The sequence below is a fragment of the Solea solea genome, chromosome 16 (assembly GCF_958295425.1).
Source record: "Solea solea chromosome 16, fSolSol10.1, whole genome shotgun sequence".
Classification (NCBI taxonomy): Eukaryota; Metazoa; Chordata; class Actinopteri; order Pleuronectiformes; family Soleidae; genus Solea; species Solea solea.
The window spans coordinates 7,798,031-7,942,209 of NC_081149.1; the positions used below are offsets into that span (position 1 = coordinate 7,798,031).

The 144,179-nt window shown below is 40.6% G+C and overlaps 2 protein-coding genes across 2 annotated transcripts; one reads left to right on the top strand and one right to left on the bottom strand.

Annotated features, from left to right (window-relative positions):
- Positions 1 to 11,723: 11,723 nt before the first annotated feature.
- Positions 11,724 to 116,900, top strand: hs3st4 (heparan sulfate (glucosamine) 3-O-sulfotransferase 4). Its single transcript, XM_058653563.1, has 2 exons — positions 11,724 to 13,217; positions 116,246 to 116,900. Exons 1-2 carry the CDS (start codon positions 12,610 to 12,612, stop codon positions 116,898 to 116,900), a joined length of 1,263 nt encoding a protein of 420 aa, XP_058509546.1. The 5' UTR covers positions 11,724 to 12,609.
- LOC131475438 (uncharacterized) lies at positions 91,375 to 95,372 on the bottom strand. Its single transcript, XM_058653562.1, has 2 exons — positions 95,261 to 95,372; positions 91,375 to 94,516 (listed from the first exon to the last, which is right to left on the bottom strand). The coding sequence occupies exon 2, from the start codon at positions 94,231 to 94,233 to the stop codon at positions 92,536 to 92,538; it is 1,698 nt and encodes a 565-aa protein (XP_058509545.1). The 5' UTR covers positions 94,234 to 94,516; positions 95,261 to 95,372; the 3' UTR covers positions 91,375 to 92,535.
- Positions 116,901 to 144,179: the final 27,279 nt, after the last annotated feature.

Here is a 144,179-nt window from a genome sequence, read left to right on the forward strand (position 1 = left end):
TCAAGGATCAAGATTACTGCTGAGTCATGGCAACATTATTATCAGACGCATCGATGTTGAAACAACTCAATGACAATGTTGCAAAGGTGCACAACATGAGTTTATTTAAGAGGGAATGTGAATCCCTTTGGGGTTTATGTGGTTTGCAATGATGCAAAGTCCCTCCCCATTCTCCTTTTGAGCTCACTTTTGTCAGCAGTTTCATTAGTTTGCACTTTGCTACTAAGCAGGTGGAGCTAATCCATCTAGTTTGCCCTTCAGTTATGGTTTACTGTCCAGGAGACTGGACACCAGTGTCTCACATAATCCCTTAATTAGGCAATGATGGACTTTTCATTTAGTATGCAAAGCTGCAAATCTCCGCATCCACTGAGTGGAGCCCTCTGCAGTCATACGGAGGCCAACACTAATGATCTCACCAAGTGGCAGCAATCCATTGGAGCGCTGCAGCAAGTGCACATTAATCTTGCAGGTGATCCAGTTGATGAATGACCCTGGCCCAGAAGCCCTGGCAGATCCCACCTTAATTATGCTGAGGGAGCCACACCTGGCAGGCACCGGGGGACGTCTTGCTAACTCAGGAACAACGACTCAGGGGAAGGCCTGCGGTCCACAGGCTGCTCGCTCCACGCAAGCTCCAGTCCGACCTGCATAATGCCGTCGGATAAAAGTGAGCCGTTACAGAGGACATTTCAGCGGGAACTGCCTTCCAAAGCAAAAGTTGTGGGAAAAAAGGGCAAACGAATATCATGAGTTGAGACGCACTCCACTGATGGATCATTAGAGGGAAATGTTTTTAGGCCAGCTCCGAGAGAAACCCACTCAAGACATTTCTTTTCTCTGTGATGCGGCTTCTGACAGAACATTTTCACCACTGCTCTAATTGTTCCCCATTATTTGGCTGCACTGACAAGTTTAAAGAAGGAGGCACAGCAGGCCAAGTGTTACATCAGTCCACCATCCTCATCCTAAAGATAGCACAATGCAAGGATCAGTGAAAAAAAAGAACAAAACGCATACAAATAATAAATAGAACAACGGAGGGAAAGAACTGAATCCTCTGCAAAGTATTTGATCCAACATGACAAGTAAAGAAAGTCCTCCAAATCCTCCAAAGCAGTGACAATGAAATCCACAACATTCTAATCTTAAAAGGAACATTCAAGGCTGTGTTAAGAGTTGATAGTGTCACATTTAAGAAGCACAGCCATTTGGAGAGCTAATGTCCTTTAAGATACACATGATGTAAAATACAGTAATACCAGCAGGATTTTGATTTCCTTCTCTGTCTTGCTGTCAAACAGTGTTTGATCATTTTGTGTGTGTTTTTTTTTTTTTAAAACAAATCTTGCTTTTGACTCTTGTGATAAGGACAAACGACTTTCCCAGGACAATTGATACTGGTCCCTCATTTCTTACATGAAAGAATCAATGAGCAGCTGATCAAATGATCCCGCTCGTCATTCATGCTACATTCATTACAACTTTGCTTTAGAATGGCTGGTAATCAAAGAATGTTATTACTGTTATCACATTACCCAATAATGAACCATCTGCCGGCATTACGTGTGACATTTTTTTGACTGCAGTGATTGGGCTCGCTTTGCAAAATTTTGCAAAAACTGAGGAAATTATATCTTGTAAAAATGTAAAAAAAAAAAAACACTTACAAATACAACAATATATAAGCATCAGACAGGACTTAATTTCCTGTAGCTTCTGACTCTAGACACTGTTGGTATCGCCTTGAAGAACTAAAAATGTACATGCTAAATAAGAAGTGAAGTACCTTGAAAAAAGGCTGTATAATAAAAGTCTGCAGTTAAGTCTCAAGTCTTTTCCCTTGGGGAGAACCTGATCCATGTGAACTCCAATCCACCTTGATTAACGCCGCCTTCATTTTCCCCTCCATTAATGGTCTACTGGTCCTCGTGTCCTTATTGGCTGCTATTGAGCATATGTTCCATTCATAGAGGTTATTGGATTTCTCTGGCACATGAAACTCCAGTAGGAATAATTTGTCCCTTTTCTTGCAGGAAAGCCATTGTGAATTGAGCACATTTGTGAAATCTCATTATGTCATGTTTTGAAATGAGGATCAATGGGGATTCACGCCTTGTTTTATTCATATCGGTGTGACTTGAAAGTCTTACCATCCATGTATCCATCCATCTGCCTACCTATCTTGAAGGGAATCAATACAACAGTCGGATTCCTGTATCGCAAACATCACACAAGCGGATACAACCACATCCACGTACGATAAAGTTGGGATCCAAAAGGTCAGCTGGAAATAGGACAAAGCCCAAAGGAGTTCTCTTAAGGGCCAGCGGAATTTAATACACATCCATCACTTTTTATCATCTAATTAGTCCACCGTGTGGCAGCCCGGTCAACATTGTAGGGGAGCACAATTATTGATCAAGTAAAGCATAGTATCTATCATTTCAGCTCAGCATCGACACTATCTGAAAACAAGGAAGACACTACAGCGGCAGCGCAACGCAGCGCGGAGACATGGGAATCATGGATGCCATTCAAATAAATAAATAACTAAAAGCAGAAGCCATTTGTTTGTTCTCCTCAGTTAGGCCACTGACAAGTTGTTCTACTGGGTCAATGGTAAAACTCTTCGTAGTTAGAAACAACAATGTGCAAATCTTTAGAATGTGAAAGTGGTTCCAGCAGTTGAATTGTAGCGTCACAGAGGAATGATGTTCCTCATGTATTGGCAGAAATGTCTTCTACAAATTAGGTTTGCACACAACTAAAAAGGTGCATCCTCAGCAAATTAAGACTATGTAATTACACGTCTGCACCCGTGTATATCAACACAATGGTTTAACTGATGATGCCCATTATCTGGTTTTGAATGTGGTCTGGTTTAGGCTCAAAAAGCCAGGAAAATACCACGTATTCACACCTCACAGCATCCTCTCCATTAAAACAGTCCTCATACTCAACAAGCTTTCATGAAAACACACCAGTCCCTAAATCGAATTGAACATGATCCAAAATAGTTATAACGATGTCTGACTTTGAAATGAAAACTAACTGCTCTTATATTAACAATAAAACCAAAAGTCTACAAGCTATTTTACACCTGTTTTATATTATATGAAACACTATGGTGTAACATGTAGTGAGTTAACGTGTAATTGTCAGGGACAAATAAAAATATAAAGGTCCAGGTTTTGTTTCACATATTTGTTTAGACGCTCACTGTGGACGGTATTATGAGACGATGAGAAAGAGACGGCGTTAAGGGTTTAAGAATGTTTAAAACATCTGTCAGATTAGACCGAACACCGGAGGATGGTTGATGTATTTCGCTGCAATAAATGAGACTCGAGGAAAAGAAAGTCCGTCCTAAAATTTTAACAATTTCTATACATAACAAGTGGCAAGTGTGCACTCAGCCTTAACCCACAGGGAACACTCAGACAACAAAAGCCAAGATGAAACGGGAAATGGATGAGCGGCATGTTAAGATGAGGCAAAGGATTCAGCAGTAAGGGTAACAGCAAATCCCTTAATGCTATAAAGAAGTATAGCAGCTGTGCTTCAACACGTAGGCCTTAAGAGCTAAAGGTTGGGGCTACATCAGTGTCGACTTTACAAATGAGACAAAAAACTAATGGAGTACTGTGGTGGTTTTCCTATGTTAACAAACTCCTTGACAAAAATGCCTGGTATGACATATCAGTGTGCTATTCCTGGACTTTCCATAAGTGTCAGAGTAAAAAATAAAAATGGCTCGGGTACAATTGATTGGTGGATCCTGAGGGCCACGAATGACACGTCCTCTAAATCCAGCTCAAGAAAGGCTGCCTCTCTTCACCACAGCTGGAGTGGAAGGGACAGGACTTGTAGAGCTGTGGTGCATCATGGTTTTCAAGAAATGTAAATTGAGAAGAAGGTAGCTCCTGAATTAGGACACACCGATACAAGAAAACAAACGACGTCTCGTCAATTCCAGCTTCAATTAGTCACCCTGACAGCTGACCCTGCTGAGTTGTGCAGTAATTCAAAAAAAAAACCCTCCAGCTTTGTAGTGATAATAATAAGCCAGAGTGACAGATAACTTATGGGCCTCAAACAGCCCACTCAGGAAGTTTCTGCAGCCATGCAGGGAAAAAAACAGAGATGTTGAAGATCAGACGGTCGGTCATTACATGAATGTTGGTTCACAGTGTTATCTTATCAGCGCACATGATTTTTGGTTTGAATTACAATCACGTCGATTTGCTTAACTAAATCAGCAGCTGCCAGCTCAGACAATTAACATTAACTTGTTATTATAACATCAAGTGCTCGAGCACAGCAATGCAGAGCGTTCAAACCTCTGTCGACTATAAAGCAGAAGTCGCTGTGATTAGATTCTGGGCCCTCACAAAACAGAGCCCTGGTTTTTGACATATTTATTTGCTAGGATGTTTTTAAAAGTTGTGTTTGCCAATGGCCGATAATAAATTTGACGAATGTCCACAGACCGAAGCGGGCCCGCACAATGTTTAGATCCACTTTCTTGCCAAACTCTGCAATTGTCTGAGTGTGCCAAAGCCGTCGCTGCACTTAATTGCACATAAATATAAAATAGTGACAGTAGTTTCAGTGAAGGAACACAGCGATTACAATTTTGCTATCGTGGCAAAGCAATCATTTTTGTTAATACATGTCCAGTCACTCACCTCTTTCAAAAGTATGACAGTACTTATTTTATTTAATTTTCAGCCCTCTTTGTTTGTCATTTCTGTTTTTAACTGATACCTGAACTGAAAGCTTTTTGTCCATACCCTGCATTCCTTTAATCAATAGTTATTAATGTCTTCTAAAAAGCTTTTGGAAGATTATGAACCAAATGACAACCTCAGGACAGGAAATCTGAAGCCTTGAGATACGTAATTTGGCCGTTGCCATGTTGAAGTTTACAGATTTCACCTGCAATCCGGCACCAGCTGTCAATCACACTGGTGTCCACTCATATGTTGCTGTGCTTTATCATCTATTTTCCCTTTCTATGGGAACATAAGTTATAAACTAATGTTTAGCGATTCTATTTAAATTGAGAATTAAGTTTGTTACCCATAGACTTCCTTTCAAATGGAATTCTTTCTGCAACCAGCATAATATTGCTACTTCAGTATATTACTACGTCTGTGCTAGCGTCGGTGGCGAAAACCAGAAAAACAGCTTTTTTTTTTTCATACGAGTCACGTGATATGAAACAAAGCATATCACAGTAAACCTATGGTGAATGAATTTCAACAATATCAAGAGGTTTTGAGGATAAACGTTAGTTTGCTAGCATTAAGTCTCGTGTAAATGAGCCAAGACATGAACTAAAAGGTATCAGCAGCACACTTGCGGCTGAATGACTTCATGTTAAATGAAAGTAAAGCAAAGAAATAGTTTGGAAAAACCATGAAACAAGGGTCATTTTGAGGGTCATTTATGTTTGAGCAGTGTGATGAGGGAAGTCAAACTCTAAACACAGAGTCAATATGGGCTGAAAGAACCTAAAACTCCCAATACTAACGAACATGTTGGATCACACAATTAAAACCTAACTGCACATCAACTCACTTGATCACCAAAGTAACCAAAAGGTATAAACAGGAAAAAAAATAAACAGTATTCCCTCTCTCTCCATCTCCACTTGTGCCAACATAAAATACTCAAGTCCATTTTCATTCCACATCACTACTGTATATATTATGATTCAATGATTACACATTTTTATTGCACTGTATATATCAACACCAGCAAATGTAATTGAATTGCATTCATTAACCAGACTTTTAATTGTTCTCATCCAGCACAAACAAACACAGAGCAATTAAAAATTGCTTGAAGTTCCACACCCATGATGTACGGCGGCAGAGATGGCGACGTGCTCGCTCATTGTGTTTATGTGTTGTTTGTATTAAGAGCCTCGGGCTTCAGGTCTCTGGTTAACGCATGTGTGGAGGGAACGACATAATGAGCTCGGCAAAACGCATGAATTCTGTGCATCCAGATTTCCGATCATGTTTGGTATGCAAACAAAAAGGCAAACGCATTCCAAAAAGTATCACGTTTGCTGTGATACTGATCCAAACGCATTTGCCAGGTCCCGGAATAAAGCATGGGCGGTATTTGGAGCAGTTGAATTTAAAAGGGTAGTTTAAATATGGAGCTCCTGCTTGGTGTTTTTTACAGAAGTGTATTCTTCTTTCAGCACTTCCTGTGCTCTGCTTTTAGTTACTCGTTTACTCAATCTGAATTAAAAACACTGGAGAGCATTTAGGTTGCCAGGAAGTTTGAGGAACCAAGATCTGTAATATAATGGGCTGCACTATTCCACGACCTAAACATGAACAATATGTGCAGGCTGTCAAGTTAAAACTAAATTGTGAATGGACTAACCTTTTTATCAGTATCAGTGAAGGCCTTATTTTAACCCTTTTACTCATCATTCTCAATTCTTTTTTTTTTGCTTATTTTAACCATAAAAAAGACCAGAAATGTCCTTTTGTCTCAATGTCCAAAATCTGGAAACTATAGACAGGCGTTTTTCCAACTCTATCCTCTCTGGTGACAAAGACTTCCAGCAACAGCATGAGTGAAATTACCGTAATGACCACATGTTGGCTTTAACGGGCAACTCAGCTTTCAGAAAAAACGCTGGAATTTTTCCGATGGTAGAAACCGTTGCGTAATTGCGGTGATGCGAAGTTCGCTTGCGGAAACATGTCGTCTCCGATACGCTCGGCGTTACAGGGTTATTTTAACCTGTTTTCTTCATCTCTTAATGACATATAATGGGCCATTTAAAACTGACTATGTGGTTTCCGTACTGTTACTTTAAATGGAAACAACAAAACAATATAATCGACTAAACTTAAGCCGGCACTATATATATGTATTAAAATAGATGTATTTTTATTAGTATTGATTTTTGGTATGCATTTCTTCATGGCCTAAGGTACTTATGATTGTGATTCACCAATTTAGAGGTTGCCATTTTAAATATTTATTGCAATAAATATATAAATGTTGCTACATTACTCCTTGACGTGCATTGAGGGCCTGTGGAAAAACAAAAACAAACTATCACTTGTCATAGTTTGTTTTTGTTTGTGGTCCATCAAAGGTCAGTTCTTATGGAGAGAGATGATCACTTACATCCGTGCTGTCATCTCCCGTCTAATTGCAGATTGAAAAACTGTCTCTGCTCGGCCCCAGCGGAGCAACAGCACTGGCCGCTGCACTCGGACTTGAATTACACTGTTACAGTCCAGACGGCTGTAGCTGCCAAAACCTCCCCACAAAGTCTGTTTGTCTTAGCTCTGTACAGCAGACAGGGCTCAGGCTGTGGCTGTGGCGGAGGTCAGATTCCGCTCATGCCGTGTAAGGAGGCTCAAATATCGAGGCGAAGAAGCGACTCCCGAGCTGGGAGAATCCTCCAGGGGTGTTATTGTTCTACACTGATTCCACATCAGTTTGACGTGTTGTGAAGAAATGTTTGGCCTTTGTCTTTTAGCGTCAAACCGTCTCCAACGTCGTTGCTGAATCCGACTTTGAGTTGCCACATTAGTTCACTTTTAGCAGCGAAACGCATGCAGGGAGTGACACAGCAATTAGGGAGGAGCTGATACATTATTCAGCATTAGTGTTGGTACAAAACCAGCCAAAATCAATGCATCGGATACACAAAAAAAAAAATGCAACATAAAATCTGATATGATCCCAAAACCCTAAATACCACAAAAGAAAAGAGAGACGGGCGCCACCAAGGTCAGCGAGGTGAGCACGTTTCTTCCATGCTGTGTGGACCCATTTTAAAAGAAAATCTGACCTCAGTACAGAAGATACACAACGCCTGTGATATATCAGACAATTAAAAAATATTCAGCATAAGTTAAAGATATTTATTATAATACTGCGACAGTGGATTGTATTTGACCTTATAAAATGATGAAACCTGGGGAATAAAAACAAAAAAAAACATGGTATCTACTGTATATGCACTGAAAGATTGCAGATAATATGCAGCCATATTAAAGACTTACACATGCACTGCGCCGCAACAGAAACAGCCTGTGAGGCGATATTAAAATAAATAGGATGAATCATTTTACATTGGCTGCTGACTGGGTTTGTCAGGATTGGAAAATCATAATTGTTGCAGTGGAACTGTGGACACGTTGGGTGGCTGAGTCACATTTTTTTTAATTCCAGGTGTAATATGGATAATTCATATCAGAATACAATCTCCAGATGCGAGTTGAATGTTAATGCGAGCTGCAGCGAGGGGCTCAAGAGTCTCCTCCTGATGAATAGTGAATTTGTGTTGGCAGACTGCGGCTCGCGCCATGGTTACAAAGAGATGGGAGGGTAATCTTTAACCTCCTGGAGTGACTATATCACTGTTGGCTAACTTGGACGGAGAAACAGTGTCATTTTGGATTCTTTCGCTCATCTGAAATCCTTGTGAAGCTCTGTGGCCTGCAGGTGGGAAATGGTATTTTGATATCGGCCTTTTTGACACAGACGGCAGATTGTCCATTTAACTGCCGACACTGAATTTGAGTAAGGCCATTTTAAGGCCGAGCGACTGCTTATTTGTGAATATGGATGGACACAAATGTGAGGGGCACTAGGCTTCCGCAGGAACAGACAATATCTAAGCGCTTTATGAATGGCTCAGATAACAGAGGGAAGACAAAACAGGTCAATATATTTTCTCTATTGCTCTGATAATGCTCCATCATCTGCACCGAGTGGCTGCAACCACGTTAATGCCACTTTTCGTCAATGTTCTGCTGAAGGCGCAGCATCAAAGCATGTTCAAAAAACCTCCCGCAGAGTGATTCTGAGTCAGGTGGGAAGTGTGAGGATAACAGCGAGAGATTTACAAACCGGGCAGTTTTTTTGTGTCGGAGAGCTCTCTGCTTCTCCGAGTGGCAATTTATGAACACAACAATTAAAAAAACAAACCTTTGAGCTCTCCTACGCTCTCTTGACTGCCAAACACCCGGTAACCATCGTGCTCCAAACACTTGTCCACTTGTCCACACTTTCCACCCCCTCACCCGGTCACCTCCAGTGCTGACGTGTAGTTCTGGTTTGTCCAATAACTTGATTGTGATATAAAGTCAGAAAACAAAAACTAGGACATGGTGCTTGAAAACCTGTTGTTTATTAGACATTAAGACATTTCTCCTCTGAAACCACATCCATAATTGGCCATATAGTAACCATTACTGGATTGATTTGCTTGTTTGGTGATTAAAAAAAGTGCTCCACTACAAAGTAAAATAATTAAATTGTCTACTCACTCGACAACCAGCATAAAGAAAACAATATAATATAATATAATATAATATACAGGGTTAAAGGGGACGCTATGAGGACACTCATAGACATAATGCATTCTCTAGCCCCTTACCCAAACCTTAACCATCACAACTAAGTGCCTAACCCTAACCTAAACCTGATTATAACCCTTAACCTAAAACCAGGTCTTAACCCCCCACAAGAAACATTGATTTCCTTCGAATAAGGTATGCAAAACTATAAACAATGAATCATTAGGCCATTATTAACTAACTGTTAGATCATGCTATCTCATAGTCACCTAATCATGAGGTAATATTAACTAATAATGAACTACACTTTGCATAAAGGTTAAATAATCATCAATTAAAGTTAAATTACTGATTAGTTACTCTTAAGCCTCTTTAAACGTTTGCTTATGTACCCAGGATTTCTGAAAAAAAGGGAATTGACACCATAACCACTGGTTGTTCTGTCTGTTGTTGTTTTCATCTCCCTCTGATTTGTGTGCAAGAACAAACAATTGAGTTCAGTGACTACGTTAAGGTTGTTAGTCTTTTACTACGGTCCCTCGTTTAAATCCAGTGGTGAATGAGCTGCTTTCAGATGCTAATTAAAACGAATGCCAATTGAACACATTCCAACTAGTAAAAACATCCACTGGAACCTGGAATTAAATGTTTGTTTGTTTGACCAGTGGGGAAAAAAGGGGATTTTATTGTCAACTGTTACCAAACAATTCATTCAAAAAGGTTCAATTCAAAACATTTCTTGTTTTTCCCCCTCTAGACTGTGCCAATACAACATTTGCCATGGTTTGCAGAAAAGCAGAACAACAGCATTTCTTCTTGGAGGCCAGTCTGTGGTAAAGACAGAGAAACAGTGTGCACGCACACATGCGATTTCTATAGACAGACGACAACACACACGGGGTACAAATGTTCCCTCATTCAAGTGAATGGAAACTGTTGATGCGTGGCCAGTTTGTGTTTCGCACTCAAGCGAAAAGTAATAGCAGTCCCAGACTCTTTTTTTTGCAGCCCAGCTGTACACAGGAATATTTGCTATATTTTAAAAACACACACACACAGCCGCGGCCCGGGCTCGCTGTTCTGAGAGCGAGAGGCACAGCAAATCATTTGTGACCCAGTACTTGGTGTGACGCTGGCTCTCCCGGTGTGTTGGAGGTGTGTGATGAATGAGATCCTCTAATACAAGGAGACATTTCGGTGGCATGTCATTTTAAATCCTCATATCGTGGCAACAAAGTGCACAAGTTAAGGTCTAGTGAATATTCTCATCAGTAATTACACCCTGGGCCTATGTATAATAAATTCACTGAATCATATGCCAAAGCAGCAACATCCTCAGCATATATTCCAGAGAATTGTTGTTTTTTATTCATAGTCTCATGTGAACGATTGACATTCACCGTGACCCTTAAATGCACATCTCCCTCTTTTAGATTAAAATTAAGTCTAAGGCTGCATCCGACTGGAATAATTCATGACATTGACTTACTGTACATCACTTTGTTTCATGTTGATAAACATAAACATGCTTGTTTTTCTTATTATTGTTGTTGTTTAACAACATCGTTTGTGGGTGACCAATATCATACCCTCGAGTATATCTACCGATACTAACATGAGTCCGATACAGTCATTTTACAGCCTTTAAACTACAAAGCTGTGCCATTCCAAGCTATTTCAAAGACATAATTCTCCAACTGTGCAACAAATATCCTTCTCCCATAAAGAAAACATGACTTTGCTAAAATGCTGTTGCTTATTTACAGTCTGTGCTTAGAGAAGCATGTGATATGTAGGATGTTTTTTAGACTCCATTTATACACTGATTACGAGCATTATTGGACCAATATTGAGCATCATATTGGCTTGTCCTTGTTGTTTGTTATTGCATTGATAATCCCATGTCATTAGATTGTTTTATTTTCTTGTATATCCATGTGTTTATTGCCTTTATTGTTTGTTTTGTGTTTGTGGAGCACCTTGGAAAAAACGATACTGCATCTCATACATTTCCAAATAAACATACATGCTGGTGGTCTTTACCCTGTTTGATTTATCGTTTTATGCATTTAGATAAACTTTGTCCTTTTTTTTTTGGATGGATGTATCGACTTATCCAAGGCTCCACAATAAAGCCAGCAGGGTGCAGACAAGAGCTTTGTGTAAAATAGAATCTTTATCAAAAATCACATTTGTCCTAGAGTTTTACACTTAACTCCGTGTGAAGCATTTTTCCAGTTTTTTGAGCTCCTCTTGATTCCCAGACTCCATCAGTATATGCACAGGGATGAGGTGGGAGATGCTGTTTGTGTGTGTGTGTTTTTTCTCCTAACACAACCGTGTCAGATTTGGAAATGTGACGTTCATAATCCTCACTCGTGCACAGACAGAGGGGAAAAAAAGTGGGTGTATGCACTCTAGTTGTGTTGTGCTGTGCTGTGTGGCTCCACTACAGCGCTTCAGTTGCGATGAGCTCACGCGGGCGATGCGCACAGCGTTGCTCTCTGCCAATGTGAGAAGGCGCAATAAGGACGGCGAGCAGCAGGCTGGAAGGCAGCGGGAAGAGTGTGGATGCCTCTGTGCAAACGCGGCTGGTTTGTTTTCCCTCACAACTCAAACTAAGCAGAGAGACGCGTAAAAGGATCGTGCGCACATTCGCCTCTCGTTGGAAAGACTCAGTGGATATCTAGTTTGTCTGGATGGAAGAAAATCCACTCCTGTGTCGCCGACTGGACTGGACTGGACTGGACTTGTGGCTGATGAGAAGAAGCCCACTTTAAGAAACACACTGCTGCTCGTTTCCCCCTTCTTTTCTTTCCCTTTGTTTTTTTTTTTTTTTATCCTCCTCCACCTGCTTCATAAAATGTCAGGATTCCGTCGGTCCAGTTCAAGCCAGGCTGCTCATTTGGAAGGACGCCAGACCTCCATCCACTTAAATCTGCAAGTTCAGTCCAATAAATTGTGACATTGTCTGTCAGCTTTGGAATAAGAAATCGATACGCGAGAAAAGGAACGCGGGATTCTTCCGGAATTTTAACGATCTGTTTCACCTCCCGCACACACACACACACACACCATCGTCCTTATAAATATGCGATTCGGTTGGATTAGGTTGTTTTGGTCCAGCTTCACGCTTTTGCAGCTGGACCGGCGCCGCTGATAGTGACTGATTATTGCCGTTGATTTTTTTGTCAATGCAAGACTCGCGGTGGAAACATGTCTGTCCACTTCTTTGAGAGGATCACTGCTATCAGAGATGGCATTTTGGTCCAGCACTTCGGTTTTCACCACTAAAGTGCCCCGGAAAGTCTTATTCATGTTCACCCTCTCCCTCTCTGTCACTTACTTGTTCTACAGCTTGATGAGCTGCTACAACTCGCTGCAGTTCCCCCTGCAAGAGAACTACGTGTATCAAGGCAGGCTGGTGACGGAGGAGACAACTTTTGTGACATTGAGGGAGAAACTTTACTCCGCTTCCCAGGGCTTCACCGAGTTCACCGAGGCGGAGAGGAGCACCGCGGTCTCCACCGTGAAGGATCATAATGCCGAGGCCGAACAGAGGACAGTGGAGTGGATTAGGACGCAGGCGGCTCCCACTAATTCGGCGGCTTTGGCGGCAGCGTATCACACCACCGCGCTGGAGAGGGAGCGCCAGGAATTCAGCACCACGGACAGCGAACTCAGGGTGAACTGCACTTCGGATTACGGAGAGAAGAAACTTCCCCAAGCCATCATCATCGGCGTGAAGAAAGGAGGGACCAGAGCCTTGCTGGAGGCGCTCAGGGTTCACCCGGACGTCAGAGCCGTTGGAAACGAGCCACATTTCTTTGACAGGAACTACGAGAAAGGGCTGGACTGGTACAGGTGAGTTACCGTGTCAAGGGCTGCTGCTGTTTTTATTTTTACGCGCAATGTTGTCTTTTTTTTTTTTTTTTACGCATTAGTTACGTCTCTGGTCACCATTTGCCAGAGCATGTGTGAGGAATTTGGATTTTCATTAACGCTTCCCTAAAAAAAATCCAACTTCTTTAAAAAAAAAGAGCTTTAATCCATCGGAGTGAGGCTCATTCTTCTCTCAGGGTTGTCAACGTTGATGTACAGTATATCGTTGTGCAATCTCGTGAGTTTCCAAGTCAGTATTTCCAAGACTGCAGCTCCATCACTGAGCAAAAAAGGATTTATTCCCCATTTTCTCCACTTTAAATCTCCCTTATTTAAGAGCAAACCATTCTCTAAAATTAGATTTTCATACATACTGACATAACTCATACCAAATGACAGTGTGCAAAATCATGGCAGCATTAATAAAAAAAAAGAAACTGATGATCAAAATTTGCTGAACATCCTATTGTGCATTACAAAATTGGATCATATAAAATCCTCATGTTCTAAATGCACACTGAATCCCATGTGAAGGTGAGGGAAATGGAGAAGAAACCGCACCACAGGTCTGTCTCTTAGTTAGTGGTCATCGAGGTCTGTCGCACAAGCAAAAGTTGGAAAGGAAGACTGGTCATGAAACAAAGCTGCAGTTTGTTCTGGCGCACACAGAAACACCAGGGAGTGTAAATGTGTATTTATTTTTATCTAAGGTTTTAGGTGATGTGCCATTGTGTACACCATGTTTTCTGCAGCAGTAACAAAGAAATGCACACCACTCTGTGAGGCAGAAAAAAGAGTGCAAGATAAGATCATGCACTTTTTATTTACTTTTTATCAGACCGCTTATGTTGCTCATGAAAACTACTACACTCAAACTTACTTATGTGGATTTGTAACAGTCATGTTCCATTCTGTATTTTCTAAAATAACTTTTTTTCCCCCCACGCTCTGCTGCTCATGTGGTTCCCCAGGGAGTGTGAATTGTTTACACCAGTTTCTTCTGTGTGTGTGTGTGTGTGTGTGAGACGGTTGACTTTCGCTTTAAGTCCAGGTTTATTGGCCGGAGAGCAACCTGTATATCATTGCCATGTTTATGGGAGTGATAAAAAAAGAAAAGAAAATCAATTTAAGGGTTCATCCATGGTCAGTTGGTCATGGCTCAGTTAGGCGTTGCTCTCACATAATGATGTTTGACCAGGGGAATTCAAAATTTTCTAATGGAGTCAATGAGCTGTTGAGAATGAGTGACTGGCTGAGTCAAAGTCCCTTCTGTTTCCTCAGCACAAGCGGGTGTGTTACGCCGGTGTTTGGGTTGTGGAGCATCTGCTTTCATCTCGCTGCATAGACATGGGAGCTCTCGGCTGTTAATTTAGCCTGTGTTAATGCAAGCTGTTTCATTATGCTCACGGTGAAAGGCTCATTAGACAGGAGTATGACATGTTTACATAAATAATGATAGAAAGTGTGCGTGTGTGTTTTAGGCGCCCATGAGCCAAACAAATCCCGAAAAGAAGCTTCATTTTATGTCTGTCAGTGTCCTGTGCACAATACTCACCTCACAATGGTGCATTCAGGTATCATTTTCGACTAATAACTGACAATATTCTGGCTTGTTTTCACGATCAGAGGGAAGCAAACACGGACATAAAATTCAAAAATAACCTCTCATTTTTGATTCCAGAAAGTGATATATATATAAAATAAAATAAAAATCACTCACACCACATTTGTGTTTGTTTGTTTATAATTGATGCATTTTACTGCACCACTCTCTCTCTCTCTCTCTCTTCTGTTTGCCTGTGCTGCTCTGGCTAATGTGCACTTAATGGAACGGAAAGTGTTCAACCATTTGCCTGCAGGTGAATGAGACCAATAAACTAATAACAACGTGATTCATAAATTCTTATCAACATCGTGCGAGTACTCAAAGAGCCCTATAAATCATATTCATCACGTCTCATGTGGCGTAGTCTTGTATAGAGATAATTGACTTTTTGCCATCAGGTTTAGCGATTGGGAAAGAGTTGGGATTATGCGTTTGTGGTTTGCAGATTTCTTTCATTTTTTTTTAAGGAAATCTTGACTCAAAATAGGAAGAAATCAGGTGTTCTTGGGTTTTGTGCTATGAGCAAAAGCCTTGCAGCGATGCCACACATACTGCACGTAATACATTAATTCTTTCTGTTGCAGTATTCTGTGGTTAAAGATGGTAGGGTCTGTCAGGGTGAACATGGAAAAAAAACAAAACAAAACAAAAACAAGCTATTTTCCAATTTCATCGTGAACATGTATGAATCACCTTGGACCTTTTAAACGCCATGTTTTCATTCCAGACCCAAACCACATAGGAAAATGCGACCCTTTATAAAGGTGGACTCTGTCCATACGTCACCTTTCAAGCTGCTTTCAAGCACCATTTGAAGCACTTGACCCCAAACATTGTTGCGTCAGTGTGTGTTTGTGTATGGTTGAATGGCATGAGGTGACGTGTCTTGTCGAAGGACACTAACACTCCGAGTCTGGAGGTGCTGGGGGATTGAACAATTGATGTTCGTCCACCAGGCATCTAAATGGACAGACTGTGCCTGCTGAGCCACAGTTGTCCCCGAGGAGTTGTATTGTCGACACCTTTTGCTGACACACACATCATAAAAGATCAGGTCCTTCAAGGTTGTGGTCTTTATCCTGGCAAAATGTGAGAAATGGTCAAACATCAGAAAACAGAGAAAGGAAATTTGTGCTCTGGTTATTTTGCAGCAGCAGATGCTGAAGTTAGCAGAAATAAAGTATTTATTATAATTCAATTCAGATAATTCAAATTAATTGAGTTGATTTTCTCTGCTCTGTCGATTGGTCATGGATGAATATATTCATAGAAATATCAGAATGGATTGTATTTGCCCTAGCTACAGCAAAATATGTTTATTTTTTTCTGATGTGCTGAACCCGGAACTGTTGTTCAGTATGTTACCTAAAAAACAACAAAATACATCTTGATAAGCACTAGGTCTAGGATTGACAAAACACTGTTGTTGTTTTTAACTACAATGATGTATTTATAATCAAGTTGGAAAGTGGATTTTGTTAATATAAAAATATAATATCCTCAAAACTTCAACGTAAAAAGTAGCACAATTCTGTTTTTGTACTCTTGCAGCATCTCCATACGAGAATATTTACCAGTAACCATCATCTCAAGAAAATACCATGTCAGTTATTTTCCAAAACTTTTCCTGCCAGTCCACCAAAAGTTACATTTACAGAAAACATCCGAAGGAGCCTGTGTGAAAACACAGCAAGGAAATGTAAAAGTGAGCAAGTGGGCAAATGTCTTGTTGGCACCGCCTCTCACCTGGACGTTGCGGATGTTCTCCTGTTGTTTTTAAACGCATCTGACTCAGATAGTCTTCCCCCTCATGACCTGGCTTGATGTTTAGCTTCTCACTCACAGCAGTCCATAAACAAATCCAGCACACATCTAAAATTCACATCAGGATTCCGGGATGAATGTGGGTCTGTAGTACGAGCCTCCACAGACAGGCCCAGATGGGTGATTGGTGCTTCCTTCCTTTTTAGCACTCTTGGACAGTTTCTCCAGTGTGTTTTGGGCTCACTTGAACAAGCAATTAGCAATGTAGTGCCATCATTACTGTACACAGAGGACCTTCAGCCAAATGGCGCTTCTAATGTTGCCTCTATTTCTAAATAGAGAGGATGAGCCACCACCACCATGGAGGATTTATCTTTTCTGTTCTCTTGAGCCTGCAAACGCGCCGCGCGACCTGGATGGACGTCCGTTTGACACACGACGTCCAATCCCGCAACTGTTACCGCAGCTCTGTGCCAATGTCCGTGCACTTTGAAGGAAAGCTAATGTGCCTCATAAATTCTGCTAAAGAACATCATTGATTATCAGTCATAGAGGAAGATTTATATCTTTTGGTGGACGAGCGTCCTCAGCAGGAATTCACGCTCGTTATGGAACGGTCTAATGAGGGCTTATTACTGGAGGTCGACCGCTTGGTATTTTCAGCATCTCTGCAAAATGCCAAACAAATGATGTTTACGTTAGTGGCAACAATTGTGGTTTTTAACAGAGCAACCAAACCTGTCCAGAAAAATGTTAGTTGATGGGGGGGGGGGGGGGGGGGGACCTTAAGAACACAGAGCCGTTCATAAAGGGTTAAAGTATTAATTACAAAATGGGAAACCTTATATTTTTTCCCAACACTTTGAAGTTAGTGGAAGATTAATAGTGGCAGTTATCTGCCTTCAACCACGGTAAAAATAACACCCTTTGGAAAAGTGTCAGACTGTCTGTTTCAGATTAATTCAGGTTGAAAGCATGTGTGCGGCGAGATCAAATAATACAGCGGGAGGCTTGAGGTTTCTCATCTGTCGACGCTCAATAGCATTCTGCACCGCATTGACCATGTGAATTCGGTAAAGTGGGAACAGTTGTATCTCTGTTTCATGCAACGAGAATGGCCTTTACGCCTCCACAACCTGGTATAGAACAAACGATGCGCGATAATGTGTGAGCGTGAAAATAAGTAGTAAATATGCCACCAAGTAATTGTTCGATTTCATGTATAAAAGCGAAGATTTTAATTATAAGGGATACAGTGTTTGTGTTGTCATATGGGATTAGAGTTAGGGTTGGGCTATGGAGTGTATTATGAAAATAGAAACTGATTTAAAATCCAACTTGACTCTCAACTACACTACTGTGTTGTGCAGAACAGGAAAACAAATAAATGTATGAATATTATATACATTGTGTATATAAAAAAAAAATAGATGTACATCCTGTACTTCAAATAACTGTGACTGAGATACTCTGAGGTAGCACGAGTGTAGATCAATGGAGGGGAACCATGTTCCTATTAAGGTCCATTTCAATTCTTTTAACATCCTTTGAGGGCCATACTGAATTATTAAACACACATATCACAATAACATCTCTCGCGCGACAGCTGGAAGTGCTTCTCTTTGCTAAGGCGTCCGACGGCAGTGATGGTGACGGCGGCGATATTTGCAGATGGGTTTTGGCCAAATAGAACTTCATGTTTTGGTCGTGACGACAAAACGAAACAGAAAACCGCGTCTCTTTTGTGTCGAACTCAACAGGAATCCATTGAGAGCGGGTTGAGAATGATGATAAAATCACTCAGCTCCACTGAACGGTCATGCTTTCATTACATGTCTTCCCAGCTCCTCCAGTTTAGTTGCACGTTTCCAAATGTTATGATTAATTTTTAGGTCGTCGTCATCTTCGGCATGTCCCTGCAAACTCCTCTCATAGGCTTGTCTTTTTCTTTGATGAAAAAAATAACCTCTTCATGCAGAAACAGGACATTTTGCAACTGGTTCTCTTTTCTCGATGGACATTTTTCTTGATGGACATTTTATTGTACTATTATGCCATTTTCTTTTGTCACAGAAAAAAAAAAATAGATATAATGCCACAGCTGCAACATGTTTTATGGTTTTGAGTATCTTTTTTTTATGAATTGTCTTACAGGCCAAGTCAAAGTGTCTCATGGGCTGTATTTGGCCAGAGGTTCCCAGCCCCCTGGTGTAGAACCTCTATATTAAAAGGCTGGTGACTATTCTAAATAACCCATCGCTCTGTCAGCTTATCGCTAACACACAACAGCTGCCACCTTCTGCGACACCAAATTTCACTACACACTGAACGGATTTATTGCCAAGATCACCTGTTTATGAGGTGACTACATCATTAATCAAAATCATAGCCTCACAGTTGGTACGTGGATAACCTGGAAATTAAAGCACATTTTTAAAAAAAGGGTGGTGGGGGGGGAACACAAAGCAACAGCAGCTCATTATCTAAAGACCTTCATCAAAATCCTGTATGTTTACCAGCAGTAAAAAACTAAATTAGATGCAGTAAAAACAAACCTGGAAAGATTATGGGGGAAACGTGTCAACAAGGCTTGCATTCATATTTTCCCCCGGATCTCCTGGAATACTGTTTAAAAACACGAGATAAATCAGCCAACTGTGAACCAGAAGCAAAGTATTCCTGAGGTTTGCTAGCTCTAATATCTCTGTGTTATTAAAATGGCACTTTAACCCCCCCTCCATGCAATAAAAGCTGAGGGGATGTGCCTATAAATCTCCGGGAGTAGTGTTCTTACCCTTTCAGTGCTATATGTCCCTAAACTGAGAAACGAGATAGCCTCCAGCTCCAGGGTGATTACTCCCTACAGACATTGTTTTTATTCCAGCTCACACTGAAACTTTTGTTTTAGTGTGAGCTCTTATGTATGTGCTCGTATGATCTCGTATGATGAGATTTACAATTTCCAAGGACTTTTATCTTTGCGTGAGTCATAATCCAGTCTAATCTAATCAATAGATCTCTAACAACTCATTCAAAACTTGGGCCATGCATTAATGTGAGTTCACATCTCACTGTATTTCATCAAAGCAGATTCATTTTCCGCATTGTACTGTGAAAAAAAAATATGACAAAAACCTTTTTGTCCTATTAAAATCTATTCAGTGCTATTGCATCATGTCCGATTGAGCCTTTGTTGGACACTGAAGGAACAGTGTGTACTGCAGCACCGGCCGTAGTGTACCTGCAACCTTGAGTTGTAAGACGGTACCCAGTGAGAGTCGGTAGGTAATGGAGACAGGGATCCACTGCTGAAACCGTCAACAGCAGAAAGTCTAAATCCAGAGTTTATCCTTTGTTTAGCTTCACTTTCCCTCTCTCAGCTCCTCCGTGGGCAGCTTAGCCTTCTGACTCCCGCCACCTGACTGTGACTCCACTCAGTGGGGAGACGGGAGAGAGCAAGGTGGGCCAGATCCCCGAGTAGGCATGATGCCATCCCTTCCTGCTGGGGCTTGTGTGCTGCCGCTGCTGCAGTGCCTCCCTGTCCTGCTCCTTCCCAACAAACATGGCAGAATCTGCCTCGGCCTGATAAGACCGCGCCAAGACTCACAAGGACGCACCTCTGAGTGCTGTGATGCCAGTGCCGCAGTTGTGGAATTAAACTTTTTAATTAGCAGCACAGCCCCTGCGCCGTCAAGAGAGTGGACCGCTTCACTTAGGTCTTTCTCATTGCCCAGCCTCTTTCCACTTGATTAAAATCCCAAGCATCCACCGCGGCGCTCTGAGTTTCCAGCCACCACAGGAGCAATCATGTTTATTTCTTGTTTGAAAATCTCTTTAGATGCAGCATCGCACAGGAAAATGACTTATTATATCCCACAGCTCGAGAGGGGAGCCTTTCACTCTGGCTCTATCTCACAAAAACACGCGCGCACACACCTTATCAATCAATGTATGGAACAGGAGGGCTACTACACTTTCATATTATTCCTGTTCACCCTCTTGAATCAACAATACAATGGAGCCATCTGGTAAGAAGACTCCTTGTTAAAAGCCCATTGTCTGTGAATGTCCAGCACACAGCTGATTGTCACAGGTAATGGTCAAGTACCAGTGAGTGCTTGTGCATTCTAGAAGTGCACAGCTCTACATATTCCAGACGCAATGATGTGTCTCAGTGTCGCCATGTGGAGTGGAGGAGCGTCCACGCACAACAGGTTTAACAAGGGTTTGAATAATGCGACGGTTTCTCCCTTTGAAGCATATCCTACACCTCTGCACACTTATAAAAATAATAATAATAGCATGCAGAGACTACAGGTGCTGTATAATGCATAATAATATAATATTGCACTGAGAATAGATGGCGCAGTACCAGTGAATTGCTTGTGTTAAGTAAAAACTCTTCAAGCTGTATTAAAGAATCTTGTTTTTAGATTTGCCCACTTGATACACGACATACAATTCCTTTGTAATCATCGTTTGTCACTTTATGGTATTGTTTTCATTTTTAAACGGCACTCGGAGTCTGTAATAAAATCGGAATAGAGCTGAATTGAATTAGTAAGAGAGACAGTTAATGGTATTTGCAATGCAGTCATTTATACATCATTGCATCATGTTGCATTGATCGCCATGATTGTGTTTGTAGTGTAAGTTTTGTCTTCAGTGGAAACCGGTTCAGTATTCGAGGGGCCTTCCCCTCCACATGTTGGTGCCTCAGGTCAGACATTAATTAGAAACGCAGTGGGGACTGACCTTTTCCATTACAATGTTTTAGAAAACTGTTTTCACACTTGATTCTTTTTTTTTTTTTCTTCCTGTTTTTGATCTTTAATCGGCTTCTGGGCTTTTCAAAAATGGGAGAAATAGCCTATTATCTAGTTTCCTGTCGAGAATTAGACCTCGATGGAACGATTAAAGCACCGCTATGTCTGTCGCTGGTAATACTAAGCATTAAGATGGTAAACTGAATGAAATGGGTCTGTTTATTTGCCAGTCTTTCACTTTGCAAGGCATTGTAGTGGCAATGTCACAAATAAGGTTTTTTAAACATTTTTGTTGATTTTACGGCTGCTGGACGTTGTCCTCCTTAATTAACTAATTAAGGTATGCAAAATGGTCTGTGTGGTTCCTTACGTACCATTGGAGCAGATGGGCGGAGTCTCAGGAGGACCGGACAGCAATTGGTGCGGCCACGGAACCAGAAGTTGCCTCACGCCTACCGGAAGAGGACAAGAAGCTGGCTCCCAGTCCACACCAGGTGCCTCTGAGAGTCAGAGCGCCTCATGCTGCGTTGAGAATTGTGACCTTGTGTTTGAATATAGTCTCAAGTAATGCTGAGTGGCATATTATTGAAGGTTGGACTTACTAGAAATTGGGTTTAGGGCCATAGAACTTAAAAACTGATTCTGTCTGCACGTAGGATTCATTTGTTGTGTTTAGAGACACTAGGCTGAGATGCTGTTGCCCCTTGTAATTTACGTTGTAAAGTGAATCTTAGTTATTTTAAGTGGAGTTTCATTTTGTACTGTGACCGAAACCTAGCTCTTCCTTTTTCAGTTGATTCAGTTGACAGCATCCTCTGCCCTTTTTCTGTTAACTTATTATCAACTCCTGTGTTAAATAAATTCTTTTTTTTTACCACATGCCTCCTCGGTTTCCTCTTAACGAGCTGAGACGTAACAGCTGAGATTAAAAAGTGTGTAAACGGACTTTCGGATGTGCTGGGAGGTTGTTTTGTTTTTTTTATTTTTGCCAGAGTCAGACAAACTGTTTGAGCCTTCATGCTAACAAAGGGCCAACCCATAAGGAATTTGAAATTGTTGGCCATTTTGTTTTGTGTGATCAAAGGAGACCATATTTGGAGAGTTGGGGTGAAAAAGTCAGATCATTTTTTCAAGACTTGCATACAAACTCAGTGGAGTTGCCCCAGATTTTGTCTGATCTCCGATGTTCCACTCTCTTCTAAGTTGCTGCATCAGGTAAATGTGGGTGGAGCTGCTCTTCGTTTGCAGGTCTGTTTGGAGTGTGAACAATTATGACCTCCATTAAGCAAGGTCCTGAAGTATGTGTAAAAGACTCAAAACAACTTTTATTTAAAATCTATTATACAAAATGTTAGTAATTCAATGTAGGATTTGCTGTGTGGATCCCCCCACAGTTGGGAAACTGCATTGCCCGTTATGCACCATCAAAACAACCTTTATCATTTGAAGGTCAAAATCCTACCTTGTGTTGCTTTAACACAAGAGCTGGTTTACATGAGCATTTACTGAAAACAACCTTTGTACAGATCGCCTGCAGAAAATAAAATGTAAATAAACCCCGATCCGATGTTTAATTATTTAAAACTCAGGTGAGCCCTCGACGCCGTTGTAACAAATGCAGCCACAGCACTGCAGCTACTGTATCTCATCACTGCTAATGAGTGTAGCCATTACAACGGTGTTCTCCTGGTTTGATATTTTCTGCAGCAAAGATCCAAATAAAGGCACCATCAACACCAGCTGCAGAGCCAAGTGTTGAATTACCGTTTGGGAGTTAGTGTTTTTTATCCCACTATTTTCCTTTTCACTGCTGCTTTGTTTTGCCGGGAATAGAGAGACTCATCCTTTTTTCATTCCATTTCAGGATTACAGATTGGCTTGATCTGTATTGTAACACGAGAATTATGGGAGGGAGTAATACCGTTCTATCCATTTTGCACGTAGAGGAGAGAAGAAAAAAACTCTGTAGTTAATGGGTATAGCCAATTTCATCCTGCCTTTGGTCCTGCTCAGAATTCATGTGCATTCCTCCTCTTTGTCTTCCTCACTCTCACACACATTCATCTCTTTCTCTTTCTCCTCTGCCCTGCTGCAGTTGTGGTCTGATGCTTTCAAGTAGAAGTCTATTTTACTTATGGTTAGAATTTAATTCACAGCTTTTTTTTTCGTTTTTTTCTCCTGACATTGTTTTCTTTCATTGCTGTGGAGTGGCCATGGGTTATGTTCTGCCATCAAGGCTCATATCCACTTTATTTCTGTGTCCATCAAAAGGCGCGTGCACAATTCAGAACAGCGTTTCCCCGTCACTGTCGCCGAGATGGAAGGGATGACGTTTGTGCTTTTGTTGCACACGGCATGGATGGGGAAAGAAAGACATTGCTTCATCTGTTAAATTATTTATTTTAGGCCCCCTGGAATAAAGTATAAGCTGAAGTCATTTTATGCCCCTAAAAAAAGATAATTTGCATGCAACAGAATTGCCGCGTGTCTGCACGGAACAATGATTCCGTGAGAGAGAACACCGCTTTAAAGACTTTTTTTTTTTTTTTTTTTTTTAAATATCGGCAAATAAGACTATACCCTGGGACAAATACGCATGTCAATCATACTTGTCAAGATTCCAATTTCCTTTCCTCATCTCCTGGAGCGCTTATGCCGTTGGTTTTCCTTATTGGCTGTGAGGGATGTGGTCTCATGACACCAGCTGATGCATTTGTTCAGTCAAAGAGAAAACCCTGGCAGGAACGGTCAAGATACTGGGGGCTGCTGGGAGTACGCTTCAAATTTGTGTCCATGAGCTGATTGCAGAGTCTATAGTGTGCTGTGCTGAGGAATGGGGAGAATAAAGTGGTCGGGTTTTCCCACTAGTACAAGCAACATTATCATATCAGCATTACAGAGTAGATATATGCAGCAATATGCAGCATGTGCCCCCCTCCCTCCCAATGTAGACACACCTCAGCCATTTTTTTCTCCATTTATCACCCTTTTTTCTACTTAAATTACCTTTTTTTTTATATATATCTTTAAACCAATACTGTCAAACAACGTGAAAGACTAAAATCAATTACAGCTGCGTGATGTGTTGACGCTGCGGAGGTGTGAGCTAATTCCACTGTTTACACCCATGAGTCACTGTCACAAAACAAAGACAAACGCACTCATTGGCTTCCAGGAACTTGTTTGCTGTAATTGTCCCGTCGCCTTTGAAGTTGCTCATTGCTTTATGTTGTTTACTTATTCATGCGCCTTCTCTCCCCTCAAAATTACCGCGGGGTATTCCGTTCGAATTATTTTAAGCACAGTGCGAGACGACGTACGAGCGCAGTGTTAGATGTGCAAAGTGCGCTCGACGCACGTCGTGCATACGGTGCCGTTGAGATGCTGCTGGGCTGACTGGCGTTTTGGAAAAAGAAAATTCAATCATTCAAATCTTGATTTTCACAAGCGTGATAAGAACACTGTACTTTCTGCCACGGGCACTTTCAGTGTGTTCGGGTTTGAAACAAGTGATTAACACAAGCTGTGGCATTTGTCAAACTCCCGTGAGACTTGGATTAAGCCAGTGAAATGCAAAAAAAAGAGCTGTTTTAGGGATTATGCTAATTGCTGTATCAGAAAGTGATTGTTTTTCCTGGGATAATTTGGATTACAGGGTAGAGATTAAGCGGAGAGTCGACGTGTTCCGCCTTTATAAGAAGCGTGTACCTGCACTCTCAACCATAAAGCCAACTCCTCCCTTGCGGGGGCTTTTTGATATGTGTGATATGCATACGCACCACCTGTACACACACACACACACACACACACACGCGGATATATCACACTTTCTCCGTTTGAATTGCTCCTCGGAATTCAGTGTTGCCCCAGGGATGATGGAGAGAAATTAGTTTGCACCGTCACAGCCTCTTTTCATTTTGCTAAAGCCAATGTTCACAAATCAGGTTTACCCAAGAAATCTTCCCTAAAACATATAACCCAAACTTCTTTTTTGGGATATTTGCAGAAATGGAATCACACATTTGAACTCACATATAAGACTTGATATGATGTTTTTATGTCGTGTTTTCAGCTCTGTTTGCTTTCTTAAACTCCAGTGGATTTGTTTTCCCTTCCGGAATCACACTTTAACTTCTCACTGAATGTGACACATTTTTCTTTATGTTGTTGTGTTTCTTCAGTGCTCATGTTGGCCCAAAGTGTAGAAACTGACTTTTAGCCCCCCTATATCAAAATGGGAATGGTGCTGGAGAGGACTGTTGTCTGCGAAGCCATTGCACTGGAGCGTAAAAGCAGCATGACTCCTGTTGTCTAAAGTCCACAGTTAGCTCATTAGCTGCATATATTAGGCTGTATTTAATGGCCAATTCAAAAATTCAAATTAGGCCCTGTGATGGACTGGCCAACTGTCCAGGGTGTCCCCCACCTATCGCCCTATGTCAGCAGCTGAGATTGGCACAGTTCCCCCCGCGACCCTCAGGGTGGATAAAGCAGTAGAAGATGGAGCGTCCATTCATTCTTAAAAACACAGTATGTCATTTCTACATTTAGGGGTCTGTCCAACAAAAAATATGACCTAATTTCATGCACGGAACTGAAGCATGCAATTGAAGCAGCATTGAATCATGGGAATTGTTGTCCAGGGAAAGCTTTCGCAGCAGAATGTGCAACAAACGGAAAATGAGTCGTCGTGATCTATTTGTGATGAAACGATCAAACAAAATATGAAAATAGATCTTTATTGTCATACAGCCGACATTGCAAGGTCAGATGGAGGGTTGATCAGAACTGCCGCGACCAGACACAGACCACATTCTTGCTGTCAGGCAACAGTGCTAACCACTGCACCACAGCCACCTAGACTTGGCTAATTTGGGTGCACTACTCAAAAAAATCTGACATTTTACTTAGAAGCTCAATTTTAGACATTTTAAGCAGAAATGTTACTAGTATCATTTCTAGAGTTGCATTCTGGCTCATATTTCACTGCAGGCTCTGGTTTGTGCTATCGGAAAAACAATCCATTGTGGTAATGTGAAAGAAATTCTTGAGTCATCAGTGTTGAGTAAATCATATCTTTACTGCATGCATGGATTTCTGCATGGAGGAGAGACACTGTCACCAAGGACGGTCTAAAATGGTCTCTCCCCTTCCTCCAAAAAACTTCACCACTTATACAGAAACATCAAAGTAAAACAACAACAGACACAAGAAACAACGTTTATGACCCCCTTAGATGTCACCTAATGTTTACGACGAATAACAGATGCCATTTGTTGAAACCCTAAGTTGACCTTTCCTGATCATACACTTTCTCGAGCCTCCATTCACAGCTTGACTGTTAGTTGTTGTCTTTAGAACATTACAGGACGCAAGAAGAAAACCAGTTATTTCCCACATTCCTCCCTTTTGACACAAAGTGTCAACATATATTTGGGAAATCACATGGTCTCATCAACTAACTCTTTCTATGACTACACATGGCAAACATATTAGTATAGGTTAACTATTAATTCTCAGTACGTAACAAGAAAAAATAATAAAACTACACCAAAAAAAATCAAAACAAAACAAAACATCAAAACAAAACAATTCTATTCATACTATCTCTTCATCTGAATTATCTCACTATATAGGTTCCCTGAGGCCTATTCTGAAATGTGACACACATTCAATTCACAATCGTTATTTTGTTCACAAGGTACTTTCACATACAATGGTGTTCTGTCACCTCCAAGTACTCCACCTATACACAGAAGCTTGCATACAAGTGCGTGCACACAAAAAAGTACAACAACAACAAAAAGTTATACAAAACACAATTAGCACAGGGATACACACATAAACAATCATTTCATCCCAGGGACCAAATTGTTTATTTAACGATCTGTTGAAAGTAAAACCTTATTTCGTTCAGCGTGCAGAACGTGTGTCCAGATATTCGCTATTGTCCAGTTTCCCATCCACCACATGTAGCCATGACACGATCCTTGAGGCTATGATGATCGTATGCCTCATTTTCTGCGTCGATGCCAGAGTGAGCTGCAAAAACAGTTTCCATACGAGTGCGGTAGTCAGCTGCTAACTCACCCTCCTTTGTTTTGTGTTGTGGATCTCTGACCAACACACTCTTAAGGGGAAAGCAGCACGCACAGTTTCAGCCAGGTTGACCATCATGTCGTTGAACCGCACTGATTCAATGGCTAGGGATGTCGACTAGTTGGCCGGTCGGATATTGGCCCATCTGAGTTTAAAACACCTCCGACACACAGCTTCTACCTCGTCTTCATCTGTTGGCCGTGGCTGTGGATTTGGGAATGTCAACATAGGCATCTGGTGCACGTTTCCTTTGTCCCCTTGACTCCAGAGCCAGTAGTCAAAAGAAGCTGCTAATGGAGAGGAGACATGTCTGGGAAAGGCAATGTTAGCTGGTTGAGTCGTAATATCAGTCCCTTTGTTTTTTCTCATAGATGTTGGAAGGGTTTACAGATCAGGGTACAGCTTTGGCTTCTTCTCCTTCTCCCCTTCAGAGTCCTTTTGGGATTCAGCTGTAGGTGATTGTCCTGCTGTTTGTCTTTGAGGGAGGTGGGGGTGCAGACACGGGGGGGGGGGGAACATATGGTGGAGGCAGATTCACTTCTCTGGCCCTACGTCTCTGTCTTTCCTTCTTTTTGCCACCTTCTTCTTTACTTTCTTTTCCTTTCTCTCTTCTAACAATACCCTACACCTTTTCAAACAATCAGTACTTAATGTGCCTATTATAGGAAACACTTCCTTGGTCAAATGGTGCCAGAGTGGAACATCTTCAACAACACTTTTACCCCATTTCTCTTTTTTATTTACTTAATATGTTAATAGCCTAACGCTCATGCTATAATAACTTCAACTAAAAAATAAAAAACTCAAACAAACTTCACAGCCTGCAATGACCCCATGTCAAAAATAGCTTTTCCTCTTCAACACAAGCTCTAAAAACTGATCTTATGTCCACACATACATAAAACAACACAAAACAATACAAGACAACACATAAACCACATTTCTAAATTTTACTCAGTCCCAATTTTAAATGTATATGTCGACTTTAAAATAAATCCTAATCTTAACACCTTTTTTCTTAAAAAACGTTTCCTCTTCTTCTCACAGAACAACACAAAACAATACAAGACAACACTTAGTCCAAATTTAAATTTTACTAAGTCCCAATTGTAAAAATATATGTAGACTTTAAAAGAAATCTTAAATTTAACACTTTTCCCTTCTTTTCTTTCTTTTTTAACGTTTGCTCTTCTTCTCTTTAACTTTTTTATAATTTCTATGCTCAATTTTCACTTAGTAGAAGAATACCATGTCTTACAGTTTCTTTCGAAATCTGGCACCGTATATTCAACTTACTGTTGTTACTTATTGGCTGAATTTATTTTTTAATTTATTTTTTTTATTTTAATTCAGAGCTTCAATTCCACACAGGAATTAAATGAAGCTAGTCTCCAAATCACACAGAAATTATATGGAGACGGTCTTGGTTACCACAAAGGAATTACACCAGACCTCGATATTCAACCACACAGGAATTATAGAATATCTTGATAGCCTACCACACAGGAATTACAACTATCTACCTAGGTGTCTAGTCTTCAAAACCACACAGGAATTATATGAAGACAGTCTCCAAACCACACAGGAATTATATGGAGACGGTCTCGGTTAACACAAAGGAATTACACCGGACCTCGATATTCAACCACACAGGAATTATAGAATATCTTGATAGCCTACCACACAGGAATTACAACTATCTACCTAGGTGTCTAGTCTTCAAAACCACACAGGAATTATATGAAGACGGTCTCGGTTACCACAAAGGAATTACACCGGACCTCGATATTCAACCACACAGGAATTATAGAATATCTCGACAGTCTACCACAAAGGAATTATAACTGTCTACCTGAAAATGATTTAAAAAACACCGTACTCACTTTTTAAATAGATGGAGCGTCCGCTGGTCAGCACCCGTTTCTGACATCAAGCAAATTCCTGTCCTCCTTTGTGGAGCGGAATTTTTCCTTACCAGTAATAACCTTCAGTCAGAACCCAGGCCCTGAGCATTGGAGCGTCCATCCCATCCTCGTCGCCAAAATGTGAAAGAAATTCTTGAGTCATCAGTGTTGAGTAAATCATATCTTTACTGCATGCATGGATTTCTGCATGGAGGAGAGACACTGTCACCAAGGACGGTCTAAAATGGTCTCTCCCCTTCCTCCAAAAAACTTCACCACTTATACAGAAACATCAAAGTAAAACAACAACAGACACAAGAAACAACGTTTATGACCCCCTTAGATGTCACCTAATGTTTACGACGAATAACAGATGCCATTTGTTGAAACCCTAAGTTGACCTTTCCTGATCATACACTTTCTCGAGCCTCCATTCACAGCTTGACTGTTAGTTGTTGTCTTTAGAACATTACAGGACGCAAGAAGAAAACCAGTTATTTCCCACAGTAATTACGGTAAAATCACATTTATGGTTAAAATAAGCAGGATATTTTGAGGCTTTAGGTGTTAAAATCATTTGTTTTCTACATTTGTGTATGCCTTAATCATAAATACAGAGATGATGAACACCAGCAGACATGAAATCATGGGATAGCGTTCATTATGCGTTCACAGACTGAGAAAAGTGGAAAAATACATAGCCGTATGTTCTGGGGCAGAAAGATTAAGATTCTTGATTTATTCCGGACTCCGTCTTCATAAAGTATGTGAAATGCATCGGGTTTTTCACTCACATGCATTTTAAGTGCGGCAAATTTCCCAATAGTCACTTTCTTCTCTCATCGACCTCTCGTTCGTTTCATGTCTACAAGACTAGGAGGAAGCAGAATCCCAAGTATGAATTGATTTTTGAATGAGCACACTTTCAACACCTTCTGAACACACTGGGGCTGGGGCTGCACGGCAAAAACAGGTCGTCTTAATTGGTCCGAGTAATGAACAAGGCCATGCTTTCTGTCTTTTCACTCAAGGTCACTCTGCCATCACGGTTTTAAGCTGCGTCCTCCGGCCTTTATAAAAAAGGACCAACTTACCATGAAAGTGTATCTGAGGCGAGAAGGTAGCCGCTGTGACTAATAGGTTTATTTAATTCAATTTATTGCTTCAGCCGCTGCATCATACGAGACATGCTGGCCACTGTAAGATTGAGGTTTCTTCATGAAAGAAAGAGAGATTAACCCCCTCCACAAAAAAGGGGGCAGAATACACTCTCATGTCATGCTGCATTTTCCTGCCCAGATCGCTGGACGTAGAAATCCGCAGAACTAAATGAATATAGGTTTGCGGTGAAATGGGGGCTCTCCAGCTTATTCCGTACAAGCCTTCTAATCAGCGTCACGCTGGGACGACGCTCGCTGGGCTGCGAATCACTAATAAATGAAGGCTTTGTCAACATGTCTGCTGTTGGATGCAGGGGAGCAGTGTCACCGTGTCAGCCAAAAAGCACTCCAGCATATTTATCCAAGCAAAATGTTTAGTATTCAGTGCAATCTTTTTCATCTAGCATGCATTTCTCTGGAATGAGGATAGCGTTCCGTTTTCACCCTCAGCATATTGCATTAATATTATTAACCTGGCTGCCCGTCATCCCATATCTACCTTTTAACACTTTTTTTTTTCTTATTTCTCACATGATCCCTCAGTCCCCGTGTAGCTGTTAGCTTTTATGTTTATTTTAAATTCATAAGATAACCTAATTTTTAATGTAAGAAAGAGAGGATTTCACACCTTGGAGTTCAGTAATATATAGCATTGTTTAATTGGCATCGACATGCATATGTTTCTTCATGTTATTTCATGGTTTTGGTGTCGTATTGTCACATCTGAAAAGATCACATACTGGCAACAATGACTGTCAGTGAAGTTATTTTTAGAGTGTTTTTTTTTTAACACATGCTGTACTTGCATTAATATCAGATTCAATGTATTTGATGCAAACTGTATCTTCAATGTATTGTTCCTTTCTTTGAGATTTCCATCATCTTTCTATGTTCTATAGTTAGATGTTTTTAAAAGTTGGGTTTTTACAGTTAACAATTGGAGGTGGTTTCTCAGTGTGAACACTACGGCTGCTCATTTTAGATTTAGAGGTCACCAACTGCATCACACGGAAAACTTCCACTAGTACATATCAGTCGTCCTCTCGGTCACAAACGCGAAGTAGCTGTTCTGCATTGAGACTTTATTTGAATGATTGTTTGGAGAACATGATGGTGCACCTCCATTTTAAAAGGTGTGTCACAAACACAGGTACATGCCTGTGTTGGCGCAGTGGTTAGTAGTGGTTAGCACTGTTGCCTCACAGCAAGAAGGTGCTGGGTTCAATTCCTGGGACCTTTCTGTGTGGAGTTTGCTTTCCTTTCCTTTAAAAATCATCAAAAAATTAAAGTATAAGATCAGAAAACTACAGTTTGAGTATTTATAGAAGGTGGTGATGAGTGGCAATCAACATGATGAACAGCAGGTGTGTGTTGTAGTCATACAGGAGCTGGAAAAGTGGGACAGCCACGCCTCCGCCTGAACACTGACAACATGTAGACAGATGAGAAGACAAAACAACAGACGACCATAATGAAAGGAAGGGGATTGAGTGTAAACACCAGAGAAAACAAAACAAAGCAGAGTGACATTGGCACTGTGGACTCCAACATGAACAGTATGGAGACTCTGCCCCGAGAAGATCTTCATTAAAAATGATCTTGTCTCTACTCCCTGCCCGTGTCAAGATGCATCTAGGGTTGGTGCCAATTTGTGTGAGCCATCATTTTTCCAACGCTAAACTGAGGTCTGTGTCCCTTTGTCCAATCACAAAAAAACATTGAATTCCCTTCCCGACAACACAGGAGCTGTTGGTCAATTTCTGCCTCCATCAGCACTTTCACTTATTTTGAGACTTCATGAAAGCCTTTAAATCAAAAAAACTAAACAAAAAAACAACTAAGCAATTGAGTGTAGAAGCTTTTCTGTAAGAGAATGATCATATACAAGTACTTCATACAACCCCAATTTAAATATCCTGCACTGCTCCCTCTTTTCCTGCATGCCATCTAGATGATTGCAGGTAATTGCTTTCACCTGGCCTCCCAGGTGAAAACCACTTCCTGATTACATGGTCAGAGTTAAAACCAGCAGGCCTTTAGGTCCAGAGTGTTTGGGTTGAGAACTGAACACTCATCTTAAATAGTGATCTATTTCCAAACCCATCGACTTGAATTGCTCTCCAGCAGTTCAGCAAATGTTTTCCTTTGGAAGAGCGCAGAATTAGAATTTGCTTAGTTTATAAATGCAGCTTGAATGTCAAGATTATAATTAATTCATACTATTTCTTCAGTATTTTGTAATTTTATGCGTTGAAGTTTTTTTTTTTTTTTTTTTTTCAAAGTTAACCTTTTGATTTCATGTACCTGCAGAGGTCCAGGTCTTTATTCTAATTCATAATGAGACAGTTGGATGCTCAGACACTTTGACATCACAGAAGTGAAGTGCTAACCCACAGAGTCAGACATGGCTGTTTTTACCTCCATGACTTCATTGCCGTGTTCAACCAAACAATTCCTTTGGACTTGGGAAAGCTCAGAGTTTGAAAAGTAAACTGTTGCCCACTGCTAGATCAGTCACCAGAGAAACTGTGCAGTAAAAAATGAATGTAATGACTCAACTTCCTGCTGTTTTGATGCAAAGACAGAACACCGTTGACTGAAGGAAACACAAAACAAAACACAAACAAAAATGTGCAATTTCTCAATATCTGGATGTATTAATTTAGATAACATCTAATCATTGTTTCTCATGGACCTGATGAATTGTTTCCAGTCTCTACAGTGGAGCAGAAGCTGTCAGTAAACACTTAGGTCCCATGATTCGTGTTACATCATGTTCTGTTTGCCAAGTCTGTTTCTGTTGCAGTTCATCACATTTGGCTCTTGTTGATGCACGTCAACCATTGTACTGGAGCCAAGTAAACACAATGTTATGCAACATTTGTAGACCACAAAACTGTAAAAAAAAAAAAAGTATTACTTCGAAATCTGAAGTTGATTTCGAAGTAACGCGCAGGACCAAGTTGTTCATTCCAGGGACTTGAAATCTCACAGAACATGTTGCGATAAAATGTGACCAGAATGAAAACAATGGAGGCAGATGGTTGGCACATAGACCATATATACAAATCAGTGGCAGTTGCTGGTCTTGAAACAGGAGAACATAATTTCAGGCCCAGTTATTTATACATAAATTCTTACATAAATCCTTCAAACAAACAACTAAAACAAAGAAACACAATGATTATGTAAAACTGAAATGCTATAATAGTGTTTTTATGTACAGTACATTCACAAATGAAATTGGTCTACAGACTTCCCTCACAAAATTCACACAGCACTAAGGCAGAAAAGGCTCCATTGTCATGTTTCTGCAAAACTGTCAATCAAAAACTGGCTCCGCCTTTTACATTACATTACATGTCATTTAGCAGACGCTTTTATCCAAAGCGACTTACAATAAGTGCATTTAAACAGAGCTAGAAGTAAGTAAGATCTTAAAGTAAGCCAAACTATAAAGTGCTAGTCATAAGTGCGATGTATAAGCAAGTTTTTTTTTTAGTTTTTTTCTTGTCGTCGTCTTAGTCAAGGTAGAGTTGGAAGAAATGTGTTTTTAGTCGGCGGCGGAAGATGTGGAGGCTTTCTGCTGTCCGGATGTCGATGGGGAGTTTGTTCCACCATTTGGGAGCTAGGACAGTGAACAGTCTCGAGTTCAGCGAATGCCTCTGCGATCCTCGCAGTGAGGGGGCAGCAAGGTTTTGATCATGTCCTGGATTTAGGCTGGACCGGATCCGTTTGTAGCATGGAATGCAAGCACTAGAGTCTTGAAGCGGTTGCGAGCAGCTACATGAAGCCAGTGAAGGGAGTGGAGGAGCGGTGTAGTGTGGGAGAATTTTGGTAAGTTAAAGACCAGTCGAGCTCCTGCATTCTGGATGAGTTGCAGAGGTCGTATGGCACACGCAGGGAGACCAGCCAGGAGGGAGTTGCAGTAGTCCAAGCGTGAGATGACAAGAGCCTGGACCAGAACCTGTGCCGCCTTCTGGGTTAGAAGAGGCCGTATCCTTCTGATGTTGTGCAACATGTATCTGCAAGATCGAGCTGTTGCAGCAATGTTGGCAGTAAGGGAGAGATGGTCATCAAGTGTCACACCCAGGTTCCTTGCGGTATGTGAAGGAGCTACCACAGAGTTGTCGAGGGTGATGGTTAGATCTGTGGTGGGAGAGCCCTTTCCTGGGAGAAAAGAAACTCAGTCTTGTCGAGATTGAGCTTCAGGTGATGGTCAGACATCCACTGAGAGTGACCTGCTTTAAAACCAGACTGTAGAGGATCAAGAAGGTTGTTCCGATAAAGGTAGGAGGAGAGTTAATTAAAGATAGCACGATCCAGAGTTTTGGAGAGAAAAGGAAGAAGAGAGACAGGTCTGTAGTTATTTACTTCAGATGGGTCAAGGATGTTTTTTTTAAGGAGGGGGGGGGGGGGGGGTCACTCTGGCCTCTTTAAGAGAGTCCGGAAAGCAACCAGATGATAGAGACAGTTCCTCCACTCATCATGCAGAAGCCATGCAGAAGCCCAGCGTCCATGCCCGCTCACCCCCCATCGACTGTCGTGGAAGCCCAGCTTCTGACGATTTCAACGAATGGGACCAATTTCAACAAATATTGGTCCTATCACCATCCATCATCCATGATAAACTGCTGATTTATCAACTTGACTATTGAAATGTAAATACATATTTGACGACATTTTAGACGAAGTTGAGCTTCCCTCGATGTCTCGGAGCAATCGCCACTGATACAAATGGACATAGTCCCCTGGTTGTGAAATAAACACCAAGCTGTTTTAAATGGAAGAAACCTTCAATCTCAGTGATGTTCACTCATGTGTGAGGTGCTTTATCATCCATTTTTTTCTTAATAATTTCCAAAAGTGACATCATGTGCTATGATAGAAGACCTGAAACTAGCGATTGGGACCATTTACTCAAGAAAATGTTTCCTGATCTTATAAATCAAATAAGAAGTAGGCATTTCTCCCATAGGGCTTCCCTTCAAATGTAGTTGTTTTTGCAACCAGCAGGTAGTTGATTACGCCTGGTAACAAAGTGAAGCACCAGATGAAGGTACTGATACATAGGATTTTACAGTACCTATAGTTTCAAAGGATGATCTACCCTTTGGCTATAATTTCAATTAAAAATGAAGTCTGCAGGCTGGTTAGATGCAATAAATTCAAAATGTAATCATGCTGCTTTCAACGCGGCGTTGATCTGGATCACTCATCCCAAGCATCACTGCATTATTTCTGTCACCGTGGTTGCATGTGTACATCCTGTTTTGCTTTGTTATCCTTTAAATCCCTTCCAGCTGTTGTTGCTGAGGTTGCTTTAGTGGAACATTTTGCAGGGAAGCACCGTCATTATAATGATTAATTCCCCCCAGAGAAAATGGAGGAACGAAACGCAGAGAAAGACATGTCAACTGTGTGATTGCGCGATTCATAACTCGGTTTCTGTGTGCAGGTCATTAGCTCGGAGTTGCGCTTTTTTTATGTTTTTGCTGCACCAATGGGAATTTTGAAAATAATAACAGGATGTCCCTTCTGTGCATCCAGAGGCTACATCTAAGTCGGGCTAATAAGACTGTAAAAGCTTTATGCAAACACTGAGTCAACCGGCAGGTCAAGTAGATGTGTGTAGGAGTCACTGGAGTGTTTGGCTATTTTGGGGCAACACCTACGGAGTTTATTTGGCTGTGGTGACAGCTCCGCGGAAGTACAGTAGGTGAAACACATGGTCACAATGACTGTTGAGCGTGTGAGAAAAGAGGCTGTGGAGCAGATGGTTACTGGGAGTAAATATATGCCTTTGTTCTCAGCAGACATTTTGTCACAGCAGAAAATGTCCAGGTGTTGCTGATAAACATTAACAAATGGCTTTGTTCAACCCAGGAGTCTATGATCATATCCCTTATTTCCACCAGTGCTTTTCTGTAGCAACATGTGTTCAGTGGGAAAAGAAAAAACATCGAGACCAATATCATACACAGCTAAATTTACTGCAAAGCCCAGACAACTTTAAAACAATGCTTGATTGATGCTTTTCTGGACTGAATAATGGTACTTTTCACACACCTGTTATGCCACATGGTTTAAGTATAATGCATAGTACATTTATTGTGCAGAAATGCTTAAGGTAGATTACTTCATGTTATGTTACCTATAAAACACAGAGCATTTCGGCTGATTATAAGTATGTGCAATATATATCCTTTTTTTTCCAGCACAACCAACTTTCATTTTCACCATCTATATAAACACACCTGAGTAAAAAGTTAAAGTCAGACTAAATGTGGACATACATCACAGTTCAAAGTCCACTTGGCTCGTTTTTATGAACAAAAAGAAAAGAAAAGGTATATTTGTGGGACTTCTGCACAATTATTGTTGCTTTATATTACTACTAAAACTGCGATGCACATAAGAAATGCATTTTTTTTAAGTCTGAATATGTGACCTATTGACACCCCCCCAGAATGTCCATATTTTGCATATGTGTGTGTGTGTGTGTGTATGTATGTATGTATGTATGTATATGTTTATATATATACATATATATGTGTGTATATATATATATATGTATATATATGTATACATGTATACACATATGTATACATATATATGTATACATGTATATGTGTGTGTGTATATATGTATATGTATGTATATATGTATGTGTATATATATAAATGTATGTGTGTATATATATATATATATATATATATGTGTATATATATGTATGTGTGTGTATGTCTGTATATATGTTCACACACTCACACTCTGTGGTAGGTTTGTTTTGGTGCAGGTTCAGAATCATAGCTGGCCTCTTTATTACTTCATCCCCCTAATGTCTTGATTTAATGCACTCTCAGAGGTCAGAAATTGTGCTGGCAGCCACAGACCACTTCCTTCAACACCGCCTCATTAATAACAGCAAATAAATCAGGGCACACTGTGAATTTCCTCACTTGCATATCGGAGCATTTGGGAGCGCTATGGGGACATCTTTATTACATCGAGAAAGTGTATCACCAAACACTCTGTGTGTGTGTGTGTGTGTGTGTGTGTGTGTGTGTGTGTGTGTACACCTCCATCATAACATCTCCCTCCCCAAAACATGTGGTCCATGTCCAAATTAATTAAAGGTGCTATTCCCTGTGGGATGCCTACATTTGCATTCCATTAGAGATCCTCAGGGGGGGTTTAAATTGATTTGTGGAAGATTCATAAGACCATGTAATGCTGACAAAGTCTTCAATCAATGGGTTTGTGTTTTAAAAGAACACAAACAAACATATCCCATAACCTTTGATTTATAGTTTGCAACAAATAATGTAAAACACAGTAAATGTCTGCAGTTTGTGGCTGAGAATGTGTGTTCAGGGAGTGAAATGAATCACTTTAACACTCAAACTTCTACTGAAATTCTAGAGTGCAGTGATGTTCTTACGTTATTTTCATATTGATTTAATCAATATGTATCCTGCAGTTTCTTTTAAATGAGTGAAATGGCCGAAAACAACCACACAACTCAAGGAAAGACTTGAGAATGACACAAGTCACTCACGATATCCCCAAACATCCGTCCGTGTGACCCATAATTGACCAGGCAGCCTGTGTTTGGACTCGTTCTAGCTATGGTTATAAAACCGTAGATGTAAAATGTCCAATTTATAGCAAATCACTGAAGTGAAGGTCTTGCATGTGCAAGTGCAAGATAGGTCGCATAGTATTTCAGGTCGAGCTGCATCAGGGATGTAAACCTCTTAGCAAGGATTTTTTTTTTTTTTCATGCTTTACAAAAACCCCTGAGAGTAAATAATAAATAAATAAATACATGAAGAAAAAAAAAAAGCAAACATGTATGGGATACTGGTTCTATACTTACAGGCTCATCTGTATTGTTTATGTGCCATTAATCTCCCATATTCTGCCTTTTCTTTTCACATGAGAGCTTAAATTGCTGCAGGCTACTCTCATGCAACAGTGATTCATACTGTGTGTGCTGTAACAGAGGAGAGCAGGCGCCATATTCACCCAAGACTCCCGGAGAGTTTAGGAATCCGTGTAGAAGATACAGAAAAGTGCATGGGGAAACCATTGCATACATTTTATTATACATCATTATGATGCTGTGGAAACACACTTTGCCTGGAGATGAATATTAACTCCGGCTTCTTTTAGAAATGAGGTTCAAGTGATCAAAGACTCTGCATTAATTACATATGTGAACAAAGGAATCTTGTTAATGGTGATAAACACTATTAAAGTTATGGAACTTTACGCAAATGGGTTCCTTGGAGATTAAGTGTGTGTTTGTGTGTGAGTGTGTGCATGTGTTACGTCTTTAGAACATTTTTCTGGCATAAACGCTCACCTCGTCAGGACCAGTAGCCATTATGGAGACCAAAACCTGGTCGTACTCAGGCAGAACCTCATTTCTGGGCAACTAAGTTTAGACCCAGAGTCTGAGTAAGAATAGCTCCACAAACCTGTGTTTGTGTGTCCTTCTATGGTTGTAAGGACTAAAATGTTGGCTGAAAAAACATCATTATATTTTGGCGTGGTGAGGACAATCAACTGAGGGAGACCCTCATTTCCTGTGATGCCAAATATTACAGTTCACACTCATTACTACATGCAAGATTGGCCTCTCAAACCGCATGTATGCACACATTCTCAACTTCTACATCAACAGAAAACGTCATACACAATACTGAAGTGCGATATAAATCAGAAATGGACGATATCACAGCAAATTTGTTGCTGAGATTTGGCTCTGAAGGACGACACTGTTGGCTTCGCCATGCTGCTGGTGCAGGTCATTAACAGCATTTAGCTCAGTCACTTGAGACCGGTTATGTGAATGATTAAGACTTGGTTTTAGAGTTTGGATTAGATTATGAGAAGTTTTTGAATGATTAGTCATTTAGTTAAGATGTTAAAAGTTGATGCAATAGCGTAGGAGATTGATCAGATGGGGGGGTTGTGTGCCGGCACGAGGACGGTATCATCAATATGGTAAGTGCAGGGTAGATTGTGCGATGAGTCATGTTTTTTTGTGAAGGAAAAGCAAACGCATTGTTCTGCCCAACTAAATAATCAACATGATGAGCTCTATTAATATTTTTTCCTCCCTTCTCTATTAAAAACCCACTGTAGTTGCAGAACTTGGCAGCGGGGACTTTGCAACGCAGCCAATGAAATGTCTCATTGGAGGCAGGCACTCTCTCTCATGTTAAATAGTTTGAATTGGGGGAAAAAAAAAAGCAGCTCATCAAGTATCACTAAATGCAATATTGTTCATGGCTTCAGGGGAAGCAGGTGTGATGTCGTGTAGCTGGTGGCTAATGTTGTTGAGACAAAAACAGTGTCCACTTGCCAGTTGTTCGGCTGTTCACTCACAATAATCGCATTACAACTCTGCAGCCAACCGAAGTGGATGCTAAGAATACAGCTGGGAGAGCGAGGAGTGAATGGATCTTATGTTTTCACATTCTGCGCTCAGCTAAATAAGGCACCAGAGCATTGTTTTATCCATCAAAGAAGGCCTAGTTCCAGCTATGTAGTCACAGAGAAATTCTGATTTTAATTGGAGTCACCAAAGTGAATCCACGGCAAGTAGACATCTTTCTTCCTCTTGTCCATGTTGCGGGTAATGTTAGGGTGAATACAATCAGGGCTCATCCCCTCTTATGTCTTCAGTTCTTACTCCAAAACTGAGATACACTGTGGAAGTTTTAACCTCTCCACCCCTAGCTCCCCAAGGCTCTGCATGGCAGGGATATCCAGACTAAAATTAATGCAATAGTGAGCAACAACTCAAGAGGCAAATGAAGGATTGTGACTGACCGTCAGATAATTGGGGTTTGCTGCAGCTCTCCACCATCGCTCTGATCCACGGACAGAAAGGATGAGAGTTTGAGAAGGGGAGGGAGGCAGGACTTGGCCTTGAAGTACACTCTCTCTCTCCCCCCTTTCTACCATCTGCTCTTATAAGAGCCTTTTAGCACACTCCTAAGTGACTTGCTTGGATAAATTGCATGTGGCATACCTGTTCTGAAAGTTACTGCGTTATCAGCAGCTCCTCGCTGAGCGTTGGATACGTTTTCATGCACAAATAAATTGTGTGTGCTGTGTTTGTTGCCGGACTGTTTAATTGGACTACTGTCTTTGTCCCAGAAGCACAAGCAGGGAATGGAAGTGTGTCTGTCCCTGCTCTGCTATGCTAGGTGACGATATGCCCCGTTTCGGGGTTGTTCGTATTACGCATTTTCCAGTTGACCTTTTATGCCACTGACCAAAAACAACTCGAGCAGGCGTCCAGTTGGTACCATGTCTTTCTGCCATCCAAGAAGTTACATTTCTCAAGTTCACAGAGCGTAAATTTAGTCTCCTCATCAGTCCAAAAGTGCAACGGACTGGAATTTAACATGGTTTTCTTGCTGTTGTCCTTTTCTGTGTATACGGCTTCTTCTATTTTTCCCGGGGTCAAAGTCAGCGGGGTGGGTGGTGTGGAACTTGTGCAGAGCAGTGTAGCCAGTTTGGGTCCAGTTGAAGGAATACATTCAACAGTAAATTGACTCTCAGCCCAAATTTAAACAAAGCGAAACTGGTTCTGGATCAGAAATCACTCCACATTCCGTACTTTACTATTTTTTTACCATATTTCAATTGGGGTTGAGCTAAAACGTCATGGCAGTCATTAACCATTCTCCAAAAAAATTATCAGGATCACACTAACTCATTATTCCACAGTGAAAATGTAATATTTATATAATTGTATTTACAGATCTGGTAAACTGTGAAATGACACAAATCCTGTTTTAATCTGAGGACTTAACACTTCTACAGAGAAGCATTCAAAAGCTCTTTAAAGACGGAGAGGAAGACTGTCATTTAAGGGAGACATTCAACTATAAAGCTAAGTGTCTGCACAATCAGGAAAATATTGTGTATGTCATTGGAGTGAGACTTTGAATAGTCTTTATGTGACAAGTTTTAATTTTAAAGAAGTTATAATGAAATTAACAAGAGTTACAGGGGAGAGAGTGAGTGGTGAGAGGGGCTACTGACATTCTTTTAGTTCCTTTATTCTTGCTTAAAGTATCTCCTGTGTATTTAGTTTTTCTGTAAATTTAATTCATAACACTCCTTTTCAAATTTACAAAAAAAAAATGCTTATATTTGAACTGTTTTTATTTTCTCGTTTCCCGTTCTTTAACACATTCACATTAGACTTTCATTCATTCACTGGTTATACAGTGTCGAGGAGAGGACGGGGGGCAGGGGCAGAGGGGCGGGGGGTGGTGGTGAGCTGCTAAGTGGTGCACCTTGGCGAGAGAGCCGTGTTTACCCATGAGCACTCAGTGCAGTGACACATGCCTCCACTCTGACTAATAAATCATTGAAGGTCTGATGTGCATCGATGGGAATGCGGTGTCAGTTTTGATACTTGATTAGCATTTCTGTCACTTCGCCTTACGCTTAACATAACTCCAGCTGTGCAACTCAATCCGCGCCGCCCATGGGCACGTCTGCGACGGGCCATTCGTCAGGCTGTCAGCCCGGCGTCGTCGTAGTAGCGTCGGCAAATGTGCAATTTTACTACATACTTTAGAGAAATTAAAAGCGTCGTAAGAGATACTTGCGTAACGACAATTAGAGCGGAGGTCTCAATTGCAATCCTTTATTTGTCACACGTGCATCACTGCATTACGCCCGTGTGAAGGTCACGTAAAAAGCTTTATGTTAATGCTAATGTTATAGCAACGGGGTTGGTGCGAAAACTATCATGCAGTTTCAACCAGAAATTCTAGCCATTTTTCCTGTGGTTTGCGCTGGCAGCCGTGATCGTGTGTGTGTGTGTGTGTGTGTGTACACATTTTGAATAATTTTGTTATGAGTTTTCGTCCGTCTTTACAATAAAAATAATATATTATTTTGGTGTTGGCTACGTCCACTCGCAAACCTAATGATGCAATTTAATTTGATTTCTGGCATTTTATAATGACATTTGCAATGGTTTAGTTAATTATGTGTTATTTGAATGTAAGAAAGTTATGAGCAAATTAAATCAGCTAAATCTTTTTTCCGGGCTGATGGAAAGCGAACTGTACGCCACAGATATTCTACTGACTCAGACTGCTCTGCTAATGCTATTGAATGTGTTCATGAACCAGAGCCCTGCTGGTAGGAATCTGTACAGCACCTACCCTCGTCAGTGATTGTTATTTAATCCCAGAAGACTTGGATGTCGCAGATGACTGCAGATTGTGTGTCTTTTAAGGTGCAGGATGGGTCTCGGGTCTAAAATTCATGGGTGGCGCCGGGTGTGAATATGATGTAATATGACGACTAAAGGCTCGGCTTATGTGTACATAGTGGCCACAGTTGCTTGTACGGGTATTGTGCGTATACTGACATATGATCCTGCCTGGATGAGTCTGTGCCATCTGAATAAACCAATCAAATACTCAGAAGATTGATGCGTGTTGATGCAGTTTATGTTGCTCCTTCACAGCTCGATGACAAGCAGATGAATCATGCTAATGTGTTGTTTTGGAAGAAATTGTGCCTTTTGATGGTAGCGGTAGTTTTCGAGGGAAGGGAACCTCTCGGTGCAATGCTATTGTGTTTCTGTCTGAAAGGTTGTGAATGTAATGATGGCTTATAAATGAAGCTCTTGTGGGATGCATGGGTGCATATTTATTTTATGTAAGTGGCCACGGCGTGGCTCAGCTCAGTGCTGTAGATATAGAGTCACAGGACGACTGCAGTGACCTCAACTCCATGTTTACTTCACTACCATGTTATCAAGTATATATGATCAATCATCAATGCCACCATCTTGTTTTAAAATGAGTAAAGGAGTGATGATAGTAGTTTGTTCTGTGTCAGAATAAACTCTGCTTAACTTTCAGGCAGTTTTGATGTTCTGTTCATTTACTTGTAATCTAGCTCCGATTAAGGTCTCAAGGTATTTTGAAAAGCACATTTTCCAGGTTTGTTTTTTTGGTAATTTACCACAGAGCAATGTGCACATTCTGCAGATTTGTTGGCAGAGGTGGTTTACAAAAACCTCCGAGGTGTTATGCTCAAGTGTTGTGTGGAATTTAGCACAGGCATTTGGGTTGAAATAATCCCATTTGTCAACCAAGTTCATGTTGAGAAAAATAAAGATTCCTAAAGATGACATTTTTTTCTATAACAAGAACGAAGAAAGTCATAAAACAGTCTAAACATCCGGCTGGCTTGGACAGAAGTCTTGAATACATTTATTTCTTGCAATGGTCTGACAAAGACTTGTTCAGTATGTTTAGAGCTTCCACACAGACGCTGGTTTGAACCACGTGTTGAGCCCTGAACCCCAATTAACAAGCCGACAGACGGCAATGGAAGCTGTTTTTTATTCACAAACAAAATATCGGATAGGGATGTACTTTTCCTCTGCAAACTTTTCATTTTGACTCATCTTCCTGTTTTGTTGTCTTGCATTTATTGTTGTCTTTTTAAGTCACCCTTTTTTCCTCCCGGTGTTGTGTTTACTTTTCATCCCGTGTTATTTTGTATACTTGCTTGCATCTGGTTTCAGTTAGTTTTACTTCTTGTGTCTATTCTGTTTTCCTCTCCCTGGTGTTTTCCACTTGTATTTATGTTTTAATCTGTGTGCAGCTTCCCCAGCCTCCCTCGTGTATTAAATCTCTGTGCTTCCCAGTCTTTGTTGGTTCATCTGTTCAGTTTTCATACTGTATGTCCGGCTCTGCTCGGTTCCATCGTTCCCACTCCTTGTGCTCCTCGTGTCCTTGTGTTCTGTTCTAAACATATATGTCGTCTCTGTTCTTACCCTCATCTTCTGCTTGTTTTTTTGTTTTTTTTGTTCGATTTTTCTTTAAAAACCATCTTGAATGTGCGTCACATGTCTGTAAAGTTGTATATTCCCCATACCATTCTATTCATCACACAGCCTTGGTTGCATCGTTGTTATCAAATATAGTTTTGGGGCATTCTTAGCCCTTATTTTGTGATCAAATAAGAATGGTGAGGGAGCAGTGTAGACACACCTGAACCTGAACCTACAGGCCTCATTTAAAAATGTGTTTTCAGATAAAAAAACAAAACAATCCAGAGTGATTCTCTCCTTGTTTGCTTTGTAGTGTTGCTAACAAGAAACAAATTAAGAGCAAGGATTTATTTTGTGAGATTGACGACAACAACATCCTAAATGTCTGAAGGAGTGGTATCACAGGTTATTCTTCCCTGCTGTGGATGGTGTGATTTACAAAAGTGAAGTCCCTGGCAATGTTTACACAAACTAAAAGGTTTATCCCATCTTATAAGAGCCAATCCAAAATATGGGTAACTGCACTTTTTGGTTTTTGCCCATCTCTACTTACAGCAGAGCACTGTTCAACTTGAACATTTTTTTGTTTTTGTTTGGGGGGGCAAGGGGGGCTCTCTAAAACACCGGGGTAATAAGTATGACAGGAGAAATCAGTGCAGAATTGATGCATTTTTAAGGCAATGTTGATGTTGTCTGAGAAGGGCCACCTTCCAGGTTAGCTATCCAGAGCCCCCAGCGTGTTTATGTTTTGCATCTCGAGTCCTTTTTGGTTAGCACAACACAGAAATCCCTGTTTCTACCAACCTGCACAACACAGGGAAAGTTGCCTTCACACCTCGTGGCCCTTATAGCCTTTCAGTCGCTGAACCTTTCAACCTTGTGTCCTTGTTTTTTGTTTTTTTTTACACTCATGCTATATTTATACACTGTATGACTCACTGATTAAAAAGGAACTGTGTGTAATTTAGAAATGAAGGGGTGTACGATGTTCAGTGGGCATGCAGTGTTTGTGGCTCGTAGCTCCCCTCAGAATATGATGTAATCTGAACAGATACGGGAATTAGCATCCTGTGTCAGCACATGTTAACCCAAAAGTTCAGCTCAGTCAAACTCTTCAGAAGAGTGAGGGTAATGAGTCCCTCTGTGATGCTGAAAATCCAACTGTTAACATCCATAATATTAACACATCTTCTTTAAAGCAACATTTATTTGCTTGTTTAATTTCTGAGTATTCCACTTTTAGTCAGCCCTTCAGCAAATAAAGACTCAAAGCAGACTAAAAAACAAATAAAACACTGTTAGTTTGCTGATAACGTCACACCCTCACACCGTTGACCTTTAGAGCGCATATAAATCACGTGTAATGTACCTTTTTCTTTTTTTTTTTCTTTTGTTTAAAAAAGAATTTACTTGAGACTTTTTAAGAAATCACAGTAAATGCAGCAATGACCTTGGAATTCAACTGTAGTTTAATTGAGGCAAGCGTTGGGGCTGCATTTTCATGCAGACTGTTAATATGGTAATGAGAGGATATGTTAATATCCACCTTCATTCTTGTCCTCATTCATCCTGGCTGTAGTGATACCTGTCTGCGGTAATGCCCGCTGCATCGCTGATAAAGGCCTCGCTGCTCAGTCACCATTAACAGTGACACTTTCCAGGGTGAGACGGAGGTGGGATGAAATTAACCCCGTCTTGGACTTGAAATGGCTTCTTCTTCTTCTTCTTCTTCATCCTGTTAAACTCCAGCACCATGGAATGTAGTTTAATTTCTTTACTAATACACACTTGGAATCATTGTGTTTTTTTTTTCCTTACTACTTCTCATTATTAGTGGTATATTGCTGCATAATGTGAACTATTGTATAGTTAAGTCCTTGCTTTAGATCAGACATCTTAAACTTGCCACAGTGATGTCCGGCCCACCACTTAATGGTAAAGTGGTACAGGTAAAATGTGTTATTTCTGTGTTTTTCAATTCAATTTGCGTCCTTCCTTTTATTTTGAACTATATATTGTTCCATAACAATCAAACATGTTTCCAAACATTTTTAAATTCTATGAAATATCATCATGAACTTCATCATTATTGCCAATTTAGGACTGAGTATTGTGATAATGTTAAGCTTACATGTATATCACCCAATTGCAAATAGAATTTTTCTACATTATATACAAATAAAAAAGTCATACATTCCTATCTTTTGCATTACTTAATACATTTTAATGAATGCATGTTTGAACTTAATTCTACAGGGATATTGACCGGAGGCTTGATATGACAAAATATTGCCAATCATATAGCAGCACAATATCATGAAAACTAAATATTTTACCCAATTTATTCAGCCCTATAACAAACTGTCTCTCTCATCCCAAAGTGGAAAAAAAAGTCCTTGAAGCAAGAGTTGGGTAATTGTTTCTGAAACACGTTTTTTATCTGTTGTAAACCCTCTTCACACCCCGATAGCTATCAATAAATAAAGTGAAATATTACATGACTGATGTACTGTGAGAGCGCAGGCTCTGGTTGGCGTTTTGAGGATGGAGCTTTAACAACAAAACCAATGAGTGTTGAAAATGTAGCCTTTCCAGACTTGCAGACACTGGCTTTACCTGTAAGAGTAACATCACCTATGTATTTGTAACGTAAAGCCCCATCATCCCCCCAAAAAACCTGCATTATACATTAGGGTTCTGCCTTACATCCAATTTTCTGCTGCTCATTAAAAACCTAATTATGCTGTAAATCAAACAACACAAATGCCATATATTATACATGTAACGGCTGTCAAGAGAAATGAGAAAGCGTGAATCATTAATAGGGTTCTCAAAGAAGTGGGTTTGCGGAGAGCGTGCGGAGCGCAATTGTTCCATGTGACGACACTGAAACAACTGTTAATGAACTAGCATGTGGGTTTTACGCTGTGAATGTGTTGATGACTGTGAATGGTATACAGCAATACCTTTTGAAAGCAGTCACATGATCAATGTGTGAAGAATTATTTACCATGGCAACAGTAAACCGTGTTTATGTCACTCTGCTAGCCAGCTGATCAAAATCAGGTCTTGACACCGTGCACCCGATTAGCCAAAGAGCTGCAGAACTCTTGAATCAAGGGAAGTGATGATTTACGCAGGTTGCAAATATATTCAGCTGAAATTAAATGTTCCTGCAGTTTGCCACTCTTTGATAGCAGGTGTGTACAAATGCAAATGCATCCAACGTCCCAGAATAATCTAGCCTACGTGTAAATTGAAAGGAAAACCCAGAATAACATTCACTAATGTTTTTTTTTTTTAAATCACAAGAGTCATTTAAAAAGAAAATGTATAATGAGATCAAATCATTTTGAAAACGTAAAAAGAAATCAGTGGCATTAAAATGTGTTTTTTTTCTATAAATATAAGCTGGTAAATATTTTTTTAAAAACAATGTTGATTTATGTAAGAATAGCATGAAGTTCTTTTAAACATGCTCAAGTTACAACAGCCTAACACTCTGATTCTCAGTGTAATTTCAAGGTCAGTATTTGATGAGGCTTTCACTCTAATTAGAAGTCAGTTTGAAAAAAAAGTATTTTTAGTGCTACATGTCAAAGTTAACAGTGACTGATAAATTATTCATTAAACAGTAATCCTGCTGGGAAAATCGTGCTATCATAGACTACAGGAAACACAGTATTGATTAAGACAGTATAATATCTTAAGATGTTTGAATGTTTTTTTTGCAGAAACAGCAACTGGCTTCATACATGATTTTCAAGGACCTGAAGTGCATTTTTAATTAGTCAGTTTATTAATTAATCCCCCACAAATTCATGATCAGCAACGCTGTATATTCAGCACTCGTGGAAAAAAACTTTCTCTGAAAATATCTGAGCATTGTTATCCTACAATAACATAAAAACCCTGCTTGAAAGTGACGTACAGTAAACTGTTGTCATTTTAACGTCCAGTGTGAGTGAAGGTCAGGTGCATCGTCTGTGCATCTCTCTCATGAGGCAGCAGAAAGCCACTGAACCATTGACCAACAAAAACCAGGTCTAAAGTCAATTCCACAGTATTTCCATGCTTATATAAACGCTTGTATGTTACACGCACAGGGACATGCTTCATCTCCTCCTCCTCCTCCTCATCATCGGTTGCAGGTTGCAGTCTAATGGAGTTGTTGATGCACATACTTGTTCTTGTTGTAACTGTTGAAGACCTCCTTGTGCCTTCCTGCATAGGACATTTAAATAGCAATGTGTCAGATACACGCACATCGGCCTTTTAAAGGGACTGAAAAGCAAACAATCTGAGTGGCTTAAGTGATGTTACCCTCAAATAATTTAGACACCAAATACACAACCCCTTTGTGCCACACACCTCTCATAACACCTATGTGTAACCAGCAAAAGTAGAGCTGGACACGACCTAATACCCTTGTGCCACATCTGAGGGAAAATCATCAGTTTAGTGTAAAAATATTGAAATTATACATAAAAACCTGCATATCTACTGCCTCTCTGGTCAAACACCAGCTATTGCATTCATCCTAGGACCAATTTTGTTTGCAATTTATATTAACGATCTGTGCAAACTTGTCCAATGCCTCACACCATTTTTATGCTGATGATACAGTCATTTATTGCTCTTTACGTTCAATTGCACAAGCATTCATATTTTTGCAATCCGTCCTTTGATACAGTGCAGACTAATCTGGAGAAATTAAAACTGGTTTTAAATGCTGAAAAATCCAAAATAATGCTATTTTCAAACTCATCTGTTCCCATGGAACAAATCCCCTCAATTAGAACTTCCCATGGCAGAGCTCTTGAGCTGGTTACCAGTTATAAGTACCTGGGATTTATTATTGATGGGGAGCTATCTTTCAAAGTGCATGTTAGAAATTTGGTTTCTAAATTAAGGGTGAAGCTTGGTTTCTTTTATAGAAACAAGTCTTGTTTCTCCCTCAGAGCTAGGAAGGTCCTGATATCAGCGACATTCTTACCAATACTTGACTATGGCGATGTTGTGTACATGTGTGCCTCTAACAGTTGCCTACAGTCTTTGACTCCAGTCTATCATTGTGCTCTGAGGTTCATCACTGGCTGTAGCCGCCTCACCCACTCACTGTGAACTGTAGGCCAAAGCTTCCATGTCCTCTCTGTCTGAAAGACGCTACACACACTGGATGACTCTGGTCTATAAGGCTCTTCTCGGCTTGGTTCCTACCTATTCAAGCACTTTTCTTCAGCGGACCAGAAGCCATTAAGCCTTATGTTCCAATGACATTTTGCACTTGTCTGCTCCACGCGTTCGGATCGAAATGGGAAAAAAAGCTTTCAGTTTCTCTGCCCCCTCTGCTTGGAATACCCTCCAAACTGAACTTAATTTGCAAGCTTTTATTTCACTGGGAGCTTTCCACTCCATCTTAAAAGACAGGCAACAGAAATCCATTGAACAGTGCCTGTGTTCTTAAATTGTTACTGTGACCACAACTCTTGCACTTTATGTTTGTCTAGTTGTACTTTTGTATTGCCATGTGTGTATTGTGTATCTTGTGTATTGTGTATCTTTTATCTGGTTAAATAAAGGAGAAATAAAAAAAAATTCTGCCACTGGCTTTCCCCACATTGAATGCAAAGGTCCACTCTTTCATCACACTCTTGTCCAATCACCACAGGGCTTGTTGTCCCAAACTCCTCCCCCTCCTCGCCTTTCCCTGGCTGCAACTCGGTGTCAGATTTGCTACAGGACCACGCCCCCTGTCCCTGTGCCCCCGCTCCCAGCCCGCTTCTTGGCATTTTTCAAAACTGGGCCCCAGAAGAGGGGATTTAGTTTCCCTTTAATCAAGCAACGTCTACATCCATGCTGGCAAACAAAACGAACAGAGAAGCACTAAGAGGGATAATAATTGTCTACACGACATCATAATGTAATTATTTGTGTTGGCTTGTGGTTTTGAATCTTTTAATGTGGTTTGGCGGCTTTTTCTCTTCTTTCTTCCAGTGATGGCCAGAGTATTCACCAACTCTTGGGCTTGATCCTTGCTCTCAGGCTCGTGGCCTACATTACTGAACAAAGTAAATCTTCTGTGCCTTCTTCTCTGAGGGCGTCTGGAATGGGACCATAATGGATACAAAAATAAATGCTGTTGAAGGAGGGGGGTAAAATGCTCTTGGGCATGGTGTCCTCTCGCAGTAGCTCTGTCTGCATCATAATGATATCTTAGTGTGTCCTTGTTTAGGACAGCGGGAAGCATCTTTACACCAAAACACTTCATTTAAATTGTAGCGGTGTTTGTGGAGAATAGCTTATGTGGTGAGTGAGTCAGTCTGAGATGAAATTATTCAAAAAGCCTGAGCCCCATTCTGAGGCCTTGCTGCAGCGTTCAGATCTTCTTATTTTTTACAAAGATAAATCATATGGCAACACGTCGTTTTTTTTGTTTAGCTTTTACAAAAAGCAGCAGCTTGCTGTGAAAACATTATGCACACAATTATCTCATCATAACTCAAAACTGTAGAAAAGGCTTATATTATCGGATGGAAGTATATAGATTTACACATTCATTAGTCTGTGTTAACCACCAAATTGAAATTGATAGGGATGAGCTGATGCGATACTGGGCATCAGTTGTGGTCCAACACTGGCCAAAATCCCTGAATCAGACATCAGAAAAGAAAAGTCAAATCTCATGCAATCCATAAACCCTAATTATGTCGTAAATACTTCACTGAGCGATGCCACAATGCTGTAAAAAGTGACAAGGGACATGAATGAGAGCCACAAATGTTTTCTACACAGTTGGAATGTTGTGTTTTTGAAATGACAGGTGGTGAATGCATTAGCACACCTGTCCCAGAAGTTGTTTAAAAGAGGCACAAGACTGTATGCGACCGATGGAGGGTGCATGAAGAATGCATTAGCGCAATATTTCTGATTGTTTCCTGTCATATTTTTATTATTTATATTAATAGGTGTTCGGTTGAGAAAAGCAGTCAAGATATGTGTTTGATAAATTAATCCCAACTTAATTTCATGCTTGTGTTATTTTATAAATTTGAGCTAAAGGCCTGGACAAAAAATTCAGCAAACTTATTTGGTGAAATGCGAAAACTATTCTGTCTCTGGGAATGTACATACAGTAAATGGGTGTATAATGAGTCAAGATGACCAGCAGCAGCCTGTAAACATTCTAACAGTCTGTATCTGTAGATATTGTTGTTTGGCTATTGACTGTTTGTGAGCAGCTGTACATATTTGTCGCGCTGTTTCAGTATCTGACAGTTTTAGAGAGAAACAGCTGCGTCTGCCGGTCCCAGCCAGACTCTTCTCACATCGGTCGAAACCCTCTCTCTCTGATCTGTTGACTGATGCTGGAACATCTTTACCAGCGACTGACTGACTTCCCTTCTCTGTCTGCTCTGTAGCTCAGACGCGTGCTTGTTTTGACGGGGAACAAAGGAAGAGCTTGTTGACTGTCACTGTGGGCAAATCAGTCATTCCCTCATAACTGATTTAAAAACACTCATTTCATGCTCAGATTAACATCTAGTGAAAAACAAACGTGATTAGCTCAGTGAGATGCAAAATGCAAGGGGCGATATTAAGTCTTTCTTTCATTGTGTGCACTTAATCCTTACCAAACGTCACTTTAGAAATGTTCTTAAAAGTGCAAGACACTTGAGCTTTATAGTTTGTCTGTGTCTAATGTCGCACATTATAATTTCAAAGCTTTTATAGCAAACCCAAAATCTTTGCTCTTGAGGATAATTGGCCAGATTTCTGTTCCAATCTGGCCTTTCCGACAATCGTCTGTCTACCGATTTTAATCTGATTTGAGCAGATTAACTGGCCGAATTATCCTGTGTGAGGGGTTAACGGACGCGTTGAGTTTGAGTGAGATCCCAAATCCCTGAAATGGTTTAATTAAACACCAAGTGTGTGGACCTGCGTCTTGGCATGACAAAGTTTGTTGTGTCTGTGGTCTACCATGTTTTTAAAAATCAAAATCCTTCTGTGCAAGGCAGGTGTGAACCCAGCCCAATCTGCCAGCGATATGATTATGACACGTCTGACAAGAACACTGTTTCGGTCGACTTTAGAATCTCCTAAAAATGGCGTATTAGAGGTGGGCTTAATGAAAAGACGGCAGCAGTAACAGCACTTTTGTGTATATCTAACTTTTAGGGCACCAGAGAGTAGCTGTCTTTTGATTCAGCCATTTTACGCGACCTGCTCCACAAAACTTGCCCGAGTCTAAAGGTGAATAGATGCCATTGCTCCTAGTAAACTACAACAAGCATGTTGGCACATTTTCTGTTTGCTCCAGATCATTGGTCTGATTGGATGTAGGTCTATCTACATCTGTTGGCCACGCCTCTTTGAAGTGGCAGGTGACTACACCCTTTTCAGACTCATAGATAATTTCAACTGAGATCAAGATGCAGTCTGGTGTTAGCATTGTGTATCTTACTGACAGAATACACACAACAAAGCTGTGGATCTGGTTAAAGGACCAATACAATGATAGATGTCACCCTCCAAATTATTTAAAAAAAGACAGGGGCAATAAAAAAAACAACAAAAAAAACAAACATGTGCCCTTTGAGTAACAATGTTTGCTGTTTAGCTCGTGTGACACAGCACTGCCATGGTAAAAATAAAAAAAGAAGGACTGTAAAGGTAGATTTTTGACAAGCTGAACTCATTTTTGAGGTAGTTCATAAATAATAAATTTCAAGAAAATCTCAAAAAATCATATTTAATAACACTCGGTTCTTTCACAACGGCTTATCAGACTTTAGTCATCGGCGTTTGAGCATCAAATCAAAGCAAAGTCAGCGAAGAAAGAAAATGTCCATTTTCCTCTCGTCTTCTCACTCTGTTCTTTATTATTTGTAATGGGGTGTAATTTCATTATTCAATCATACCTTTCTAGGGACATCACACAGCTATAGAGTTGCAATGCTAATTTGGTTACTGAAGGTCATATATATTTGGAGTAATTGTTACTCAAAGTCTGTGTCATTATATCTCTGAAAAGCCAATTAAAATCCTTGTTAGAGGCCGAGATATTCTTTTATTTACCGTCTCTCTGTGGACTTCCTGGCTCCTGTCAATCCTTACAGCTTTGCGAGATCCCTGTGCACACGCACACGCACACACACACACACCACCAGTACCTCCACTGCTCCCACGTCTGCTCTTGTCATGCTGGTTTAATAAGAGGTAGCATAGATATTAGAGCAAAGACAATACTGGGTGTTTGCTCTCCCCCACACTGGGGTAATGGCCTGGGGGAGCTTATTAAATACCATGGGAGCCTCTGTCCAACCCATTCAATCTGTACAACGCAGTATGTGGGTGAACACCACTCCATAGCATTCACACCCGCCTCTACTCTAAAGACTGAAATTAGCCACACATCCCACATAGTTGAGTCGCCTCCTTCTCTGGGATTCCTTTACATATTTTCTGTCACACGCTGTAATTACAGCGTATCAATTTTGCAGCGCTGAGCGTTAACAACACACGTTGTGTTATTTATGGAAGCGCGGCCAACAAACCGCCGGAGCTACTGGAGGAATCGTCTGAATGTGTCACTGCCACACACAACAGAGTCAGTGGTGAAAATGCCGTCCCCAGGTGGAACAATGAGGTGGTGGGAGTGGATGTGTTGATCTAATAATAAATAAAATATGGTTATAAAAAAAGAGGAAAATCTCTTTTCCACACGTGCTCCTTTGTCAATGTATTTTTTTTTATTAATGCTAAACTAAAATGGCACATCTGAAGAATTACCACTATAAAAACAATATAATCACACAGAGAATCTTATTGTACATAATGCAACTCAGGAGATTCACGCGCCCAGCGAAGCGGTGGTATTCACCTCTTTATGGTTGAAACTGGAGGATACGATCAAGAAAATTAATTTTGATTTACTTCTGCTGCCCTTTACTGGGAACTTGTTACTACTTTGTTTAGTCACATGTGACGGATATTAATTTATTACACTTAATTGATCCACAAAGGATTAAACATGGTACATTTAGAAAGCCTGGGAATCTTTGAAGATGTTGGCAAATGCTATTAACATTATTCATTTATTTATACATTTGTTCTTTCACTTTTAAACTAGTTTAACATATTGTAGGTAGAAAGTGACAAATATCACAGTTGTATATTAAAACACCACAATTTCTAAAATGTCAGGTGACTCGTTGACATGTAAATGTGATACAGTTGCTTTCCTCGCTGTATCGGATTGTGTGATGTTCAAAGCTTTGTTACTGTACAACCAACAAATAACAACCACATCTTAAAATGCTCTGGTCTGACCAGCAGGTTCTTTTGAGATGCCACACTGTTTGATACTTAATGTTCGAGAAAAAGCTTGAAAACTGCAGCTGATCCTCCTCATTTTAGTGCATTCAGCACGTTGTCTGAGCTACATGACACCTCTCAGCATCACCGCTCACCAATCTCTAGCTTCTCCTCTGCTTTCTGGGTAAAAAAAAAAAAAGAGAACAAAATAACTGAAAGGAAAAAAAGGTGAAAGAAAAGGTTTTGGTTGCAAGAGGGAGGCAAAAAGCGGCGAAAGCTCGCCTGGGGCAGAAAACGTCAGAGAGTTCTGTGCTACACGCTAATCTGGCCACCCACTAGTTGTGACCCATGTATTCCCTGCATGTGCTCTGTGCTCACAGACAAACCCATCCTTCTATCACTGTCGAATGCTGCACTAATGAGTGCCACAGGGCACAAGGTCAATGACTCAGCCGATTTGCCTGCTGATAAGTGATCGCCAGGAGGTTCTGCAGTGGAGAAACTGAAGAGAAGCCGCTCCTGCTGTGGCCAGAGTAGCTCTCTGTTATATAAAATAATAATACAATTGAAAAAAAGCAATGATTGCCCATCCTGTACCTGTTCCTTATCCTTCACAGTCCACAGAGCTAAACTCAGCAGAAATGCAAAATGACAGTTGACATTATATGTTCATTATTTAAAGATAAGGATGTTACAGTTGGTGTAATTACACCCCAGAAGTGTTTGCTGGGAGAACCTGGGAACTAGTTGATTATTGAGTCTCATTCCTGGTCATTAACTTTCTGGATTAAGGCTCTCTGTGCTACCACACAAGCTTCTCAGGACAAAGATGAACCCTCTGTCTTTGAAACATCTGCCTTACTCTCTTTTAGATTATTTCCTCTTTTATTTTGCTTTGCAGCCTCAGCACTTGTTACCAGTGCTGGAATAGTGACCATTCAAATTAGGCCTATGATCTATGGTTATGTTCTCAAATGCTGGGGTTGACTGCACATTTGTGTTGCTACTGAATAATCATTTCATAAAAAGACTTCAGTATATTGTGATTTGAAAGAGAGAATGAGACTTCTGCACTTCCTCTACACTCGATTTCCAGTGTTGCGGAAATATGGCCCGTGATGGGAGGCTTTGACCAATCACGGAAGACTTCAGACAGAGAGGGGGCCTCCTATTGGCTCTTATACTGAGTAGCTGCACTCACATGGCCCTTCAGTGGAGATGAAGCCTATGATTCAGATTCAGAAAACTTTATTTATCACCGTGGGGGAAATTCAAGAGCAAAGAGCGAGAGAATTTGCCTACTTTCCTACTTTATTTATACCATCAGTAAAACAATTTCCCAAAAAGTTCATAGTCAAAATCATTAGGTTTGTTTTTCCTTTAAATAGATGATGAGCCTGATTTTGTAGTTTGTGTTCCTGTTTAGAAGTAAACAAATGACGAAGTATGACACTCTGAGTCTGTGAACTTCCGTTTGTGAATCTTGATCCTTCTAAAGGGAGTTCGGACTAATATTGCAAATTCAAAAAATGGGGACTGACGTGTGTGGGTGTCACATTAACACTGAACGGTGTGTGTGGTTAACTGTCGTGGCTGACTTAACCATCTGAAGTGATGGCAATTGTGATGTCCTCCTGTGTTCATGGTTGCACTTTGGGTGCACTTTGTCTGACATTCCCATAGATAAGTCGTATCAGGCTCCTGCACTAATTTGCATGTGATTATGCAGCCGTTATTGTAGAAAAGGGAACATAGCTGTAATGGTACAACATTTAGCATGTAATTATATAGCAATTTACCTTCTGTAATCTGAGATGCTGCAGCGAGAGCTGTGTGGAAGGATTCATTAAAGGAAGAGGTGTGACGGCTTCATCCACACCAGTTTTCTTTGTTCACATCTCTCATATTTGTCTTTTTAATGACATGCGTTTCTAGTAAGTTCTTAATGTGCCCAGGTATGACTTCTACCTTTCCTTTAATGATGTATTGATGATACGCCATACTCTTTCAGAGGCAACATCTAACACTGCAGTTGATGAAAGGAAAAGGGGGTAATTATCCCGTATACCTGCTAAACCAGAAAAGAGTTATTTCCTTGTTGCGTTCTATGAGTAGCTTCTTATCATCATGTCCCCACCTTATCGTCATCACTTTAAACTTCAACAAAAGCAGCATTGGGCTGTTGATGACTTTAATCCTCCTGAGATGAAATCCATATTCAAAGGAGAAAGATGGAGTCGGGAGTGTATGAAATTTCAGACTTCAGGTGTGAATCACTCCGCAGTCCATGCATTTATGCAGAGCAGCTTCGCTTTGTACTTGTAGACACACAACCGATGGCTTTATTTTGGCAAGACACTGGATATTGGCAGTTCTCTGGAAGACTGGCAGTAGCCGTAATCAATCAGGTCGTTGGGTGTCAGGTGGAGAAGGCCGAGCCCAGAGGCGGCTTGTCCATCAGGGATCATGGCAGCTATCCCAAGCCACAGGACCCGGGCCTACACCGCCTCCATAAATGTGCATTTTTGAAAAGGTTGTTTTAATTAGTTGGTTCCTCCCTCCTTGAAGTTTATTCAATTTTCAGACTGCTTAGCTTCATTAGAGGTGGGGCTAAATAATGCATCAAGAACACACAGAGGAGTGGGTTTTTGTGCTCCCACTCAGAGGATTTGCAACTTAAGAATTTAGCAGTTTGCTGTGAAGCTTTTATGTGAGAATGGCTTCATCGTGCTTACATCAGTTTTATCAGTTTACATGGAGAAGGTTTCTATTTGATGGGGCATTGCTGAGTCTTCCTCTTTTGGCTTCTCCCTTTAGGGGGCGCCCCAGGTGATCATCTGCCTCCATCTTGTCCTATCTCTTGTGTCCTCTTCTGTTACACCAACTGTCCTCATGTCCTCCTTCAAAACATCCATGAACCTTCTCCGCGGTCTTCCTCCTTACCTCCTGCTTGGCAGCTCCATCTTCAACAAACACCATCTCTCTTCTGCACGTGACCAAACCATCTCAACCTTTTACTTTATCTCCGACCCGTTCAACGTGAGCTGTCCCTCGAATGTGCTCATCTCTAATCCTGTCCATCCTGGTCGCTCCCAATGGAAAGATCCACCTCCTGTGTCCAAGCCATACATCATAGCTGGTCTCACTACCTTCCCTTTTACTTTCCTCTCTGTCCTTCTGTCACACATCACCCTGACACTCGTCTCCACCCTCACCGCCCTGCCTGCCTGCACTCTCCACTTCACCTTTCTTGTCCACTGTCCATTGCTTTGGAAAGTTGACTCAAGGTATTTAAACTCATCCACTTGCACTATGTTTGCTCCTTGCATCATCACCACACTGTCATTCACACACAGCTATTCTGTCATGCTTCTGCTAACCTATTCCCCTCCTCTCACTATATATGGTGTAACTAGTGAACACTAGCTTTTATATATTATTGATTGGTTTTAAACATAAACATAATTAATGCAATAGACCGAATATAAGTTGTTATGGTTGAGACATTCAATAATATATGTGAATACTTTAATACTGGTTTGACTTGTTTGTGTATATTTTCCTCTTAAATTGGAATTCAAGTCACCCGGCAAAACTAGATATTTTTATGAATATATACATTCCTATTCAAAGCTTGTCCTCCATTAGTGTCTGTAACTTCTCTAAGTAACCTGTTTTTGTGATATTTGTTTTGTGTGGGTTTGCTGCTGCTCGCCGATGACTGATGCATACACATGTAGAGCTGAAGGGGCTTTAGATGAGTGACCCTGGAAAGGGAAAAGAAAAACTGCAGCAGCCTGTGACCACTCTGACATTTCGGAGTAAGTGATCCACAACAAATGTGCAGTAATGGCGTGTTAGGCTACATGGAAGTCTGTTGTGTTCTTCCAGTCCAGCAGCACACTCCATCCTGACTACACCAGCGAGGAGGATGCTTCTCCAACATGCACAAATGAGCTTTTCCATTTCTGTCAGCAGGAATGTGTTCAATGTCTGTGCAGAACAGACACATGGGCAGTCTCACAATGCCATGATGGTGAATAAATGCTCTACTGGTGCTCAGTCTACACAGAGCATCCCACCTGCCGAGTGCTTGGTAATCAGTGCTTATGACTGGAGGATGAGAGCAGCTAAATGGACTAATAATAGATTTGAAATAAGACATTGCTGTGCTCCCTCTGCTGCTGAAGACAATTTATATTGGAATGACTTGGGGGATTTATCCCAGCTGCACAGTACAGTACAGTATGTCCTCCAGAACATACTGTTTCTTTATTTAAGTGGATAGAAAGCTCATTAATACTCAAGGAAAGTGAAACCTTTAGTCAAGCCTTGACCAGAGTTCTTCACTTGAGCTCAACAATGTACTGAATCAAGTGTTGTGGTCAATTGTTGAGGTCACAGTGATTTTGCAAAATAGTTTTCTTGTTGAACACAACTTTTCAGAGATATTTTGAAGGATTATTTTTTTTTCAAATTGTAGACAAACATTCACTTGGACTCAAAGATGAATTGAACAGATTTTGAGACCTTGTGATCTCATGTTTCTCTTAATGTGATATATTGAGAACACCAGAGGGGAAGTTAATTACATGTAAATCATGTTTTAAACTATGTTTAATTCAAGTAAAAATATGTTAGTACACATGTTCACTTGGACTAAGTCAATGTGACATTGCTGTATTAAGAACACTTTCATTTTGTCTTGTAAAAACATTTTAATTCTGAATGACCGACTAAAAGCACTTGAAAATTTTAAAGAAGCCAAAAAAACATGGTGCTTGTAAGATTGTGCTTCTTTTTGGAATTTTGAACACATCATCTTAAGAATGCTTCAAGAGAATCTGTTCAAATTTGACACAAATGTTCACTTGGAATCACATAGGAACACTATGAACTCAGTTTAATCCTTTGCCAAAAGCAAAAAGGTCAGACTTGTCTCACGAGAACATGGTTTTGACCTGTGGAACGTTGAAATCCCTTATCAATGATAAGTCTGACTTTAAACTATAGGAATTAGTCGCACACACAACTCTGGTTGTGAGACTGCTTGGTGGGACAAGACATTTTTGAGACTTTGAGGACTAGAGAATATTTTATTATATATAGAATTTCTATGACATTTTATAAACCAGATGTTTGGAATATATACAAAAGCATAATTCAGCTAATCTTTAGCTGCAATCCTGGAGATGTAAATTTATGAGAAGCTTCTTTTCCCGGTGCAAACACATTTATCCTGTTTATCTGCAATGATCATCTGATATACGATAGTGAAATATAGGTCGCACCAATTCCTGGCCTTTAGGATGTAAATTATGCGCGTGCTTTCAGATTTGACCGAGTTAGGAGAGGAAAGAGTTTCGGGGGGGAGTGCCAAGCAATTTTTATTTGCTTCTTTCACGCACCTCCCCTGGCAATGCTGCCCTAGGCAGTTGCCTATGTTGATTATATCACAAACAGCCACTGGGTCCTCAAGCTGAGGCACTTCATGAATATGAAAGCCCTGCCTTCTTAAATTATACTTAGTATGTGCCATTTATCCACTGGGATTAGACGGAGCCCTACATTGTATTTCCTTCAGGTAAAGCTTCAGGTAAATCATGATAACGAGACTAATGTTGGCATTTTAAAATAAAGTGTGTTCACTCTTAAGCATCTGATCACAATAACAGGGAAGACGTCTTAGCCATTATCATGGAAAACTCTGACTCCAAGCAGATTATCAATCTCGCCGGCTTTAATTGAAAACTTGAGTGTCTTCCAATTGTGATTTCAAACAGGGGGAAGATAAAATGAGGCTTCAGGAAGCAGCTTGTGAGTCTGGTCCCAGTTATCTTGGTGTGTGAGAAGAATTGTTGCATTGTCTGCTTTCATGCATACAAATACAGGCAACACGGGACATTATCCTGCCAAAGGTCCAGAAATACTAATTACCTGCTGTTTACTGGGCTTTGTACACCCCACCTTTCTTGGGACAATCAATAATTACACACAAAGGCTGGGGGAATCAAATCACCCTGATAAGTATTAGCATGAATCCGTATGAAGTTCATTAGCGATTCTGTGGGCATAGAGTGTAATATCCAATATCAGAGACGACTAGCTTTGTCATCCTTTTTTTTTCCCCCGCTTTTGTTCTCGTTCTGTGTGGAAGGCATGCACGTGAGTATTCCGACAATTCATTACCGCCTTTCACAACATGTGTAATGTTGCCTCGTGAAAGCAGAGCAAGTTGTTTTTGATGTATTTGTTTTTTTTTTTTTTTTGCTCATGCTGTTTGCACATGCTCGCTTCACACACGCTTCCTGCTTTAAATGCTCGTGCGTCGCAGTTCCCAGCACTTGGCTTTGACCTGCGAATAATAGCTGGTACAGAGAAGATAAGACAACAGTTAGTGAAATCCACACTGGTGCATTTTTGGACTGATGAGGAGACTGCGTTTATGCTCCATCACTCAAACTTGTTTGGGTGTGTCGTAATAGGTCAACCGGGAAGACACAGAATACTAGTGAGTTTAAACGGGGGCATATTGCCACCTAGCTCGGACTCTCTTCATTCAATAAATTGATTCCCTGCTTGTGTGTGTGTGTGTGTGTGTGTACGGGGACAAGGACAGTGGTCCAATTAAATAATATATTTCCATGTGCAGTTCCACGGCACTGAGTGACGTGATTCATGTGTCACATTCTAACAATCAGCTAAATGTACAAGTAAATAAAGGTGTTAGGATTGAAGTGGTTATTTTGATTGCTCACTATTGCATGTGCCTATATTTCTGCCTTCAAATGCCTTCGCAGTTATGTAAATGGATTACTAAGTAGGCATATTTTACGCGTGTAAATTGTGGCAAAGAACCAGGGCTTTTAGAATAAATTCAACTGTTAGTTCAACTCGAGCCAAATTCTACTGATAATCATGAGAATACATAAATTATATCTAAACCGAGAATCATTTGTTTTAGCTCACACACTGGGCACATTACTATCTCTTGTGTGGTTTGCATGACTGACTCGCTGTGTGCCGGTGCAACGGAGAGTTCCTTTCAAACCACGGTGGATGACACAAAGGGTGACCTCACATGCAGAAAATAAATAAATGAAGAGATATGTTAAAAATTAACTATTCCCCCGTTCCCCCCCCCCCCAACTGACCGAGTGCCTCAAACTGCCAATAATAGCTTTTGGTAAGTGAAGTGGCCCAGCACTGGGAACATCATTTACTTGAGCCTCACTTGCTCGTATCCAACTGTAATGACAGCAAATGCATTTACAAGGAAACCCCTTTATTGTTTTATCGGAATACTGTATACCAGCGGGCATGTTTATAATCTTTGATACAGCCTTTGAACCTTTGTTTACTGGTTGTTTGTGCGTCATAATTTGTACTCTGTATCACCCACTGCAGCATTTTAATTTGTTTTTGGAGGCACATCTACAGGACATTTATTTTTAAATTGCATCCTTTTAAATATTTCAGTTTTTTATATGCACATACTTCCTTTTGATATGGTACATAACACTCAAACAGAAGTCAAGGTAGTAATGTGCTAAAGGTCCCTGAGTCCATCACGTTGGTCCGGAGTGAGTTGTGTCTCTTGCTACAGCTAAATTATGTACTGATAACCATGTTCTTCTGTGCACCATCAGGATAATTCATGTTTGCAGTGAAAACACAGTGTATGTAAAGATTGAGAAGTTTGAAAAGTGAAGCAAAAAGGACTTGAATGGACGTTTATGCAGCAATAAGCATAGTTCTCTCTTTATTCATACTGTCAGTAAATATTTTCCTGAGTTAGTTGTCTCACTCGCTAGTCTTCGGTTTTCTTCAATAGTATCTGATGTCAATTTTGCAAATGATTGTCTATCTCAGGAGTAGAGTAGACTCATCACGTGAAAGGTCTTTTATCAGCCACTAAAAAAAAAGGCTCAGTTAAAGAGAATATAAATCTGTTCATTTATGGTAAATGTCACTTTTATGTTCAGACATCTTGTGGAGAAGTGTAATATTTCTTTGCTTTAAGCTCTAACACCTTATACTTAAAGGTTTCTCACCGTAATCACAAACCTGTGCATTGAAGAAAAAAAAAAAAAAACACACAATCATAGCCAAGTGTCATGAAAACAACAACTAAAGCTCTTGAAATATGTTGTTATTAATATTGAAGACATATTTGTGAGGGTTATATTGATTTTTAAAAAGTAACTAGAATTGCAAAAGTCAACCACATGAAGAGTGAGTAATCAATGATGTTTAATTTATTAGTTCATTTAACAGGGGTCACGCACAACATGACCTCCAATGCAGTTAGCTATGTAATAGTATTATTTTATTTTTATGTGTGTCTCCACAACAGTGGGCTGGTAAATGTGATGTGGTGCATGTCACCACATCAGTGATGCTAATTGCTATTTTGCAATGCGTGTTATACGTATAGTTATACGTATAATTCCATTGATGTACTTTTTTTTCTTTTTTTACCTGTCAGACATACAGGACTTTTGTTTTCAGTTGTACGTTTCCCCATTTTCCATTTTTGTGAGTGCCCCTGTGCATAAAGTGCGTCTCCCACCGTTACCTCTTCCCTTTCTGCTGTGATACTAAGAGAGAGGAGCGTGACTTTTCCATCCCTCATGTTCTGTGCTATAGCCTCTGTATATATTGTGTTATATAACTTATTTGGAGGCAGTTTAATTTCTGAGTGAAGGTACATACAAATGAGTTTGTAGTCCGGCCTTAGCTCCTTTTACTCTGCACAATACAGAGTGTGTCATCCATCCATCCATCTTCTACCGCTTTATCCTCCACAGCTGACATAGGGTAGCCAGTCCATAGAGACAAACAACTATTCACTCTCACACTTACGGTCAATTTAGAGTGTCCAATTGACCTAATCCCCAAATCTGCATGTCACGCAAACTCCATGCCGAAAGGTCGCAAACCCCAGGCAAGAGTGTGTGTGTGTGTGGACGCCTATCGTTTATATATAATTACATTTTGAAATCCTGCAAAATATGCTGCATATTGGATGCAAAGGTATTCTGTGGAAGAAACAAAACTGTAACTTAATGAGCATTAGTGATTATTTAGAAAAAAAAAAGAAAAAAAAAGAACAGGATGTAAGTGAAACTATATATATATTATATTCTGCTTCTAAATTTCAAAGTAAAAACTGATCATTTGCTGTGTGCCAGGGGAGGCTTTGCCTCACTCGCAGCAAACCTGTGTCTTTCAACTTCCCCTTTTTTCACAGTCTCTGCAGTGAATCAAATGAGCCCACTTCTCCTCTTCTGCCTCTCCTGAGACATATTTTGTTTCAGTTTGCTGAAAAAGCACACAGTTTAGTGCAGGTTTGAGGTTGTTGTTTACCGAGGTAGATACACTGCTTTGGGAGAAAACACTTTCATGAAATACACTTTTGTTTTCGTCTTCTTCATTACCATTTTTTTATTTATTTGCATTTTTGTAAACGCCACCATGTCGCCCCCCCCGCTGCCGTTGTTTGAACTGTAGCCGCTATCTATAATGGCGGGGGGTGATGTGATGACCGCAGATGACCGCTGTAAGCGTGCTTGTCCACGTCTGGTCGGACACTTGATGAGAGTGTCTCCAGAGCAGGGGAGAGGGGGCTGTTAAAGTGATCGTCGTACCCTTCCAATGACACTATCTCAAGTGGGACTTAACTGCGAGTGGACGAGAACAGAGAGCCGAAAACATCACAGAATAAAAAATAAGGGAAGATAACATTGATCAAGGTGAAGAATAGGATCTTCCTTCAGAGTCGTTCATCAACACCTCTTTATGCCACTTATACTCCTCGTGGCACCAGAATATGGAAAGTTGATGATGAGTGTTTGAAATACGAGTGTTTTTAAAAGTATTAAAATTGAATGATAATGTATGATATCTGAGATCTGTCCTCCTCGAATGATCTTAATTCTCCTTATTGCAGACCAGTAAAGTAGCCAGAATAATATAAATTATATAAATAGAATTTGGTGGCAGGTCATGATGTTATCACATTAAAACCCAATAATTATCGTCCATTTTTTGTGTAACAACAGCAAACCTAAAGAAACGCCAGCGCTGGACCTCAGTATTTCCGTGCCACTGAGCGTGCTGTACATCAGACCTGTGCTCCGGGCACACTTCAGCTTTTAGCGCCTTTTCACCCGAGGCTCATTGCTTACAGTGGCAAAACAGGATTTCTCTTCAAAAGTCTTTCTCATTCAGGGGATATTTTGAACACTTTTATGAAACCTAGAAAAGGCTGCACTGGTTTGCAGGTTTTTCTCTCCTCCACCTTTTAGCAGAACCACTATCTGTTTTAAGGGGTGATGATTGAGGAAGATCCTGTTTTGGCAACGCTGTTTACTTTAAGGCACGCTTACAGCGGCAGCTAAAATTGTTTGCTTGCTCAGTTCTCGTCAGTGTTTATCCGCCGAGTCTCCCTCTCCCACCCGGATTAGCGGGAAATCTATGTGCTAGTTTAGAAAGGGGTTAGCCCTACCTCACAGTTTTTACTGTCTCTCTAAAATGACAAATGCTGTCAGCGGATCTGGGGGCTATAGTGATAGTGTTTGGCTTGCAGTTTCACAGGTAATTAAAATGGAAGTGCTGCTACTTTCCTAATGTCAGAGGGATTTTCATTATCAGCTTTGTGAGGTGCTAAGAAATGAGTCTCCGAGCGCCATAGTCTTAACCGCTCATATCGCTGTCCTCACACTATGTCTTGAGTTGCAGTTTTAGACAAGGCTGCCATCCCGGGCCCACGACTGGATCATTAGAAGGTCAGATACACACACACACACAAATAGACAGATTTCGCAGCCACCTCTCTACAGGGCTCATCTCTTCTCGTTTACAGCACAGTGGGTTGCTTTCACAGTGCTATGCTCAGGAAAGTGACATGGATACCGCTGACAACTTGAAATGTACATAAAACGCAGTGCGAAACCGGTGTTCCATCCGGTCCATGCAGCAGAGAAGAGAAAAAGGAAAAAGAAAAAAAAAAAAAAGGTTTGGTTTTGAGATGCAAATTTTTCATTAAGCGCAATCGGACCTCATATTTCTGACAGTCTTGTCACATGGTTGAGAAGTGGTCCCAAAGCTGCCTAGTGCCTAATGATGCTGCTGTTAATGAGGCACAGTTTGATGACATGCTACTTAACATCCGCTGAATATGTGCACTGTGTATCCAATATGCAGGAAGAAAAGAGGATGAAAAGCATTTACCATGTACACGTTTCCACAGCGACACTCGGATCATACGGTTCAGTTTGAGAGGGTTTTTAAAACATTTTCAGATGTTGCTCATTAAGGATGAAGTCGGAGGTAAGGACTACGACGTGTATTGTCTGATTCACGTCTGATTGACGGGTCTAGAAAGAAACTTTGACAGTTTCCTGTCATTCCCACACCTATAGATAGACGATTCAATACAGAAGTAGTAAAAGTAATTTTGAAATTCATCAGCTCTCTTTTCCTTTTTATACCATCCACAGACCTTGTTCTGAACAGACCATCATTATAACGACTTTCCTCCAAAGAAAGACAATACAAGAATGATTCTTACTGGTATACCTGCACTACACATCCTCAAGGCTGTGTGGAGTCCATCTGCACACATTACTAAGTCCCGCAAAAGCAAAGAAAAGAAACCAAGACAAGAAAAGTTAAGTCATTGTTAGTCTGTGGAATTAAATGTGGCCACTACTCTTACACAACAGATGAAAATAATATATAGTATATGGCCTCCATTAATCCAGGGTGTGTGGTTGTGTGGTAAAGTGGAATGACTTCATAACTCTTTATTTCAGAGTTATATACAAAAAAAAAAAAAAAAGTCTTCCCTCAACAAAGTTAAGTGTGTAGGACTTCAGTGACATGGTGTAAGTGTTAGTGTAGAGTGTAAGTGATCATTTGCACACTGTCACCTCTGCCTTTGAATGGTTGGGTTGCCAGATATCGTGACTCACGCCTGACAGAGAAACAGCCGTTAGATTTGAACATTAAAGGGCGCATTGTCTGACAAAAGCAGGGCGGGAGAATGTGAGATTAAAAACCGGTGGAAGACGGAGCATATAAATATACTTATACTTATCCCGGAGTGTGCACTGTAAGTGTGTGCATATTCAAAGTTCAAATTTATTGTGTGTTCTTTTATGTGTTTGGGTTTTTTTTTTTAGACTGCATCACCCAGTACAAATAAAGTTTAATTGTGCGACCTCCAGCAAAATAAAGCTATCATAATATCAATGATGAAAACATTTAAAAAGGAGCATATTAAAGTATAAAACAAATTAAAGTTATAGTGTATATAATAAAACAAAAATATGGATGAATTTAATGAAATGCGTATCGACAAAAAAGAAAATAAACTTAAAATACGGCTGCTTCGTACAATGAGAAATAAAATATAAAGGTGACTTGTAAGATATCGCAGTGCAGTGTAAGTATCTGTGTGATACAGTTTGATTGAGTATTGCAAACCCCGTGTATGGACGACTGACCTTGACACTGAAAGGTTCCCGTCCGTGAATCCGTCGCCATTTGTCGCGACAAAGCCGCGTTTTTCCGAAAACATACAGCGAGCGTTATTATGCCTTTGCATGCCTTTGCCTCCCTAAAACCCGACACACTCATGCTGCTCACTACCAAGAATATCCTCACACTTAGTAATGACTTGTAACACACTCGAGTGAGAGGATTTTTTTCCCACCCCGCCAATTCTGAGCTGGGATGACTGTGGTTGTTGTAGTTTTCACTGCAGGCTTCTGGAGCTCAGTTATGCTAAAAAAAATAGTGACTCAGTGTACGAGGTGTGCCCATCACGCGGCACTGCGTTACAAGGTGCCAAAAACCCAATCCAATGCTGAGAGTCGTCCTCTAAAGTGTTATAAAATAAAAGTGGTGTCCCCTTTATCTCCATTCACGCAGTATTTAATTATATCAGTCGTACAATTTGCTTCCTTATGGCTAAATCCAGGTTTAAATAAATAAATAAATAAATAAATATAGAGTGTTGTAGTCCGGTGTGTGGTGCTGACATTTAGTGCGATTTAAGTTTTGTTTCCTGTCACTTTGTCTGCTTTTTATTAGCCTTTTTGTAAGATCTGCGTCACATCTACTGTCCAGAATGAGTGACCCACTTTGGGTGTTGAGAATGAAATGGAGTTTTCAAAGGATTGATGGGGAGTGTGAACAAAAACAATCACATCTGTCTCCTTTGTCTTTTATGCTTCTTTTGTTTCCCTGATCGCTCTCTTTAATAGTGTGTTTTTTTTTTATCCCTTTTGCTTTTAGTTTTATAGAACAACAACTCCCTTTTTTCGGTCTCTCCACACTCACAAGGCTTTTAAACATTGGTAGCACCTGCAGAGAGTGTCGGTGACCACATGGGAGGAGAGTTGGTGACCTCGGGTGATTCTGAGCTTGCCTGTCTCTCACAGGCTCCACAGCTTCTACTCTGCTTTTAGACAGACGTGAGCGGCAGAGACCCACTTTTGCCACGACTGCTGATGAATTCTTTTTGTTCTCACCCGTCCCAGACGTGCCTTTGATCACCACGTCTATTTTTACAGTCACTAAAGCTAATAGAACACATGAGAGACCAGTATTTTGCAGTATGGAAATCCTTCCTTACCCACCGTACTGTACGTCAGGCGTACTGTATCTCAGATGTTTGACATCAGCCCTTAAATTAGTGATGGTATTTTCATCTGTGTCTGGTTGCCTTCAGTGCCCGTTTGAAGCATAACAGACAGCACATCACGGTGTAATGAAAAAGACAGGCAAACGGCACAGAGCTTATTTCGGATTTCCATCATAGTCACGGCACATTTAGAAATCACAGCGATGTCCCTTGGCACACAGTTTTCTTCTGAGAGCTGATTTTATGTATCGGGCGTGGAATCGTACGATGCCGCTGCATCCAATGAGTCTTTGTTTTCCAAAGCCTAATGCAGCTTCATATTTCCAAGGATGCATTTAGTCATACCTCATTTGGTTTGAGGACACTTAACATGCTCAATTAGTTTGTCTGTTTTTTTTTTCGCTGTCATTCATTTTAATAATGATCATTGTCTGCTTCATTCTCAAATAATGTAATTATGGGTTACACGGCGCAAACCTTTATGTGAACAGATGATTTTCATCGTTCCCCCCAGGCTGATATTTTCCCGTAGTCTGTTCGAGTTGTGGGTAGCACGGTGGTGCTGTGGTTAGCACAAGGTCCCTTATGTTCTTGTTGGAATCTCACTTCACCCGGGGGCCGTTCTGTGTGGAGGAAAGTCCAGGTGGACATGCAGGTATTAGGATTATGCTTAAGTTCATTGGAGACTCTGAAGGCTTTTGCTTTCACTCACAACGTGAATAAATTAGAGAAAAAAAACAACAACTCCTGATCAAGCAAAATAAATAAATGCCATGGTGTTGCTGTTACTAGCTTACTGCTCTAGGAAGTTGTGAGGAAGTTTAATTTTGTAAACATTTGCATTATTCATTCTGATATTTGTGAATTTCACGGCATCAAGAACACGCACGCTAATAAAATGTTCAATGTTAGAGGTTATGGCTGTACATAAGACATGAATGTAACCCTGCATTTTTAAGAGTGAAGCCTCGGAATGAGGATGGAATTAGTACTTATCCACCAGGGTGGCGACTCTGCTAGTTAATAATAGCATAATAACCTACAAACAAGAAGAACTCACAATTTTTTTTTACGTGACATTTAATAAAGTGTCTCTTTTACATAACATATTATGATCAACCTGAAATTTCTTGATGAAAAATGTACCTTACAACCTACAGATCAGTGAGTTATTATAATTAGATTCCAATCATCCTGCTGGCCCGATTTGACCCTCTGATGGGCCAGTACCATACGTTTAAAACATCCTTCTCTCAGAGTGTAAAACACTGTGGACCAATTAACTGGAATCAGACTAATTTCTATGATCCAACCCATCCGTTGTGCTTTCACACTATACTTGATATAATAATCCATGTGCAATAATTAATAATCCACTTGTGTATAATTAGGCTCTTGTAAACAAAACATGTGGTTTTTACACCATATTTATATAGTCTTTTTGATACACACACAATCTGTTTTTATAAGTGTATTATTTTGTCATTTAATTAAAGGGGTGATTTTTTTGTTGAAATTAAAATGTTGCATTTTTTTTAGTCTGTATTTGGTTTTGATAATCCTACATCTTACTTTTCTCTTCCTTAATATGAGTTTTTCCAGCCTTTAACAGCGAGCATATCACTGATGTCAGGTTTGGGCAAGCGCTCGTTGCGTTGGCGTAATTACGCGACAGTTTGTGTGAAATTTCACTGACACACACTCGGTGGAGAAATGGAGCAGAGAGCATAGAATTTGATCAAATACTTGAAAAGTTATATTGGACATATGTTTTATGCTGTTTTTTTTTTATTTAACTTTAAACTGTTAATACGCTCTTTTAACATGTAGGTAATTGTAAATAAAGGCCAGGTGTTGAAAGTTCTAAGTGTTCTGGAAAAATGGTTCAAACGCACTTACTCAAGGACATTTTATGGACATTTTTATGGGTAAAATAGGCAAAAAAAGGCCAGACGGACATTAGGTATTAAAGGTAATTGGTCAAATACCAATTCTCGAAGATTCAAAAAGGAAGACTGCGTCGACCTCTGATGATCGATGACGTGCCATAACATAAATATGGATGAGAAAGCTTGCAATGGAGGAAGGTTTGACAAATAATGTTGGCATCAAACGTGCAAAAGGCCTTAAATTGACCATCATGTGTGTGAATGTGTGGGTTGCTGACCCTGTGATGGTGACCTGTTTACACTATCCTCTGCACAAAGTCAGCTTGGATTGGTTCCAGTTTCTTCAGGATGAATGGTTGGATGCTATACTGCACTACTGCACCTTACAACTGTTTATCTTCTCCTCTGCTCATAAACAGCATTTTGGAAGTAGAAAATAAATAAATAAATAAATAAATAAATAACTGGCTGCACACTGTTGTGCTAAAGCAGCATAGGCATATCAGACCCGTCAAGCATGGCATTAGCTTCCAAAATTCCCTGAATTTGTTGGGTGTTAAGGGATTACCATGGCGTACATGGCTTAGTAGGGCTCTAAAATTCCCAGATTTTGCATTTGTAATGATTATATTCACTCCCCCACCCCATTTTTTTTTATCTGTGGCTGCTTTTTTTGTTAATCTACTGAGGTTATGTATTGCTGCCAAACACCCATCGCCCTGGAAATAGCACCTGCAACTGTCAAACCAACCTTGTTGTGAATAGTAAAGAGAAGCCTTTCCTTGTAATACGTCTTTGGCAATCTGTCTAGACAGAAATGATATCTCAGATTAATGAAACACTGATGGGAACATCTGTGATTTTGGCTGAAAGGGTAAGCTACCATATTATGACTCAACCACACACCCATTCGTTTTATGTTTTATATATATAAAAAAAAACGAGATTATTTCCATAATAATTCATCTTAGGGGTGGAAGGAGGTGATAGGGTTTTTGCCTTTTGGCCACAGTTATAAAAATGTAAATACATTCCATACACTACATAATGTACACTATCCCTCACAGCCACAATCATCAATAAACTCATGAACGTTTAAAAGTCAACATCGATCCATTAAATGCCCTTTTTTTTTTCTTTTTTTCTGAGCAACTGCTCAATAATGTTTTGCTGAAAAATTCATTGTGTTAGCATTTAAGCAGCCGTTAGCAATGAAGGGCAATGCAGGAGATAGACACCGCTAATTAGCTCGAGGCTATGAATGCTATGATATGTGGCTTCGGCCTAATCAGCGTAGACTCCGTGTTTGTGAAAACAAACAGTTCCGTATATTGGTTGAGATTTTCTCATTAACAGAAATGATATAGTGTTGTTTTTTTTTTTTGTTTGGAGAACGTGTAGTTATATGCAGCGAGCTGATTATGGTCTGTTGACTATAGATAACTTTGTAAGCTTAAACGCAATAATTTATTGCCAGTTTCGCAGTGAATTGAATTATAGCGCACAGAGTTTTATATGTCATGTGGTTCATTACTGCCTTTGTTACCTTTATTACTGTGTGTTAACAGGATTGTCATCGTCGTCATCGTCCCCCCACACACACACATCAGCTGTAAATTGTCTGAGCTAATTTGCCTCAAAGTCATATACATAATTAAATCATTGTTATAATATGGATTTGTGTCCGTTGCGATATATTGAGGCGGTGAGTGACACATGTTCCAGTAAAACCTGCTGCAGTTTTAAAGTAGTGTGTATATGACAGAGTGTATATACACTGCATAATGATCGTTTTTATTTTTCTGAAGGCAGTGAATTAACTAGCACTGTTTAAATCATACAATAATTAGCACTAGTCTCTTATTGATTTTTAAAAATGTACTCTAAGTGTTAGTAATTCTCAAGTATTAATTCCCGAACGCAGTAAATTAAATTCCTTATTATTATGTTTTCACACACATTTAATTTCCATCTCATTTTCCTGCATGCGAGAGACACCGGAGCCATATCCGCATCATCTTTCATGGCCATCATCATAGTATTTCAATCAGTTTTTGTTTTCTTTTTCTTTTTCTCCCTCCAATAAACAGATGGCCCTGGTATGATCCTTTTTTATTGTAACCATGGTAACTACACAGTGCAGGTGCAAACTTGCCCCCGTCTTTGCTGGATATGTGAGGCTTAAAAGTTTTTTTTTTTATGTATATACTGGATATGTAGTATATACATTGCTCTTTTGTGTTGTTTGAACGTGCAACACCACTGCACTCCGCTGTAATACATAATTAAACCGCAGTAGGTTTTACTGAAACGTGTCACTCACTGCGTAAACATCAGTCACCTTTTTGTCTTTATTAAAAAAAAAAAAAAAAAAAAAAGGGCAAATGTGTCAGAAGTCATGTCAGCAGTATTTATTCATCCGCCTTTTATCATATTCAAATGCTGTCATTATCATGTCTCCGTTTCTCAACACGTGTTTTTGACAAACGATGACAAACGACACCAAGGAACACTTTGGACACGGCGACAAAGTAAAACTGAGGAAAGGTCAGGTCACGACCATAAATGACACTCAGTACTGTATGTGCTGATGACCAATCATTGAATAGAACTTCTGGTGAAATTTAAAGATTCGCAAAAATAGATCGTCTTAGATGGATAAAAGGACGCGGGAAAATTAAATATAATGCTGTGGTTGTTTATTACATTACAATAAGGAAGAAAATATCACACACGGAAGATGGTGGCAGATAAATCCATATTGATGTCAGCGACTTTTGACCTCAGTGAATCAATGGTAATTGGATGAGACTCATATTGGAAGCTCAAATTCGGTGTGTTTTAGTTTACAGCAGCTTATCGCGTGAGTGTGTGTGAGAGCAGATCTATATTTACACCTTTTACTGCCATCACAGTAACTGGAAAAATCTATAGATCGATACACTTTATTAGGTCCTTAATAAACATAAAGACTTTTTTTTTATAATCAGAATCAGACAATTATTTAATCAATCAGCTGACCATTTTACGCATGTTTTTACGCTTTGTTCTCAGAAATGTAATAAATGCTGCTAAATCAGTATATGTATTTATTTTTGTTATATTTAGATCATACTTTACCTTTATTGTGTGTATTATTTTCTCCAAGCAATTACATTTCATCAGATGAAAATTAGCCAACAAATATAATCTGTACGATATGTTGACCATCGGCTTTTTAAATTTCTAAAGATCAGCACTGGCAAACATATATACATATCATAATAACATAACATTTCAGTTTATTTACTCACATACTGGATGTGAAGGTGAGAGGAAAATGGAAGAGGCTTTTTCAGAGAAAAGAATAAAACACAATTTTATGCCTTGACAAGCAGTGGACATCAGAATAAGACATCAGAGAAACCACAGGCCTTCACTGCTTAAGATTTTACAGCTGTAAACAAACCCTGTCAAACTACCCGAGCCTCGTCAGCATGTGTTCACTTTTTCCTCCCACTTTTGTTTTAAAAAAAAACACAAAAACCAAAAAAGTACTGTATTTTTCAGTGTGATCATACCCTCTCACGGGGATGTATTATCTTTGTGTCTCAAATGCGACGTGAACAATCCATTACTTGGTCAGATACACATGTTTGTAAAAGAGAAGAGAAACCATCTATTTCTAATGATATTGTTTTTTTTTTTAAACTTTCCTTTTCACCAGAGAACCACCACGCCTCGTGCACTGCATGCACACCATCAGGTCACTTAAATTCAAGTGTGTGTGTGTGTGTGTGTGTGTGTGTTTTTTATGCACTGACCTGCAAAATTGTACATGGCTGAGGGAATAATCTGTTCAAGTCCACGCAGAGTGGCATGACTGCCTCACAAAACCGACAAAAGGCATCAGTAGTTCTGGTGAGCTGGACGCTGCGGGCTGCAGATTAATGTGGCGTCCTTTGTTTAGTTGTAGCTACTACAGTTCATAAACTCTGATATTGCAGAGGGAACATCAGGTTTTTTTTATTTTTTCTAATATACCGCAACAGCCTCTGGAGCATCGGGGACCCTGGAGAGTGAAAGCGGAATTCTCGCAAGAGCAAATGCAAAAGGAAATCATGAATAAAATATCTCCATCATTGCAGTCGTATATAAAATATTCAGGCCTAAAGATAATTTTTAAATCACTGACAATGATTTTGTTTTTCATTATTCAAAGAGCAGAGGCTAAGGAAGTAGTGCACGCAGGAGCACAAACAATTGTGTGCATTTCATTTGATTATCTGATTAAAGGAAATACAAAATGTCACTTTCCATCAACGTTATTATGTCATTATCGAGGACGGTGACTGAATCCATCGCAAGAGAACATCCCAGTGAGCACTAAAGGTCACTACAGTGACCAGGCGCTGAGCACTTCAGATAATCTATGTGGATTCTACAGAGCAACATTGTTGTCAGCAGTTCTGATTGTTCAGAGCCATTTTTGAAAACCTATAAGAGATTGGACTCTTGACGCCACTGACGTGTGCTGACTGCATTTATATCGTTGGATGGAAACACGTTTAAAAATAGCATGGTCTATCGAAACAGTGAAGTTATGACTGACATGGATTCAAACAGCTGTGGCTTAAATATCCAACACTTTGGAAGTCTCTTGTACTTGTTATTTTCATGTTACACACGAGAAGAAGAAATTCAAGTTAATTATTTCCCCAAAGCAAATCACTCCCAACTGCTATCCATTCCAATCCGTTCCTCTGGATTCAATTACCACAGAATGTAGTCACAGATGCACAGAAATAAGTGATCACCGTTATGGGATTCAGTTAAACAGGAACTCTGTGCTCTTTACTAATGGTATGCATTTCAGGTGGATTTCTACGAGCAATGAGCAATACTGTATTCCAATGTTACTCAGCCGTGCTGATGCTGCTATTGTGCGTTAACCAACACATTAACCCTTTTGTTCTTATCTTTTATTCCCTTAAACGTCTCTTTTTGCCTGCATTGTTTGTCAAGGCCGAAAAGGGAGGAAGATAATTGTAACCGCAGGTCAATTACAGTGGCAGCGGTGAATATTCAATAGGTCACACGAGTTCTTTATTTTTCCACTCCTTAAAGGTCATGTGTTGCACAGCATGAAGGGCATCAACAAGCGAGAAGTCGAGAAGTGGCCCGCGGGGTCACGGGGTCTGCCCTCGCTGTGATACGTACATGTTAAAGTTGTAAGGAACACTATAGCCGCGACAAGCTCCGAGGCAGCGAAAGGTCAGAGGCTTTGATTTGAGATAACTGATGTCATGTGACCAAACTGCAGAGCTCCTCACACCGCGCCGAGGCTCAGCCTTCACAAGGACTTCACAGCAGACTAATTGCAATAAAAATGGAAGTGACCTGATTCCGCAGTGTCTTTCATATCAGTATGTGGCATATTTTTCTGTAATTGGCTGCAATGAAGTGTAGGCCCTGATTCACTCAGTATTTTAGATGACATTTAACTACTTTGACTGACACTTTCCTCATATTTTTTCCACTCACAAGGCCGCCCTATCTAGACAGCGATCAAAACACTTCTGCCTATGCTGGTAATAGACTTGCAGTCTCCTTTGTGCAACCTTTTGAAATTGCCCCGCTAGTCTAGAGGAATGAAAGCAGTTTAGACAAGATTTATGCTAATGTTAAAGTACAACAAGTAGTTCAACTAAGTGCAAGGCAGAACAGACAAAAACACAGCATACAAAGACAGGAAGAATGAGATATTTAAACTAAAGAAAAACATGGGTTTAAGACAAACGTGTATTGTCTTTTTTCGCCTCCACCACCATGTCTTGAAATGAAATACTCTGGATTTCTATTTGTGGCACAGAATGAATTTGCTATTTCACAATCTTTTTTTTGTGCGAGGGGGAAAAAAGTCCATTCGCTCTCGAAATCCTCGGCTTGTTGATTAGTCTCAGCTGGCAACAGTTTCTAATGACTGTGAGACTCTGACAGGTGCAGTCAATACGGCGAAATAACTAGGTGCAGGAAGGGAAGTAACGTGCACGAGCCTCAACTGACGCTGGGAACAAGAGGAGACTCGGGGCAGTCGGTTGATTAGCGCCACACTGGAGACTCTCGGTGTGGGAAGTGGTTTAAATGGAGAACAGAGCCACAGATGATTCCTCGATGAAGGCCACAGCCTGGAGCACTGATGCCAAAATACACGCCTCAAGTGTGATTGTAATTGCCTCCAGGTGTTTCATTTATTTTGTCTTTTATTTATTTATTTTTTCAGTGTTTAATCATTTTGCTCAATCCGGTATTAGCATAAAGGAACTGTGTGAAAGAAATGTATAATATTGAGCAATACAATGTCGCTTTACTGTTTATCTCACATTTGCATATCATCACTGACCAGGGAAGTTTTAAAGTTAGACTTAAAACAAGGTTTTTAATACCCACTCACACCGTGAAACTTTCCTTCTCTTCTTAATGTATATTTTCTAATTGTATTAATTCCTATTTTATTGTGGGAACCTTGTGGGTGTTGTAAAGGGCTATATAATTAAATATGCAATGATTAGGAATTAAGGAAACTTGGTAGTAAACTGAATCAGTGGCTACACTGATAAAATAGAACAGCCAGTATATTCAGATTATAATTTGTTGTGAGTTTGTATTTTGGCCGGTCACTCCATGCCAGGAGAGTTAATTATGCTGAACATTACCGAACCTTAAAGGCCTCATTTAAAAATGTCTCGAATAGAGAAGAAAATATGAAAGGTATGTATTTAAGATACCTCTGAAAAATGTAGATGACTTAAAGCAGAGAGGGATTAAAAAGAGACGATGAAAACAGGGTAAATCTGTCCTTCAGTGCACATGTAATCCTCAAACTACCTGGCAACCCAAAAGCATTATCCGTGTTTAAATGCCAGTGGTCACAGTTTTACATAACTTGCCTATTAAATTGTTGAAATGAACAGTCGTATATATTTGTTTTCCTGCATACAGTCGATGAGATTGAAACCGTTCTTATCTTAGCCCTATAGAAAATTAAGCCACAACCTTCATGCACAGACATGGCATAATGTTTCACTGCTGTTGGACGGAGCCCAGATAGCAGATTGTTATCACAAAGAAAACATAATGGGGAAACAACTATCTCTAAGCCTTCAGAGCACATTTGCTTGCTTAGAGGGGAGATGTTAACATATCTGTAAAAAAAAGGATATTGTAAAAGTAATGGTTTGCACTTGCTCGGCGTGAAAACTGCTTTGAGATCATTTACGGGGTTAGCTGCATAGAAATAAAGTTTACTAGGCACTAACTTACAATACGTGCCACATGTTAGACATTAGTCACTCTGGATTTTGTGTATTAATCTTTGGCCTTGAGGTGTAAATAGCTGCACACCTGACCCTGCAGAGTTGCTGTACCACACTGTGCAGCAGTAACCCAGGTGATTGATGAAATGGTGAAGGAGGATGGTTTGGATGATTTGTATTGCAGGTATAATGGTTAAAAGAAGTCCACAACCTGCATCCTTACAAAATATTTGTTTTTTTAGTCATCTGAAGGGCTGCGTAAAGACACATTTTTGACACTTGAGAGATAGATATCTGGACTTTAATACCAATTCAGAAAGAGTACAAAACACAACTTTCTGCTCTCACATTTCCTTTGCTCCATCAGTTACTGAAATAAAATGTGTTATTTCAGTCTTTTTTTTGGACATACATGTTTAAAAAAAAAAAAACGTTCGTAACCTCCTGCACACTTCAACACAGCCAATCACAAATACTGTTAGATCTCAGTAAAACAGAGTGCATTACAATACATATTCAATATTAAGCAAATATCACTGCATCATTTTTGTAGTGCGCAACAAAAAACGTCACTAAAATCAGTATTGTGTGCCTGGTGTGTGGGAGAACGTCTCTTACTGTGTTAAAGTGGTTGGTAGGCAGAGACCTCCAGTATTTGCCTGGAAACACCATCTAGTTAGCCCGCTTTGGTATCGTTGCAGTTTTACAGGCTGGTCTTTCTGTGGCTGTTGACCTCGCCGCTCTAACTGGTTTAGTGCATCGAGGAGAGTGTTGTTCCTGCTGCAGGCTGTCCCTGTATCCAATGATTGTCTTTATTTCCTTTCCACATGAACTGGGATATGTTGTTATTGACGTGTTGTCCTGTGCGCTGTCTATACCTGAAGTCTCTGATGGCCCTGCACAGTTTCCCCTCAATCCTGCTTCTTTTGTCACCTGGGCGACTGTATCAGCTGTGGTGTTTGTTTGATTGATGCATTCTTTGATGCTCTTTGTTACAGTCAAATTTGCTGCACAAATATTGATGTCGGGAGCAGATGATATTTGTCCCTCTGTTACCTGACACAGACAGCTGCTATGATGACTGATGTAAAGTCTCTTAGTTGGTAAAAAAAAGCTCTATGATTCAACATCAGGTGGCTGGTGACAGGTGCACCAATGACACAAGCATAGTTGATACCGACTCCTTTGCATCTGGTTCGACTACATTGTAAATAAAGGACATAGTCTCAGCGTCCGGAAATGAGGTCTATGTGGGAGTGCCTGAAACCGTAATTCTCTTGAATGACCACCGGGGGCCGACTTCCCTGATTGTAAGTCTGTAAGTAAATTACCCCACTTCTCACTTGATTTATAACATCATTAAACATTTTCCTGAGGACTTCATTAGTTTCATGCGTTCTCATGTACATTTAGTAAATCATGGTCCCTTTAGAGTCAAATAGACGACAGAGCAGGCTGTGCTTTAGTGTGTGGCTATCGTGGGGTTGACCGCTGATCACATGCATGTTGACCTGCCTGCTGGTTCTCACACTTTGCAAAATCTGCTCTTCACTTCACACGAGAATGGCGCTCGCTAAACTGCCAAAACTCCTCCTTTGCTTCACTACAGTACAGAGTCTGGGCCTCTGTAATATTGCAAATTTAAAATTAAGGAACATCATGTGCAGTGCGGGCTGTGTAAAAGTGATCTCATCGGCCATTATGTTGATAAGTGACCACGAGTTGGCAAGCAAACAAGCTTTAAGGGTGACAAATTTGAAGGCGCTAGCATGAAGCTTAGCTCATAACCTCACTCTTCTGCCCTCCGCGTCTTCCCTGACTGTGAATGTGAGTGGTGTGCATCACATCCCCAGGTGGTGGATAGGTTGAGGTCAGGAAAGTGTTGATCCGTGTAAATTGTATGATGATGTCTGTGGTACTATTTCAAGTTTAAAAGGGCTATTTGTGAGGAAAGGGTTAGTGTTCTTAAATCATAGAGTTACAACCAGGCACTGGGGAAAAACCTGACTGCAACATTAATGAGGAGACTCATTAAACAATGAGTCAGTCAGGTCGTGATCAGTTCAGCACCAGAAGAACCTCAACACTCAATACTTAAACACAGAAAGCTGCAGCTGTGGGTACAGAAATGTCTCTTGTTGCCAACACTAAGAAGCCTCACTACCCCTCTCAAAAACGTCTTGACCAGTGTAAATTTGTCAGAGGAAGCTGAAGACGGTCCCTAGTGTGGACACACTAGGGACAGTATTCTCACCTGCTCTCTTAAGCACAAGATTAATACACACAATCCAGAGTGGATATTTGACGTATAAAATGTTTTTAACACTCCTTTATTTTCACCTCGTCTCCTCTCATACTTTTTCCGTTGCTGGGGCTTGGCGCGGACACACTTCACTTTTACCTACTGCTGACACACAAAATAAATAAATCAAGCTGGTTGAATGTTAATAAGATTAAAAACAGAGGGTAGGGCAGTAATTAAGGTGCATTGACACACTGTAACACCAGGTGCAAGTGCAGCTCTGTGTATCGACAACCACACAATAATGTTTTGCATTGGTGTCGCTGTTGTACATATTTTACATCATGTCCCCTTTTAACTTTGAAGTCAGGTCACTTATCTGACAAAACAACATAATGTCAATCTTAAAAAACAGGTTACTTTTCTGCATGTTGTCTCAGTGGAGACGATACAGCAAAATTATTTTGATCCGTCCTAATGGAAAGAGTGAAACATTAGAGATTTAAGTGTCAGCACAGCTGTTAATTATTATGTTCTCCAAGGCGGTGCCCCCAGGGTGATATTGAATAAGCCTAGTGTTCAGCACATTCAGAAAAGCTTATGGCATAATTGAAATAAAACAGGGACAACTAGCTTAGTAGTATGAGTTTGCCAACCACCAAGTGTCTCTCTGCAAACGATGTATGAAATTGAAATCAAATTTAGAGGTCACTGCAAAGACGTTGTTAATGATCACTTATACTTGGCCTGGTTTTCTCAAACTGAAAGATGCTCATTATCCTCAATGCGCTCCAGTGGAATGTTATGTTATGAGATAAAGATGATATCGGCACTTGAGGTTGTTGTTATTGTGTTATTCTACCTGATGTGCTCAGGATGCTCAGGGATATGGATGTGGTTTTTTTGTGAGGGCGACTGCTGTACCTTCATAAAGAATACACCAGATGATGAGTCTGTCAGCTGTGGGGTGACTGGGTCTTTTTGGGCTGTGTGAGCTGCTATTGTTTTTCTTGTCTTGCTGCTTTGGATAAAATTGCCAGAAGGAACAACAATGATGCGTCTTGACAGGTATTCAGAACTGCCACTAAACCACTTCTATTACAGACACTGTTGTCGGCTTTTGGGGTCTGAGCACCGCTCATTCCAGCTCAGATAGAGTGTCAGAGTCACAGACAGAGCTGACGTGGGGTAATGTGTATGCAGCCCACAGCTGTGTGCTTCACTGTCACGGTCGGACCAAATGACAGCCAGTCGGGATTCTCTGTCTCTCGGTGAAGGACTGTCTGGGGCCAGGAAACACACTCGAGAACATGACGAGTGTTACATCGCTACAAAACACAAAAGTCAAATTGATGTTTAAAAAGTGGGAGAAATCTGAATAAGCTGTTATCATGATGTTGCTGTTTTTTTACAAACAGGTTACAATTATTGGACATGCAGCTGTGAACTGACTGAACCCTGTCCCAGATTGTGATTGTCCAGTAATAGCTGCACTGCAGTAAGTCCTGTCAAGCTCAGATTTTGAGGGCACGGGGTGGATTTCCATGTCAGCTGTGTTACATAGATAACACAGACATCATTAATTATAACCTTAATTCTCCTCATTTTAATTTGCAGTTTATTCTTCTTTATATCCAGCTGTTTCCTTCGATTTCCTTGTACTGTCACAGGGAGTAAATCATGTTCCAAAGTAATTTAAAACTGCTATAGTGAGCGGTAAAATAAATGATCTGATGATGATTCACAAAAACGATGTCACCTTATAGTAGCGGATGTTGCAGAATCAATTAAATAATATTTTTTAATGACACGTTCACTGCGTAGAAGCTAAAATGTCAGAGGTTACCCAGTATATTATTTCCAGGTCTTAATCCACACATTAGTTTATTACGTTGTATTTTATTAATCTGTGTCTGTGTTTGTTAGCACTTGGTGGGATGCTGGGGTATGAGTTGAGAGGGTACCTTTATCATTTTAAGAACAATTAATTCACGGGGTGGTTAGGTTTTTATGTTTTTCTTTACTGGTTTTTTTTACTCTTTACTATCTTTGCGATTTCCTCACAAAATAATTAAATTAATTCAGGTATAAGTACAGTGCTAATATATGAGTTTGATGCTGGAATGGGTTCTGATCATTTTAGTGCAGAGGGCTCAAACCCGTGGTCCACAGGTTACATGCGGCCCCCCACTCGCTATTATTTCAATCAAGTTATAATGATTAATTTATTTTAGTTTTAGTGTTTTTAATTGTTTTTCATTTCTCATTTGGCCATACATTCATCCTCTCATCGTTTTTCTTGAACAAGCTTGAAATAAAAAAAAAAAAACAGCTCAAGAAGTTTCTACCTCTAACTCTTGGTATTAGCATAATGTGTCTGCGAGCTACAGCTAAAAACAACCTGGTAGCATCTGCTAACTAGACTCTTCTTATATGCACAGGTGTTCATCAACCCTCGACAGCGGCACGTGACGATTAACTGCATTCTTAGTTTCACAGCAATTTTGTTCACATTTATTTTCCCCCAGTATATTGGAATCAAACAAATATGCAGCATGTAGAGAAGCTGCTTAATAGTTTTAACAGCTTATTTTAGATGCCCGTTGTGCTCCGTGAGATTGCACTGAACATCTGTTCTGAGGATAACAAGGAAATATCATGGGTACACTCTGCTGCTAAATACTTATCAAATCAACATAAAAGGTGTCTGATATGATTACTAGCATGTCATAGACATAAAAAAAAAGAGTGACTCGGCTTACAAAATTAACCTCAGAGGTATAGAAATACACATGTTAGAATTTTTAATTACCTGGGAGCAGTTAGAGTGTGTCATAAATGGAAACAAATGTGCCTCACATCAACATTTCAACACTTCAAATACCCCTTGGGTGTGCTGCAGCCTTTTTGTTTTTGTCTCGAGAAACCGTTTAGAAACTAATATGGACTCCAACCGTGCTGAGAAGTAAACAAGCCTAATTTCTGTGCAGCAAGCGACTTCCCAAAGCAAAAGCAAATGAACTTTTCTGCTTTGGTGCACTTAAGCAACATGAATAATTGCAGGCTTTATTGGGGAAGCGCGACAACATAGTCATGAGCTATGCATTAAGTCGTCATGATTATAGAGCTGTCTAAATGGGACTTGTACCATATCTTTATCAATAACACAAGTGTCTCTCCGAAAATTCATTCAGTCCCTGCGCAGAGACCTTTGTCTCGTCCTCTGTGCTACTCGGTTACACAAACATGCTTCTGAGACATGTCTGAGTGCATGAGAAATACAAATGTTCTAATCATTCCCGGTCGTTTAAGCAAAAATAAAAATAATGTATATGCAGCTTATCTTGAGATTTCAGGGTTTTTGTTTGAGATGTCAACATCCTCAACTGAGAGAAATAATAATGAACACCCAGAAAGAGAATAAACATATTGTAATATCACGTCAGGCTTGTTAAGTTTAGTCACTCATGTCTTGCTTTCTTATGCACTTCCTGTTTTATTTTGTATTCACCTTCCCTCTCATTTCAGACCCTGACTTCCCCTTGTGTGATTTCCCGCCCCGCCCCTGATTGCTTTCACCTGTTACCACTCCCTGTATAAATAGTCCCTGTCTTCCCCTGTCATGTCGCCAGTTCGTATCGTTTGGTCCATGAGTTACGTCGTCAAGTTTGTTCATATTATATTACATATAATCGTTGATATTGTTTTTTGATCTTCCTTGTGACCGTTTTGTGTTTATATTCTTATTAAGTAAACTTTTAGTTAAACTTAACCTTGACTTTGAGTCGTGCATTTGTCATAACACATATTTAATAGCTTTCTGTCTTGCTGAGGTTAAAGCCAGTGTGGAGGCCATTTATAATGAGGCAATCATCAGGTGGACCTCATGATAACATTGTTTCTCCTATGTTGCCCTGACAATCTCCAGGCTCAGAAACCTTTCCCGCCCCCCCAGACAAGCAGCACAAATCCTCTTGTGCTCGTGCAAACGACAGCGAAACATGCGACTGTAGCGTGTGAATATGAAAATGAGTCATGCAATCTGCAGAACGTTTTTGCATACAACATTTAGCCGGGTTTGTAAAGATTAATGGTGTCTGTTGACTCGATAATGCACACTTGAAATTTGACCATGTGAACGAGCAAGCAGAGGATTAATTGAGTAGAAAATTCTTTCTGACAAGCTTTTAACTGCTATACTCTGATATGAGAAAAAAACACACTTGTGTCCATTAAAAACATTAATGACTGTTTGCCAGATTGAGTTCATCTGCAATTTTCCCCCGTAGAATCCACTCTTCATAATACCTCCAAGATGTGTGTGGTGAGAAAGTCCAAATGTTTGTCAAATCCACTTTAAACCATGAAGCGCACTGTATACGTCCCTGTTGTGTGAGAGATGATTGTGGTGTGTAATATTAATTATGCCAACATCTGCTCGGAGAAACTGCAGGAAATTACAGAAATGATTGCACCCCGAATGCAATTCTACTAAAACAGAACAGAACAAAAACAACCATATTATGGGTATAATGACAGTATGAAGATTGAACAATGAACATTGTGATACATAAAGGGAAGGAAAGCCTGTTGCTGTTTTATACATTGTGAGGCTAAAAGCATGGAGTTACTGAAACATAACACTCTTATTCTAAAACGGTTACGGCAGTGAAGACAAGCCTCCACTCTTCTGGGAAGGCTTCCCACAAGACTTCAGACTCTGGCTGAGGGGATTTGCTCCTATTCTTCCAAAAGTCTATTAAGGATGCTTGGTAGAGTTGAGTAAAAAGACCATTATAACTGTCTGTAAATTTCAGATAAGGGTTTGAGTTTAAGGTCCACACAGGCCACTTAAGTCCTTCCCGTAGACTGAATATTCGCAGGTCAGGGAAGTGAAGCCAATGTGAAAGTTCCCAAAAACTGTCTTCTCTGGACACCTGATGGTCAGGTCTTCACGGGATGTTTTGAAAGTCCAATTCAAGCACAAAGTGTATTTGTATATGAACACCATATGATGGACAGCTAAAGGAGCATCCATTAGCTGAATGGTTGCAGGTGAAGATGGACGTACAGTGGACAAACTCACACTCATACTACTAGTTTTCCAAATAATGGTTACTTCATGAAAAACAGGATGTTGACCGAAATACTCAAACTGAGAACTCCATTGGGTGATGTCACCACAACAAATTGGAAAACCACATTGCAAGCCCATTTCCAAGAAATCACTTTGATGATGCACTCATTTGTTTGTATTTCCTGTTGAGTTGTGGTGATAAATGTACGATAATTGTTTTGTGAATGATTTTCCCTAAGTGAGGAGGAATGAGAATGAACATTTAACACTGCATTTGGGATAGAATATGTGGAGGTTGCCTACTGTACAACCCAACCCGTGACATATTATATAAAAAATCAAACCAAATCAAATAGTAAATTAAATATTTATTCCAATATAATAATAGAAATGCAAAGGCCAATATTTGCATATATTAATTCTTAGTAAAACTACACAACAGACATATTCTTCACCAGGTTTGTTAAAGTAAAATAATAACAACAACACAAACAACAGTGTGTTCCTGTCAGTGCTTTCCTCAGAAAGAAAGAGCAACCCTTAATTACTGTGAAACGAAATATGAGTCGGATGTCCCTGCCCTCATTTTAGTTCTTCACAACAAATCTTTGTTTACTCTGAAATGTTCTGACTGGAGGAAATAATCATGTCACTTCATAACTGTTTTCATCTCTGGCAGTTGAATGAGTTGATTAAGTCACTAGAGAGGGCCTTAGGCAAAGTTTTTTTTAAGTATCTTCCTAATATTTATCCCCCAAATATGCTGAACAAAGAAGTTGCGCTGTGTTTTGTGTGATATCTGGAGTTCAACTGAAGGATTAAAATGCGCCTCTGCAAACAAGGGGCCACGACAGAAATCACAGAAAACACAAATTATGTTTGCTCCCATTGTATCACTCACTCTTAATCTCATTGTCTAGCACTTTACTCTCCACATGAGGGTCACGGGGGGCTGGAGCCAATCCCACTCAGAGGGAAAGATGGGGTACAGCTTGGTCACCAGTCCATTGCAGGGTCAACACACAGGTGTGAATGTAAGAGTGAATGGTTGTTCGTCTCTAAGGTCAATTTAGATTATCCAATTAACCTCTGCGTGTTTTTGACCTAGGGCCATACAGTTGGTGTAGTGGTTAGCACTCTTGCCTTTGCAAGAAGCAAGAAAACCCAGGTTCGAGCCCTGGTCGGAACAAGGGCTTTTCTGCATGGAGTTTGCATGTTCTCCCCGTGTGTGTGGGTTTTCTCCGGGTCCTCCGGCTCCCTCCCACAGTCCACAAACATGCAATATGGGGATTAGGTAAATTGGTAACTCTAAATGTGAGAGTGAATGGTTGTTTGTGGCCCATCCTCCTATGTCAGCTGAGATTGGCACAGCACCCCCCCCCATGACCCCCATGACCCCTGGAGGATAAAGCGATAGAAAGCGATGTTTTTGACCTGTGGGGAGGAAGTCAGAGTACCTGGAGAAAACACAGGGAGAACATGCAAACTCCACACAGAAAGCCCCCTTGGATGAACCTGGATCCACACCGGCGACCTTCTTGCTCTGTGCTAGCCACTACTCGACCGTGTGAACCCCATTCTGTCACTACTTCCTTGAATCTGAGCAAGAGAGTCATTTGGTAATTAATAATCTTTTATATGACACGCTACTTTTATGTATCGTAACACCAAACATTTGTATTTGTATTTATTTCAAATGATTGTATAGAAACACACGTGTAGCGGGTCCCGGCTCGTTCCCCGCTGACAGATATATAGACAATCCCTCTGAAAGTTAAACACAAATCAGCGACGCAGAGTGCATGTTGCTCGTTCTCCATTCAGCTGGATTATATTTATTTACATACTGACATTTTAACATTTTAATTACAATCCTGAATTATTTCTGTTATATTTCTGCATTTAAACACTGGTCATAACCACATTGTTAATCACATACTCACATGTGTCTGTTTCATGTACTTTCACACAATCAAGAAAACAAATATGTTTCAAAACAATCATTCATCTTTCTTCTATCATGCATTCAATTCTCTATTAAACACCTCTATTTCTATCTCTTTCATCAAGAGTATTAATATTGTATTTGTACATTTTATTTCAAGTCTGTACTTGATTAAACAGAATTCTTCTTCCTTGCAATTAAACATTAACATGACTGAAACAAAATCAAAATGGCTGACAATACTCGCTGCTATACTACCTGAACTTAAACTAGGAATGTGCATCCTTACCGAAGGCTAATCTGCACATTACCTTTACCTTTCACAGATCTGAACATATTACACACAACTCATTTTCATATATACAAAAATAATGCACAAATGCCCAGGAGCCAACAGCAACAAACACAAGTAAAGTGGCTACGGCGGCGGACGCCATTTTCCCAATCGCGCCGGTCACGTACCACAACATTTACATATTTAAAACTTAAAACACTTGTCACACAAATTATACCTCACCGGGGATTCCTAAGAACTTGTCAAACATCTTAAGTCACATATAACTGACCTGAAAGTTAAACACAAATCAGCGACGCAGAGTGCATGTTGCTCGTTCTCCATTCAGCTGGATTATGAGCTCCATCTCCGCGACGCACTATTAAACTTCCAGTCACTCTACTGGTCAGTGCCGCCACCTACTGTCTGTTCGGTGCAACAGCATGTTACTATGTTTCTATTCAACATGTGGGCTAATACAAAAACAACACAATAAATCAAATAGTGACTTTCACATTAACTAAATAAATGATATCTCAACAAAACCATCATAGCTTATTTTGTGAGTATCACATCCACCCCGACAAACAAAAATGGCTCCTGACATTTGTTACAACCAAAAGAGAGGAAAAAAAAATAATTCCTATTTTCACCTTCGTTGTTTTAATAAACCTGTGTGGTGACTGGCATGTAGTATGTGTAAGGCATGTACATGTGTGGCGTGTAATTAGCAGGTAGAATGAACTGTCCTGACATGTGTGGCATGAAAGGTAGGGATGCTGAGGTAATATGTGGGGAGATCGAACCTACATGGGTCTGCACTGATGGTTGGCCTAGTGACTCATAAGTGAACACTGGTCTTGGTCTCCTCTCTCTGGCTGACCTCCTAACCTCTCTGTGTGTATCTTCTGCGGGCCAAGTCATTATAGGGGGAGAACTTGATCTTTCCACCTGTATCTGTCCAGCATGGTCATTTTTCTCTTCCCCTTCAGGCTGAGGTAGGTATCCGACAAGTTGTTCATTTGTCTGTGCTTCATCACCCACTATTTCAACTTCTCTTTCCCTTGAGCTTTCTGTGTCCTCTTCTGCAGGAATGTCTTCTTCGTGCTCTCTTCCAGGTAAGTTTGTTTCATCCATGTATGCATTGTCTCTTTCAGGTAGGTTCGTCTCTTGTCCATCTGGTAAGTATGTCTCCACAGGTTCGATTTCCCTCATTGATAATGTATCTGAATATTCTTCGCGAGTCATGGTCAGTTTCTTTGGGGTCTGAACCGGCACTGTTGCAGGAGAGAACGGCTTTGACACAGACATTCGCCCACCTGAGGCGGTCGATCTCCCATGTCTAGATTGATCCTCTTCCATCCTGACTACAGGTGTTCTCAACCAATAACCTCCTGTCCACTCATCCTCATCATCAGTGTCTGGTATCCCATCATTGTCAGTAGCGCTTGCCCTCAATTGAGGTTGTCTTCGTCTCTGGGTAGGTTTTAAGACTGTATCAGCTGACTGTGCTGGGTTCTCAACAGGCAAGTCATTGACCAACAGTAGCAGGTTTCTGTGCATGGTTCTGTTTCTCGCATCTGGGTCTCCCTCAGGGTGAATGACATATACAGGATTGTCTGAGATTTGCCCCTTCACGACATAAATCTTCTTCTCCCAGTATGAGCGCAACTTACCGGGTCCACCCCGCTCACCCAAGTTACGAACCAGTACTCGATCTCCTGGTTTGAGGACCACTCCCCTCGCCTTTTGATCATAGTAGGACTTGTTCTTCGCACTTGATGACAGGCTGGTTCTGTTTGCGATCTTGTACGCTTCCGTCATCCTTTTTGACCATTTCTCCACGTATCCTTTGTGTGTCACTGATCCAGTGCTTTCCCATAACCCAAACAAAAGATCAACAGGGAGACGGGGGTGTTGTCCATACAGCAGGTAATGAGGTGAGTACCCAGTGGACTCGTGGCGAGTGCAGTTATATGCGTGTAACATTTGTGGTAAATGTTCCTTCCATCTCTCCTTTTCCCTGTCCGTCAGTGTCCGTAACATTTGCAGCAGTGTTCGGTTGAACCGCTCAGCCGGGTTACATTATGGGTGGTAAGGAGACGTTCGTGAGTGTCCGACCCCTGACAGCCGTCCAAGGGTGCGGAAAAGGTTGTTTTCGAACTCGCGTCCTTGATCATGGTGGAGACGATTTGGGTATCCAAAACGAGGTATGTAGTCATTGTATATTCGTTCAGCTGCAGTTTGTCCTGATTTATTTTTAGTTGGGTACGCTTGAGCAAATCTAGTAAAATGGTCAATTACTACCAGAATGTACTCAAATCCTCCTTTGCTCTTCTCCAGGTGTAAGTAGTCTATGCAAACCAGATCAAGGGGGGAAGCAGAGGTCAGGCCCCCCATTGGTGCACGAACATGTGTGGAGGGTTTCTTTTGTTTTATGCAGCTGCATTTTCTTGTGACATAATCTTCTATGCATCTCTTCATGTACGGCCAATAGAAACGTTCTCTGGCGAGGTGGAGCACACGTTCGGTACCAACGTGTCCCATGTTGTCATGGAGGTGTTTCAGGGCAATTGACCTATACTTGACAGGTAGGACCAACTGTTTCCTTTCTGATGTTCGGCGGTACAGAACTCCATGTTCCAAATGTAGTTGACTCCATTCATGAAGGATCTTGCGAGCCAGCCCACTCACTGACCTCCTGACATCATTGGTAAGGACATTATTGGTTTCTTTCAATCTTATTACTTCCCCAATTTCAGGGTCATCTCGTTGGGCTTTTGCCAGCTCTTCGTGGTTGATTTCAGGCAAAAGTACATGAGGCTGTGGCATTACATCAGCAGAGGAGTAGTAAAGTGCAGCTACCCATGCTACATCTTTTTTCTGAGCTGCTCTACCCCCTTCCCAGGTGGCATGCAGCACATCCTGCGACAGCTCCTCAGTGCATGTTGTCACATAGTCATCAATATCGAGTGGGATGCGTGAGAGCGTATCGGCGTCGATATTGTTTTTCCCAGGTCTGTATTTGATATTGAAGCGGAACTCTGACAATTCTCCAACCCATCGATGCCCAACTGCGTTGAGTTTCGCAGTGCTCATGACATAAGTAAGTGGATTATTGTCGGTGTATATGGTAAAATGTGGAGCGTAGAAGAGATAATCTCTAAACTTCTCGCACACTGCCCACTTCAAAGCCAGGAACTCAAGTTTTCCGCTGTGAAGTCTGTAGTTCCGTTCCGCAGGTGTCAGAGTCCGTGATCCATATCCGATCACTCGCATTTTCCTACCCTGCTGTTGATAGAGAATTGCGCCGAGCCCTTTCTCCGATGCATCGGTGTGTAGGACGAATGGCTCCTCAAAGTTAGGATATGCGAGGACTGGGGGGTTGATCAGCATACTGACTAGCCTTTCCAAGGTGCTCTGGTGGTCAGCCTTCCATTCAATGGGTGTTTTTGATGGGAGCTGTGGACCCTTGGACTTGCAGTTACGTGGAAGGAGTGGGGACATGGAGGACTTAACTTGGAGCAGCTCATACAATGGCTTTGCTATTTTAGCGAAGTCCTGTACGTAGGAGCGGTAATAGCTTAGGAAGCCGAGAACTTGACGGAGGTCACCAACTGTTTTGGGTGTTTTGTTTTTCAAAGCCAGCACCGCATCAAGGTCTTTCGGGTCAACTCGAACTCCTTGGGCCGACACCAAACGTCCAACATAGCGAACCTCCTTACGAAATATCTCGCACTTCTCCGCCCGTAGCTTCACCCCATGGTGCTGCAGTGCCTGAAGAACCTTGCGAATCACCTCCACGTGGCCACTGAAGGATCTGGAGTAGCACAGTAGGTCATCCAAGTACGGAATGCAGCACTCGTCTCTCAGGGAGCCTAACATCTCCTCCATGCTCCTCTGGAAAGCTGCAGGTGCATTAGAAAGTCCAAATGGAATCCTATTCCACTCGTAAAGCCCCCAGGGGGTGATGAAGGCGGTGAGATGACGTGACCCTTCTGCTACAAACCCCTGATGATAAGCTTTGCCTTGGTCAAGTATGCTGAACACTGAGTACCCACCCAGCGTGTCTGTCAAATCCTGTATGCGTGGCAGTGGATGTCTGTCAGGTACCGTTTTTTGATTTAGGAGACGATAATCTATACAGAGACGCAACGTGCCATCCTTCTTCCGCACACAGACCACTGGGGCAGAATAGGAAGATTTTGATTTCACAATCCATCCCTTCACAAGAAGGTCTTGGATATACTCCTTAACCTCTTTAAACAGTGGTTTGGGAATTGATGTGTACGCTCTCTGTACCGGAACCTCATCTTTGAGGTTGATCACCATTTGCAGATTTGGAATACAGCCAATGTCATTTCCATCCCTCGCAAAAGCATTTGACTCCTCATACAGCATCTTTCTAACATCCTCCTGCTGTTCTTCCTCCAGGTGGTCAAGGGTTACAGGTGGGTGCCACAGAGGTGAATCTGTGCTGCTGATCTGAGTGGTGGTGACCTCACTGACAATTGCTGCTGGCTGTGATTTGTCCAGGATATCTGCCTCCACCACATTTCCAACATGCTGCAGGATACCAAGGGCTGTTCTGCGTGGTAACGTGATGTCATGATTGGTGTTGTTACTGATTGGAATGGTGACATATGGCATTGTTGGGTTCTGGATTTCTAACAAACCTGGGCCTACATCCCACTGTTCAGATGACAGACTGTCATCGGTTTCAAACAACACGAGTCGGGTAGAGGCATCCATGGTAGATGGAACCCGACACTTTAACCACGACACTTGACCAGCTGGGAGCACAATGTCCTTGACTCCTGTCCTTAAGCGTCCCTGCTGCATGACTGACTTTGTTGTCTGAATAAGGTTGACGAGAGCTTCAGCCGTTTCGTTAGGGACAGATATGGCATTGCTAAGAAGGCTAACAAGTACTGGCATTAGCCTCTCTGGTTGGTCGCAAATTAACACTTCCAAAACATTAAAGCCAATCAATGGTTTATCCATGGGATAGCTGCTGATGAGGAATGGGACACTAATAGACAGATTTGGGTCCAAATTCCCTGGCAAGTTCACTGTAATAGCTACCCACCCATCATATGGAATGACACCACCATTTGCTGCATTGACCTTCAGTTCCTCCTCCCCTAAGATCTCAGAAACTGGACGAATACTGAGGTCAGGTAGGTATTCATTTTTCCAGGCCCGGCTGACTATACTGACTTGTGACCCAGAGTCGAGCAATGAGGTGGCTGCTAAGCCATTTAGATAGCTCTGAACTAGGGCCTTTTTCCCAATCAAACTAGCAACAGCTCTAGCTTTAGCTACACGTGGTAACTGAGTAGAGGTCTGAGCTATTTGAGTGCAGTGACTATGTGTGCTTGTCATTACTGGTGTTAAGGGTGTTGAGGTGTGCGTTTTGTCATTTTTTTTCTCAGTTCCCGGTTGGGACTTATTTCCAGGCTCGGCCACTAGATGTCCCTCTCCAGTGCCCGGTTGGCGTTTCCCTGTCTCTTTGGTCGTCTTTGACAGCCTGCTGCACGGTGTCCTTCCTCCCCACATGTGAAACAGTGTACACAGTCTCGTCTGTCTAGTTCCACACAGCGTGGACAACCATAGGGTTTCCTACGTTTAGATTGTGTCCTATTTTGACTGTACTGGTACTCATTGTGAGTTTGCTGTCGTTGATTTTGTTGTTGCATAGTCACAACCAGTTTGGTAAGTTCCTCCACTTTAGTTGTGAGGTCTCTGAGTGGATCTTGTTTCGCTTGGTTTGACTTGGACTCTACACTCCCTGACTTGGTGCTAGGTCTCGCTACCACCTCAGGCTCAAGCTGGGCACTATGTGTATTTGTTACAGTCTGTCGGCGGGCGGAGCCCAGTCTCTTCATCCTCTCATTTTCCTCACTGGTGATTTTCATCACCTGACGAAGGATCATCTCATCTGTGACTCCACTGCTTGACAACAGAGGTTTGAGTTCTCTGCGTATGTCAGTATGTTTGTGTCCAAAGCCTTGGTACACTGTATGCAGGAAAACATCCTGTACGGTTGCTGCAGAGTATTTAATGTCAGTGTCGGCCAGTTTTGATGTGAATAGGATACGTTGTTTTAAACCTATCACACGATATAAAAATTGCTGCGGCGTCTCATTCTCATCCTGTTTCGTGCACATTAACTCTTGGAATAGCTCTGTGCTATTTTTTTCTCTTAGGTGAGTTTGGAGAAACCCCTTGAGTTCGGTCACCGTTATGTCATCTTTGTTTATCAACATTTCTTTGAATATGCCTGGTTTTATGATTTTGAGCACACCACGAACAATCTCTGAGTCCGAAAATCCTTCCCTGATTCCATCATCAATCTGCTTGCAGACATTATTGTAGCTGATGTCAGAGGATTGATCGCCGACCTGACCACCTTGCACCTTGAACTCTCTCCTTGGAAGGTAGCTGAGTTCCCTTAGAGACACCATCCCCTCACGAGCTGACTGAGAGGCAGACTCACCTGGTGGATTTCGGTCTGGCTGACTGGGCAGGACAGAGGGCAGAGGCATATGTGTCTGTGGTGGTGTAGCATGTGCTGGCATACACTGTATAAGTTTCTTGCTCAGCTCTTCATAGCTGGAGAGCATTCTGAGCCAATCAGCATTTCCGGTGTCAGGTAAGTTTGGCATTGTAGTCTTAACTGAACCTGAGTCTAGTCTGGTAAAATCACTAGGTGATGTAGTATTGACTGAAATAGGTGTGTGGTGACTCTGAATGTGAGTGTCAGTGATGATTTCAGAGGGTGTTTGGATAATTACAGAACCATCAGACAACCCAACAACATCATCAGGCTTTCCACCACTCTGGACAGTATGTAACTCACAATCACCCTTTACATTTAGCAGTGACATATCATCATCACGACCCTGTACTACATCATCAATAGCATCTTTTAACATCAGCAACTGAACCATTCCTTCATCCTCTGCTTCAAGTAACTGCTTACTGTACATAAAAGAGTTGATATGGTCGTAGCATCCCTCCTGGTCTCCCTCCACAAGCTCTGACTGGTCTTCGTCCAACGCTGGATCCACCGCTCTGGCGACCCGAAGAAGCTCTTCAGCTGACAAGGTAAGTAGGCTCCGCCTGATGTCCCACACCAGGCTCTTTCTCCCACCTTTCGACATGATGGCTTCTCGTCTCCCTCACGGCTGGCAACACAACGATGCTGGTGCAGTCGTCTCTGGATCCCAGACCTCCACTCGTCCACAGTCGCAGCTCTCACACGGCAGGATAGGACTGGTCGGCGGCTGGATAATACGGCCCTCCCTCTAGTTGCTGATCTGCGTTGTCATCGACATCACTCGGCTTCCGATCCAATCAATGGCCTCGAAGTATCCCGGACGAGCCCCCAAGAATCTGTAGCGGGTCCCGGCTCGTTCCCCGCTGACAGATATATAGACAATCCCTCTGAAAGTTAAACACAAATCAGCGACGCAGAGTGCATGTTGCTCGTTCTCCATTCAGCTGGATTATATTTATTTACATACTGACATTTTAACATTTTAATTACAATCCTGAATTATTTCTGTTATATTTCTGCATTTAAACACTGGTCATAACCACATTGTTAATCACATACTCACATGTGTCTGTTTCATGTACTTTCACACAATCAAGAAAACAAATATGTTTCAAAACAATCATTCATCTTTCTTCTATCATGCATTCAATTCTCTATTAAACACCTCTATTTCTATCTCTTTCATCAAGAGTATTAATATTGTATTTGTACATTTTATTTCAAGTCTGTACTTGATTAAACAGAATTCTTCTTCCTTGCAATTAAACATTAACATGACTGAAACAAAATCAAAATGGCTGACAATACTCGCTGCTATACTACCTGAACTTAAACTAGGAATGTGCATCCTTACCGAAGGCTAATCTGCACATTACCTTTACCTTTCACAGATCTGAACATATTACACACAACTCATTTTCATATATACAAAAATAATGCACAAATGCCCAGGAGCCAACAGCAACAAACACAAGTAAAGTGGCTACGGCGGCGGACGCCATTTTCCCAATCGCGCCGGTCACGTACCACAACATTTACATATTTAAAACTTAAAACACTTGTCACACAAATTATACCTCACCGGGGATTCCTAAGAACTTGTCAAACATCTTAAGTCACATATAACTGACCTGAAAGTTAAACACAAATCAGCGACGCAGAGTGCATGTTGCTCGTTCTCCATTCAGCTGGATTATGAGCTCCATCTCCGCGACGCACTATTAAACTTCCAGTCACTCTACTGGTCAGTGCCGCCACCTACTGTCTGTTCGGTGCAACAGCATGTTACTATGTTTCTATTCAACATGTGGGCTAATACAAAAACAACACAATAAATCAAATAGTGACTTTCACATTAACTAAATAAATGATATCTCAACAAAACCATCATAGTTTATTTTGTGAGTATCACACACGCATCCATAGATTTCAACATGATAGTGGCACTTTCAACTGAAATGATCTGATCAGGGGCAAAGAAAAGATGAGGGGGGTTTTCCCCTGCTGCTTGTTATACTCCATAAAGCACACTGAAATGTCCCCAAAAACACAAACAATCAGCAATACATCTTCCAATGTTTGGACTTTGGACTCGTCTGGAACTGCGGTTTGCTTTTTGGCTGATGGACTATAAACCACCTTTACCTCCTGGCGATCATTTTGGCTCAAATACTTGTGAAATATGTCACTGATGGTGTAAAACAAACAAACAAACAACATATTTTCTTTACAGGAGCTAAGTGAGGTTCAGTTTAGGGTGAGAATGTCATTTTTGATAGATGGGGTTAAAATCTGCGTGCACTGACAGACACATTCCCATTTTTCTTCTTAAAATGGGAATTAAAGTCATCATGACATGGTTTTAAGAAAAGAAATGCATATTTTGTATATCGCCCACATATGCCCACATGTATTAGGAAAAGGGCAGTAATAAACCTTCATGTTTTTCACATTTCCCCGGAGAAGCAATAAAAAGCTGCAATGCAGTTTGCTCTGCCAAATGATCTGATCACAGCGCTTAATTGAATACTGATGTGAAATCCAGACAGCTCGCGATATTGCAGAGCAGGATTCATAGGTAATTAAAACATGCTACTCAGCCCATATGGACAATTTGCTTTCACTCATTTATCCTCTGTGTTGGAAATGTACCTGCTTTAAGACTCGGGTAAAGATGAACCATTCAGCTCATCTTCTGTGCTTTCTAGGAAAATTAAATCATGCCCGACAACATACAGGTCTATACAGCGTTGGAGCAATTAGCAGTCAGTTTCATAATTAATCAGGTTTTAATGAGGTGGACGTCTGCGATGAAATCAGATCCATTCCTCTCTATGGCTACAGAAAATATTCCGATAAACTCAACCAACAGAAGTGTGTTCAGTAGCAGAGGCTCAGTTCATTTACATTTCCGCGGAGTAAATATTGACAAACATGCTACAAGGACAGCATCAACTACGGTTCAGCAGACCGTGGAGTTATATACATTGCCTTGCATGCATACGTGGTGCACAGTATGTCTCTGAGTGCATTATCCAGTCAGCAAATTTACTTTGGCAGACACGTGGGTCAAATAAATAAAGAGTCGGGACTGTACGGCAGTGGGTTTTTTGCAAGCCAGATTTCAGCCATCACAAAAAGATGAATCAAAACCACTTGGAAAATACTGATTGTGGTTCATATATGCTCCTGTTTTAATGCAAGCCACCGTTGAAGTGGCGGAAGGTGCAGCATGGATTACTATTCTTGCCATTGTCAGGTGCAAAGGTGCAGCTGCAGCAGGCTGCAAGCTTAGGAAAGATTTGCATACAGACGGTTAAAAATAAACAATAAAAACAGACTTTGGTCTGTATTTAAAATGTCTGTATTTTACATATTGCAGGGCTACGCAAGCGATTTAGGAAAAAAAAAAAAAGGTGCAAAAGTGCAAGTGTTTTACATTCCTGCAGAATGACACATTTGTACACTGCTTTGCTGTATGTAATATCGCCTTGCAGGTGCACCGGTCACATGACGTGCAGTCCGTTACCACACGCTGTATCTGCAGACACAGCACACATGATGGAATATAAAGTGGAAATGGGGCCAAGTCGTAGAGAATAAAATAAGAGTCAAAGGAAACATTAAGACATTATGGTATAGGAGTATAGAATTTGGTCTAGATTACCCCCACATACCATCATGTTAATGCCATAGAATGCAAATCTGAAATAGAATGATTGCCATCTGCAAAGTGTGAACCATCAGCCGATTTAGACTCCGCTCGGCGGATGGCACTTTGATGTTCGTTAATCCTAAATCGAGGTTTCCTGAGCATCAACCATATGTTGCCTGGAAGCAAAATGGTTGCTATGGTGCTGCAGTCACACCGCACACCCCGTCCGTGGCTCCTCATCTGTTTGTTTTTATCTGGATTGTATGGTGAAACTAATGTGGTGATTGCCCAAATAGATGAGCCACTGCCATTTCTCAGCAAAACTCCAGTGCCAGTAAATTGTCTCGCGTGGCCCAGCCATACTATCATTTGCACCAGAATCATGTCTGCCCTCAGCTATCAGTGCTGCTTTTGGACAAAAACATCACAGGCAATTTTTTTGTGTGTGTGTGTGTGTGTTTTGTTTTTCCTTCTCTCATACCCGCTGTCAGTAAAAATGCGACCTCATGATGGTCGGTGCATTTTGTGGGAGCGACCAAGTGTGACTGCTTCAGCTAAGGAGTTAATCATCAGCCACATTTTGAAATACATTATTTTTTTTCCCCCCTCTCTGAAATGAACTCCACAGAATACCATTGCATTGTTACTGCAACACCAAAGCATGTGTTTGTTTAGATTCCCATTCTCCAAATATTGTATCAGTAGCAAGTGACCCTCTGTTGGATGAGAGGCGAAACATCTCGGAAGACTTTTGGAGATCAAAGTATTTTAGTTTGAACCTTGTGTGGCTTTTAAAAAAAAATCAGATCTCGTTCATTCTCTCTCCCAGTGATTGATCTCGTGTCGCCCGGTGACACTCCTGCATTGCACACAGAAATTGATTAGATTTACTTGAGACGGATGGAATTAACATTGCTCTCCTAAAACGGGTTTGAGTATAACTGCATGTCCATGAGAAGATTCAGAAGTGAATTTTCCTGCTCAAACAATGACAAAATAGACACTTCTTAACAATGCACATAAAACAATAAAAACAATGGACATGAGATTTAATTTAAAAAAAACGCAAACGTAAAATTATCACTAGAGTAGCTGCACGTCTTCATCTTACACAGAATTATTGTCTGTGATCTGTTTAGGGGACATCTTTTTTTGTGTTTAACACCCTTGTCTTCTCCATCTCGCTGCAGTGACTCTGAAACACTCAGTCACTCCATGAAATTACTTGTAAAAACCATGTGCATGAAGATGACTTGACTTTATTAACTGAGGTTTTGTTTCAGTACCTACATTTCCCTTAATCACAGGCAGTTATTCAATGTTTTTTTTTTTTCATTATTTTATGCTGATTTAGATGGATTTTTAAGCCGAGTAACAATATATTTAAATATAGTTCTACTCCCATGTGAGAGGAAAGTTAAAGGTGAAATTTGCAGGAGGATCACAAATTTACTGGTCGTAGCACGCGGGTTTAGAGGCTCTCTGTCCTAAGCCCATACCAGTAAATGAGTGTGGATTTAACAGATGTAATTACTTCATACATGACAGATGACTTAAGGCAATTTCTCATCTATAAGATGCTCTACTAATTTTTTTTTTTAGGTTTCTTTGCAGAGTAGGTGTAATATCACGTCAGGTTTGTTAAGTTTAGTCACTCATGTCCTGTTTTCATATGCACTACCTGTTTTATTTTGTATTCACCTTTTCCTCTCATTTCAGACCCTGACTTCCTCCCCTTGTGTGATTTCCCGCCACTTTGATTGTCTGCCCCGCCCCTGATTGCTTTCACCTGTTACCACTTACTTCTGGTATAAATAGTCCCAGTCTTCCCCTGTCATGTCGCCAGTTTGTGTTGTTTGGTCCATGAGTTACGTTGTCAAGTTCTTTCATAGCAAGTTTTTATGTTTCCCTTGTTTTTGTTTCATCGTGTTGAGATTTGTTTGCTCCTCCCTGTGAGCGTTTTTCTTAGTGATGGTGAGATGAAGCCTCATGAGGCATTGAACCACTTGAGCCAATTGGTTCGAGAAAGGGTTCATTTCTCGAAGCTTCATGTGCACACGAAACCACCTACTGGCCAAGTGTATAATCACAGACAGCTGTATCTGAACCACATAATGTGTGATGAATTTAATTTTTGTGTCTGTTAGAAATGACTATGAATTACAAAAAATGTATGACCAAATAATTTCTGTACATATGTGTTTAATACATTTTTTGAATGTATTCTGTGTGTGTAAATCTTCCCAAAATGGTAATATCATAATATGGCAGGTTGTGCAATGTTTTTCTGAAAATGGCATGGGCGTAATCAGGCAGAGGAAAGTGCTTGTGGAACTAGGAAAAGGGCACAGATTATGCTTGTGTAACTTGGACAATGATGAGCTTCGCTGGCTCCATCCTATATCACCTATCCTACTCTCCTCCCTCTCCTAAATCTCTCTCTCTCTCCCTAAACTCTCCAAACTATATAAACGCTATCCAAACTCTAGTATCCAAACTCTCCAAACTATCCAAACTCTATCCAAACTCTCAACTGACCGCAACTCTCCTTCAAAAACCCACATTTTGAATGGAGCCTGAGGGGTCTATATAGGTGTAAAACCTCGCGCTAAATCTGAACCACTTCACGAAGCAACCACGTGGTACAGCCGGGCAGCGAGGCTTCGGACGTCATCATTTTTGGCTCCTCCCCTAAATGAAGCAAGCCTCGATACGCGCATCGCGGAAACGCCCCCTCCCCTACTCGGCACACGCTTCGAAGCCTCGAAACGGAACGTCACATCATTAGTTTTTCTGTTTATATTCTTACAAAGTAAACTTTTTGTTAAACTTTACATTGACTTTGAGTCGTGCATTTGAGTCCTCCAGTCTCATGTCTAAAAGCATAACAGTAGGCAGTTGCTGATCTCTCAGATCAATGAATTTAAATTGTAATTAAAGTTGATCATGGAATTCTTGACTGATAACGCCACAAATATCTTGCCTACCTTCACTTTAGATCAAGTTTGCATTTTCCCCATTATTTTGTGAACATGTTTTGTTTTGGTGACTGACACAGCCAGGTCCAGTTTGTACAAATATTGGTGAATTTGTTTACATTTGGCAGAAATTAAGAAAGAAATTAAGGTAAAATGATTATACTTTGACTTTTAATACGAATTGTCGTTTTTCATTCTGTTAGAATGAGCCTTTCATTTTATATCAGGAGCTCTTTGACCACCATTTTTTTGACAGTAGCCCAAAATGGACAAACTAAACCTGTTTGAGTTATGATGCTACTACCTGCATACGTTTTTCATCATACTAAACTGCAATATGCAAATTCACCAACAACTGTTGCTAAATGTTACACACTGTACCCTTTGGTTGAATTCTAATCGTTTCTATCCCCCAGAATAGAGCAGAACATACAAGGATAAGAATGTGAAAAAATGCCTTTTTCAGAGATTAAGGTTTAATGTGTGGTTTTATTCTATCTATAAACATTTGACACATTTCTCTTTAAGCCTCCCCACTGGCAGCCTGGATTACACAAGTTAATCTGTGTATCTCTAAAACATTATCCCGCATTTGTCATGTGTGTGTTTACGGCATGTTCACTTGCTGTGTCAAACTACCTCTGCTGGGAAGATTAGGGGCGTGTGCAGGGCTTTACTGGAAGTGCTCAAACACGCTGTTCTTGGCTAAGGGCAATACCGCGATCCATTCAAGGATTACATCCTCATATCTCCTATCCCCATCTTGAGTATTGAAAACCGGTGAGATGCTCAATGACTTGCAACAGCCATTTCACAGCTGAGGTGTTGTCTGTTCATTCCCTCGATGATAAAGAATATCTCTTTGTAGGTGTCGGAGCTGTAATCAGAGCGAGTACTGCAGAAGTGCCACAATATGCAGGACTCGGGGCTCCCGAAGATGCCTTTTGTGCATTAACTTAAAAGCTTTGCCTGTGGTTTAATCCTGGGAATTATTAAATATACATGGCAGAAACAAACAAATGTAGATGTAATCATTTGGAGCCATTTATTTGTGGCTTGTTTTGTTGTTCAGTATTTAGTTACAGTACAGTTTTAGAAAAGCACGCAGCAGTGTAGCTATTGTACCGTACTTGCTGCCAATCACTTTATTGTCTAGATGTTTCCAAAATGGACACCATGCTGCCCTGAGTAGATCTGATATAGTTCTCAACACTGTAGTAGGATATTAGGATATTTTTTTCTTAAAGAATGAACTGTCCTTTAGTGCGGGCTTCATTTTTTTGACCCCAGAGACGATGTCCATGTTTATAAATAACTGAAATGATTAAGAGGTTGGACATTTTGCAACCCTCATGGTCCTGCACTTCCACATTGGCTTCACTTTTTGGACCTAGAGACCGTGTGCTGTATTTATATAGACTCTGCATATAACCCACACCTACTGTGGAATATTCCTTCAGGCTGTTCCCATTTTATTTTTCAGCAGCCCACTGGGATTAGAGTGTTAGATTAAATATAACAGTGATTAAATAACTAATCATTATATGACTGTGGCTAATTAATTTCCCACGTGTCATGTCACGCCTGGCTAAGGCAGTGTCCATGTGGAGCCATGCTGTGAGCTGCTGATATCAGCTGCAGTCACAGCAGCGGTTGGAATAACACAGCTCACTTGACCTCATGTCTACATTATGTCCAAGAAAAAGCCACAGGCGGGACAGACCCTCGAGAAAAACGAGAGACAATGCTGAATTGTGTGCCAATCCGTACCTCAACAAAATGACACCCTAAAAAAACAGAGTCTTCTTTGTCAGACATGCAAGAAAACATTCAGGTACTTCTACCATTTAAAAAAAAGAAGCAGAAATTCTTCCAAAAAATCAAGACCTCTGTGCTTTGTGCTGTCTGCAGCAGTAAATATAACTGTCACTCAGCTCATTTAAGCGTGATGAAAGAATGGCAGCCGAGGCCATTAAGCTGGTGTCAAATGAAAACATGCTTAAGGCACTCTGAACTGGCCGTAGCTGACATTTATATGGTAAGCAAATGGAAAATCTGCCACGGAAATGAGCTTTTCTAACTGAAAACAGAGCTCGGCTTTTGTGCACATAGGATGACGGCAGATAAATATACTACAGATGATAGCTTATGTGGCAGGTGAACTTCAATATTTTAGCTTTTTTTTGGGCCATTCAGCCTCCCGGCAGACTGTCTGAATTGAGCAATCTCTGCCAGCTAAAGCACAATTTGGATTAGCAAAAGCCCCACTGATAGGTCAGCTTAGCCCGTAATGGAGCAGCTTAGACCTTGTCTGCATGATTATAACGTTCTCAGCAGCATTTTCTTTTGCATCCAGATGTTATGGCACAAATATCTTTACACATCTACTGTAGATCATATCTTTGCATAAGTCATGTATTTTGCCAAATAATGACTTGCAACCACATGTGAATAGTTCTATTAATTTGCCACGTTTGATTGACTGTATAGGTTGTTATTGTACTGTAGCTGTTTGCACTCTGTCAAATGAACAACAGTTCAAATCGCTGTAAATCCAGCAGCAGCAGCAGCAGCAGCAGCAGCTCATTTCCACTGTGACACTTCCTTCACAAATGGCTGGCATGTGAAGGATGCCTTTTAGTAAATTGATATTTAGCAGCTCAGTCACTTTTCAGACAAATACATTACCGAAGCGTTCATCAGTAATTTATTGTGTAACAGTTCATTTTGTTGCCATACTATAAGTAAAAGCTCCATCGAGCCCGTAGTGGCTGTTGGAACACAGAAACGGGTAAAGTGAATTGCAGTTCAGCCCTCCATCCATATTACAGAAACCACTACAGTATGTGTGTAAACCTGAGTGCACTCACCTACGCCGAGGATTCAAGGGTGCATTGTTAATAATTGTGCACTGTGATCCGCGGCAGCGTTCTGGGTGTAATCAATAAACTGGTACACTGGGCCAAGACAAGGTTGGAGGTCGCAGAGGTTCATGAGCGGCGTTCCTAATAATAGAAACCAATTGAAAAAGGAGATTATTTGTAAAAAATCAATAGCTCATTTTTCAAGTCTAAAATGTCCGTGTGTTTTGGTCATTTCATCGAGTGCACTCTGGCTAAAGATGCTCTTCTGATAACAGTTGAACTCATCATTCTTACCATATGTTTAGGATTCTGTCCCCTGCACATTGGTCACAGAATCAGTTAGTGTTTGTTTGTTTTTATATGTAAAGTCTGCAGGGAGTGAATGCATAATATCCTAGAACAACAGATGGATGCAATTTATACTTTTCTGACATTGGCATTATCATGTGCTGTGTTTTTTGAAGGAAGAGACATTTACAACAATAACAATAAGACAATCCTATAGTTTACAAAAAGTGTTCTGTAACAAATTGTGTTTGCGATATCAAATCTCTTCCTGCATGACGTTCATCTGTTAATGTTTTCTGCATAAAGAGTGAACAAAACAGGGCAGACGTGATTTTACTGAGGCTTCCTTGTGTGCTCTCGACTGCTCAACACATTCGCTCAACAAGCTGAATTTTGAGACTTTGGAGGCGGAGACAGTAGCTGATAATTCTCTCCTCTGATTGGTCACGTAAGCACTAATTAAAACGAGATTGGCAACACTTACTATGGACGTCGGACGTCACACACAAGGTTTTGACACTTAATAAATGCCATACAGACATTTTAGCTGACATCACATTTCCAACCGCTTCCATCTATTTAACCAACATTAATATTTAACAATGAGTGGTGTGATGGATTTCACAGCAGCTGTAAAAGTATTTCCTTTTTTTTTCTACAGTGCTGAAGGCTATTTATGGTGCCTCGGCCCTGCTTGTCACACCTTTTGTCCATTTACTGTATAAACATTGGTGAGAGCTAATTTTGCATTGACGTAAAGGCAGGGAACAGATAAATATCTCTTTAAAGATACCCTTGATTTCTTGCCTTGTCTGTTGGAGGACACATTCTCATGCATACAGTAAGCAAGTGGGGAATATCCTTTGGGTGTAGAACTACATGGAGTACTTCAAAAGAAAAACAAAACAGGGCCTTGACATTTAAAACAAAAAAGATTAACATGCACATGCAGAGCTCAGCGTGGATTACAGTTTCTTTTTTTAAATTGTAATACAGATTTTATCCATTGTTTTGTGTGCAGTACTGAACAAAACATGACTGGGATTTGTCTGAAATCACCTGAAGAAGGTGACAAAAAAACACAATAGGCAGAATACGCTCAGTCCTCACAACACAGGGAAACAATAAATGAATAAAAATACTTCTTGTCACATTTAGATGCTGACTATAGTGTTTTTTTAAGCTAATTTTAAAGACCTTGAAGTTGCGCCACCATTTAAATAGTGGAAACAATGTCAATGTGCTGCTATTGCACATGTGCCCATTAAAACAAAAGGGTCAAACATGAGTCACCATGCGGTGGTGTAGCACTGCTGACATACAGGAGATTGCCCTGCAGTGCAAATGTATTAGAATTATGATTCAATGACGTTTTTTTTTTTTTTATTATTCAGTTATTAGTCCTTCATTAAATCATCCCAATAATTCAATTAGGAAACAAATTAAACTGAGGAGAGCAGGAAGGGACAGTGCAGATAAAGGCCCATTTAGTGTTAATGATCATAATGGATGCATGACATGGTTACACAGTATCCGTGAGTAAATCTTTTTAATCTTTCAAGGCTTTTTTTTTTTTTCCTTGCCAGACCAGTCAGCTATAGTTTTGGCACAGATAATCAAAAGCTCAGCTCGTCTTCAATGGCTCAGGAATAAAGAGATGCTGCAGGCGTAGTTCTCATCACTGTTGAGGTTGGATGTTTAACCACAGCAATTAGTCCACTAAGGATCTCAAGCATTAAACTGAAGCCTCAAGACTGTACAAATGAAGATCTAACTAGAACGTATTCCACAGCCTATTAGTTGAAATTCAGAGTTAAAGGTTGGCAAGAAAGCCAAACTTGCTGTCATTACATACATATTTTAGTGCAAACGAATGAAAAGTATCTTTATTGTCTCTGTTTTTTGTAATCATATTAAAAAGAACAGCACTCCCACACACTCTGTTCCCTGTGAAATCCCCGCTGAGCTTGAAACCGGAGACAGTGTAAGCACTTGTCTTTGACAGACACACAGAAATGTGATTAAAATACGAATGTCTTTGTTAATTCTTGTGTCATAAAAGTGTCATTTTAACAGTTGATGGTGAGCGGGTGGACAGGCGAGCGGGCCGCACGGTGGTGCACGCTGCGGGTTTGTGTTCTGTGTGGAGTTTGTATTGTCTCCCTGTGTGTGTGTGTGGGTGGGTTTTCTCCGTGGGTTTCCACATGTCCAAAAACATGCTGAGGTTAAGTGAACACTCTAAATTGCCTAAAGCAGGGGTCTCAGACTCAAATGACCTGTGGGCCACTGATTGTCTCGTCTGGTCAGTCGAAAATGAAAATGACATATCAATATGCCGCATTGATTCCTTTTTTTATATGTACTCTATTGCCTCGAGTGAGCTTTTCTGTCTTTTATCCATTATTCTGTACAGCAATTTGGTCCACTGTGTTTGTTTAAAAGTGCTTTATAAATAAAGTTGGATTGGATCATTTCAAAATATAAGTGCTTGTTTTAATATGGAACAATATTCACAATAAAAAATACAATATTTATAAACCAAAATTAATCTACTAATTAAATTTTTTTTTTTTAGATATTAATAGATATTTTTTGGAGGGCCACATGAAATCAATTGAAGGGCCACATGTGGCCCCCAGGCCGCAACTTTGAGACCACTGGCCTAAAGTGTCTGAATGATGTTCGTCTGCCCTGCGATGAACTGGCGATCTGTCCAGGGTGTAACTCACCTTTCGACCCTCATGTGACGTCGTGTGGATGTGTGGGGTCCACTGTCACATGAAAACAAGAAGTGTGCTGATTGTAATTATTGTATACATGGGATAAGCCAGTGCCTGTGTTGCAATATTTGCACAATGGGATTTGGTTGGCCAGAGTTGTGGAGAACATTTCTCACTTTTGTCACATGGAGCAGAGTGAAGCATACAGCTCAGCAAGAGTCGACGTCGCCTCATTCAAAGTGGATGAGAAGTGGGGTTTTTTTTAGTCGACGCCTCCACCGCATACATTTGAGTCCTCCTTAACTGCGAAGAAGCAATCAATCGGAACCAAATGTCAACTACAGTGCGCTTCCATGCACAGTTGAACTACTTTTTTGAGCACAACTAGACCGTTTAATTTGAGTACTCTCCTTGTCCCAGTCTACAAACAATAGCAGGGAATCGATTCTATGTCTGACTCCGCTATGCAAGATGGTGATATGCCGCCTTTCAAGGTTTTTTTAGGTGACCTAATATGTCGCAGACCTTTTTTTTTGTTTTGTTTTTATGGGGTAGTTGGTACCATGTCATGTGTAAACCAGTTGATGTCAGACACAATAACAATATGTTCAAACATTATGTAAAAGTAATCATTACTGACTGGACTCTGGAGGGAACACTGGGAAGTTTGGCTGAGCAAACTCTCCCATTTTTCTGTGACTCACTCTGTAACATCCAGCTGTCATTTGTGCTCCAACGACATATGCCTCTGTAGCTTGTTGTAAACATGCTGCAAGAGCAGCTCAGTTAGTGACGTTAGTGTGTTTATTGTTTGGACTACTGGCTTTTATTCCTTCATTTTACAGATTTGAAGAAGATAAAAAAAATCCTAATAATAAAGTGTTTCATGAAGAAAAAATTACAGACCCTTGCGCTCGCCATTAAATTTAATTTGCTCGACATGTTGTTTTTCTTGCGTTAAGCCTCTGTTTTGACGTTTCTCAGATTAACGGTCTACAAGCAAGTGGCCTTTGTAAACTATCAGTTACGTTTTGCTTTGCAAATGTATACGCTTTCCTCCCAGCTATGAAAATGTGAGTGAGTAACAAATGGGATTTTACAGGGTCGTCTGGGATCAGTGGTAGTGAGTCACTCTTCAACTGGAGGGTTGTGAGTTCGACCACCGGCTCCACAAGTCGACATGCTTATGTGTCACTGGGCAAGTCACTTAACCCCGTTAAAGTTGCTCCATGCAGACGGCTGTGCCGGCAGCATGCGAATGGGTATGAATGATGTGTCATAATGCCGTATGAGTGTGAGTGAATGGAAAAAAAACCTAGTGTAAATCATCGTTGACTGGTCCTCAAGCCAAGAAACATGCAGTAAAAGACCATTTACCATAAAATGCCAGCATAAGTCAGGGAAGACAAAATGTGGAGGGAGAAAAAAAACCCTGTGATATCATTACTGTTCCTGAGCGAGACAAAGATCAAATTTGACATTTCCTAACAGTGTTCAAATATTGCCAATTTCTGAAATGTGAGAAATGGCAGGAGTAAAAACTTTTCTGCCGTCGCTCGCCTGATTGGAGCTCTGTCTGTGTTACTGTGAAAATGAGCAATATAATGTCTCACATAAAGAGGAGAGAGTTTGCACAGCCTCCTCCTCAGTGTGTGTCACACTGACCTCCAGCTCTGTAATGAATTGCCTCAAAAAAGGAGCAAAATATACTGCGATGGGTAATCTCTTGAAAAGGTTCATACAGATGTTGAACTGAGTCTGTAACAGTAAGAGTGAGATACTGAATACAATATTTTACATTCCGAGGAGATTATATTTTCATTGGCGTGGGTTTATCTGTAAGACTTCAGTTTTTGACAAATCAATATACATTTTTGTAACGGGTGGGTGAGTATGTATCCACCCACTGATAACAAAACAATTCTTCAAATTTTGAAGAAATCTCTACCTCTTATATCGGCCAAAAGTGTATAGAAATCTCATCAGATTTTAACGAATTTGGTATGTGTATGCAGGATCAGACCAAATTTAATCTAGATTGTTAATTTGGCTCCAGTTTAAATTTGACACAAATCCAATTTACAAAATTCAGATGTGTATATCTCTCTCTAACATCTTAACACATCAGAATGCTGGCATGCTTATTTAAAATGGTAATAGTCCTATTGTAGAAAAATAAATCATACATACATATATACAATTGATGTAATCCGGCCCAGTTTATTCTATAGGGCACAGTGATGCGGTCGGAATCTTCTTGGGTCAAATCTCTGTTCAATTGCTGTCTTTTGTGTTCCACGATCTCCGCTTGTCTGTATTTTGTCCAGAGACTCCTGCTTCAACAGTCCAAAGACACGACAACTGGAGTTATCAGCAGTGTCCGCTTTTGTTGCACTAAGGTGTGAATGGTTGTCTCTGTATCCCGGAGACCTGTCCAGGGTTTGCTCTGTCTCTTGCCCGCAATGAATTGGCTCCAGCTCCCTATGACCTTTTAAAGGATAAGTGGTCGAGAATGAATCGCTGTTAAATTCTATTTGTTTCAGCCATTATATGACGAGGTGCATGGAGTGAGACTGGAAGTTGAAGCTGTCAAATGTTGGGAAAGCTCTCTCGTTCTGAAAATTACACACTGTTGCAGGTACCTGAGGCGAATCCCGTCAACAGTTGAAGTGTGCTTCATCAGAACCTGACAAACATGTCATATCACGTGAAGTCTTTGATGAGCAATGACGGGGGAATTTGTGCAAAATGCCGTGTCATGTGTTGCGGTCCAACAAGTGCAGTTTTGTCAGTGGTCAGTGTCAAATGAAATGACAGGATCCTGAAGAAGGCAAGGAAATTTATCATGTTCAAACTGTCATTTTAATTGGTTCTGCTCAACTGAGCCGGATCTGCAACATTTTCAGGATGTAAATTTTAGCCTTTGACTCTTGACGTATTCAGGTGTGACTTCCAATTATGGAAAACGCAGAGATGGATGAAAAGCGTCCCTATTTAATGTAGAAGAAGACGGTGCAATGTTCCATATTTTTGAATTGTCCTGTAAACTGGCACGACACAATAAGCAACGCAAAGTTATTTTGTTGGGTTTCATGTTTTTATTTTTTTCTGCATTTGTTGGCGACCCCTTATTTCTACATACACTGTGTGCACTTGCTGTTGCACGTCACAACTGCATGTTTGTTTGTGTCGTGGCAACATCAGTACCAGACTATTGAGGGCAAATATGATGAAATTGAAAGAGTGTAGCCTGAAGTGCTCTCATCAGCACATCCAAAGGCAAAAACACAAACAAGCAAATGGCAATAAAAGAAGCTAATCATCTGTTTTTAGAGGAGCTGTGGACTGTTGTTGTTGTTGTTTTTGTGGTCGAGGACAGATGAGCCATTATGACAGAGTATTATTTTAGGTTTAATGTCTGTACTGTGTATTTAAGGTTTGTGAGGGGAAAATCGGCACTTTTTTTATAGTAAGCATTAAAACTAGAGACACTGAAGTGGAAAACAGCTATATCCTTTGAGTCTTTGATTTGAGATTAGATTGCATCACTTCTCTCCACGGACTTTACAACGGTTGAAAATAGACCAACTTTCAGGCTCATATAAACTGTTATAGGCTAATTATGGAGGATGATGCAGCAATCCAAACATCCTCACTGTGTCTCTCATCGCCAGGCTTTATTTCATGATGTTTTATTTCCAAAGGGCATTTGAACACATCTTCAGATCTCGACTCTGCAGTCTGGCACTGTAGGGAGAATACTACCTGGCTTTACCCACTGTTGGAAGTGGCACAGTCTTCGGGGGATCTCAGGAAGTGAGTGGGGAATCAGGTTTTGATCAGGACCAGCTGTCATTTCTGTCCTCGGCTCTGCCGTGAAGGCCCGCAGTCCTGCAGTACTGCAGGTATACATTATAATGGGCTTGTGTTTGAGGGGAGAGGCAGGGTTGTGTTTTTAATTAATTTCACTCTGTTGTTGTTGTCGTTTTTGTTTTTTTTTTTCTTCCTCTTGCCATGCAGACATGGTTTGCTTGTCAGTTAAACTAACTGAACTCAGGAGGTGTCAACAAAAGTAATGTTGATTAATGACTTCATGTGAAGAACATTTGGCAAATATCCCACCAGCCACCAGATGCCAGACATTTCAAGGTGAGATTGTGAAGGTGAGAGGATGTGATTCATCTCGATGATCTATGATGAGACCTAATCAGGTTATTCTTTTGTGTAAGCAAACTGCGATCCTTCCACAACCTCTAATGTTTGTTGGTGTTAACCACAGGGAAGCTTGTGTATTATGAGTTCTAGCCATGGACTATAGCACATGGCTGGTATTAGGCACATCGGACAAATTGACCGCTGTGGGTGTGAGTGTGAGAGTGGATGGTTGTATGTCTCCATGGACTGCAGGGTGTACCCAGCCTTTCACCCTATGTCTGCTGGAATTGGCACCAGCACCCCACGTGACCCTCATGTGGAGGATAAGAGGTGGATGAAGATGCCTGGTGCCACATTTTTGTAGCCAATCAGACTGGAGCCTGAGAGAGTACTTACCTACCCTGACCCAAACCCGAAGAAGGCTTCTGTTGTTGTTGTTCTGACATCAAGACAAAACAGGGAAGGTCCTCACTATGCATGTATTCCACCCAGTCCAGCACCCTGAGGTGATACACTGAGCAGGAGGAAGGAGGCCGAGGACTAGTGAGTGTCAACCTGCTAAGTGAATGCCTCAGGCAGCTGAATCCCAGCAGAGAACATGGACAAACATGGAAGGACAGGCCCCTACATGGCATGTTCCAGCATCACATTGAAGAAGTGGCATATATTGAAAAATAGTACAACTGGCTGGAGAAGGCACAGGACAGAGGCATTCATCATGGCTGAACAGGAGCAGGCTTGAAGCACTCAGATGCATAAATCCGTTCTTCAGAATTTTACCATATTTAAAGGGAATTTCATTGTTTCTACAACAGTATTTTAAGTATTTAATGTTGATCATAAATTTGCGAGAGCAAAGTGTGTCAGGCTTTGTATCGAGACACATCTCGTATGTCAAGACACAGCCTGAAAATATCAAGATATCATTTCTAAGCCATGTCTCCCATCTCTACTATACAGGAGAGTAGGACTTGAGAATTGTGGAGGCACAAATGCATTAGGTCATGATTAGATTAGACATAATTGACTCCACGATGGGAAAATTCACTTGTTCCAGCAGCGAAATGTCAGGTCGACAAGTGACAAATGCAAAAATGGGAACAGAACAGCCAGTAAAAGATAAATAACAGTCACTGGAAAATAAATGTTAAAACTAGTGTTATTTAGATATTAAATCTAAAAGTTGAAAGTTGCGCAGACTGATGTCACATGCTGTTGCTTCCTGGGATTATTTTCTAAATGACGACATGCAGCAAAAACAAAGAAAAGAACTATAACCTACCGCAGGTCTAAGTATATTATATAACTCCACAATTTATTTTCCTAGGAAAGCTCACTTATAGGATATGTTCACTACTCTCAGGCCAAAAGGTCAGCTTGAGATGGAGAAAAACAAAAACAAACCAACCTCTCCTCCATTACTGGAACCTGATCTGATCATGGAGAAGGGCAGCACACTCTGTATTTGTTTTTCCACTAAAACTTGCACCTTCACTGTGACAAACCATGCCTCCCACTCCACAACAGACCTGTGTGGACCCTTCACTCTGCCCTGTAGGCTTGGATTTGTTTTTTGTTTGCATGTTTGTGTGTGTGTGCGCCAAACATGTACACATGCCCTTGTTATGAACAGACTACAGAATGACTCATTTGACCTATTGATTTTTTTTTATTTTCCTTCTTCTGTTTATATATATATTTTTTTCATTTTATATCCACTGCTCAGCGAACTGGTGGTTGTGTTCTTTGTGCTGCTGCAATCACAGCCTGGTCACTTGGAGTGTAGTCATTTGATTATTCATTGCAAAGCTGACCACACGTCTCTCACTTCATGTCCTGAGTGACTCGCTGTTCAAAACCCTCCACCAATATTATATTTGCATTTGGACTCTGAGTAGCGCTGCAATTCGTCTGCTGTGAGAGGTAAAGCCAGAACTAACCTGCTCCACCGTCAGGTCGTCTCGGAGCCTAATCAGTGTGTCTCATCAGTGTGGCGTGTCCTTTGCGTCGCACCTCGTCGCCGAATCACTGCGGCTATCATTGGCGATGCTCATTTGTCATTAAGCACCACGAATTGCCATTAAAGTCTTCTTCCTGTTCTTACCTGACAGAAATAATTGCAGTTAACAAATGGTTAGTGAGTCCGTGGTGTTTTGTCATTGGTCATCAACCATGACAAATCTTTCACCTTATGAATTAAGCCACTCCTTTACACAGTATTTATACAGAGACACTCTTGCTGTGAAGACGGCAGCATGTCTGCGTGCTGTGATTGTGTTTTTAAAACACCTTTGCGATTTCATTACATAAAAAGGAGTATACAATGACAATAAAGGCTCCTATTGTATTCTCTTCTGTTCTATTATGCCTTGGATTGTTGGCAGTTGGGCAGTCAATGACCAATCACCACGTCCTTGTCGGTCATGGCTGATTCAGCGTATTGAATCAGTGTTGGTGTCAATCAATGAGAGAAACTACTCCCAAACAAATGGTAAAAAAAATAATATTAAGATATTATTAAGATATCACAGTACTGTATGTACTGTGCCGGTTGCTCGACGGCTGTAGTCGATGCAGTGTGTGCAAGTGCAGCGTTTTTCACCGGTCTTCACTCTTTGCTAATCAGGAGAGTTTTGTATGCACGCGATACACTTACTTAGAAGGTCAGTGGTTCAATTCTTTTGAAGTGTGTTCAGCACAACATTTTTGGCTCAAGTCAGCTGAAAAAAGTGGTGATGTGAGATGATGTTGTGGTTAGCTCCTGCCATTGTACCGTCTCGGAGGTCAACTTTGTGTCTTGGCCTTTTTTATTATTATTTCTCACTGATCCAGAAGTTGTCTCAATCCTGACTGAAGACATTTCAATAATTCAGTTTTCAGCGTCAAATTATCATTTTAAAGGAAATATTTAGAGTCAGTACCACTGCGGCTGGGCTGTCTTCAGATTGTGTTCTCTGGAGCTTATTATGAGTGGACTCCTTTAGAATAATTGATTGTATTTGACATGACATGGAGGAAGCTCGGCGGATTGATACTCTGCAGCTGAGCCGTGATCAATCCAAATGAGAGACTGGGGGGAGCTTTTATTTCTCTGCCAGAGTTTATTTGAAGCAAGTCAGCTTCTCTGGAGGAACTTAATTCCTCCAGAAACAGCTTGGACCTATTAGTATCTGCGGATGTAAATTAGTGTGATCCCTCACCTCATCATGCCTCAAAATATTCCCCCTGCACCAGTTTGACGGAGCATTATGAAACATTGCGTTGAATGTCTGAGCATGGTCCAGTGCACTTGGCATGAAGAGTTATGATTATCTGTGAAGATGAGTTTCTGTCTTAACAAACAAAGATTTGCTGTGATTTGGTGTTGTGCATGCACTGAATGAAAAATAAAAATAAATCAGCCCGGGCATTTTTTTTGGATGTGAATTTTGTGCAGAGTGGGTGTGAAATGAACTTCCTTCCCAAATTATAGGCCCTGTTGGTGGTGGTGGTGGTGTGTCATTACATATTTCTCTGGTTTGGATAAATGTATTATCTACACTTAATGGATCTAGCTTTTGTCCGTGTTTTTTTTTATTATTTGACGGTAATGAAAATGCATTCAGGGCAATGGAGAATCACAGTCATGTTCACGCACGACTTGCTGTTAATACTTGTTTTATAATTTGCTGGAGCACTCAATTCAACGATTCTCTTGTCTGCACATATACCGCAGCACGCCTTGTGTTAGAAATCATTAACAGTTACTCCAAGCATGAAGCGCCTGTGTCTCCACACTTATGCTCGCTATGTAAATAGAGCTTTGGACGTGTGTCGAAATGCCAGAAAGCAGCGCAGTAAACAGCAGATGGTTTGCCGGGGCCTCTTTAGGACCGCAGATTTTATTTGCTTACCCACCTGAATGACCTGAGTTGAGCTGAGCAGCTGATGTGGAGAAAAACAAAAGCGAGTTAACTTGTTTTCTGCAGCTCCACTAGACTGCAAGGCCAGAGGAGTCATTTGTTATGCATGGAGAAATGTGATGGTTTATCAGCGGCATTTTGATTTTTATTTTGCCGACATGCCACAGAGATTTCTGATGTACATGGTCCATGACTGATCCCAATCAAAACCCCCCCCTATAGCAAAGGATCATTGTTTTATAATTAAATATATGATTATTGAGCCCGATGGGGGCAATAGCTTGTTATGTGCGCACCCTCAAATAAGTAACCTTGAACATCTGTCCTGTCAATTGGATATGCTCCAAAGATACAAAGCACATTAACAGTGAGATGCTGCCCATAAAGTAGGATATTAGTTGTTTCAAGGTGATTTGCTGTGGTGTTTTTTTTTTTTATTATTACCAAACATGATGCTGTTGCACCCACAGACCTCCTACTCCACTTTGGAGTTAAGTGGCAGACAGCTGAAGTCCTTGAAAGGTTACACAGATCTTTAGCCATTCATTACAATGAGGCAGAAAGTGCAGAAATTGATGGAATATAATGAAAATGAATACTCTGTCTAGTCGCCATGCTATCTGTAGATATGTTTAATATCCCATTACAGGCCTGTGAAGTAACCACAGGTCTATACTGTCAAGAGACAAACATAATCCAGGGGGAAATTACCCATCAGGAAGGCAATACTGTTACTGAGATGCAATTACCAGGCCACTTGTGAGACTTTCAGCCCAGCATCCATGGGTGCTTGCATGTGTGAGGGTGGTCGATATGTGTGGAACAGCTCTTATGTTTTGCACAGTAAATTGGATTCTTTGCTGGAGTGCAGTTAATTTAGAATATGTCCAAGATGCAAATGATTGATGTGACTATATCGTTACAACTGTGGGTTCACGGTGCAGGGCAGAAAAATTGCAGGAAGACGGAAGCAGCTTTGATTCAAGAATTAAGGGGAATTTTTCCGCAACTCATTCGAAGAATATCCGTGTGGCTGTTTCATATGTTTATTTTGAAGCAAACATTACTTCATTTGGCAGGAAATAAACAGTCGGTGCGCTTTGATTCTGCTTCTCTTTATATTTTATTGTGGAGCTCCTGAGCTCGTATTTGTTAGTAGTTAAATGAACGACATGTCTCGCAGAGGATTTAATGTACCAATTTAGCACTGAATCGCATCGCCTGCAAACAAAGAAAACAGCACGGATGGCAATGAACATCAGTGTAAACATTTGATAAGGATTTGCTTGCGGCTAAGGCTATGCTTTATTACCGATTCCAAAATAGAAACTGTAGAAACAAGACATGCGTCTGTGCCTGTAATGTACTCGCCTCTGCGCCGTCATATCTTACGACTCATTCTCAGAAACAGGGCGATATTTGTAGCGATGGCAAATGACTCTCCAGTTCCCCCACAAGATATATTCCTCACATCGGGGACATTTCTATTGTACTACATATTATCACCTTGAATCTGATAATTAATCACTGCTCCCTTAAATGAACTGCCCCTAACTGTAAAGGGAGAAGAAAAGGAGCTGCCTACACCCATTGCAGGGGAAGTGCATGTGCATTAGGGATAAAACCGCCTGCACAGAGTGTGAGCATAGCATGCATAATAAATGTATGACAAAACAATACCCCAGGCACCCTGGTATTAATGATATGCAGTGAACTCATTATTAAAGTTCCAAAACAGCTCCTGGAGAAACACAGATGGAGTCAATTAAGCAATGAGCACACTTGCTTGCCTGCCGTTTCATCTCCTTTCTTTTATCTCTTGCATATTAGTCCGTGGATGTAATTAGCTGTATGTTTCTCCCCGCAACATAATGTCCAGCAATAATAACCGTTATTTTCACTTGTAATTTCAAATAATGTACCGCTCTAATAAATGTAGCACATATGCCTGCGGTGTGTCCTTGGGTGCCTCGCTTGCACGGCGAGGTGCGAGGTGTAGCACAGTAGCACAGCACTAAGCCGCTCTTTTGTCTCTCTGCTGTTTGTGTTCGCAGGGACCTGATGCCTTCGACGCTGGAGGGCCAGATCACCATGGAGAAGACGCCCAGCTACTTTGTGACTAACCATGCCCCAAAGCGCATCCACTCCATGGCCAGGGACATCAAGCTAATTATTGTGGTGCGTAATCCAGTCACCAGAGCCATTTCAGACTACACACAGACTTTGTCCAAGAAACCCGAGATCCCCACTTTTGAGGTTCTGGCTTTTAAGAACCGGACGCTGGGTCTTATAGACGCCTCATGGAGCGCGCTGCGTATTGGAATATATGCTCTCCACCTGGAGACCTGGATGCAGTATTTCCCTCTCTCCCAAATGCACTTTGTTAGCGGGGAGAGGCTGATCGTGGACCCTGCAGGCGAGATGGCCAAAGTGCAAGACTTCCTGGGACTGAAGCGCATCGTCACGGACAAACACTTTTACTTCAACAAAACAAAAGGGTTCCCCTGCTTGAAGAAGCCGGAGGACAGCAGCACTCCCAGATGCCTTGGCAAATCTAAAGGGAGAACTCACCCGAAAATTGACCCGGACGTGATTCGGCGGCTGCAAAAGTTCTACAAACCCTTTAACATGATGTTCTACCAAATGACCGGCCAGAACTTTGAATGGGAGCTGGAGATCGACAGTGAATCTCGCAGCTCTCGGGACTAGCAGAACCGCTAAACGGCACGCCGCAGCCACACCACCAGCCTTCTCACAAAAACTATACTGTCGTCCTGCTTTGTCTTTCAGAGAGGGGGAGATAGAGAGAGAGAGGGAGATAATGCTTGAGCACACCAATCGGTCATGGCTGTCTTCGCAGTGTCTGTACCCATTAGCAAGAGTTTACTGACATGCTTTTTTTTCTTTCTCTCCCTTCAATACTAATGTTCACGATGGAAAAATCATTATTGTACATATTGAACATAAAAATATATTTATATTTGTGAAAAGGAGATGATTTATTCCTCTTGTTTTCAGAGCTGATATGGAAACCGTGTTGACTATTGCAATGCATGTGATGAGTTAAGTGTCCTTACCTCATGAGACATAAGGGTAACCTCTGCCTGTTTCTTCTCCCTTTACTTTCCTGCAGTTTCTTGCCCTCACACCCACTCACCAGCGTTCAGTTAAAAAAAAAAAAGAAGAAAAAAATCAATTTCAATGGTTAAGGCCATGAAGTGCTTTGTATTAGTTCTTTCAACACTGTCGTGCTGCTTTATAAGAGAGGGAAAAAAAGAGGAAAAATTATTGACATATAGTAAAATAATCCTTTAACATGAGCTCATCTTCTTATTTGTCCATATTCTGACTGACAGTTTACCAAAGTGTTAATTTACTCAAGTTTTCTTTCTTTTTTTGTTAAGTCTGCGTTCATTAATTGCAAACATATTCAATAAGGGAGCTGATGTACAGTGCCGGCTGTCCAATAATTGGATTGTTTCACTGCATAGTTAAACATTAGCATACTGATGACCACGCACTCCAATGCGGTGCACTATCGGTGGTTTTAGCATAATTTGACAAGTGAATCCATGTTCTACAAATACCAGAGATCCTGTGTGCATAAAAACAAACAAACAAACACAAAATGGTCTCAAAATTCCCCAGTCATGTCTGTTAACTCTGACCTCGTCCGTTTTATCCAAGTAATTCGTGTCAATGATGGCGAAGCTCGGCGGCGGAAGACTGAGCAGAGATTTGTTCACAAACATCTGCTGCGGCGTGGTCTTCTGTCATTAGAGATTAATGGCGTGTTAAATAAAAGCACTGCTGCCGGAACAATGTCAATGTCAGACCGAATTTGCTGCCACAGACAAAAAAAAAAAAGAGAGCTTCATACATGACCAGGTAAATGACTAAGCAATTACTGTGTGTGCTTAACTTGAACGTGAAATGTGTTGTAACCTGAAGTATAACGCTTGTTATCAGAAGGACAAACGAGGCAGATGCTTGTGATGAAGATGAAATGCTCCTGAAGTCAATGCAATGAAATCACAACATAACCCATTAATCTTCTCTTTATTCCATTTCTTATTATGTTTTTGTTTGGTTTTTAAATTTTGCATAACTCGCTGTGCGTCTGTCTGTTGTCTCTGGACTTTTCATCAATCGAGACAATCAATCAATCAGTCAATAAATGCAGTCTGCTTCACATAACTTGGTCGCCGCAGCTATGATGCATTGCTCTGTTAATACTCCCTGCTCTCCGGTCAAGGCTGGCTGGATTGGTTCACTCTCTGCAGACCTCGCTCTCACCCTGGGGAGGCCACAGCACCAGCAGCTACTTACACAAAGCAATTGATTCAATCAAAGTAAGCACCATACTGCCCTTTGTCACACTGAGTCTGAACACCTTCAGAGTCTCACTATCCCGGAGTCACAACTTCCACTTTAAGGTTGTTTTTTTTCTTGATGTGCAGCCATCCCTTTGATGTTTTCTTAACAATTCCTCTTTTTTTCCACACTTCACTCCCTCTTTCTTTCCGTCCGCTCACTCACGTATGTCATCCTCAGAGTCAGCAGGGCCGTGTCACAGGAATTCAACTCGGCTGCACTAATAAGACGCGCGAGTCTTGCATTTAAAGGGGCATTCTGAACTGTTTGCCCGTTGAGGTAGTAACTGGGATTATGGGGACGTGAACCTCTCATGAAACCTTTCATTGAGTTTCCTGAAAATCAAATTTACATGCATTTACTGGCCACTTTATTAGGCACACCCGTTTATCTGCTCGTCAAGGGAGATATCGAACCAGCCAAACAAATGGCAGAAGTAGATATTCCGACGTGTAGATATGGTCAAAACAAGCTGGTGGTGTAAAAACTGAGCAGCAGAACGGGGAGAAAAGGGTGAGATGAGCTGGTCTGAGTATTTCAAAACTGCTGATCTCTTGAGATTGTTAAGCACAAACATCTCTGCGGTTTAGAGAGGATTGTCCAGAGAAAAAGAGAAAACATCTCTGAGAGAAAATGCCTTGTTGATGCCAGCAGAGAACGATCAGACTGAATTCCTGTTTCCTTTTGTCTCCAAATGACAAATCACGACAAAACAATTTAGAAGACTTTCTCTGCATGCACATGTGGAACGCTAAGGTAGAAGGGCTACAGCAGCAAGTGCCACTCTTGCCACTTGATCAGGCGTCATGCATACCTGATAAAGTATTCAATGTATCAGAATGTCCACTAAGATCTTTATGAAATGTAAGAAAATACTGAAGAAAAATCCTTGTATTTGTCAATTTTGTTATTAGATCTTCATTATTATTACTATTATTTTTGATAATGCAGCTAACAAACAGGCCGACAGTGTCACCATAGTGACGGTCCCTTCAAACTTAAACCCTAAAGTTCCTTCACCTGCATTATGTTTGTCAGTGAACCCAGCACTTAACGCCGCGCTCACCGCTCGTTCCGTGGCATTTTCCGTGAGTGGCTCAGTATGAGACATTTCCAGGAGTAATGAAACAAGGAGGAGTATCCACAGTGAGCCGTTAGCTGAAGAGCTGCAGGCGACAGGCTGAAACGCCGCTCCCCGTGTCCTGCTGTATGCTGCGCAGTGTGCGCTGCCTTTATGAAACTCTGCAACCCTTGGTATTAAACCACATTTGTAATTGTGTTACCTGCAGTAAGTATAGGTGTCACAAAACCAGTCGGGCCGAAAAACTTTGAGATTGCCACTTTAAGAAAAAGCATTTATCATGATTTATTTATTCAAAATTCCCCCCCCCCCCCCCAAGCTTTTGGAGCTTGCATAATAAACCCTCTAAACCAGACGGTCCCTCTCCAGCGTCGAGACGCTCAAAGAAATCCAAAGAAGGCACCCTGCGGTGTTATTAGAGCAGATGAGGACTATTTTCATCTATGAATATGCACTTCTATCGTTTGCATTTCCAGGACCGCGTGCATGCGCAGGGGAATTCCACTCCAAAACTTGGATCCAACCACTCATTACCAAACATACGCAGATAGATGGAGAGAGGGATTAGCACCTTTGTTTCTATCACATTGTTTTAGGTAAAGGCTGTGATGCATCCTGCAAGAGTTACGACACATGAAAGCCGTGACGTTCGTAGCTGTCCTTCACGTGTTCCTCCCTGTGGGGCTGGAGGTGTGGGGGTGGGGGGGGTGGGGGGGGGTCAGGCTGTGTTTTGTGGTTCATCAGTGTTCGAAGCATCGAGCGGCAGAAGAGCGTGATGATATTCGAGAGCATCGCCTGCTCCTCAAACTGTCACTGCGCAAGTGCTGTCATTAAAAAAGAAAACATACAAATTCATACTTGTCAGTCATTTTGTCATCTCATTATTATGGAAGCAAAGAGCAATCATTCATGGCATGGAAAGGTTTCCAGTGTGTATGATTTGCACCTGAATTATGTGTGTGTGTGTGTTTTTATGTTTTGACTTTTGATTGAAGGGTTATAATCAGTACAAATGTTTTTAAAATGTCATGATGTGCTGCAATTATATCCAAGCCGAGGGTCCTTGATAGTGTTGAGTGTGGCAACATGTTGGTAGAGACTAATTCACATTCTAAAAGATAAATGTGAAGTTTTCAGAATGTTCTGTTGACAAAGAAAGCCGACCGCACACTGTGTCATGTGGTTGCCATGCAACCACCGAGCTTGAAGACAGACTGCTGTTGCCCTGAACGTGGCCTCATAACCTGCATTTGAATCAATTATCAAATCAAGCACACTTGTTGGAAGGTAGATATTTGGTTGATATTTCAAACAAGACAGAACATTTTCAGTTTATGCTCTAGTGGAAGCTTTCAGTTGTCTCCGTGGTAACCAGCCACACCCTTTAATTTGGCTGGATTTTCCTGATCAGTTAAACTCTCTGTCCGCTTGTTTATTTGTACGTAAACACGTGCTACTTTTTCTTAGTTTTGATAACGGCTGGATTTGATGGGGTTGTTGAATCTGAGAAAACTAGCCTTTCGCTGATTAGACAAGAGAGTTATGAATAGCCAGTGGCAAAAGCATTACTAAAATACTTTACACTGAACCTGGATCAATGAATAACAAAAAAGGAGGTTTAAGGGTTTAGTTACTCTCCAACTACAGCAACTGAACCACTGAAGAGGCCACTGAAAAATGAAATTGTAGAGGTCAACATTAACCCTTAGATCACAGAGCATATAGGCAGCTTTTTTTCCATTACTACTGTATGTTAAGACCTATTTACAGAGGTGATAAGAGTGTCTTACGTCCTTTCTTTCAGAACAACCTATAAGCTGACTGACAACCAAGCTGACTATATAAATACAACATAAATAAAAGGATACCTTTTTTTATATCGGATTGAATTTGTGAAATTTGTCAAAGTTTTGAAGTTCACTTCACTTGTTTTTTTCAACAAAAAAAAAGATATTTTGTGACTTTTGCACAATCATGGCTACTACCGTTTTTCTTTTTTTAAATATGCGATTTAACATGAATCCTAACTTTGACTCAACAACACATAAGAAGACAAAAGAAATGCATTTTGTCAAGCATGAAGATATGACTTCTAAACACACACACACCCCAGGATGTCCATATGAGGAGTCGTGTATAATTCCCACGGCAATTGACCATGGGTGCACCTGTGGCACTGATCTGTGCCGTGTGAGCACTAAGGGTTAAGTCTTACAAAGTGTTACACACTGGACTTTTAAATATTTGATACGCTGCTGTTGCTCGGCCCCATTGCAAAGCACAACAACACATCACGGTCCCTCATGGTGATGAACTGCTGAAGGGAAATTGGTACAACAGAAAAAACTCACTTTGAACCAAAACAAGTGCAAATAGTTTGGTAATGGGAAAAAAAATAAGATAACTTTGGGGGTAATGAAGTTTCAATTACTACCAACTAATTGGTTTCTCACTTCATTTGAGTGAATGATTACCAAAGAGGCACGGTGGCGTCAACTTCCCCAACTAACTTTGCACTAATCCACTCTGAAATGTAGTCTCCCTGAACGGCGACCTTTTAAATCAAAACGTCCTTAAAAAACAGATGCTTGTGGCGCCTTCTTAAAACAAGCTTTAAATTCAGCAAAACAACAATGCGTGTTGTGTTTCTGTATGCAGACGGCGAGCCTTTATCAGCAACGGCAAAACAAATATCCACAGAATGGAATAAGCACAAAATAAGATGCAGCTGTGTGCTCTTTCCCACACACTTATCATGTGTTTTTTGTATTATTTCATAATGACATGGCTCTTTTATCCTTACAGCCGTTGCATCTGCATGAAACGTGGTTTAGTCTGTCTTTAATTCAGCTGCTACCAATCCCCAAATTAAGGATTAAGCACAACCTCCTGCTTGCTTCTTTTTTTTCCCCTTCCTGTTCTTTTGTCTTCAGGTGTAAAGAAGGGTGAGGTGGGTCAGAAAATGAGGACAATGCATCCGCCGGTTGCCAAGGACAACTCGCACACTGATGACTGAACATATTGAGAATCACAAACCAGACATAAACGCCCATCTCCCTCTGCTTCTTCACTCCTCATCCCCACGTTCGCTATATTTCCCATGAATCTTAAACACATTCAAGTGTTGACCTGCTTTGTGGTTTGGAGACCATAATCCATCCCGTTTCAGAGCAGAGACACTCAAATTGCCTTTATATAGTCCATGACAACAGGAGTAAAATAAAAAAAATACTCTCAGAATAATAATAATAATAAAAAAAAAAAGGTGCACATGGATGCTACACCCTCATATCACTTCTGCCCATTTTCACCGAGCTGAAGTAATCATTTCATCTGATGGTTTCCTGATTCAGGAAACTTCTCCTTCCACCACCTCAGGAGAGGAAAAAGCATCCTCTCATAAATCTCCACTGTGAACCCAATCTCCAGCTCTGTGCTGTTGCACAGTGATTTCCCGGCTACACTCTCTGTGCCCTGCCTCGTCTCACATAAAAGTCCTGTGATGACTTTTTTGTCAAGTGACGGTTTCAGTCGCCTCGTGTGTGTTTTTCGTACACGGCCAAGCGTCACTCTTGTCTTTTTCGGGTGGGTTTTAAACACCCTGTGGATCTATTGAGTGATTATAATTAAATAATAGTAACAGTTACACGAGTAGGAATGATAAGAACAATTGAACACAGTTAATTGCTCACACAATAATCAAAATAAGACACATATAAGATTGACAGAAAGGAATAAAACAGCAGAAAAATTACAATTTGAATACTTCTATTTCACTAGTTCTTGTTTATTTTTAACTTAATTGGGTTTATCTGCTTAACACTTTTGTGAAATCCTCAAGAAAAGTGCTAGACAGAAAGTGCTAAGACTGAATAAACGGAAAAGTGAGTCCTAAATGTGCAATCACACTGCAATCGCAAACGTTTGACACTTAAAGACACACATGTTGACTGGTGTTTGAGTCTGACAGACAGAACACTGTTTGCTAATAAGCTATTCTTTTTCTGTTTGTTTTTTGTTTCCCTGCTTGTTGTTGCCTCGGTATTAAGTCAAATCTCTTTGCTTGGTTAATTAATGAGATGCTGTTTTCAAAAAAGCAAAACAACAAAAAGAAAAAAAAGACACCCGGCATCACTGCACACAGTTATTATCTAATCATCAATTAAACAGTAATCACTGAAAGATAAACACGTTGATAATACAGAGCAATAAATTAAGCATACATAATGAATGTATGTGTTAATGAAATCAGCAGAAAATCACATCGGCGCCGTAATCTGTGCGATGATGATGATGTGCAGTAATCCACTTGCCGAATGACATTAAATCTGTGGATTATTTTTTACTTTTTTTAATCCACACAAGGTGATACTCCTGCTTCAAGTTCATGTTCTGTTGTGTGTTATATGAAGCGGCCAATACCAAACAGACAATTATCACGCACGGCTGCTTAAAGCTGGCATGTTCAGTCGGAGCACAACTGCTCTCCATTCTAATCTGAAGAGAGACCGCAGTTAACAAGCTGCTGGGACTCAAAAGCACCACTATACCAGACTTTGTCTCAAGAGCAGAGATTTAAAATGATGTTGTTGTTGTTGTTTTTTTCCCCTTGAATTCACGTACACAAATCATTTAAATAATAACACCACCATCTGAGAAGTATCTAGTATGATAGGACTGACATTATTCAGACGCTGACATCTTAGTCTTTCCTCAAAAGAAAAGAGGTAACTGACACCCGCAGTTTGCAGCGGCGTGATAACAGGATATGAAGAAAAATATTAAACAAGACACACATAAGGTCTCGGTGGGAGGGGAAATCTGCTTCTCAGTCCTCTGTGCTACTTAATTCTGTTCTTCCAGTGCCAGTGTCCTGCAGGTGTGTGATCCTCCCCAGCAGTTAACAAGAAACACCTATAGTCTGTATCCGCTTGGCACCGAGAACGTCGCATCGACTATCAAGGAGGAGGATCAAAAAGCATGATCCACAAAAACCTAGAGGACACCAGCCCTCCGGGAGCAAAACTGAGAGACTCCAGGCTTCAGGCCAAAAAACAGGGGGCTTGTCATGAAGCCCATGCAGCACTCGGCTGACAGAGAGGCTCCTCTAACGTGGTCTTCTGTCACCTTGAATCCGAGCCTTTGTTCGGAGGAGATGAAGGGCCGTGCGGCACAGCTTTGTTTTGTTTTTTTTTCCTCAAGGTCTTCAGGGAATATAAAAAAGTGCTGGAGACACAGAAACCCAAAGGCTTGGCACTTCAGCCTTGGAAAATGTGTTGTCTGCTGCCTTTTCATTTCCATGTTCATATAATAAACATTTGAGCACTGCGTGTTTGGACCCCATTGCTTCCTGTCAAGTGCATAATTACCTATTCAAAAGTCGTTTCTTCAAAGTGACATAAGAATTATTTCACACTTTTTAAACCTCCTTGCAATTTAAAAATATCTACACTCCCTAAAACTGCAATTGAACACAAACCAGCAATAACTATAAAAGGTAAAATATAAAAAAAACTCTTAAAAAAAAGACCTTAAAGTTGCATAAGGGATCAGAGTGCATTTCACTGTTTTTCCACATTATTATTTGTATTAACAATATTATTATAATTTAAATTCTGCTAATGACGAGGCCTCAGCAGGTTTCATGAGCACGCCTGAGGCAAACACGCCACAGTTGGAATCATCGATGAACACGGAGACTTCACAATTCTGGCTGCATGACAGTGATGTATTTGTGTGATGTGGTGGCGGAAGCCAGATAACAAGTATCAGCGTCAGAAATAGTAAATTGTGAAGCCGCAACAGATACCGGATTAACGGTGTCATGAGAGTGTTCATAAACATATAGTGCATGTAAAATCGGGAGTCTGACGGCTGAAACCTCCCTCACACGCGGCGCTGTGTGAGTGATTGTTGAAATCAGTGCTGGTTAAAAAAAAATAAATAAATAAAAAAAAATGTAATAAAAATAAGCAGCTTCAGGCTGTGGTGGAGAAATTGTCACATTTCCTCCAGGATATTAGGATCTCAACAGATTGTGTGTGCATACTGAAGGAAAAGGGGACATTTTATATAACTAGTGTCAATGGAAGTTATAAAAAGAAATGGATTTCAGGCACTCGCTTTAGAAATGATGCTCTTCTGGGACAGAGGCACGCAGGGAACAAAACAAGTTTTAATTATGTTTGCCATTTAGATTAAAAAAAAAAAAGAACTAATTTAAGATGTTAAAGTTGAGTCTACACTCTCCAAATAAAAAACTGTTTCTGCTAAAAATAAAAGTTTAATTGTCACATACTGTGAATATTCTTTTCCACAAGACCTATGATTCTAAAGAAACAACAACAAAAATTGCGTGGGTAAAAGCTGAATGACGAACGCATTTTAACCTCCCCCTCTGACTATTTCTCCGTTTTTTTAAACTTCTGAAACCGGAGCCTTGAGTCGACCCCTGTCAAACTGGAGTCACCTTTTGACTCGCACGCTTTTCTCTAAAAAGCTGTGTGTTGTGACCCCTCCCACTGTTTTCCTCCTCACTGTCGGCGCGTGTCTCACAGGATCACCACAGTTCAGCTGCTGCTCAGCCCCAGTGTCATTTACACAAACACATACACACATGCAACAGCTGTGGGAGACACCGGGTCGAGACCATGCAGCGCGTGCATCCATAAAACCATGGAAAAACAAAAAAAAAAACATACAAATACCATAACTTAAATACAGCTCATCCTGCCCTTCTGTAGTCACACGTTGTATTAATATCATTTGCATGGTAGTGATTCCACTGATCTAAAAAAACAACAACAAAAAAAGTGGTTGTCAGGGTTTTCCATCATGAACTCTGTAGCTGTTCCCAGACATTTCCTGGCTTCGCTTTTCACAGCAAAAGCATCTAAAGGAGCTTTTGAAATAGGACAACGTAGTCAAAGGATCAGTTACGGTTACTCGAGAAATCCTAAACCTTAGGCTGTAGCATGTGCACACTCACCTGGCTTCTTCAAATATATCAAAATCCATACACAGGCAACTGGACTTTCATCCAAGATGCCTCTCAGCTTCCACCTGACTCGTGGCTATTGAGCCTCGTCTTGATCATGACCTAATTTGAGAGTCTTTATATTAACACATGCAGGTCTTTGTCCTTCCCCTGAGCTAACCTGTGACTTATCCGAGTCCCATGAGTCAAGCTGTGCATGGCTGTTGACACCTAATGAGTCATTAGTTAACTCTGACTTTGGTCTGCCCTTTAGGGACCAGCATCACAAGAAGAACAACATTAAATTCACTTAGAAGAAGTCAAGGCAAACTACAAAGGTCTCGTCTCGAGACGTCTTCTTTCCCTGCAACAGGAAGATGAAATAATGTTCTTCACCGTGTTTGTTAAAGGTAATAATAAAGTAAGGTTGCCAGTTATAATCTCTGGTAATTTTTTAAGTTTCTGAGCCTGAAAGGCAAATTCCACGCGACAGACTGGTAAGGTGTAAACGTAAGTTTTCAGCTCAGATTCGAGTTTGACTTTGAAGTGCTGTTCAGATGAAGAATTGATACATAAATCAAGCGGTGGAGTTCTCTCTAAGTACTGCCCGACTCCCTGCCAATTAATAACCCAGTATAATTTTCTGCAGACACATATTTCATGTGCATGAATCACTCCTGAAAATACTACAGGGACCTGCTGATACTTTAGCTCCTCCAGATAGAGCGAAAGGAAAAAAAACAACAACACAGAAGAACCTTGAGTAAGCCTCTCAAAGATGCAAGAAAAACCTTGAGTCAGATGTGGAAGAAACTCCTGCTCACTTTTCTGACATCAACCTTAGAAATACACTTCATTTAGCTCGGTTCATCTTCTTTAAGCTCAAAGCAATACAGGGCATTTCATATCAACCCAACAGTGCTTATACTGGCCGTGACCGCCAACAGTTGAGGTTCACCCAGCGCAGGCCATCTGGTCAAGGGCTTCACCAACAGATGCATTATTTTTCAAAATCAATATCTCCACAACCCAGAAAGTCCCGCTATGAAAGAAGACTAATTTCATTATCAATCCATGCAGGTAATGATCTCATTAATTCACTGTTGATTCATTTTCAGCTGAGTGGATATTAACCTTTTGCCAGTAGTCATTAATTTTCCGTGGGAGAGGTGTGGTATGTTGTGATTGGAGCTACACAAACAAAACAATTAACATTAGAGGTCTTTCATGATGTCCAGCTGACTTCTTACACCCCCGATGGTCGATTTATTGATCCGACTCTGCCACCAGAACTGCTCTAATCTCTCACCTCACACAGCGTTTCTCCCCCCCGGACGTGACGAGGAGCTGGGATTATTTGTGTTGTTTTGTGTAGTCATGCGTGCATTTTGAGGACAATTATCATGCTCTGAATACTCATAAGTTTATTGCAGGCAATTAGGGATTCCTGTGCAGCACCTGGTCACCGCTTCACAGTTTGCTTCTGACTCCATGTCCTGACTTTAAGGGTCAGCATTATTGATCACTATAAGGTTTAGAAAAGTTTTTAATTGGCCTCTTGATATCTACAGAAAACTCTTTCTTATTGACATAAGGTGAGTGGCCATTGGTTACCGCTTGCCATTTGTTGTGATGGTAATGTCCAATTGCTTTTTCTCTACTTTCCTTCATTATTTCTTATTCATAATCAGAATCATCATAAGAAAATCATCCAGCACCCAAACAAACATCCTTGTTCCAGGCTGGAAATAAAGCAGAAGCTGAAAGGGATTTTAGATTGACATATCATTCACTAAGCTCCTCTTTTTAAGTTCCGCAACGAAAGTTTCTGTTCATCGAAAATGTCGACACGTGGCTTTCTCTTTTTTTTTTTGTACTGTAGTGCCTGAGCTCTTGATTTGAACAAATGTCTGTTATGTTGTCAGATGAGTGCTCACGACGGTGATTAAGCCTTTCAGTGCCACACGATTCTCTCTGTATTTCTCAGATTAATGGTGTTTAGATCTCACGTCATCCAGTGACATTTCCATGCTGTGCACAGGAAAGGATTTGTTTAAAGTGAAAACAGACAGACACAACAATAACGTTGCACTAGTAAAGCCTGGAGTATGACTATGTATGTGCTTTCCCGACTCGCCTCATGCTGCCACTGTATACATTCAAACGCTCCCTCAGTCAGGTCAGATAGTATTGCTTGATGGAGCCCAAAAAACTGGCGTTCAGTCGGGTAAACCAAGGACAATCGATCTGGATTTTTTCGTTTTTGCAGAATATGCAAATTGAAATCACAAAGAAGCCACTCCTTGTTTCAAATCACAGTACTGGGGGTCTTGAAACCATAAACTTTGTATTTGAATTTGGGTTGTTGCATCACTTTGAACCGATTCCTAGTTTTAAAATAACTAGTTGGCTCTATTCAAATGCTTTTGTTGTTTTTTTAGGCCATTCAGCTGCATGTTGAAGAGGAAGCACATATAAGTCTATAAAGTGGGCTCGTTACTGCTACTGCTACTTCGCGGAGCTGCATGTTTCATTGAATGAAGATGGACCAGGAAAAACACTAAATCGCGGCTGTTACAGCCCAAATCTTCCGGTCTCACTTCTGATTCTGAATCCGAACTAGAAGATGAAATGGGGGAAATCGGCGGGAGACCTGTTTGTTCCATGGCTGGGCACATATTATGGTCACAAGAGTGAAGAATGTTACTGTTTTTCTTCAAGTTTCAACTTAAATGTTCATGATCAGGCCCATGTCTGTGTGTCTCATGACAAAATAATGATGAATAATAATATGCCACACATCACTGAAACCTCACTCATTTACAGTTGATGGAGGCCCCATCACACTCAACAGCTCCAGCAGGAGTCTAGTAAATCCTCCACCAAACAAGGAGTTCCACAGAAACGAGATAAGTGGAAGGGAGAGGTGTGTAAAGTGAATCTGCTCTGAATGGTAAAATGCCTCATTTGGTGCAGTAAAGGTTTGGTGAATGCAACATAATGGTGGCTTATGAGGAAGCGAAGACGCGTTTTGAACAAAATGGGATGAAGCAAACGGGAGGTATCACAATTCATGTCACTCCACGGCATAAAATGTTGCAGATCTCTGTAAAGCACTGAGAAGATGAACAAATACAGAGTCTCAGTTTCAGTCAAAATAGAAAGGGATTAGATCACAGTGGGGGAAAAAATGCTTTACTGTCAGCAGAAGAAAGAAGGAACTGAATGTGTTTCTTTACAGGAAGAATAATGGGAGCCAAGACTTTCACACTTCAGGGAGTCAGCATGCAGTGGTCCATTGTCTGACACTAATAAGGGGGATTGTGTGTGTGTGTGTGTGTGTGTTTCCCTTTTGCCTTTTCTGTTTTCTTAAAAGAGAAATTGATTATTTAAGAAAATCTACTGTAGCATTGGTCCAATACAAAGAAAAACAGGGTTTCCTGTAAATACATTACAACTATGTCAAACAATCTTATAATCTAAAACTGCCAAGGCCCTTGAGAGTTTTACGTCTTTACGATTATATGTATCTGTGTTGGCTTTTAATCCAATATGAGCGTGACATTTATTTATTCTTATACTAATTAGGGCGCAAGTAACAGCTTGCCTTTATTTATTCACTCTGTGTTGTTTTTTACGGCTGCGCTTTCATTCATTTTCATTTCTATTTCATTTATTATGTGTTTACAGTATGCATTTGTTTTTCATTTAATGATGTACAGCACTCTGGGCAACAGGGGTTGTTTATACGTGTGCCATATTAATCATCCTAGACATTACAGTTAAATCATTGTATCATTTTAGTGTACAATAAATATACTGATATTGCATGGCTAAGATTGAGATGTAGTCTGGATGAAATGCTTCTGTATGCAATTAGATGGACCTACAACCAATCAGACTTATGATCTGGATGACATATATGTCATATGTTGTAGTTCAGGGTATGAATTTGACTTCATTATATGCCATTAACCTTGTTCGATCTCTCCCTAGTTTGTGTATTTCCTTCCTGTTCTCTCTCTCTCTCTGTGTCCTCATCTTGCAGGCTGCAGGATCCAGATCCAGTTAGTATTTTTATTATTATTCATATCATATCATCACTGATTCAGAACTGTCAGAACTGACACATCTGCTCCTGGTCTCTTTCTTCTGTCTCTACCTCACCTCCCACTTTTCCTTTCTCTCCCCCCTTCCTCCTCCCCATTTTCCCTTTCACGCCAACCTGTCTAGGCAGCTGGCCACACATCTTTGAATCTTCAAATTAAAACAGCTAAATCGAAAGACAGCTGCTCTTCTGTGGCCACCAAAGTTGTTGGTTGTTTGCAGAAGCTGCTACCTGTCATTTTCTGTTGTCATGACGTTTAACTCACCTATAGCATTCCAGCATTCCGGCTTCTGATTGGGTACCTTTCTTTGGCGATTCTGAAGTTGGACAAAATGGTGTCCTTGCCAGACGTGTTTGCAGAGTGAAATTCAATTGCCATATTGTGCCTTATTTTAGAATTTAGTTTAATGTAATGTTCTTTTATGTAAATGTATATGTCTATCTTTGACTGGGGGAAGAAACCTCTTACATTTTTATCGTACCATGAGAATAAAGATATATTTTATTGCAAATATTGCATGAGAGGAAAATGCATAGAAAAAACTGAGTCAAATAAAATAAAAATAAACACTATATGAGCTGGAATACAGTCTTCAGTCTTTCACTGCAAAACAGATTTGACAGCTGCATGTTTTCATCATGTTTGATTGTTCACATTTCTGTCTGGTCATGACAAGAGTTTACGTTTCCCATCAACATAAATTTACTTAGTGATATATTATCCACTTCTGCTCCAGCACTACCTCTGTCAACCTGAAGATAAAGTTTGAAGAAGTACACTTGACCTGACATGTGGCAAACATAAATCATACCATGGCAAAAAAAAAAAAGGATCCCATGCCTGAATGCAAATGCAACCAGAATCATGATTTTAGTCCCGGAGAGGAGGAGAAACATCTGACGTGCAGTATTTCTCGGATCAGACAGCAGCGGTGACGATCTTAAAGTGAATTTATTCTTCCACTTTAATCAAGGATGCGTTACATCTTCTATAATTAAAGATATATTTTAAGATGCAAGGTTTTTTTTGTCCAGTCAAGACTTCTTATTCTGCTCTCTGGTCTCAAAAAAATCACTTTTTCCATTCACTCATCCTGACTTGTTGTTTTTTTTACTGCACTGACTCTGCACGAATGCTGTGGATCCATAATTACAAATTGCAAGTTGCTTGTCGAAATATGACGAAAACCAACAACATTTCACTTAAGATCTTAAGATATTGCATGAAGCAAATATTTAAAGCCATACTTTTTCAAGTAACAGTGTAAAACGGGAAGGGACAAATGCAATGCCTCACTTTAATCTTTAATCTTTTCCCAACATCTTTCTGTTGTTATTGATGGTTGATGGTATATGATACACATGACACTCCCAATAACTTTTACATCAGACATAAACTCTGCATTTGCAGCCAATACAAAAACACAACCAGGTTTTTACTTCTTGGTTTTGTTGGTTTATTAATCTGAGTTGTCTTAAAATTCCAGTGGATTGAAATTACTCCAGGTTGAGCTGTAAAAGGCACACCATTGTCAAGATAGTATTAGTTTGGGGCAAAGTCGTGTCCAGGTCACCATTAACAGTGCAACTTTGACTATGACTAGGTAGCAAGAGTTGCTATGTTTGCTTAAGTGATAGTGATGCTGTGTCTGCCATCGTAGGGTGCAATTTGTTGGCATCGGGGAGAACAACCTTGTCCAAGAGCTCCATTTGTGCCTTGTTGTGTTTGAGCTGAATGGTTAAATGTAATAAGATTGTCTGGCAGCTGTGATGGTCTGTTTTGAATAAGGTGCTGTGATTGGCGGATGCTTGGAAAGTTGAGCTTTTTTGTCAACTTCTGCTGCACGGAACACGGACAAAGTTGGGTTGACGGCACTCCGTTCAAACTGAACGGTGACAAGTGTTGAGTCGCGTCTTACCTGTTCAAATAATTACAAGTTTGCTGACAAGTGACTTCAAAAGAGATATTTTTCAAATTGGGAAAAAAAAAGTGAATTTACCAACAACATTACAATTTTCATTTTGCACATGTCTTTTTCCAGCTATTTTAACCTCATTGGCTTGATTTATTTGTTTCTGCTCATGACTTCCCATGTGTCTGTTTTTCTCTCTCTGCTTGTGTTTGTGTGATGAGTTGCAGGTGACCATGATTGACTGATTGATGCATCCTGTGAGCTGATTGGTCCTGCACAGGAGGCTCCAGTATAAGAACCCAGATGATTTCAGGTGCTGTGGACTTTCCTTGAGCTGGTTGCAGGCAGACTGGCAGCAGACAGTGTCTTTGTTTTATATGAAACCTTTGAAAGCGGTTTGTTGTGTGGGTTTTTGCAGTTGTTCTTACAGGTTGTTGAGAGGGGAGATAAGAAAATTGTGTTGCCATTGTCATGTTGCGCCCAGGTTTTCCCATAGGTCAAGGCCTGGATGTAACACTCATGTTGACATTGTGTGAAATGCCATTGACATGTTTTATATATATATATATATATATATATATATTATATATATATATATATATATATACACATAGACTTTTTCTGTTTGGAATAATTTGGAGCAAACGATGCCTCTGATTTAATCTTACGGTGGGCGGCAACATGTCGATATATTTGTTCACTGGACTGAGTCGGTTGCAACCACTGCATCCTGATGCTGACAATGCATAAATGATGGAGGACTCAAAGTCATGTCGGGGTTTTTTTTTTTTTATTTTGCCTTCAGCAACTGCTCAGCAAACACAGTGTCAAAGTGAAAAATATGGTCAGTGCATGAAAACATCATTAGTGCCTCGCAGATATGACTCCTTTGTCGTTACAAGTATATATAGGACTGAATCAGTATTTAATGTCACTACACAACCAGCGAGTGACAATGATGGCAAACAAAAGAAGGAGAAATGAAGGGGAAATATCTTCTCTAAATGACGGACGAACTGACAATACAGCTTCAAATAGTGAGCAATCATACATGTGTGCTTGTTAGACGCCTCCTGTTGGGAATAAGGTTTAGTGTAATGAGCCTTCTAGGGATTACACAGTAGCATGTATGTATTCCCAGCATGCTGTCCATGCTGTAAAACAACATGTGTGTCAACGTCTTCAACAAGAGCATCTCCTGCCAATTTGTTTGCAGTTTACAGGAGAAACCAGCTCTTTAAACTGTGGTTCCACACAGGAAAGAAGACGATGATTCATATTATGAGACTTTTTTGTGAGGGATGGAACTGAGACGGAGTTTTTGGTTGGGGGCTGAAATGTTTTATGAACAAAGGACCTTAAGTTTTCAGAGAACAACCATTGTTCCTGAAAATAATAAAAAATGTCTCTGCCTTCTTTTGGCTGGTGAGGTGGCTAAAAAGGTTTATCATTTTAGGGAAATTGACGGCAGGAGAAATTGCAGCGTAATAAAGTGGGATGAGAAACGACGTTGTGAAGACTCAAAATAACCACATCCCATAAAGATCTAACAGGAAGTGAGAACAGGTGGGGATTCACTGTGAGGAGGGGGGTGAAGCCAAGATTTTTTGCGACCCACAGCTGGTAGAAAACCCACACAGGCAGATTTGTTTATGACCGAAATATGTGGGTAACTGGCCAGAGGGTGTTCACTGTATTACTACAGTATGTGTACATTATAATTAAGATGCAACGCTTTTTAGTGTGGGAGTCATTGCTATAATAGGATCTGCTCTGCAAAGGCTGTGGCAGCAAATCTGAGCAAAAGTAAAGAGACTACAGTATGTCCTCATAACGAGACCAAAGTCATTTTTAAAAAACATCAGTCTGAATTGGACTGAATATAGCGCACCACTAAGAGCGAATGTCCAAAAGCATTTACTGTGTTGTGACTTGATTTAAATGGAAGCCTGAGGGCCACATAGGGTCAAACTGGCTCCTAAAAAAGTAAAGAACCCGTCAACACCACACATTTTCATCCTTTCTTGCCTATTTCTGAAAACAACTCCATGCCGCAAGACATCGGCCGTGATCAAACGCCAGTGGTGGCTTGTCAGTAGGGGGCACGTCAGCGCCACACCACTTATTCCACTCCAGTACCACATAGGTAATGAGTAAAATATGTAATACGCAGTAAACATATAGATGGAAAATGCTTTTAAAGTTGCTGAGAGGTGATGTACTTCCTGTCCAGGGCACAGAAACTCTTTGGGCATCGCCTCTCGTTATAAAAAGTGTACATGCATAGTTAATTCCTCCTCAATTTAGGAGCTCACCAGGCACTGATTTTCTCTGCCTGAAACAACATTTATGTTTCAAGTCATCCAGCCTTGTTGAGAGTCAGCGAGATGGAGAGAGAGAGAAAGAGAGAGCTGCAGAGAACAGACGAAAAATGGAGAAATAAAATTCACCTGAGTCTTCAAAAACAACTCTGAGAAGAGAACACTGGATCTGACCAACCAGACATCAAACGGCTGCTGTTTCCAGCTTCTTAAATGTGGGTTTTTGCTGTTTTCATTGTCATATATCATTCATTTCCAGAGACTGGGAATTCATTGAATCTTTTCCCAGCCTTTGACTAAAGATTTATTTGATAACACATCTTTAGCTTGGATTTGATTCCTTTTATTAAACATTGATCTCCTAAAAATGTCTCATTTTCCTATTCAGGTGTCCGTAGTATGCAGCAAATGCAATTAAAAATGTCAGAAATACTAGATTGGGAAGCGCTGTCTTATATAAGTGTATATTAAATGTTTTAAATAAAGGTTATATTTCGACTTCCTGACTCAAGCATCTAATTTAAAAAAACAAACATTTGATTTGGTTTAAAAATCAAACCCCATGAAGTTTCATTCCGCCAAGTACACTGATCCACATCCTGTAGCTCAGCTCCTATTTCTGTCAGAGTGGTCACATCGCGTCAACACCTGAAATGATCTTGTTAACCCCCGAACAGCTTATCACACTTATTACCTTTATATAAATACTGAGTGGATGAACTCTTGTTTTGACAGCCAACTTAAGACAGAGGAGGTTTCTGCACTCAGTATCTGAGACGTTAATCCGTACAGTCTGGTCTCATCACAGCACAAAACACTTTACTTTGTTAAGTGAAGAGATTTTTTTTTTTTTTTTGAGTTTATGTGGCACAGAGTAGAAGAAGAACACATTCACCAGGTGAATGGTGTTTAAATATTAACAAGAACGGCATAAAGACAGTGCTCCATCTGGTTTTCATTAATACTAAATGCTTAAATATTTGACCACTAGTGCAAATTAAAACCGACTTGGACTGCCATAATATTCTGTTGAATTATGTATGAACAAAACCCCTGAAAGTTGCTTTTACATTTATTTATTTCTCATTCAGTGTTTCACAGAACCATAATCAGAGCACAGGTAAAATGTGCCGTTGGCACCAACCATTAGCACTGAAAAGGACAAATAATCTTTATTCAGTTTATTAAATTTATCCAAATTTCACAAACTGCTGTAATAAACAAATGAAAAGAAGCAATTGTTGAGCTAATATTGAGTCAGATAAACAGTAGGTGGTGCAGAAGGTGTTGATGATGTAAATAAGATAAGACTTTTTTAACTTTATTAGTCCCGCAACTGGGAAATTTACATTAAGAATTAAGAATATTCAGTATAAACATGTCATAATGAATACATACAGCTTGAACTTGATATTTACAGTGTAAAAAACATTGCCTGACATTTGTAGACAAGATATTTCCCTTTTGTAAATTACACTGATCATAATATTCCACGTGGCGTAAATTAAAACAAAGTGAGCTATGAAAGAGTTTAATGAAATTATATATACTTTTCCCGTGGTTACATTCAGCTTTTTGCTATGTCCAAATCCAAAATGTGCATAAAAACATGTTCATATGAAACAAACCCATTCATTGACAGTATAGAAGCAAAATAATATTAGTATTACACAGATTATAGCCTGTTACTCCTTATTACCACACTATTGTATTACCAAGCTGATCATTGCATTACATATGAGATGGTATTTCCATATTACCTCCATAACAAATGTTACCACACTATTACCAAGCTGTACTGTACTGGAAAGCATTACTTGGAAGAGACTGTGTGAGAATCTGATTGACGAAACACACACACAGTATATATAACAATAGATATTCCTGTGTTTGTGTATCACACTGATGTTTGAAATGTGATTTGTGGTTGTTAAAATGTTTCATTTCTGCGGAGGAAGTCCCTCTGTGGTTCATAAGGCTTTAGAAATACAAGTGTGGAGGTTTTTGAAGACACCGAGCATAAACCATCCTGTGTGTTTATGCCGTTACTGTCACAAAATATTATTTCATTTTCCTGGCAGGGCAATTTATCTGCCTCTCATATGCTGAGCGGCGAATGATAACTCATCCAATTTCTGTCCGCGCCACGTATGACGAGGTCAAAAGGAGACTGCGGAGAAGTCTTAATTAAAAGTCACTGGCGATGCGACCTAAATTCAGTCCGTCCAGTCATTTCTTTACTGACAAAGAATCATTACGTTAGACGTCAGAGTGGATCGATATTCTGACAGGGTGTGGTGCCCTCATTCCCGTCTCCCTCGCCCCAACCTGTGCATCGACTGCAAACCGTGAGCAACAAGAAGGATGAGGTCAAAGATTTGTTCAAATCAGCACCTCCATCCCCGCAGCGAAGACAGGGGGAATCACTCTTCGTTTGTGGAGGCAGACTGTACCAGCGAGGCATCATTAAATTCTTTCTCACTGCTTATTGTGCATAATTCATATTCAGGCGCTGAAATATAAATGTTGCTGTGTTGCAGAAACTCAGCTAGTTCCAGGCACAAGACAAGAGACCAGAATCAAGCCCCGAGTGGGACTTGAGGTTCAGGGGGGAAAAACCTTTTGGACGTTCGTGGATCGCCTGCAGTGAAATCATTTGTGATTATTATCCTGAGACACGCGGGGGAAAAGATAAACATTTGATTGGTCATTTTGAGGAACACTTTTCTCATTCGGGGGTTGCACTCGTTCTCGAAACATCTCAAGTGAAATGATAAAGCCGTGCAACAATGAAATATTCAATTCACAGCAGTGCTGCATACGGTAAGAATGCATTGAATTGTGAAATAGGTTACAGCAGCTTTTCCCCGACTTAGAAATGCTGCAGCCTCATTCAAAGTCTTCAAATTCTCTGTGGCTCATATAGATCACAGATGCCATTAAAACACATGGATCAAATATTACCCTTCTAGTGCTGTCAAAGGTGTTGTGTTTATTGTTGTGATTCACTTCCAACATTGAATTCTCACTAATGTGTTTTTTTACATTTAGTACTTCTAATATTTTACGTTTTTATTATACGCCTTGATGTTGATGCTGTGTTTTTGCTATTTATGAGGATTATTTTACCTTATATTGTAGTTTATTTTAGCAGACAAGCTCCATCTGTCATCCACAGGAGATAATCTGTTTAATCCCAAACCTACTATACTAAATAGTAACTAAATGTGCCTATGTTTCCAGCTAATTACCATTAAAATGCCCATAATCACACAGATTATTTATTATTATTTTTATTCTGCAGTGGCTGGGGAATCTCTTTGGGAATCACTGTGTCATATATTATTTTCATATTGCTGGGACGTGCAACATATCTGTTGAAATTTGAGTTTGGATAAAAATTTGAATTATTTCACCAGAACAATACAGTACGAATGTGTTCCTACCTTTTATTCGCAGGGATTTGGCTCCACCAGCTTTACTGGCAACTTATGGGCTTGTGCAGTGATCCATGCAGAGTGATTCATTGTCCGGTCTCACTTTCCCACACATTCCCCACCTCCAAATTCTCACAAGTTGGCCTGTTTTCAAGCCCCCGAACATTATTTGTCAGAATGGAAGCATCGCGACCGCGTTCGCCATCAAGCATCATTTACAGGATCATTTTCCAGCTGTTGATGCTTTCCTGTGCTCAGATGGAAAAGCAAAAACTCCAAGAATGAAGTGCCCGCTGTACCCACAGTAATGGTCTCAAGTTTTATCTTCTCAGTGTGATGTGAGAAATAGATTTTAGAGATTTGTTTTTATCACAGACCAATCCTGGAAAAGCCCTTGTGCACTCTCAGTAGTAGATTGCCATGGTTGTATGTGTGTGTGTGTGTGTTCTTGTATTTGGACCTCATGGAGACAGAAACCAGGTCCTGATGAAGCAGACACATCATTTCTGAGGAACTGGTTACGTTTAGGCCTAAAATTAGGTAAATATTAGGGTTATGAACTTTAGGTTAAGTAAAATGCTTTGTTTAGGCCATCCAAATGAATGGAAGTCACACTTTTGCGTGTGTGTGTGTTGGTATTTACATCTTTGAGAGGTCCGTACAAATCTATATTTGTGAGGACATTTTTGACCTTGTGCAGCACAACTTTAAAGGGCTATTTCAGGGTTAACACCTGGTTGTAAGACACTTATTTGCAATGGTTAAGGTTAGGGTAAGGGGTTAGGGTGTAAGGTGTCCTCACTAAGACGTAAAAACAAGTTTGTGTGTTTGTGTGCGAGCGGTCACTTAGCAGTGGCCTTGAGAGCAGGTTCCTTCCTTGCTTGTTGTCCAGTATTGATGATGGGAGTGCAGGTTGGTGCAGTTGATCCTATCTCGGGCTCTCATTCATTTTACCTTTCCTGTCACAGCGCCGTGTGGAGAATGCATGTAATGAATAATATACCAGAAGACTAACAGCAGGGTAATTACAGGATAATGAATGCATCTGCATTTTGTTCACAATGTCAGCGAGGGAGGGGGGGGCTGGAAACGACTTGCAATATGCTTGAAATCACCGCTGCTTATCCCAGGAGTGCACTCACTCACGCTATAGGAAACGGATACAGCGAGGCTTTATTGAGCACTGGACAGTGTGCGTTTTAACAGATTCAGGTGGGCAGTTGTCTGTCAAAACATTCGTCTTCACCGTGTTGCCGCACCGCTGCTAATTGGACTGCCGTATTGGTTTAAGCCAATGTTTTTTTTTTCAGCTCAAAAACTCTGTATTACATTCAAACCGTTGTAAAATGAGTTCACACGATGCCAATAAAAGCCTCTCTGTGTTTCTCAGTAGAGCAGTGTTTTGTTTTTTCCTTGTTCGACAGAAGTTACACACTGGAGCTTTAAGTATAGATGAATTGATCGCCGGAGTGTGACAGAAACGCATACACTGTAGCAGAAACCCAGTGCGATATAACTGAGAACAATGCAATAAAACCATATTGACGAAGACATTTAGTTTTAATTTAAGTGCCGTGTCCTCATGTGCGTCCAGGTCACTGACTCAGGAGATATAACTAACGTCAGTGCAAGTAAGAAACATCGTGTTTCATTTTAAAGTCGGGCTATATGAGGTAATCTTCATGTTGTTGTTTTTTGTTGACAGTTGAGAAAACGTCTCTATGAGAACGAGACAAAACTGAGACATGGTTTGTGCATCGTTTTTGCCGTGAAAAACCTGTTTTAGCTCCAGAAAACAAGAATAGCAACATATATGGGCAGCAGACTTTGAATATTTTCAGAAGTTTACCAGGCTGTCAGACAACTCCACAGTGTAATACAGACGTCGCAGCTGTGGGTAGGAATATATTAAGAAATATAGCGCCATTGGAGAGCATGAAACAAATGCATAAACCATGTTCTGTCTGTTTGTAACGCACTGACTATGCATAAGTGCATCGACAAGCACAGCACATTATACGACAGAGGTTTAAACGAGTTAAAAGGCAGACAACCTCTGAGACATAAGATCAAAATGAAGGATATCTAAAGTTACTTTATTTTATTTTATTTTTTTCTAATATCAAAAACCAGTCAAACATCACAGGCATTTCCTCCTCACAAGAATAAAAAGCATATAGTGCAGATTATGGTGCTTAAGTGTCTCTATTTTCTCTGTCGGGTCCTTTTTAATGCACAAAAAAAAAAAAAAGTACTTGTATGAATTTTAATGTTATACCACAACAGAGAACCAAAACTTTAAAATGACTTTTTGCACTTCTGTCTATATGCTTCTCTTGTGGCCTCAGCGTGAAAACCATTAATGATCCGATAGCAATTATTCAACTACCAGCACATCGTCTAAAGTAAGGGCCAAATTACCACAGCGTTTTGAATCGATGCATATTTCTCTTTTTTTGTGTGCAGGGCAGCAGTGGCCATCATTATGGGATGTGAGACATTCTTTGAGTCTGTACTGCGCACACTTTGCAGCATAATTTGCTGCAAACATATAGATCGCCCAGGAGAAATTCTCTGTATACAACCTGTGTTCCTATATGGATCTTTCTAATAGAGTGAGAGGCAGCCTCATTACCCTTGAGAACTGTCACCGCTACATCCACATCAAGCCACCGCTGAGAAAGTGAGTGCTTTGCTTTGTACTGGAGGCATAGTGTGCTATTCATGTTTAAAGTCCCATTGATTTAATCCCTGTCACTGAAGTGTTTTTTTTTTTGTTTTTTTCCAATTCGACTTAATATTCTGTAGCTTATCCATATTGTTAAAATCAGAATGGACTGAAGGCTCTGTTTTGTGTTTCGCTGTATGATTAAAAGACAAAAAAAGGCAATAATGGAGTCATAATTGCTCCTGTTGCCATTCTTTCATGCCGTATTTTGATTGTGCCGTGTAACAGTAATGGTGTAGAAAGTGAATGATTTTCATTTAGCTGATCCTTACAGAAAGGCTAAAGATTGTTGGCAAGGGAAAGCAAGCGTGTGTTGCCATGGGTGCATATACTGTACATAAGCTGCTCGCGGCTCAGTGGAAGAATTTTCCTCACATTTTCACCATCTGTTGTTGTGGCAATGCAGAAACACAATTAAGTATATTTCAACAGATCTCAAAGAGCGTCGTTTCCCTCATAAATGAATATGAAATTCGAAAGATTTAAACAGTCCGCTCTAGTGCGTAAATATCAACAGCACATCGTCTCCCATGATCCCACGATGAACTGTGAGTACTTTAAATAATTTATCGTTTAACTGTGACTTCATTAGTCTCAGTTCTGCGTGTGAATATGCAGAATCGGGAGGCAAAGGACAAGTCTTCAGGTTTTTCTTTTCTCGTGTGAGTGGGGCAAGAAAATATATCAAATTCCACAGTAATGGCAATTAGCAAGGCTGCCAGAATTGTTTCTACACTCCAGTGACCTCCATAGAAATGGCTGAAGTGCAACAAAAAGTCAGATGTGACTGTTTTGTCAGGGACATCTGACAGTTGACGACGTCTTCCTTGCGATTTTTCTCCCCCCTAAAGAGGAGACAAGCTGGATGTTTATTGAACCAGACTGCAGCACGGCCAGGAAAGAAATACAGTATTCCAAGATGTCTGAGCACAACTCTGGAGTTTCCAGCTCAAACTTATCAGGACACTTATTCAAGGCTGCATTCCATTTCACGACTTTTCCTGTCACTTTTCCTCACGCTGGGTGGATGGATTTCCTCATCAATTATGTGGATTTTTTTGTTTTTTTCTTTATGAATAACTGTTAAAAATATCATGCACTGGTGTACATGCACTGCATTCTGCTTTTCCCATCATTTATAAACAAATATATTGCTGTATACACTCCAGGGAGCTGCTTTGTTTGTCCATTCAACTCTGATGTGACAATAAATATTTATTTTTTTTGCTAGATTACCTCGTTTTTAGCTCCTTCCTCCTCCCTTGATTGCAATGCGATCGACTCTGGAAAGTACTGGGACACAGTGACTGGGGAGTGACCTTGTCCCGCGCAATCTTTCAAAGTTATTGAGCCGGGATGGGGATGACAGTTGAAAAATGTTGGGCTACACCACTGAGGATATATCACCACCTAAAACTGTCTTCATATTGACCTGCTTGAAAAGGATGAACTCGTTCTAGCAGCGGCCGCGCTGGAGAACCCATGGAGTGAGGAGGGATACGGCATGGCAGAGCCTGGAAACAGCTGCTGCTCTGTGTGTGTTCGTGTGTGTGTGTCACATTAGGACAACCTCACACACAAAAAATCTTTCAGTTTTTATTCCAGATTCAATTGTAATCCGATAACACAAACACCACATTTCATATATCATTTTCAGAAGTGTGTTTAAGCGCCAGTGCAAAAAGTGTCAAGCAAAACTATCAGACCTGACTACAGTTAAATAATGGCTTAATAGAAGTGAACAGATGTTTGTTTTTATGTAAGTAAAGACCTACAATATTCTTCTGGCCTGTGCGTCAGTTATTGTCCCCAGAACCATAGCTTTGTTTGATTGTTAGTTTGCAGATTCAAAGCTGTGGCGTCATCGGCGTAGAATTTGCGTGGACGAAGACAAGAAGAGAGAATCCTCTTCAGTGCTTCCTCCTGTCGTCACACACAACTTTCAGCCGCTTAAGAAGAATAATTGTCGAGGCCCAGCTATACACGCCTGTCAGCGATGACGGCAAACGACTGAGGTTACAAAATGTAAGTCTTAACACAACAACAACTCGAGGTTGTGTTCCGCCGGAATGACTGTGTCCACACTTTTTGTTGTTGTTTTTCAAAACAGGGAACAGTAATAAAAAAAAAAAAAAAAACAAGATAACAAAAGGATGCACCTGCACCGTTGTAAAATAATACATTTTGTAAGGGCTCCATTACAATGTGGAGCCAACCAGTCACAGTGAGGAGGAGACTGTGTCTATATTAAGGAACAAGAAAATAACAAGCTCTCGCAACTGCCAACACAGACAATATTATCTTTCTACATAACAAACAAATCATGTGTCTCCAATCTCAATGTACTATTCAGACATTTCAGTTCCATATAAATAAGGAGGAAATAAATTACCGTGTATTAAATATTAGTAAATGTTTGGTTAGAATAGATGACACGAACCATTAAAGTTTTAATCCCTTTTCAATTAATTTGAGTAACAATAATAAACTTCAGCGTAGACGACAGCTGATTTAGAAAATGCCTTGGCAGCGTTTGTGCCCTGAGCACAGTTACCGCAAGTTTAATTTATTCAGCGAATATTTAAAGTGTTATTTATACATTTAATTAAAAGAGTCGACCATGCTGGGAAGCAATAAGTTAGAGTTCTTTGCTCTTACTGTACACGTCGCGTTGGAAATGCTACGACTCTGATCACTAATTTAGGATTACTGAGTGGAGCCGAGTTCTTCCTTTTCTCTCTCTCATGCCCTGTGGGTCTGCTCCACTGCCCTGCTGATGGGAGTGGGTGAAGACTTTCTGTCCTGTTTCTGTACAGTACAGCGGGGATGCTGTTTCTACACATCGCTCCGCACTACTGATCTTTATTAAATACAACTGGGAGACATTGGGCAGAGAGACTGTGGCTTACAGACAGAAGCTGTTCCTTTTTTTTTAGGGAGGAAAAAGGGAGTTTCAGATCTTTACTTATTTAAACTGGAGCATGCAAATAAACAAGAAAAAAGGAAAGGGCAATAACGGATGGTGAAATGAAAATATTTGATTGGTACAT

Excerpts from the sequence above, each read along its gene's own strand:
- LOC131475438 (XM_058653562.1), bottom strand. The coding sequence starts at position 94,233 with ATGTCGAAAGGTGGGAGAAAGAGCCTGGTGTGGGACATCAGGCGGAGC.
- hs3st4 (XM_058653563.1), top strand. The coding sequence starts at position 12,610 with ATGGCATTTTGGTCCAGCACTTCGGTTTTCACCACTAAAGTGCCCCGG. Across the intron at positions 13,218-116,245 it reads AAAGGGCTGGACTGGTACAG|GGACCTGATGCCTTCGACGC; the intron begins GTGAGTTACCGT and ends TTGTGTTCGCAG.